The 144,179-nt window shown below is 46.8% G+C and overlaps 1 pseudogene; it reads right to left on the reverse strand.

Moving 5' to 3' along the window:
• Window positions 1-37,100: 37,100 nt before the first annotated feature.
• Window positions 37,101-104,977, reverse strand: LOC142570708 (uncharacterized; annotated as a pseudogene).
• Between the last annotated feature and the right edge of the window lie 39,202 nt (window positions 104,978-144,179).

Consider the following 144,179-nt stretch of genomic DNA (forward strand, 5'->3'; position numbering starts at 1 on the left):
ACCGTGTGACGCGCGCATAGGTAAACCTTAACACATCTCGCTCGATGACCGTAGAAACTCGCTATCAAAACGCTGGCGCGAGTAATCGCGGCATCAGCAGCGAGCGAATTTACCTTCGTAACACCTCTCGCTGCAATACAGACTAAACGTAGAAAACACAGCGCGTACGAAGCTACCGGCACCACGTGCACTTTGTCCACATTGCAGATTGCATTGAAGTTGAGGCTCACGCGGGCACGCACTTGGCCCATGTTGCAGATTGCTTGCAAGACACGGCGCCCGCGCGGCCGCACCTTAAGCAGCAGCCGCCGGATTAGAACGTCCGCCCCCGCCTCCTTCGGTTCCTCCCCGTGCCTCGCGTGCGACAGAAGACAGCCGTCTCCCTTTCTTGCGCGCGTGAGATGGAGCCGCGATCGTCAGCTAACCCTAGCAAGCTTTCACTACCACATACAGCGTACGGCGCGTGGGGACGCTGTAGTCGTGTTTGGACTTCATACGGAGCATCACGATGACGGCGATGGCGGAAATGCGCTCGAAGTGTCGATATAATTGCTATCGCAATCCAAGTACAGTGTACGTACGGAAATAAATGCTACAAAATGTGCTTGCGCAAAGGACACAAGGATAAAAAAGCTGCCAAACATGCCGTTGCAACCACATCTGTCGCTCATTTTCTTTTTTCTTTTTTGCCACAAGCCATCACAATAAACAACGTGTTTACTGTGACAGCACGGGTGTTGGCCAGCGTGTTGAATAAAAGTTGCAGAACTTGTGGGTAAGACGCTAGCAGCATCTTTCTCGGGGGAACTATGCCATTACAATGACAATGTAAATGCGAAGTGAAGCGAAATGGCGTCGTTTCCGGGAAAGGTTGCGTGGATCCACAAACTGCATTTGCATGTGTATGATAAAATTGGTTGGTGTAGGGCAAGGACATGACTGAAAGAAGTCTTCTATCAGTTGTGCAAACATACAGGCTAATGACGGTAATATCTTTATGTAATTGAAACCTCATCAACTCCCTTGAATGAAGCCCACATGATTTGCTACGATATTTGGTTGAATATTTCAACTGAACGGGCCTGACAACACTTCCCCAACTAATCATAGGATTACATCATTATTCAATTACATATCCTCCCGAGTGTAACGCCGCAAAAATTTTTCGAATCCTTGAAGCACGAGCGAAGTTAGGCGTAGTTATTGAACGCATGAGCGGCTTTATCTCGCTTCATTTCCACTACCGCGTAGCAAGCTACACAGGGGAGGCGGCAAGGGGGCGTAAACGAGCAGTGTCCCGAGTGCCCCGTGGGCCCCTCCCAAAGATTGAACATCTCGACGGCAAGACGGCTCGTGGCGGCATCTCGTGGCGGTCGCGGCATCTACGCCAGGCTTTTCATCTCGGAAGTCATGCGCAGCAGAAGCACAGCTGTCGTGTAAAGACTTGCACAGCAAATATTTCTTTTTAGATCAGAAACGTTGATGCATTTTTCATTTATTGAACTCAAATGACTAATAATTTTATTCCTAAGAACGCTCTCGCCAACTGTTGTGGGTACAGCTACTTGCGCTGACGCTGCATGACGACATCGTGTAACAAGAGCGAGAGGTCTTTTTAGTGCTTTTGGCACGATATTGTAAATTTGCTATGACATGCAGTGCAATAATATTTGGCTCAGATATTTACAGAAGCCTTTTTGACAGACCGGTAACGCTTACTATGTTTGGCTACAACGGCTCTCATGCACATGTAGGAATATTCTGTGGGTAATAAAACCTTTTCAGATTTCATATGCAAAAAAGACTTATTTTTATAACCATTTTTTCCATTGCACGAAAGCACTGAAGCGGCTATGAGCATTTGCTGTTCTTTAGCTGGTTTCCCTAAGTGATTGATTTGGCTGTCATTGTGCTTATCTGAAATAAATGTACAAAGACCTAAACGGTTGGAAATGTCTCCAGTTCAGATATTTTACAAGGTTCATAAATGCAAAGTGTCATGCTTTCAAAATTTGCCTGTAGGCTTGCAGTCTTCGAAATACGGCGTTTATTTGAAGCTTACCACCATATTTTTACACCGCATTGCCTCTTACCATGGCGATCAAGTAGATATCCGGAATCTGGCAAATAAAACAATATTTCACACTATCTCGCTGAGTAGTTGTAGGCAGATTATATCATGGTTTTGCCACGAGTAACTGGTACTTTCGACAGATTTATCCGCTCGTAGTTCGACCATATCACAGTGCAGCGATACCCTTCTGCATCCCATATAACTTTGGTTTTGATAAAGCGGCATTGGACGCATTTTGTTGAGGAACTACGGCATTAAGATTGCCTCGCTGCGTGGCGTAGCCGAAGAAGAAGTGCGTGCGGTGTAGAAAAGGCCCGACTGCCTGCGATCGCGTCTCAACGCTCCCTCGATCATGTAAATAAATCCATCTCATCCGTAACAATGTTGTCACGTACAAGTTTGTGGCGCTGTGGTCAAAAGTACGTTGTGAGGTGAAGAGGAGGGTGAAGTGTCTCGACGATCGGTAGATGGTGGTACCCTGACTACTGAGCTGGAACCTCGTATCTGTGTATATTGTAAATACATATATTTTCTCCCCCGTAAGATACTGGTGGAGATGCCGGGGTACTCTCGCCACAAGCCAGCCCTGGATCTTCACAGCGGGCGTCACATCGGTTCCGCTGTTATGGCTACTGACGCTGCCTCCGCCGCTCAGACACCAGCGGAAGTAGTGCTAACCCAACTACGTCAACCGGAAATCCTCATCGGCACTGGCAAGGTCGACGTCGTGTGAACACGTCGGTAAGCACAACAAGTGAGATACCACACTTTTGCTCACTAACGTGATCTTTTACTTGGGAGGAACCGCGAAGGTATGGTTCGAGACGCATGAAGCCGACATTAGAAACTAGGACTCCTGCAAGGAAAAGCTACGCGTTTTTTTTCGGAAAACCTGCGGGACGTCAAATGGAGGCCAAGGAAGAGCTAGCGTCCCGTGCCGAGACATCAACCGAATCGTACGTCGCGTTTATTCAAGACCTTCTGGCCCTTGCCGTAAAGCGGACGCGGACACGCTGGAGGCCGATAAGGTTGGACACATTTTGAATGGCATCGCGGATGAGGCGTTCAACCTCCTACCTTGCAAGAACTGCTCGACGGTTGTGCCTATCATTAAGGAATGCCGGAATTTTTAGCAAGCGAAGAGCAAACGCACCGTACAACGCTTCGACCGACTTCCGAATACGGCTACCGCTGCCACTTCCTCCTGCAATGACTCTCCAGCGTCACATTCGCCTACAAAGCCAAGCTTCACGCCGGTTATCCGTCGCGGACTTAACGCTATGGGTACGAGTTCTCACTGCCCTCATACGCCTGACAACATGACCATCTCGCTCACTCAAGCTGTTGTCCGCCAAGAAATCGCAAACATGGACATCCAGTCTGCCGTCCACTCACGTCCCACCCCTACCGCTCCTGTTATTGCCTCTGCTGCTCCTCGGCAGTCGTTTCCGAATCGATATAGGTACCCCTCTGAGTGGCGAACAACGGATGACCGGCCAATTCGCTTTACTTGTTCCCGGGTCGGTCACATCTCCCGCCACTGCGGTAGTAGCCGCTGGTACTCCTCGCTTCGACCATATGCTGATCGCCGCTTCGACCGAGATCCTCTGGCTCCGTTGCCCATTTCGGAACCATATCCTGCCGGCCTTCCACCTCGGGGACACAGTACTAGCCGCTCTCCCTCTCCGCAACGCCGTCAGTCATGTTCGCCTACACCTCGACGTCCCTCCTCCCCGTCCTACGCGAACCGCTTCTCGGGAAACTAAGCAATACAGCCCCCGGAGGGGCGGCTACATTGATGATTCGGACTGAAAGGCCTCTGCTGACCCCTACTGCTCGACGGAACCTTGTTGAAATTTCTGTTAATGATGTACCCATTCAAGCCCTCGTCGATACTGGCACTCACGTGTCGGTTACACGATCAGATCTTCGTAGCCGTCTCCGTAAAGTCCTGACACCTGCCGAGTCGCCTGCGGTCCGAGTACAACAGCCGTGATGAGAATGTGCGCCACCCGTGTTACCATTGCCTGCCGACCAGTGTCAGTCCTGCTCACTGTGCTGGCCGAGTGTCCTCACGAAGTATTTCTTGGAGTCGACTTTCTGACTGCCCATTCAGCACTTATTGACTGTGCAAACGGCTCCCTTCGCCTTGAACTGCCCCATTACATTGCCGACCGGACCGACGACCACAAGTCCCGAATTCGTTCTACTGAATTGGTGCGACCGCAACCTGATGCTGCGACTTACGTCATGTCGCCTTCTCCACCACTTTGAGAGGGCCCCTACGTGGTGTCCCGACTTTGCAACGTCCTCCTGGCTCGTCAAATAGCACTACCAAGCTCCATTGCAACTCTTGTCAACAATCACGCGTGGCTTCCTCTTCTGAATTTTGGTTCATGTCTGTAAGTGCTTCCCGAGGGTGTATCTCTCGCTGTACTGTCCCCTTTGGAAGACTGCAGAGTAGCTGCTCTTACGCCCAAATGCCAGGGGATCCAAACGGAGGTGGACAAAACGCTCTCCAAATATATTATTGAGCCTTCCTGCAGTCCGTGGGCGTCCCCTGTCGTTTTGGTTAAAAAGAAGGAGGATACCTGGAGATTTCGCATCGATTACCGTCCCCTCAATAAGATTACCAAAAAGGACGTGTATCCGCTTCCGCGTATTGATGACGCGCTCGACTGCTTACACGGTGCCAGTTATTCTTCTTCTATTGGTTTGCGCTTTCGTTACTGACAAATCGCAGTGGATGAACGAGACTTCGCGAAAAGACCGCCTTCATCACCCCAGATGGTCTCTACCAATTTAAAGTGATACCTTTCGGACTGTACAATGCGCCTGCTACTTTCCAGCGCATAATTGACTCTCTTCTGCGCGCACTCAAATAAACCACATGCCTCTGCTACCTTGATGACGTCATTTTTTTTTCGCCGACGTTTGAGAGCCACTTCCACCGACTCTCAGCTATCCTTCCTGTTTTTCGACGAACTGGCCTACAACTCAATTCTGCAAAATGCAATTTTGCCCACAACCAAATACGAGTGCTTGGTCACTTAGAGACCCTACATGCCGTCTTGGCCATTGGGCTTCTCGCCTGCAAGAGTATACCTTTTCCGAGTCCTACAAATCTGGGCGGCTACATAAGGACGCCGACTGCCTCTTCCGCTATCTTGTCGACCTTTCCGACGGCACCTAAACCAACACAGATACCTGTGTTTTGTCGACCTCCGACTTCTCATATAAAGAAAGGGATAGGAAAGGAAGAAAGAAAGGGAAAGATATATACATATAATGAAAGGGATCAGCCAGGGCGACACAATCTCTCCAAAGCTATTCACTGCGTGCTTGGAAGAAGTATTCAAGCTATTAAACTGGGAAGGCCTAGAAATAAAGATCCACGGCGAATATCTCAGCAACCTTCGGTTTGCAGACGACATTGTTCTATTGAGCAACTATGCAGACGAGTTAAAAGAAATTATTGAAGACCTTAACAGAGAGAGTGTAGGAGTGGGAGTGAAGATTAATATGCAGAAGACAAAGACAATGATAAACAGCCAGGCAAAGGAACAAGAGTTTAGGATCGCCAGTCGGCCTCTAGAGTCTGTGAAGGAGTACGTTTACTTAGGTCAATTAATCGCAGGGAGCCCTGATAATGAGAAGCAAATCCACGGAAGAATAAAAATGGGTTGGATCGCATACGGGGAACATAGCCAGCTCATGACTGAAAGATTAGCATTACCATTGAAAATGAAAGGCGTACAATCAGTGCATTATGCGAGTGCGGACATGTGGGGCAGAGACTTCGGGACTGACAAAGAAGCTCGAAAAAATTTAAGGACCGCACAAAGAGCGATGGAACGAAGAATGTTAGGAGTAACGTTAAGAGACAGGAAGAGAGTGGTGTGGATCAGAGAGAAATAGGGATAGTCGATATTCTAATTGATAATAAGAGAAACAAATGGAGCTCGGCAGGTAATGTAATGCATCGGTTAAATAACTGGTGGCCCATTAGGTTTACAGAATGGGTGCAAAGAGAATAGAAGCGTAGTGGAGGACAACAAAAGACTAGGTAGGGTGTTGAAATTAAGAAATTCGCAGGAGCTAGTTGCGATTGGTTGGCGCAGGACAGGGTTAATTGGAGATCGCACCGAGAGGCCTTCGCCCTGCAGCGGACATAAATGACATTATGGTGAATATGATTACCAGTGCAAGCACGCCATCAGCCCCAGGTGCTTAAGGCAGCGCGAGTGCCCTGATAATAACATTTACACCTCTTGCTAATAGTGTTAAAACATAAGTTCTCGCGCTATTTGTTGCGAGTGCGAAGGTTTCGTAGCGAAAGTCATACGTCGCGCTGGCCTCGATCACGTGAATGTGCGCGCATGTAAAGTTTCATTTTGAAATGTCGCGTAAAGCCTAATACCGATGGACTACGTGGTCACTGAAAGCGTGTATTTCTTGAGATCCGAGAGCCTGCAAGTCATTGTAAGGCTATGGCACCTAAGACGGTTTCTTCTTTCGCATGGTGTCCACTTGTTCTTAGCTATACAGTAGATAGAGTATAAAAAGTGGCGATGTGTGCGTTGATAGTGTTTCACTGTTCTTCTCGTGTCTCCACATACGACAAAGGGGAGAAGAATTACGACTCAGTGCCCATATTCAGAGACAAAAAAAGAGCTTTTACAGCGAGAAATATACATAAGCACGTTTCTCAGGTAAACATGATGCCAGAAATGAAAAATAGCGAAGATGGGCAACCAATGGCAAGGAACACCTACAAACGAAAGGTTTGGTGGATGCAGCCCTGACACTCGAGTAATTTATAGTCACCACAGTGTCAGCCTTGCTTTCAGCGATAAAAGTGGGTACATTCATTGTATAACGTGCCTTACAATACTTACTAGAAGACGTAAGCAGATAGTTATGCAACGACGCTGCATAAGTCTGCAACTAAAGTAAGCGCGTGGTGCAGTAAGTCCCTGGAACCAAAATAAATGCATCAGATTTTCCTGCAGATACCTGACACCAGCTCCGGAAACTTTTTCGATAATGATTTTTATGATGTCTTGCAGTACATTATCACACATAACTCCGAGAAAATGCCGTTAAATAAAGGCGCTTTTTACGATAGATAAAGTAACTCTACTCACTCGTAGTCGAAGCTGACGCCGTACTCTGTCTTGACGTGCATGGCCGCCACGCGGAACAGAAGTTCCAGCCGCGCGTCGTGCTTACTCTTCGAGCTCTCGAGCAGCGGTCTGACTCGTTCGCGAGCCTGGTAGAAGTTGAGGTCGCAGATTCCATCCTTGGGCAGCTCCCATATTTTCGTTAGTGCCATGGTCGCATCGAGTGTGCAAATGAGTATATTGACGGGCATTGGCTTCTCTACAAAACAGATGATAGAAAACGAAAATCTGTCGTTTGTTTGTTCCTTGGTTCGATTGTCCGAAATGCGGTGAATTGTCTGCGCGGGCACCTAGAAAGGCCAGTTCAAGTATTACTTGCAACGTTGGCTTCGGTATTTATCAATGGCGGACTTCCTTGTAAAGAATGACCATCTTCAAGGTCATGGAACTTTACGTGAAACACGCGTAATCTCATCGAGGACGGCGGATATGAGCTGTTTAGGAATTGGAATTTTACTCCAATGGGTTATTTTCATAAGTATATCCTTCTCTTTCGAAAAATAAACCAGGAACATTGATTTCTTGCATCTGAAGTTCGTGACTTTGTGACAAGGCTTCAAACAGAGTTCTCATACAGTGAGGTCGGCGTTAATTTGCTTACGATAAAGGAAGGAGGCGAAATATGAAACGCCGAAAAGCGAATGCGACAAATGCTAAGTTGGTAACCATGGTATAGAATTGCGGTCAAAGAAGAAAGGAAAATGCAATGGCAAAGAAAAAGAAAGATAATTCACATGTGTGAGGATTCGGGTTTCTAGCAGAACTCCTTGTTGAATAGTTAAATCGCGGTATTCGGTAATCAACGTGACGATCACGGTGCCCCAAACCCACCACGTATGGATTAATCTACCAGGTGCAATGGTCGAGGGCCACAATGTTGCCGCCTCAGCGAAAACTGAGCCTAATAATGACTTAATTGCAAGAAGGCCGCATCTTCTTCCCAAGGAAACGAGGACCGAGCTTATCGCCTGTCAAATGATGAGAAGCGCATATTCAACGGCGAGAGAATGGTCAATGTCGGGGAGCGCCCAGTTGTCGGTCACGTGGTCTCGTGTATAATTTGGGATCAAAACAAGGTGGCTGACGTGCGCGTCAGTGTTTCGTATTACCCCCATTTTATGGTTGGCTTATACACGATGTCCTAGCTATCACGCACCAAGTTAAGGAAGAATGCCAGACCATATGCAAATAACACCAAATTATTTTTCTTGAAGGTCCTGTGGAGAAACCGTCAGTATATTTTAGTTCCTGGTGTACAATTACTTATTCAAAAGAGATTATTTAACTTCTTAACGTTTGTTTTGATTCTCAACATGGTAAGTAAGTGGTCGCAGAGAATCGTAAGACACGTCCAAAGGAGGAATTTGAGCAATTCACTTACCGTGCTTTCTTTTTTTGCAAATGCTGATTGCCCAATATATGTAAAAAAATTATCACGTAATTCTGTGCACCGCTGTGCACACCATTGAACAACGTAAGTAGAAAATCAAGCTAACTGTACGTTGCAGGCTCGCCGTTTCACAGCAGCGCATGTCCTTGAACTTAATACGCAATAATTTTTTACATCTGTTCGCGCGTCATGGAAATCGCAAGCGCCGCGATTTCGCAGCGATGCCTTTTCCGACGCTAATGCCCGTCGCACTTTTCCCGTTAGGTAGTGGCCAAGAGTGGTCGAACGCGGCCACTGAAGAACGTGAAACGCGCTGAAAGGCATTGGTGTCGGGGAAAGGCATCGCTACGTGAAATTGTTGAGTCACATTCGACTTGTCTGGCTGAGCGCTGATACCCACGGCCACGAACTTTCACCATATATATTTTTAATTTTTGTAACCTTCCGGGTTGCTAGGCTAGGCAAGTGGAATGTAATTCAACGAAACAGAGAAAGCCATTTAGTTTCCATTCCTATGATCGTCAATAATAAATTACCTGTGTTTTAACATACTTCCTTAGAAAAGAAGGCTTGTTGAAATAAAAGTTATTTCAATTGGCTTTCATTCACCTATACAATGGCATCACAATTATCCGCACTGTTTGGATCCGTTGCAAGGCCACATTAAATAAAAAGAAAAGGATGTTTGGGGGCAGAACATAGGTGGATACGTACTAAAAATGATAAGAAACCTTTGAAGTATCAAATATTCTTTACCCACAAACGCGCACTCACGATAAAAAAACAGTGTACAAAGTAATAAATATACGTATTAAGATTAGGTAACATCCTAGGGAATCTCCATTATAGAGACAAAATATCGGCGCAAGCCATGTGTGGAACTGCAAGATTGTTTTAAATATAACGCTTTATTAACAGCTTTAATAAACTGTTTTATATTTTTACGCTAGTTAATCGCAACAGTCGCTCACAATCTAAGTTATTAGCAGGTACAAAGCTAATGCTGCTTTGCTTAGAATTCTTGGTGACATGCTATGACGAAGACAATGTGAGTAGATTAAACGAATGATTACATTTGTTTAGGTGGCAATAACTAAAAAGCCATATTAAGGGAACGTAAATAATCGGAAGGAAGGATCTGTAATGCTCGAAACAACCGCATGCTTGCGTCGCGGTGTTTATTTTTTGCTATTATAGAAAACGCGCTTTTTTCTAATCACTGGGGCGGATCAAGTACGTGCGGTAGGTACAGGCTCATGTTTCTATAAATTTTAATAAGAAGGTGCCCATAGTATAAAAGGTGCGAAGGAAATGATTGGTGAAATGTTCTCCCACTTGCAACAGCGCGTAACACGTACTCACAATAGAGTTTCTTACGAATCGCGTTTATTTGTATACTTCAATGTAATGGACAGCCTTAGACTACTTTGATAGGTAAATGAGCTATTGCGTTTCCCCCCTTCCCCCGTCCCCTCAACGGGTCACAGCAAACCAATTTTCTCTCCCAATGAAATATTATGTACGTAGTTCTGCTACTGTTACGATAAACCTATTAGCCAGAAAGGAAGCATAAACTTTTTTCGAATTCAGCGTTTGCTTTGGGATCGAATTCCAATACGTTGCCGGCTGTAGAGCCGACAAATTATCATTATGTCTAGTGGCAGGCACCAATATACAGCGAGAGCAATATATTTTGAAGACAACGGCAGGCCACGAAAGAGAGCGTATCGAGCAGAACGTGTTCCCGATTTAAGAACTTAATTTTTAGGCACGCCTAAATGGGGCTTTCTAAATAATGCATATGTTCGAATGTTCCTTGCAGTCACGAACGGCGCACATTGAAGCCTTTCGGAATCACGAATATTTAGTTTCTTGAAATACCGTAGCTGAGACGCCCATCTGAAATGACGAGCATATAGTGAAACATACATTGATGACGAACTTAATGCTCTTGATGCCTGTATCTGCATGTTGTTATTGCGCATAACTATTAGTGAACAACGAAAGATAGTGTGATTGCTTGCAAATTCAAAAATCAATATGAGACATGTATGTCGAATACTGCCTACGTGTCCAAATGTGCCGAAATACTGTCACGAAATGTTTGACTAACACTAAGGAGGCCTCGCTTACTTGTTGTCGTCGTCGACCCTGTGGAAAATCACGAAACCGAATAAAATGATGCATGCGAACGTTCACATCCGTTCAATGTAAATATCAACGATTTCAGAGCTGAGAAAATAATTAATCGTAGCTCACGGTATGATAAAAGTTCACATGCACCAAACTTTAACCCGCATACAGAAAAATAAGAGATGAACGGAGTGCACAAAACGTAATGCCCTTAACCGCCCACAGGCGCTGTAGCTGTCCCTTTAATCTAGTACTCATTAATTTTGATGAAGTTCTCATTAGAATAGTGCTTCCTAGCGAAAGCCATTTTTTCATGCTGATTATTTTTATATATATTAAAGCTTCAGTGGTTCTCAATGCATTTCTCATATGTAGAAGCTCCATAGATAGCATTAAACTGGCCTCTAATTCAGGAGATCCGTTAGGCTTTAATATAGGAATAATCATCTGGCTAAGATTACTGTACTTTGTAGTCACGTTCAAATTGAACACGATTCCGCTCTTGTAGAAACTAAGGCTGGGCCACGGAAGACATCAAAAAGAGGTTGTGGCGCGCAGGGAGTCATTAGTTTCACTGAACTCATGCTTAGCATAATGTTAGTTTTTAGAATAAAATCATTTATGAGGCACCACGGAACAAATCTTACCATTCTAAAGCGTTGTAGCACATCTGGTAATGTTTATTAGATTACCTTTGAGCATTGCTCCATAGCTCTCTAGCAATGATGAGCATTAAACTTCAAAGTTCTCAAGCTAAGCTTGCCGGAACTCCTAAATCGACTGTTCCCTTGCTTTAGTGAATGTATTTTACTTTTGGTCACTTTAGAATTTTCCATTGCCGTAGATATTTAGGAAACTCGTAGTGGCGAAAATATTCTGCATTTTTTAACAATATTATTGTGAGATTAGGTGTTTCTTTGAACACATAAGGTAAAACTGATGTTAGAATGAAACTATTGCATGTATATTATCCTAAATAGTCAGGACCATGTGGCGTTCCACCCTATTTTTGGATTTGAGCATGGTGAAACTAATTCTCGAGATAAGAGGGATACAATAGCATATGTCCTGCAAAGGTTGGTACATAACTGTTCAATAGTTATTTAGTCTGACCATTGGCGTGCAGGAGTGACACAGCTAGAGGAAAATGCAAACGATATGAATGACTTGGAAAGATCGTAACCGTAAGGAAATTGCACACTGTAGATATGGCGTCAATGCGTATAGTAATCTTTCTACATTTATACACTGCTTCGAATATTTTTTTCCCATAAGGTGTCACACAGAAATCAACACTTTGGGCTTACCTTTTGTTGTCGCCTTTGTTATGCTAGTTGTTGCTTTCCTTTCTAGAAAAAAAAGGTGGTATAAATTTTTTTCTGTAGACAGGTTAGGGTTACTGATTACATGCATTAATAAAAAACATTTGGAACCATAATAGTTTGAATTATGAGGCAACAGATACATGTATTCTGAAAAGGAACGATGCACGTTTCTTGCACAAGAATTTAGCTTGAAACGGTGTGGGGAGAGGAGCATAAGAAAAATAAAGTCATTTACCGTAATGCAAGCAGAACGTCGTACTTTCCTGCTGTCAATTACAATTGTACTGCTCCCTCCCTTCTATTACCTAGAAAAAAAAAATGTCTTCTAATTTGAAAGACAAGCATGCCAAGGCACGCATTATTTCATGAAACTATTCAGGGAGAGCTACATATCACTTTCGTCATGCTTAAACCACCATTATCTTGCGTAGTACGTTTGATTGCGTAAAAAAATTGATTTGTACACCAAGTATGTCGCTGTAAGTTGCTACTTAGTTGACAGCGAAAGGTACGTATTAAGAGCGTTAACTTTTCTCTAAGGCACAGGTACAATACTTGCTCCCAGTATGTCTACAGCGCATACATACATTTGCGAGGTTGCTTCAATGCATAGGAACGCGAAGTAACTTATACGTGAGTGAAAGGAAAAAGAGGCAAAACGCTGGGGCAAGAACCTGTCTTCAATCTTCTCTTCATGTATGTTCTTGTGGGCTGCTATTAGCATGAATACCTTCAATGGCTGTTCATCTTTGTAACACATGCATTGCTGCGAAGAGATTCAGATAAAGGGTACCCCGGCTACTCGATTTTTCTATGTTACAATGCAAAACTGTGAATAAATAAAAGCCAATAATAAAATGTAGGCTCATCTGATGCCACTCATATTTTTGTAACAGGTGTCGCTGCATTATTTTGTGAACGGCACAACATGAGGCGGATAACAATGCACGTAGCCTTGTCATCAGAAGCCTTCATTGTTTCGGGACCAATGCTAAGCTATTAATTAATTAATTAATTAATTAATTGTCATGCAGAACCCGTGCCTTCGTCCAGCAGCATCACCAACGCTCCGCTCGCCCTGCTGCTAGAAAGTGCTTTTCGAGACGGTGGCACACGCTGCCTTTCCGTTTCTACTCCTAGTCTCCTCGGAGAAACGCGCCCTCGGAAAACCTCTTACCAATCACACTCCCCCCCTCCCCCCTTCCCTGAAGAAAAAGAGTCATCCTGTCGACCTAAGAGGTTGTAAGCACTGGGTTATGACTGGGCTGGAGACGAGCCACGTGGACGAGGTGACGTCCACGCCGGCGCTTGTCGTGAGACGGCGAAAATGGCTCAATGAGAAAATTCACCAGGGCGTTTCTTTCCATGACTTGGTCAGGCCATCTCTACTTTGGGACGAGTATTGATTAAAGCCCCGTACTTTGGCAAGGAACAGCCAGTCTTACAAGAAACCCTGGGGCATAGGCGTGAATTGGAAGTGAGTCGGCGCGGTTTATCTTCTAGAGCTGTTGTTCTTGCGATGTAAAGGTGCGCGCGAACTGGTGGCACTCTTCTGCTTGTCGGGCAAGTTCGTCTTCAGGTGGGGCCTCGGAAGCGTCAGGGTGGTATGAGAAGTGTCGACGGCATGCGAAAGCTCGTGTTCATACAGGAGGAAGAAAGGTGAAATTGTAGTAGTAGCTTTATTGCGGTTTTGTATGCGAGCATTACAAAATGACGAAGTCGGTTCCAATTTCCATGATCAGATGCCACTTACATCGCGAGCATATCGCCGACAGTACGGTTCAACCATTCTGTGAGCCCGTTAGTCTGTGGGTGGTATGTCATGCTCGTACCATGAACAATGTTGCAATCCGAAAGCAGAGCTTCGACGACTCCAGTGAGGAAGACGCGACCTCTATCACTAAGGTGTAGCATTGGATAAGGCAGCTGTTTAGGCCTAGCGTGTCAAATGGTGCACAGCAATTGCGATTAAGTGATTGCCTTCCGGTGTCATCGGAAGCGGGACGTAGAGGTCAACGCTGACGAGATCGAAGGGTTAGGCCGGGCAAAAAAGTGGCTGCAAAGCGTCAGACGCGCGTAGAAGTGGTGATTTACGACGTTGACAGCCCGGAGAGCACCAAGCAAACTTTCGTACAAAAGTTTACAGTCCGCGCCAGTAGTAGCGACGACGAACACTTTCGTGTGTCTTGAATACTCCGGCGTGGCCACATTGTGGACTGTCGAGAAAAGTGGCGCAGACGTATGATCTTAAGCTGCCAGGATTGACCAGTAGCCATGTGCCACCTTCGGGAGTTTAGCGGCGTCAGCACAGCAGGCAAAGATGAATTGCGAAATGAACTGCTTGACGTCGCAGGGATCGGGACACAGGTATGGTCGACGGCCATGACAGATAGGCGAGAAAAGGAGCGATCCATGGGCGACGGCGTCGTTCGGTGCCAAATAAGTCACGATCGAGAGATGACCTGACGTTTGAAAGTAGTTCCACAGGCCGAGTCTGGAGGTAGAGGTGAACAGGGCAGGGCGTCTGCGTCAGAGTGCTTGCGACCGAAGCGGTGGGTGACGGGAATACTGTACTCCCGGATTCCGAATGCCCAACGTGCGAGGCGTCCAAAGGGATCTTTTAACGTGGCGCGCCAACAAAGCGCACGGTGATCCATTACTAGGTCGAATGGAAGGCCAGAAAAGTATGGACAGAACTTGCCAAGAACCCATACTAGAGCCAAGCGCTTTCTAAGTCAGGCGGTAATTGGCTTCTGCTTTTTTCAGTGTGCGACTGGCATAGGCGATGACGTATTTGCAGTAGCCGGGCTTTCGTTGCGCGAAGATGGCGCCAAGGCCGACCTCGCTGGAGTCTGTATGTACTTCAGTTGCAGCTGTCAGGTCGGAAGGGTGAAGACTAGGCAGAGAGGTAAGAAGACGACGCACGCAACGTGGCGAACGCGACGTCACACGCAGGGTAACAGGAGGGAAGGTTCTTGCCACCGCGTAGAAGCTGGGTCGAGGGCAACATGATCGATGCGAAACTGCGAACAAAGCGGCGGAAGTATCAGCGCAGGCATACAACACTGCGAAGTTCTTTGAAGTTAGTAGGTTTCCGGAACTCAGGTAATGCGCGAAGTTTTCCAGGGGCGGGTAGAACGACGTACTTGAGCACGGCATGGCCTAAGATGGTCCTCTCCTGCGCGGCGAAGTGGCACTTTTTCAAGTTCAGTTGCAGGCCATAGTTGGTGAGACACGTCTAAAGTAGGTGGGTCGGAAAATGACGAGAAACAACCACGACATCGTCGAGGTAACATAGGCTCACAGACCACTTCAGGCAACGCAGCGTATTTGCCATGAATCGTTCAAACGTGGCAGGTGCGTTGCAAAGTCCATAGAGCATCACACTGAATTCATATAGGCCGTCAGGTGTAATAAACGCAGTTTTCTGGTGATAGGCTTCCGCCATCGGTACATGCCAGTAGCCAGAATGCAAATCTCAGGGCCAAAATAATCGTCCTCCTTGAAGGCTATCAAGGGCGTCGTCGGTGCCCGGCAAAGGATAGACGTCTTTGCACGTTAGTTTATTTAGTCGACGGTAGTCAACGCGAAAACGAATAGACCCGTACATCTTGCCCACGAGAACGACAGGAGATTTCCATGGACTGTAGGATGGTTGAATAACGACATGGGGTAGCATATCTTCGGCGTGTCGTTAATGGTGCAATGCTTTTCGATAGAGACGCGGTACAGTCTTTGACGCAGCAGCTGGTGTAAGCCAGTGCCACTGTAGTGCTTCACTTCGAAGTTCGTCCCAGTTGCGGCTGAGAAACATCGAACGAACTTCTAGATTGGTGCAGAAGCTGAATAAGCCCGGAGTGCTGGGCAGAGTTTAGTGTATCGGCTATGGAACTTGAGACCATGTTACTCGACGACGGTTCAAGCGCTGAAAATGCATGTAGTTCGTTGAAGTCAATATGGCAAGATTCGTCGAACACGTTACAAAGGACAAAGAGTCAAGGTGTTGCGCGGCCGATACAGTCACCGACAAGTAGAAAGAAGTAGCAGGGGGATTGCTTAAGCCGGTGGCGATGTTAAGTGTTGCAAAAGTCAGTGTAACGGCGTTGCGACCCATGAAGATGTCACACGATCTACAGAAGACTGTAACATCAGTGACGGCATAGCAGAAGACTGGGACAAGGGCAAACGAGCGAGGCGGCTTGTCGGTGTCCTAGCGCACGACCAGTTTAGGCGGCCTATCAAGAGTTTCATGGGATAATGCGTCACAAAGCGCCGAAAATTCAACTTCAGCGCATGCGCAGTTCATGACGGCATTGTGATGGGATAGGAAATTGCACCCGAGGATTACGTCATGCGAGCAGGCTAAATGAACACTAAACTAAACAATGTCCATAATGCCTTATAGAAGCACACGGGCAGTAGAGGCTGCGAGAGGTGTAATGTGGTGCACAATGGCAGTGTGAAGCGACAGTCCTGAGAGCGGCGTGATCACCTTCTGCAGTAAGCGGCAAATTTTCGGTGCTATAACAGGAACGGCAGCACCGGTGTCCAGCAGCGAAAACGTCGAAAAACCATCGACAGATGTTGCCGCCATGTAGGCGGGAGAGGAGCGAGGACTTGGGCAGTTCGCAGACGGCGCAGTTCTTGCATCTTGAAGTGCGGCGCTTTGTTTTCTTGGTCGGAGAGTGCGCGTTCATGACGCATTGGGGAGTGATCGTCGACAAGGAGATGGACAGCAGCGTGACGGAACTTCAGGGAGGTCACTACAAACGTACCGCTGGGAGGGACCAGGAGTGAAGTGGCGCATGGGCTGAGTGCCTTAGCGGAAAGGCCGGGCAGCGTCGCTGGAAGTTTGAAGGTGGTGGCGGCAATAGCGAACAATGTGTCCTGGTGTGCAGCAGGTGTAAAAAATTAGTCGACTGGTGAGGCCTCAGCCAAGGATTGCTGAATCTCGGCCCGGCCTAAGATACAATAGGAACGGAGGGGGCCGCATATTGTTGCAAGGTCGAGAAAGGAAGCTGGACAGGCCTACCCACTAGCTGCACATACGTATGAGGCGTGGCTACTGGCTGCACTTCCTGGCACAGTTAAGAGGCGCGGTCACACTACAGTTGGATAACACAACTTCCACTAATTGAACAGTTGTTTATTTGCGGCGCATTTCTTCAAAAGCGCTACGAGTAGAAACGGCAAGGCAGCGAGAGGGGCCGTCTCGAAAGACAGCCGCGACCAGCAGCGTGAGTTGAGTGAGCAGAGCTTTGGCGATGCTGCTGGACGGAGGCGCGTTTCTGCTTCACAAAATAAATAAATAAATAACTAAATGTTGCGCATTTCTCGTTAGTCCAAATTATTTTTCTTCGTGCATTCAAGTTTCCTGAACTATTCAGCTTTTCCCTTCGGATTCGCTAAATGTAAACTGACCTAGAACGTGAGAACGTGAGCGTCCGCGATTTCCTGATAATGTTCAAGCCTGGAAGAAACTTCAAGGCTGGATGACTATCCAGGATTCTATTATTTTATTTTTTTCTTAAGCATTCCCATACGTATTGCCAGGCCATTATCAGTACTAGGAGCCGTTGCTTTAGGACGAGGCTGATTACGTAGAACAATAACAATCGCAGTAATATTACCCATTCTGCATGATTACATAATGTATTCGAGACTAAAGTAGCGAGTGCTGACACTTGAATTTCCTAAGGGAGAGTAAAAATGGCTATGCCTCTCACGGTCCCGCTTTGAGTTGTACATGTAGACGCCCGCACTCATTGCATAGCTACATGTTCAACCATAGGGATTACAATGCTGCGGGCGAAGGTGCTTTTTTAAACATCTCCGTATTGCGAAATAATAAACAAGGGCACTGTAATGTTCATTTCTATTTCATTGCCCGCACTAGCCCGTCACGATTGGTCAAGCATTTCTCGGGCCATCCCCCACTTCCCCTTTCTGTCACTGCGACGTCACGCAAACTGCGCATGCTCCCACGCTAAAAAGACGTGAACACGCTGATTTCGCATGATTAGGCAGAAAAAAAGGAAGATTATTCTTTCCGATTCAACACCTTTTGTGTCATTAGCCTTGCGCTATTGGTGAAAATTTTTGGGCTGTGTCTACTCCGCGTATCTATACGAGAGGTCAGAAAACAGCGAGAACTCATGACGTCAGAATGATGTGTATGCACTAAAGATGCATTAGTATGACGAACTGATATTTATTTAATAACCGGAGACTGCGACGCGATAGGAATAAAACATGGCTGCCCACCGATCGCTTTGGCCCTGTCTATTCGGAGCTGCCGGTGAGAATGGATTTCTCAGCGTACATTAAAGAATGTTGCATTGCGGTATAACTCTACAGCACTTTCGACACGTATACAATATCGCTCTAACAGTTCATTTCCCCTGAGTACCATTTTTAGCGGTATTTCTAAATATCCGTTGCACGCTGCCGCGATTTTCCCCCAGCCACCACAAGCTAAGCAAGAGTAAGCGGGCTAATCGCAGACGCCGGCACTACTCTCCTTATCCGGTTATGTGCTTTCACTGCACTACCTCGGCCGCAACGAAACCCTATCTACTTTTTCACGTTCCGAGCCAATTAGATAAATTGACTTGTCAAGGTAGACAATGCTTTTTACATTCAAAGCAAACAAAGTGACCGTGTACAAACAAGTAAAGCATTTGATCGGGCTGTTCAAACAAACTAGCCGGTCACCACAAGTGCTTGCGTTGGCGGTTACTTAAATTTGACGTGAGTAGATTGGAATAAAATCATATCAGAATAGCTTTGCGTTGCACGGCTATAGCACTAGTACTCCACAGAGTGAATACAAACTCCATTTCTGTGAAAATTCAGATTCTAATTGTTAATAATACTTTTCTTTCAGTTCAAGTCCACAACGACACATCCAGAAGAGAATGATGAGTCCTTGGCGCTCGCCGATGATTTGCCTGATGTCGAATGCTACTACAGCTACCTTTCTCTATAAGAGAAAAGGTAGCTGTGAGTGTTTTATGTTTCACCCACGTGAAACGTAAAACAATCACTAGAGACACGAAAGTTAAATGACGAGAAAATCAATAACATTGTAATGCGTAAGCATTCTTTGGCGAGCCACCCCCCCCCCTCCCACACACACACACCTTGTTACGCGACAAGTGTAGTGCCTTTTATCTGCACAAAAATGCGTAATTTTCAAAGACATTGAATCGTTATGACTCTGCAGATGATTGCTAGCTTTTAAGCGATGAGAACAAAATTAAAGCAAACAATAAAATAAAAACACACTATCCATGTACACAGGGCTCCTTAGAAAATGCAAGGTGAAGATTATAGTAGAGGTGGGACAATTGAAATTGGCGTGGGTCAGCTTCAAATTTGGGGTTGGGTCAGCTTGAAATTAGGGTTTGCGTCAACTTGAAATTTGGAGGCGGGCCAAATTAAATTTGGGGGCGGGCCAACTTCAAGTGTGAGTAGGGCCAATTTCAATGAGGGCGTGGGCCAACTTAAATTTTGGGGGTAGGTCAACTTGAAATTTGAACATAGGTCAGACTAAATTTGGTGGTGGGCCAAGTTCAAATGTGAATGTGGGCCAACTGAAACTTGGGGGTGGGCCAAGTTAAAATCTAAGAGTGGGCCAACTTAAAATTTAGGTTGATCCAACCTAAATTTGGGAATTGCCAAACTTAAATTTGGCGATGAACCAAGTACAAATCTGGCGTTGGGCCAACCGAAATATGGGGGTGGGCCAAATCAAAGTTTGCGGTGGGCCAACTTGAAATTTGCATGTCGACCAATTTAAATTTAGGGGTGAGTGAACATGAAGTTTGGGGCAGGCCCAGCTTAAATTTGGGGGTGTGTCAACTTCAGTTTCAGGGTGGGTCTACCACTTCAAATTTGAGGTTGGCACAACTTCTACGAGTGTCGGGTTGGGCCAGCTTGAAATTTGGGAGTGGAAGCACTTAAAACGCCCCTGAAATGGTTCAGAAAATATTCGTAGACCCCTAAGGTACAGCTAAAGTTATTCATTAGCACTACAATTTGTGTGAAGCGTCTCATATTCAGAGATCTATCGACAGTTGCAAGTTACCCTTCACCATAGTCATGCATTTTCTCTTCAACTCGTTCGCCGAGTGATCGGCGCTAAGCTCCGCCGTCATTGGCTCTACGTCTTGATGGCACGTCGTGTCGTAGACTTCCGCTTCTCTAGGAGCGAGCGCGCGAAGTATCACCAAACACTCCGCCAGCTGATTGCTAGTCGACCGCAAGCGAGGGCTATCGAAGCAGCGTGCGTTGCGAGCATTCTGTCGCAGCGCCGAACGTGTCTGGTATTCTGGTAACCGCATGCGAGTTTGGTGCTTCGACGAAAGCGTGGAGGCATAAACTCAAGCTGAGGAAGGAACTTTAGCGTAGACGTACGTGAGCGGCCTGATCGGTCTGCACGGTCCAGCCACCTGTTGGCGCAGAGTTTAACCAGCCAAACAAAGCGCTAATATTGTTCTCACCAAGTCTAATACATTTACAATAACAACGTGCTAACGATTACACTCCCGCAAAAAATTTACACCACCAGCAAAGAACAATACTTTTTGTTACTGCTACTGCGTGTGGTTGAGCTCTGTGCCACCAGGTGGCTTCACCATGCAGACCATTCACATTTGCGCTTCTGCTCATACCGTGAAACGGCACGCTCAAACGGCCAGGCCCTGTTCCTTTGCGCTTGCATTTACCTGAACACCGGACTCGTGAAACGCTATTGCGGTAGTAATCCTCCGATGTAAAGTGACTGCTGCAAACGCGCAAACCAATCGGATAGCGACAGTCCCATGCAATGCAGCCACTCCGCTTGTCTGCTGCTTTGCAGAGGGACATGACGTCGCAGCTTGACATATTTCCAGTCGCTACGTTTGCAGCCCACAACGCAACAAAGTGGAATCATGGTGCTCGCGAAAAGGCTGATCGACATTGACCACGGAGCTCTCGTCAAAATGGAGCACGTTGTAATACAAGCAGATGACGCTTGCTGTGTGCCGGAAGCGCTTTAGTGAGAAATTGTTCTTGTGCATTCGCTTTCTTTTTATAGAAACAAATTAACTAAGATTTCAACTATTACGAACAACACTTATTCACCATAAACTTGGCAAAATTATTGGTGATGCGTCCTGTGCCGCCAATTGTTCTACTAACGTCGTTTGGGCAAATAACGTCAAATGGTTAGGGGCGGCTTAAAATTCAGCCGAGCGATGTGCTGCGATCGGCAGCGATGTGCATTATTAAAACGTTGTAATAAATTACATGCCTCACGAGGGGCACTTATATGCGTCAATTAATGATCAGAAGGACCTATTCTAATGACTCGGTACGTTTGGACAAAATCGTAAAAAACGTTTGAGGGTCTCTTTATATTTTGCTGTAGGACAACTTGAAGTTTGTGTGCGGGCCAAGTTTAGATTATGGCCTGTGCCAATGTACAACTGAACCCTGGTGAGCGTCCTTCGAGTTATGAACACCCTCGCAGGCAAGCGAGCGCGTTGAGACGCTGGCGGCGTTTTCATTGGGCCTTACCGAGGCGCAATTAAAACGTATGCGGGATTTTGCGTGGACAAGGAACGCGCGTATAACACAGGCTTGTGAGAGTGACGGCGAGGGTGACAAGGCATCGCAGCGATTTGCTCTCCCTGACGCAGCGCCTCACGCACTGCTGCGGCAGCTAGTGTTCCCTTTCTCCCGCTCTGCTCCGTTGAAGCGCGCTGTGCTCAGAGTACCGGCTCAAAGGTTGCGATTGCATTGAAGGGGCGAAATGCGGCGAGGAAAGCTGACGATTGTCTACTAGAACCTAAGCGTTCTGTGCCACCGGAAAGGACATGGGTGGACGCGCATAAGCTAGGAAAAGCAAGTAAGCAAAACAAATGAGTAGACAATTATCAGAATTTCTGGAGGTTTTTTGTATCTTCGGGGAATCAAGCGATTTGAAGAGTGACACCTATTTACTTGCAAACGTAGCTACCTTATAGCTATATTACAAAAACTACACTTCTCCGAAAGATCAATATTTCTCTCTGTGTCTTTGACCGATGAACTTACTCGTCGTTGCCGTCTCTTGCGATGAACTTGGACTTTTCTCTGCAACAAATTGGAGCGATCATTATATTCTTCAATGAAGAAAAGTTCTGCATCCTTCGGCAAGAACACTAAAAATTGCGCGCACGCTGCATAGTACACACGTCGTAACAGCAGAGACGAAGCTGTAACGAGATAGGCGTTTCAGTTTTGCCTCTGCCTTTGATATGCACTACACTTTACATGTGTATGTATCTCCAGTGAATTTTGTCATTTTCTTTCTTTACATTGTTTTTCACACCTTATAAATGGCGAATTGTTAAAGCGTATGTAATTTTTTTGTTTTCTGCTCTTAATTTCGTCTTTCAGCGTCGAATGCTTGATCTATCTGCGACGCTTTTAACAAGCCCACAAGAAAAAGCCGAACCTGTCGTGACTATGCCAGAAACATGAACAGACTCAGGTTTGGTGTGTGAGCCTTGTTGAGAAGTAATTCTGTTTTTCTCAGGCGTCGGCTCGAATAGCTCGAGCTTTTGTAACATATGACTAGGAGAGTAGAAACGGCTGATCAGAAGTGTCATCTGAGTGAAATATATCACCTGTGGACACCTGTGGGAGGTCGCAGGTAGAATGGCCGGGGAATTATCCACGCTTCCCTGTTGACGCAGCGGAGTCAGGTGGTTGCGCTCGCGTCTTTCCCGCGTAAACAAGCGCTGCAGGCCGTGCCTTTTCGTGCGGCCGCGGCTTCCGTGCACTGCCGACCGAGCCTTTTGTTTTCTTGTTGTTTGCTATGACTTGCCGCTGACACCACGACAGTTGCTCTTGATCGCGGTGCACAGCCTCGCGATTGCGGCGATGGAGTTGATCGTGGATCCTGAGATCGTGACGATTAGTGTGCTGCACTGCACGATCGCCGCTACGAAAAAGCGCAATCTGAGAGGGCGAGCCTGACGGAAGTATGGATAGGAAAAAATCGCCTCCCCTCCCAGTCCGCGAAGGTGATCGAACAGCGAAGCTGTGTTTATTACACCGAGCGTTACACCGTGCAAGTCAAACTTAGCAAGCAGTCTATATTGTAAATCCTTTGTTTCACCATTATTTCACCTCATTTTCGCTCCCGCGTGGTTCGAGTGATGAGCATGCATTAGGAGCGCTGCCGTTTAAACTCGGCATCTCTGGCGCGCAGCTCGGGGTCAGCCCTACGATGACGAGCCTGTTCGCGAACCAACTCTCGCTGAGACTCGCGGCAGGTAGCTTCTTCCTCAGGAGTACGCAGTACTCGTGGTCTTCTCATAGTTTTAGCTGGGATGGGATGTGTGGAACCAGTAATCCAAAGCTCCATATATTGGGCGCTGGAATCGTTTTGACGATTGGTTGGATTGGTTTGACGACTGACGTGGCTACTGGCACTTCTTGCTGGCGCAAGAAGTGGCGGCAGCCATGCGCTCCTACTATCGCTTTTCAACCGCTAGGCCCTGTTCGTTGGCTGCAAACCGCCAGCATAACATTTGTTTCTTTCGCGGCAGGGTGGAATCAATCGTCGATAAACTCGATGTCGATCGGGCTCAATCGCAGAATATGCACCGTGTGACAACCGTATAACATTCGCGTATAAGACAGAATTCTCGCAGGGGGAAACGGGTGACATCAACCCCTTCCCCCCTGTTGAGCTCTTCCTCTCTCACTAGACCACGTGGCCCCTTCTTAGCGAAGTCCAACGACGACGGCACAGGGTCCGCATAAACAACTTCGCTGTAAAACATTTATTCGAAAGTCGCTGTTTCGCTTGGCAGACGAATTATCGATTGCCATTGCAAATTAGTGGTTAGCTAGCTATGCAACATACGGATAGTAGTTTTATCTGCCGTATAAACATGTAAAGATACGCATACTACCTAATTAACTGGCCCGGTGTCACGCAAGAACAGGCAAACATTTACACATCTCATTCGATGTCCACGGAAACTCGCTGTCAGAACGTTGGAGCGAGGAAGCGTGGCAGCAGTAGCGAGCGCATTGGTGCTGCGTCTTGCATCAACGCGAACTAAGCTGCAAAAACAGAGCGCGCGGCGCAGTCTGTCCCCGTATTCCATGTTACGTTTCGCCTACGACGCGCGGTATAGCCGGCGCGGATGCAACGGACGCCGGGGCTTCACTCAAAGCGGCGGACATTTTGGCCCGTGCAGCGCTGCCGTAACGCTTCCTGCCAAGCGCATCCAGGCATGTTTCAATGCCACGTGTCTTCGTGTGTGTGTGTGAGTGTGTGTGCATATTGGTGCCCACGCTTGTCAAAGCGCGGCAGCCGGGGAGAGGAGCTCCCCAACTGTGAAGCGAGGAGGTCTGATCGGCGCCGGCCCGGCGGATGCGTCACTACTCGTCTCAACGTGCCCGAGCGGCGCCGTCGCGTGCGCCCGATCCAGGGCCGTTCCTTCTTGCCCTCGACTCCGAGAGTATAAAAGCAGCTGCCCCCCGGACGCCAAGAGAGAGGCTCCGATTTCTTCTGTCGAGTAACGTGCTGTCCCGTCTCTCCACTTCGGTCGACCTGACCGGCCGCTCTTTTGCGATGCTAGAATAAACAAGTTGTTCTGTTAGCAGTCGACTCATGCTTTGCCAGGACCTTCGGATGCTTCCAGTTGTGCCCCAGGCCGCCAGGTCAACGCAACCCTTGGGGCTTGCGGCCCATTTGCAACATCCATGACTTTCAAGATACATCGGCTTGGGCGGGCGGTCGCCCAGAGTAAAGCGCCCCCCTACCCCTCACTCCCTACCCTCCTCCTGGATCTTTGCGCGCGACGGAAGATGGCGTGCTTCTTTCCCCGTTTTACTCGCTAGCGCGCGAGTTGGAGCCACGATCGCCGGCCGTCCGAGCACGTTTTCAATTGCGCATACAGCACATAGTGCGCGGCGACGATATTATAGCCCTTGGACTTCATACCAAGCCTGACAGTAACGCCGACGGCTGAAATGTGCCTGGAGTGTTCATATATTTGCTGTCGCAATAAAAGAATAACTCAAGTGTATTCCTTCTTGTACGCGGAGGCACCCTCAGTCCAAGTCACGGTACAAGATATATGCTCTTTATGTGGGTCACTTTTCGGCTTGCTCGCGAGGCGCGATCGACAAGATAGACTAATAACGCCGTGCACTTGCCGGTGCACTGATGGCAGAGGCTACCTGTCGGTGGTACGATGCAACTTCGAGATATAAAATGTTTTATATCGCCTTGGTATTAGCGGCGAGAATTTGGAGTCACGCCCTCTTGCGCGTGCCATCATGGCCGTGACACCACTCGCTCCGGCTCGCTCGGATGTCACACGCGCTCGTTCCCTTCGTGTACGCTTGGGTTATGGGCGGCCCGAGCCATACTTCTTGTAGGAAATCCGGCTTCTTTCTGCTGCCATGCCTGAACCACAGTTTGTTCTGAAAAGCGCGTGAGTCGAGAAAATTTGCGGCTTGGAGATCGGGAGCTATGTAGCGTTGAAGGGGTCGACTTGTTCTGCAATGCACATGTGTGCCGTGTCTCTATATAAATTTTGCGTAAAAATAATGTCTACAAATTCTACACGCGAAGTTTTGTATGCAGCTTCGCTAAATACTTAACTTCCCTTAGTACTTAGCTATGAGAGACACTGCATTTTACTTGGAAGAAAAATATTCGTAATTGGAGTCAACATGTTATCCGTGTTAGAAATGCACTGCCCACCGAAGCTGTCATCATAATTCTTATTTCTTTGGTGATTTCTTCTAGTCGAATGTGGTCACTTTATTAATGCATAAAAGAAAGTGTTAGGCGCGAATTTCGTATGAAAAAGTTTGCTGCTACTCTCCCCGCTCACCGAAAGAGGCCTGCATAAAACGAATAGCTCATGGCTGCTAACATGGCGGCGCGTCATGCAGAGTATTTACATAGTTAATTCACAAATACCACACTAGCAATCACCTGAAAGAAAAGGTTTGTGGTTAAGATCGAGAGCCAATCCATTGCAAGTGATCAACTGATTCATGGTTGCCCTCAGTAGCGTTGATGGACTATATGGCACACCCCTCACAGAACGGTGGCAACCGACTGTCGTCATGGCGAGGCACGCATTGTTGGTGGAACCTATCACTTGACTACAACTTCGAATTGGAACAATGAAGCAGTTTTTACAGCGCCAATCGCAATGCCTAAAGTGTACTCCAGGTACTATACAGCGCACCTTAGGCTGCCCAGAAAAGGAAAATTCAAGCACCTTCTGCCTCACCATGTCTCGATACAGAGTTGTTTAATTATACGAACGGAGAAGTATTCGCTTCGTGAGTACATAAAACAGAACCTCGCAAAGGTTCATAAGAAAGACACCACAAGCCTTACATATTTCACTTGATTTACTACCCCCCATCGAGGAATTCTGATATTTTTATTATGTTGCACACTACTAATAACTGACGCTGCGGCTTCTTTCAGACTGCACTCATACGCTCCAAAAGGCCTAGTTCACTAAAACATTTGGGCTGAGCAGCCTGTGTAAGTTCACCAAACAGATTTCTCATGTGTATTCATCAAGCGACAAGCGCTAGTAAATTGCTCAATTGAGTTGAACGTGTAGTACGGAAAAGGGAATATATATTCGTACATTCCTTTTTCATATTCTGCAAATAGCTGCAAGCCTAAGTAAGCTTTGCTACAAATTACCGCCACCTAAAATAAACACATGAAGAACCACCTAATGTTCAAAAGCTGTTAAGGAAGCAAGTGGCGCTGGTAGAATCTAAATTGCAGTGCTAATTAAGTCCTCGTGTTACTGGCGAGCTGCGAAGAAATGTAAAAATTTGATATTATACCATGAAGTACTCCCCGCCAGCGAATATGTTTTAGAGGATTAAAATCAAAGTAACTGTTGTTGAAATCGTATATAACCAGCGTTTGTAACATACTTGTTCCACCACTGCAGGTATGGTATCGTAACTGGATTCTTATATGCTATGTTTCTGCGATTGTCCATCCGCGCATGAAAAACAGGCAATGGGCTGGTATGCGCTCCTTCGGCTGGCACTGTAGCGTTCACTTCAGGAACCGTATTGTCGTCTAAGAAATGAGCTTTTTTAATTAATTTTCTTGAACAATCACGTCGGAAAATATTGTTGCGTGTGTAAAGACAGAGACAGAAGAGGCTATTCACAGGCTATTTCCACTGGAGCCAGGCAGCCAGGCCTACACTCGCTCACGCCAAGCGCACCGACCAACTTCATCGTCGTTCTCGCGGCGGCTAGTTTCTTGAGCATCGCTCGATGATATCATAATACTATCCCCCCTCCCCCGGCGGCAAAAGCACCGTCACGGTGCTGTTAAATATCCAAGGCGCGTGGAGAGTTGTAGGGCCTGAGTCGGGCGACGTGGACAATGTCACTGGTTGTCACAGCGGAGGACGTAGTGGGCGTGGCTAGAACGATTTCATAGGTGACATTGGTCACTTTGCGGAGCACACGATATGGACCTGTGTAACAAGAAAGGAGTTTTTCACATAGGCCAACTTTACGCGAAGGTGACCAAAGCAACACGAGGCTGCAGGGCACAAAATGGACATCTCGTTGACGGAGGTCGTAGCGTTGCTTCTGCTTGTCTTGAGACACATGTAGACGAGCGCGCGCTAGTTGGCGAGCGTGGTCAGCATGGCCGATTGCATCACGGGCATCATCGCTAGTTGAAGCTGTGGCGGACGGAAGCACAGTGTCCAGTGGTAGCGTTGGTTCACGGCCATATAAGAGGTAAAACGGGGGAAAGCCAGCAGTTTCGAGACGGGAAGAGATGTATGCAAAGGTAATGTAAGGTAGAGCCAGGTCCCAGTCACGGTGGTCGTCGGATACGTATTTGGATAGCATGTCTATAAGGGTGCGGTTCAAGCGCTCAGTGAAGCCGTTCGTTTGGGGATGGTAGGAGGTGGTAAATTTATGCCGTATTGAGCAGGCACACATGATGTCGTCGATGACACTGGCCAAGAACGTACGGCCACGGTCTGTTAGCAATTGACGCGGAGCACCATGTATCAAAATAATATCATGTAGGAGGAAGTCCGCAACATCAGTTGCGCAACTGGTCGGAAGAGCACGGGTTACGGCGTAGCGGGCTGCGTAGTCCACCACGACTGCAACACACTTGTTCCCCGATGCAGGTTCCGGAAATGGGCCGAGAAGGTCTAAGCCGACACGATGGAAGGGCTCGGCAGGGATGTCGAGCGGCTGCAGGTAACCCGCGGGGAGCTGGGAAGGCTTCTTGCCTCGTCGGCAAACTTCACAAGCGGCGACGTAACGTCGTACGGAACGGGCAAGAACCGGCCAGAAAAAATGGCGACGTACACATTCATAGGTTCGAGATACGCCAAAATGTCCTGCCGTTGGTGCGTCGTGGAGCTCTTCTATAATGGTGGAGCGGAGGTGTTTAGGTATTACAAGTAGGAACTCAGAGCCGTCCAGATGAAGGTTACGATGGTACCGATTACCGTCGCGGAGGACGAAGAGGCGTAGTGTGGCGTCAGCCGGAGAGAGCTCAAAACGGTCGATGAGTGCTCTGATATAGGCGTCGCGGCGTCGCTAGTCGGTGAAATGAAATAGCTGTGGTACGCAAAAAGCACTGGCAATATTAGAGGAGTCAGAGTCGTCAACAGGGTAACGCGACAAGCTGTCAGCGTCTTGGTGCAGGTGGCCAGACGTGTACACCACGGAATATGAAAATTCTTGTAGCCTCAAAGCCCATCGACCAAACCGGCCTGTAGGATCTTTTAGCGAAGACAGACAGCAGAGAGCATGACAGACAGTGACTACCGCAAAAGGGCGACCGTAAAGGTAAGGACGGAACTTCGCAACCACACAGACAACAGCAAGGCATTCTCGTTCCGTAATGGAATAGTTGCGCTCCGATGGTGCTAGGAAGGCGGCTTGCATAAGCAATAACGCGATCCTGGCCACGCTGACGCTGGGCTAATACGGCACCTACGCCATGACCACTGGCATCTGTACGCAATTCTGTAGGGGCGTCAGGGTCGAAGTGGGCGAGAAGGGGGAGGGTGAGGTTAGAAGAATGACGAGACGAGAGAAGGCAGCGGCCTCTCCAGTGCCGCACGAGAATTGTACGCCTTTCTTCAAAAGATTAGTTAGGGGTCTAGCAATTGTCGCAAAATCTGGAACAACACGACGAAAGTACGAGCATAACCCTACAAAACATCGAACGTCTGCGGCTGTCTTCGGAACCGGAAACTCTCGGACAGCGCGAGTTTTGTCGGGATAAGGTTGTACTCCGGAAGCGTCAACGAGATGGCCCAGAAGAGTAATTTGTCGGTGGCCAAAACGACATTTGGACGAGTTAAGTTCTAGCTTCGCCTTTCGAAATACATCAAGTATAGTTGTGAGACGCTCAAGATGATCGTCGAACGTTGGCGAGAAAACGATGACGTCTTCGAGGTAGCAGAGGCATGTGGACCATTTGAAACCTTGGAGCAAGGAGTCCTTCAAACGCCCAATGGTGGCCGGGACGTTGCCTAATCCAAACAGCATGACTACAAAATGGTATAGGCCATCAGGTGTGATGAACGCGGCTTTTTCTATGTCCATATCGTCAACAGCAATCTGCTAGTATCCCGAAAGAAGATCAATAGACGAGAAATAGCTAGAACCGAGCAGGCAGTCAAGGGCGTCGTCTATACGTGGGAGCGGGTAGACGTCCTTCTTAGTAATGTTCAGATGGCGGTAGTCTACACAGAAGCGCCACGTGCCGTCCTTCTTCTTAACGAACACCGCAGGTGACGCCCAGGGGCTCGAAGATGGCTCAATGATGTTTTTATCGAGCGTTTTGTTGACTTCGTTTTGAATTACTCGGCGTTCCGACGCAGACACTCGATACGGTCGTCGGTGAATAGGCGTAGCATCGCCAGTAAGAATCCGATGCTTGACCGCGAGCGTCTGGCCTAAAGGGCGATCGTCGCTGTCGAAAATATCTCGGTAGGACTATAATACTTGGGAAAGCTCTTCAGCCTGTGCCGAGGACAGGTCCGTCGCAACAATTTTCTTTATATTGGGATCGGCACCCGAGGCTGGCACGAGGGGCCTGCTAAGCTCGCGAGAACCATCGGTCGATAACGCTGCCATGTACTGGTCGCCGACTGTGATTTGCCAATCCAATGTTACAGACAGGCATGCGAGTGCGGTTCCCAGTAATATTAAGTATACTGTGAGGCACTGTGACGTCATACTTTATTGGAATGTCGGTTAGAGTAGTGACGAGGTACTCGCCATCAGGAAGTGGTGGGAAAGACAACAGTTCAGTGTAGGGTATGGACTTTGGCGGCAGGCGAAGAAAGCCGGTGGGGCGTAAGCGGCAGTGGGGTGCGTCAGAAGTTTCTGCGAGCATCGGCAACTCAAGGCAAAGGGTACTGGAAGAGCAGTCTATAGGAGCAGAATGGGCGGAGAGAAAATTGAGGCCGAGAATGAGGTCGTGGGGGCAACGAGCAATTACGGTGAAGAGGGCAGGAGTGTGGCGGCCGGCGATGCTGACGCGTGCCGTACACATGCCGATTATAGGCACAGTACCGCCATCCGCAACGCGGATGACGCGTGCCGACGCTGGGGTGAGGAGCTTGTTCAGTCGCCGTCGGAAGGCAGCACTCATAATTGAAAGATGTGCTCCTGTATCGATGAGTGCCGTGACAGGATAGCCGTCAACGCCGACGTCAAGAAGGTTTCGGTTCGTGGGTAACGTGAGGAGAGGATTTGAGGACAGGGTCGACTACGCAGCTTCACCTCCAGAAGCTGCAGTGCCTAGTTTTCCGGCTGGGTCCGGGAGGCGATAGTCGGCAAAGAGAAGCGGCGGGGTTGGGGCGGTCGAGACTGATGGCGTCGAGGAGAGGGCGAGCGGCTGTACCGAAGGTTTGGAGCAGGGGCATCAGCGGCAGTGGCTTCATGGCGGGTGGTATAGGGAACGGAAGGTCCAAAGGTCCGGGAATAAGCGGCGGCGTATGTCCGAGGAGGCGGTGGCCATCGGTTGCGGCAGTGACGAGCGACGTGGCCGATGCGACAGCAGTGGAAGCAGATCAGCTGGTCATCAAGGGTACGCCAATCAGAGAGGTTGCGGCGAGATGTGGCGGAAAAGGTCTGCCGAGGACGAGGAGGGCCGCTAGAGAACTGGGGAACGCTGGGTTGAGACGTAGAACACACGGAGCTCAGACCCATGTTCTCAAATTCCTGTCAGACGACGGCCTGGATAATCGCAATGGTGGTTGCTGGCGGATCGGGAGGTGTCGTGGAGAAAGCTGGCGAACAGGTGGCCTCGAGTTCGCGGCGAACAATACGGGTGATGTCATCACAGGTGGTGGTCTGACGTTGTCGTCCCTCACATGTCGACGTAGCAGCAGTGTTGGGTAGCCGCGTGATGTCGTGTGTGATACGGCGGATCTTGCCTTGTTCAAGGAGACGGCATTCTTTAATGATGGCGTCGATTGTCTAGCCGTTGCCGAAAACAAGCAAATTGAAAGCGTCGTCGGCGATTGCTTTTAGGACATGTGATACTTTTTATCTGATTCAGACATACCATCGTCAGCTTTGCGGCATAGAGCCAACACGTCGAAGATGTATGAAGCGTACGGCTCTGTAGATCTCTTAACACGAGACGCAAGAGCCTTTCGCGCGGCAACCTTGCGGCCAGTGGGGTCGCCGAACAGTTCCAGCAGTTTTTCTTTTGAAAGTATCCCAACTGCTTATCTCGTCGTCATGCGTGTGGTGTCACACGCGTGGGGTGCCGCCGAGATAAAAATGACATTGGCGAGAATAATAATTGGATCCCACCTGTTATTAGCACTGGCGTGTTCATAGAGTTTGATCGAGTCGTCAACATCCTGGCCTTCCTGGCCAGAAAACGCACCTGGGTCGCGATGAGGGGCGACCGTGACGATTGGAGCAGTGGGACAAGCCGAAGCCGTTGCAGAGGTAGGCGCGTCACCGGGAGGCGTGGTGACAAGCTCGGTATGCCGACCAATTCTGAGTTCCATGGTGAGGACGGGGATCTCTGACTTCCACCAGAATGTAGCGTGTGGAAAGACACAGACAGCAGAGGCTATATACAGGCTTTTACACTGGGACCAGGCAGCCAGGCCGACACTCGCTCGCGCCAAGCGCACCGACCAACTTCATCGTCGTACTCGCGGCGGCTAGTTTCTTGAGCATCGCTCGATGATATCGTAATAATATATTTCAGACGACCGCTATAAGTATACAAGCAGAGGGGACGAGGGCGAACAAACGAACACTCAGCAGAAACCGCACGGGCTTTAGGTTTCTCATAACATGCGGCCTAGGCTATTTGTAAATAAACGTTGCGCGTGGAAGCTGAAGTAACACTGGACGAAATTTTTCAGCTTGGGCATGGGGATAAAGGGACGTGGTAAGTATTCTGTAGTGCGCGATACGCTTCCGTTTACAAAAGCTGGGATAATTGTGGGGCATGGATGTCTTCTCGCACCATGAGCCATATCGTCGCTGCAGTCAAGCGCCCTTTAATTCTTTACATCACTCTTTCTTCCAACCTAAACAGTAGGAAAGCGCAGGCGCCACACATGATGTAAAATATCGCGCGACTTTCCTAATCCATAAGAAAGGGGACGCCAAAGACTTGAAAAATTAGGGACCGATCAGCTTACCGTCCGTTGCCCAGAAACAATTTGCTAAAGTAATGACAAATACAATCTGGAACACCTTAGACTTCTCTCAAGCAAAGGGCCAGGCAGGATTCTGTAATGGCTACTCAACAATAGACCATATTCACACTATCAATCAGGTGATAGAGAAATGTGCGGAATATAACCAACCCTTATATAGAGCTTTCATTGATTACGAGAAAGCGTTTGATTCTGTCGAAACCTCAGCAGTCATGGAGGCATTACGGAATCAGGGTGTAGACGAGCCGTATGTAAAAATACTGAAAGATATCTATAGCGGCCCCACAGTCACTGTAGTCCTCAAAAAAGAAAGCAACAATATCCCAATAAAGAAAGGCGTCAGGCAGGGACATTCGATCTGAGCAATGCTATTCACCGCGTGTTTACAGGAGGTATTCAGAGACCTGGATTGGGAAGAATTGGGGATAACAGTTAATGGAGAATACCTTAATAACTTGCGATTAGCTGATGATATTGTCTTGCTTAGTAACTCAGGGGACCAATTGCAATGCATGCTCCCTGATCTGGAGAGGCAAGCTGAAAAGTGGGTCTAAAAATTAATCTGCAGAAAACTAATGTTTAACAGACTCGGAAGAGAACAGCAATTTACGATAGGTAGAGAGGCACTGGAAGTGATAAGGGAATACATCTACTTAGGGCGGGTAGTGACCGCGGATCCGGATCATGAGACGGAAATAATCAGAAGAATAAGAATGGACTGGGGTGCATTTGGCAACATTTTGCCATTATCCCTTAAGAGAGAAGTGTATACTAGCTGTGTCTTACCAGTACTCACCTACGGGGCAGAAACGTCGAGGCTTACGAAAAGGGTTCTACTTAAATTGAGGACGACGAAACGAGCTATGGAAAGAAGAATGATGGGTGTAACGTTAAGGGATAAGAAAAGGGCAGATTGGGTGAGAGAACAAACGCGAGTTAATGGCATCTTAGTTGAAATCAAGAAAAAGAAATGGGGGGGGGGCGGGCATGGGCAGGATGTGCAATGAGGATGGAAGACAAGCGATGGACTAAGGGTTATCGACTCGATTCCAAGGGAAGGGAAGCGTAGCAGGGAGCGGCAGAAAGTTAGGTGGGCGGATGAGATTAGGAAGTTTGCATGGACGACATGGCCACAATTAGTCATAACCGGGGTAGTTAGAGAAGTATGGGAGAGGCCTTTGCCCTGCAGTGGGCATAACGAAGCTGATGATGATGATCGCGCGACGTCCAGGAACAAGAAAAGTCACTCAGGAACTCCGCAGGTAGTTGTCCAAGTATGCGTAAGCATTATGCCACTTGCTCATCTCCACGCAGCCCGGTGTCATTACCAATGATATGTAACTTGATTATGCCAGTACTAACGACAGCGCTGTGGCGACACGAACTGCTGCCGACGGCGGCGCAAGGAATATTGATGACGCAAGCAAAGTACTGCAGGTGAAGGCGCCGGTGCGCTGGTAACGTTCCGATCATTATAAGTCGTTATTGCTCGTTAGCGCCTTATCCATCCCCGTCAGACCATTGAGAACCATGAACGTACTCGGCTTCATATGGCATCGTCGCGCAGGCCGCACCTGGAAAGCGATCTGCGATGCCGAGAAAGAGTGCCGACTACCGACAGGTTCCCGCACTGTGTTCTCATTGTTAAAGAGACGTACACGCACGTAACTTGAAAGCGATGTACGAAAGTTTGAGAGTGAGTCGTGTGCTGAGAGCACCGCCAGCGCTGTGTTCTCGCGACTTAGTTGGTGTTGAAGCGAGAAGCATTGCAAAGGCATCGCTGCTGCTGGCGCTATACCGAAAGCGGTCGTCTTATTACAGAATGGACGGAGGGACGGTTTTATCGTTGGGTAAACATAGAAATGCCAACGCATTTAAAATTAAGTACCTACACCACCTAAACTCTGCGAATGCGGGCTGGGCCAAGGAGACTGCTGGCCCAGGCACAGCAGAGACGTAAAACCAAATATCTAGAAGGATCTAGGGCGTGCGCCATGGCGCTTCGGCGAAAAACTACCTAGAAACATGGTAAGTGCAGGCGGCGCATGGCGGCGTGGCGGTCAAGCACTGGAGATGGGCGTAAATAGAAACACGCCGCCCGGACACCGTCCGAACACAGAACACCTATACAAACTTAGAGAAGGGAAACTGTACCTTCCACAGTGCAACGGAAATAAGCGTAGCGGTGGCGTCGTGAACTAAAGTATGCGACCACAAACGGCTCTGTACAACAGGAAACGGAAACGGGGTTTTGCACAGTATGGCCGCTTTACCAGGTGTTCTGTGGCCTTACTGAGTTTCTGGCTGCTGCGCCTCGATCGTGCTCCCACCAGTTTGGTTGCTGTGTGGCAAACGTAGCGCCTATGCAGGTGCCACGTTTGCCACACAGCAACCAAACTGGCGTGAGCACGATCGGAGCGCCGCCGAAGATATGTAGCGCTGAGTCATATCGAGTTAAGGCACACTCTGAACTGACTTTTAAGGGCATCCCGAGCGGTTTTTCGTTTATTACGCCGCGTCGTTACCCCAAGTTGTGCCGCCGCGCTCCAGCTGTTGCATTTCGTGTAGGGCTACTGACAATGCGGTTTCCAGATGGCACGATGGCCTCGACTGGAATAAACGCACACGACGCCAAAGATTGAGTAAGCTTGAAAATATTTTATTTGCCTTTTACAAGTAAAACAAGAAGCACACGTCTACGCATCCACAGAAACGCGGTTACATAGTAAAGAACATAGTCAAGAAATTTCTCATTATTAAGGGTAGCACAAACGCACAAGAAAGAAGACCTAAGCTACAAAACGTACGGTCGGCTGCTAAGTATAATAATTTCCCTGTCACCGCGTGTCCCTTTTATACAACATCTTTACAACACTACCAGGCCGGGTAGTTTGGCGGAAAGAACGCAACAGCAAAGGGCCGTCAGCTGCCTCTTCTTTATGGGTGTCATAATTATCCTTATCTCCGCATCAACGTCGTGCAAGTCCGCATACAGGTATCTGTATCTTAACGATATGTGCCAGCTTAATACATGTGTAGTCAAATTATGATAATCACTGCGTCTTATCAAACATGTATTCGTTTTGCAAATGCGCATTACAGCTGACGGAACGACATACTGTAAGTGAAGCACGAGAGAACAAGGACAAAAGGAGGATACAACATTTGAAGAAGAAATGAAGAATTAGTAGGCGTACAGCAAACAAGCGATGACGGAGAACACACTGACGCATCGGGTGTTCTGTGACATCGGTTTGCGTACTTACGGTGTTGTGGAGATCAACGGCATAAAAACGTACCTTCAAGCGTACTCCCTCAACCTCCGCCGCATTCATTATGATAATCAACGCCTAAACAAAATGAGGCACTATTTTTTGCCAAGAGTGGACCTCTTTATAGCAAGTCTATGTAATGACTCGCAGACGAAACCAGCATGCTTTTCGAAAATGTTTTACCGCCGTAGTATTCGAACGCCAACGGCCAGGAAGCACAGCGATACGAATAGGCTGTCGGCTGTCTGTGGTTAATCAAGTACAAAAACCTTGACGCTATGACTAAAAAGCAGCTTCAACAATCAAATTAAAAAAAAAATCAACTGCCTATTTTCCTCAGGTAAAAAAACGTCCTTAGATACCTCGATTGTTTATGTCAATGGTTTGTGTAAAGTAAAAAAATTCAGCGTGTTCAGCGCCCCTAGCAGAGAAAGCACAAATTAAAGTATGCGACCAAAAAACAGTAGCTCACTTGCGCGCTTACGCTGAAACACGCCTCCATTGATTTTTCGCCCTCTGTGGCCATTTGTTGAACTTGAGAGTGTGCGGGGCCTGGACCGAGCTGCAGCCCATGACAGGCGCGAGTCCGTGCCCTGACGTCACGTGAGCCGCGCTCTCAGCGCCCCTGTAGTTCGTTCTCGGGGATAATAGCAAATGGCGCTTCGCGGGAAATCGGAAATGATTTAGCGACCAGGGAAAAGTAAGTCACTGGCGGAGAAAGAAAGGTGCCTGTCACGGGTCCTCTACAATAGCGGCTATGCATCCCGACGCGCAGAAAGGGCAGCCCTGTGTCACTGAATGCGCATTTCCCGCGAAGCGCTGGTTACTATATCAAGGGTCGATTAAACCTAGTATGCCTTAAGTTTCGTCGTCCCATGGATATATATCCGCTGCTGTTGTCGTAGCGACAGGCGCATGCCGTGTTTACTTTATCTGGTACATCGCACCTCGTGAGCGTCCTCACCGAAAGAGTATATATCTTTCATCGTGGTCCATTGTTCTGCGGCTCTTGCTCGCTCCCAGCCTCGTCGCACCAGCTGTTGCTGGTCACGAGGTCCGAGCTAGTCAGCTCAGACCCCTGCTCGGGTGTGGCGTAGGGCATTTTAGGCACAGCCTGTAAAGGTACGCGCATGGCACATTTGTATGAGCATAGTGTTGGGTGTGTTACATGTAGTCGGCCTAAATGGAGGTATGTGTTGGTTTGTAAATCTCGTCATGGTGCTGCGTCTTCGAGTGAAAGGGTCTTCTGCGGAGGTGGGTATTGTCTCTTGTTCAACCTCTAGTGTTGTAGTACGACGTTGTATTGTAACGGTAGGAGCTCCACAGATGCAGCCGCATTCCTCTCTTGTGGCGCCCGGGTTGTATGAGCTCGGGTTACAGAGTGCGCACGCTGATTTGCATGGAGGGACTCATGTCCAGGAGTCAATACTATTTCAAAGTTCGGGAGTTGGGAGGCTTGTTTGAGAATTCGGTGGGCGAGGGAAGATATTCTCTCTGGAGCAACTAGGACAAGCAGCTTGGGAGTCAGTAAGAATTTGACACGGTCGTATGTTTGACTGGAGGTGATGGCCAAGACAATGGCTTTCTTCTCCGCTTCAAGGGCATTGACAGTACGGACGGTGATTGAGACCACCTTTCAAAGGCTATGGCTGTCGAAGATGGCCATCATGGCTGCCTTTTGTAGGTACTGCGCGACATATGTGTAGCGCATGATGGGGACGTTGCCGTATTTTGTCTGGAGGGTAATTGCGCGACGTTGAAGACGACAGGGATGATGTTCCAGATTCATGCTAAGCACTTGCGGAGAGAAGGAGAGGGATGAGTGGAGGAATGTTGCCGCCTTTAGTTTATTCAGGGTGCTTACTTGTCACCTCTTCAATCGATATCGGTGCGTTTCCCGAATGCGACTGCAACCAGTAAACACATGATCAGCTTATTTTGAAGGGTTAAAAAGCCTTGCATCGCCAAGGTTACTCGTGGAAGTTCTACTAGGGGCGATAAATGTGATAACAATGCGCCGTTAGTCAGAGCAGCAGCCTATTGACTTTTAGGGGGCTTGTGGCCACTAAGTTAATCAAAGTTGAAGTTAATAGGAAGTACTTCGTTCCTCCGACGGTGCCAGTTCGCTACTACGAGGGTTCATCCAGAAGTAACATTCCCAAAGAGCTCCAGCCACACGGGAAGGTACGAGGCGAAATCCGCAAACATTGCTGCGCGCTGCTGTGCCCCCACTCTCGATTCCACCCGGCCGCGCTTCGGTGTGCCAGCCATTCTTGGCTCAGCAGCCGTCCGATATAGAGGTTCCCATTGTTGATCCCGGCAAGTGCGAGATTCGTTGCGTAATTCACTTTTTTGCACGCCACAGGGGCTACACCCGTGGACATTCATCGTCAGTTGACAGAGGTGTATGGCTACAAGTGTACGTCCGTTTAACATGTCCGAAAGTGGTGCAGAGAGTTTAATGCCGCTCAGAAGGAAGTCCACGATGAACAACGGAGTGGAAGACCGTCAGTTTCGGAGGTGGTTATCGAGATTATCCATCACGAAGGGCTTTAAAACAGGAGGATCACCGTCCACGAACTTGTTCCTCAGATTCCGGAGGGTTCTTACGGTACAGTGGAAAGAGCTTTGACTGAAAAATTGGGGTATCACAACTGTTGTGCTCGATGGGAACCGCGGCTATTGACAACCGACCACAAGGAGAAATGCCTTGACTGTGCTTGCCAGTTTTTTTCAAAAGTGTCAAGAAGATTAGGTAGAATTCTTGGACTCCATTGTTACGGGAGACGGAACGCGGGTATTTGATTTCACTCCCGAAAAGAAACGAAAATCCAAACAGTGGTGTCAGCCAGAGTCACCAGTCGCAAAGAAGTTCAAATTCCTTCTGCTGGCAAAGTCATGGCCAATGTTTTTTGGGATCGTAAGGCGATACTGCTGATCGATTTCATGGAACGTGGGACAACAATCAACTCAGTTATTAAGCAACACTAAGAAATCTTAGGCAAGCTATCCAGAACGCTGGACCTCACGTCTCCCATCAAACCCGAAAACGTTTCACAAACTTTAGGTGGACCGTGATGCCCCACCCACCATACATTCCAGACCTCGCGCCTACTGATAATCACTTGTGCCCAAAGTTAAAGGAGCATTTGAGTGGCCAACGCTTCCGGAGCGGCGACGAAGTCAAAGGAAAGGTGAAACGCATCCTCAATGGGTTGGCGGCGGAATTCTATACAGAACTTGGAGCACTTGGATACAGAACTTGGAGCACGGTCTTCAAGAATGCGTGGGAAAAGATGGCGATTATGTAGAAAAATAGAGCAAGGTGTTGTGTTTCTAATGATGTAATTTTCTATGAGAATAAAGAATGTTCTCTGTTTCTAAAATTGATGGGAACTTTATTTATGGATGAACCCTCGTACATTTGTGATCATAACTTGAATAAATTAGCAGTTGTTTCAGGCAGAGTTCAAGCACAAAACGAAACCGTGCTGAAGTTACTGAAGGGCTGTGGGGTGTCTTTACTATATTTATGGCCGCGTTGCCACCAGTCGTCGAATGAAGTGGTATAGCGTGTGGTAAACAAACCTGAAACACTAAATGTAGCTGGAGAGGTTAGGCTTGATGGTAGCAGCACTCGCATTAGGCAGTGCATGCCACATGGAATGCGCCACAACACAGGCGGAAACATAACGTCAAAAACAGTTCCTTAGTAGCGACAAGATACAAAAAAAAAGAAACAGAAGTAAGCAAAGCTATACGTCAAGTTCACAGCGAAGCTATTTACCTCACGAGCTATTTACCTGCATGAATGAGTCATATGCGTGGTCAGTAAATTGAACAAAAAAGATGACGCTAGCTCCGAATAGGAGAGAACGAACGATAGTACGGTGGAGATGAAAAAAAGGACACGTGGTTTCACCGCGCGCCGCACCTGTGGGGTTGGGGAGTGCACCCGCGCTGGCCGCCGTTGCGGCCGCCTGCGTGTGCTGTCGTGTGCACTCAACTCAACGGCGCAGCAGTTTTGGTTGGAAAACACGGGTATGTGCGCCACGGCAGCCGCCGCGGTGTGGAACATTTGTTCGTTGCAGAGGTTGATCATCGCAACTCCAACAAAAATGGAAAAAGTGGGAAGACCGCGCAGTGTGCGCATGGCCGAAGAACAAGCCGACTACGAGGAGAGGCGCCGACAGCAGAGACGCGACTATAACCACAGACAACGTGCTCGTGCGACAGTGGAGCTTTCGGCCAGTGACTGTGCCTCCCAAGAACGTCAGCAAGGGCAATTTCGAGAGTCTAATTGTTGGCATCGAGCGCAAGCTATCGGTTAAGATCGCGCACTGGAGGCCGCTAGTAAGCATCAAGCTAGGTCCTTCGAGCAAGCGTCCGAGCAGCAGAAGCGTGAGTTTAAAAGCTGCTTCAAGTTTCACCGAGGCGAATTCTAAATTCAAGACACTGTTAATGTACGCGTAGTTTAAGCGTAGTTCCTCGGTCTGTGATGGATAACTTCGCTAGCTAATCCGCCATCACATGAACGGTTAGGCCCAACATTTTCTTTTTCAGTGATGTACTAATTTTCCACAATTGTGAGAAAAGGGCTTACACCTTCAAATTTCATAATACTATTACTAAATAAAACTTCAGTCAAACCATGCCGGTGTAAAGATCGAATTGTTTAACAGTTGCACCCTGGCACTTACACTAGTACATTTCTATGCTTTTAGAGCAACCCCCGAACTTCGGCAGGCGACAAGCGGGCCCTGCAAGTGCGTGCGCACAGCGCCATGCGCGTTGCAGCGGAAGAATGCGCATGTAACCGGTGATTAGGGAACAAGCAGAAACTCCTCTCGCCTCGCATCAAGCTCTGCAGGTGACGCAGTGCGACGCCGCTCTTGGGCGCAATCTTATATCGGCTTGAAAAGAGAACGGTTGGCTTGGCATCACGTGATTGCTCCGAATTATGCTTGATTCACAAAGACAGCGGGTGGCGCAAATATCGACATATCACGCATCTATTAATCACTTTCGAAGCGAACACGCCGTCGTAAAAGAGCTGAAGCGGCGAAGAGGTAGTTCGCTTTGGGTTCGCATGACGTGGCTTGGTTGGTGTCTTGCGACCATGGCCGGCCGCACTGCCCCGGAGACCCGCGGGTGCGGCGCGCGAGCGCGCTGCTTACTTCGGAGGCTGTGACTTGCCCTTCTCGTCTGCTTCGCATTGTTTTTCGATGTCGACGACGATTGAAGGTGCGACATACGTTGGAAGAGGTGGCGCAAAGAATTATTTGCAATGTCGGCTTTATATGCAGACATTTTGCTGGCTGCGCAGCGAACTGGAGGAGATTTGGGTGCAGGCGCGCTGTGGCTATTCTACGCAAAGGAAGGAACTGCGCGCTGCGGTTCCTCGCCGCCGGCCTGCAGCTTCCGTAGGTCTGTCGCAAGCCAAGCATTCATCGGAATGGCCCAGGTATCTGTCGGTGATACTGCTCACGAAGTTGCCCTCGCAAATACTGCTGCAGGCCGGTAGAAGGGCTGGGTAAACTTTCCTGTGACCCCAGCTGCCACTGCCGATGCCAAGGAGATATTTGCACCTTGAGATCACATCCCGGGCACTATCGCCAGTGTCAATAGCGCCCACGCAGATCGACATCCAGCTGCCACAATGGCGGCAGCTGAATGTCGATGTGCAAACCGTTCGCTTTTTCAACGGTCATAGATTCCGCCCCGGAACGTCAGTAACAAGTTTCTGTGCTATCTATGTCTTGAAGCGCAAAGCAGCTGGCTCGCCGAGGTCCTAATTGGGTGGCCTTTTCACGCAAGCCAGCACCACAGTTCATCTTACTGCGTGATCGTCACTAATAATTCTGCTTCGTAAGTTCTCATCATATACGCTGCGACAAAGCACATGTCCCTTACATTAAATATTTGCAATTTAAGTTCTTTTATTGTCTTTATCGGAGTATTTCAGTAGACCAGTATACAAGTGAAATGCTTCCATATACAGCGTCATTGTAGAAAGTTACATAGAACGGGCGTCAGAGCAGATGCGCGCACTGAAGTACAGCCATCTGCGCCAGAAAACCATTGCGCATCAACGGGAGGCGGTTGGCAGGGACGCGTGGGCACTGTCACTAGCCCGTCGCTGTTGGGCCGAGTGAAGTGCTTAATTCCTTATAGCACATGTAAGCGGCGCGCATAGAATAGAAAATGGAGGGAAGAAACTCCTTATACAGTTTCTTTCCTGGTCTCCGACAATGTTGTAGCAAACAAAAATGAGTCCAGTTAAGCTGCAACCTCCTACAAAAGGCTGCCGACTTCCAAGATCGTTAGAACTTCCTCTAAAACATGCTTCCTTTAACAAGCTTCCTTTAAAAACATGATCAGTAGTTGGATAGTAGATTGGTATACTGTGAATGACGGTGCTAGTGAACTAATATAGACTTGACTCTGACTTATACCCTCTGTTGCCTAGTCTCGAAGCGCCTGTCCACAAATTCTGGTCGACGATATCTAACGTTGAAACTGTAGACTCACTTTCAGTGGTCGTTGCCGTAATGGCTTCTGTTGTATCCTCTTCAGTGGTTGCTGTGACGCAAAAAAATGAAGCATATGCCACGTGAGATTCCGAAGGGGCGTAAACATGAAGCGTCCGTATAATTGCAATTGCAGTGAAAGCTTCGAAGTACCGCGTGTCTAGTCGCTCACACGCCGCCGCAGTGTTGTCCTCAAACTATAAGACCATGATGGAGGGTCTGTTTTAGCAAAGAGCGCTCACGTGCCGGAATTGTCGACGAGCACTCAGTGCCCGCTCTCGGAATACCGCGAAGACAAGGAAATCGCGCAACATTTTACTAGTAGCGTTATCTGCCGAATATATACTATGACCATTTCTCGCACTGTTTACCCTGCCCAGTGTTCTGCCATATTCCTCGCTCGCGTCGACGTGCGTTTTCATATATTACTTTCAAATTAACCTTCACCACTGACAATTCTGCCTGGTCTGGCACTAGTCGCACAGAACCGGACAATTTTGATGCCTATAATGCCATACGGGGGTGCCCATTTTTCAGTTTTACGGAATTTGAACAAATCGCTGTTGGTAGGCAGCTTAATTATTTTCCTTCAGCTGGTTTATTCGCAAAAGCGGGGGCTACTAGCACGACGACATATTAAACAAACAATACATATTTGCCTGATTAGCGAAACCTAATCAATTACCTTTTTTACTTTGTTTCTTTACGGCACAATTGCACTTTATTAATTGTACTCAGTGAGTTTTCAACATGTACCCACTTGAGATGAGTTTTCTCGCTGACACCCGCTTTGAGATATTACTTCCCAAAGTGTACCACAAACTACATAGGCGTTCCATTTGCTTTTATCCTTCAATGCATAAAAGAACATTTCGTAAAAATAACAAGTGGAACAACAGTGAATGCTTAAGGCACTACATGTTGCATATCTACAAAGTGGTGTAATTCCTGAAATGCATTCTATTTCAATACTCGTTGAAGACTCACCCACTCTACTTCATAAATTGGAAATGTAAAAAAATCATGGGGTTTTACGTGCCTAAACCCCTTTGATTACGAGGCGCGCCTTCGTGGAGAACTCCGGAAATTTCGACCACCTGGGGTTCTTTAACATGCACCTAAATCTAAGTATACGGGTGCTTTTGCATTTCGCACTCATCGAAATGCAGCCGCCGCGGCCGGGATTAGATCCCGCGACCTTGTGCTCAGCAGCCAAACGAATTGGAAATGAAGGCCTAAAGTAATGAATAAAGAAGTTAATTAGTTAGCTGTTGGTAATTACTTGAATATGTGTTTGCCTTTCTAGTGAAAGTAATGTCCGTCTCCGACTAATCCAGATCAAGGACTAAAAATATGCTATCTGCGACAGGCGAGTTTTCAAAATACTGTAAAACCTGATCACTCTGTATGAGGTGCCATGGCAATGGACATATCATTTTCGTATGATTGTGAGTTGCCAAGCTTCGCAAAGTTCTGCGGAGTATGACTCAGTTGCTGAACCCCGCTCCGAATAACCCGCAGCGAATTATTCTCGCGGCAGAGGCAGATCAAAGAGGTGTGGAGCCGATCCGCACGGAGGGAGCATTTTCGGTGGAGTCCCTTGCCGCCAAACAAGACCATGCACCACTCTAGACGTCGAGTTGTTTATTGCTAACGGATCTTCTAGTAGCACAAATGCAATACTTCAGGGAAGCTCTGATTTGGCGTCAACCTAATTGGCGTGGGTGCCCTTGTACTTCTGCGTACCAGGGCCCTAATTTTAGCACTTGACTTTAAGCATTCCAGCCATTCCATCATCTGGTTAGAATCGGTCCTCCTTCGTGCGCGGCACGTTTAAGAGCGCCGCTGCTTCGCGGGCTTTCTGTTAGGCACAAAAGAAAATAACCTTTATGAACAACATATTAACGAGCAGTTCACTAGATTGAATATTTACTGTGATTATCCGCAGTTTTTTTTTCTCTTGAGAACTTTTTGCTGCATGTACGATTCGTAGGAATGAGTTGATAACGTGACCCAATTATCTTCAGTAAAACACACAAAAAGTCACGTGAATTGCGGGCCAAGCCAAGGCTGCCCTTTTCCACAGCCATCCGCAAGCACTATTGCCGTATATCTCTTGAGAACTCACTAGTGCGTTTGATTGCTCCTTTGACATCTAGGCCCTCGCACAGATTGAATTTAATGGAATTCGGTGTTTTCACGAGCCAAAACCAGGATTAGATTATGAGGCACGCCGTAGAGCAGGTCTCCCGACCAACTTTGATCTTTTATGCGTTACTTTAGACACGGAAACATTCTTTGTATTGTTTAAAACGTGGGAGGAAGAAGATGATATGACTGTGCGCCGTCTTTCTCTTCTCCACGTTTTGGGCCGTATAAGTGATTTTTCTTTCTTGGAAGTAATGTTTCACCAACCATTCCAAGCCGTCACCCTCTTATGTGTCGTAATAGAGCAAAAAATTTTCCCCACCCGTACTTTATCTTTTTATCAGATATTAACACGTGGCAGGTCACCTTGCTGAGCTAAATGTGCTGATCATAGCTGCTCTCTCTCTCGAAATGGCCTGCATCATTCATGAATGGCACATGCGAGCGCACTTTAACTCTACAAAGATCCTACAGGCATATCAGCAAATTGCGCGCGGCGTTTTCGTTTTTTAATACAAAGACGTCTCGCGCAGTTCACTTTGGCAGGAATATTTTACCAGGTTCCCCGAACCTGCGCTTACCCGTAGTATATTCTGTCAATGTTGCAATAGTAAAGCTCGCGAATACTAGCGAGTAACATTTGTATATCAAGTCCATGCTCAGTAAGTTTTAGCAGGAAATAAGAAATAAATGTTTTTTTGCACTTAATAAACATTGCCGTTGGATTCAAATAAAACGAATAAAGCAAAAAACAATGTGTTATTCTACGAAACAAGACAGACCTTGACAGGGACATGAAACCTTCAAACGATCAACAGTGGTTATGATTTAACAAATATCGAAGCCACATCCGACAGCGACATTGCATGTCCAAGCAATGTTTATAAATGTTTTAGAGCTTCGTGCCACTGCCTTTTAATACCATGCTGGAGTGCAATTAACCATAAAGTTCGGTATCCCGCGAGAAGAAAACGGCCAATGCATGTCCTTACGAGGATGTCCAATACGAATAAATTCAGTTTGACCGACGTAGTCTCAACCACAGGCTGCAAGGGCATTCCTCGATGAACAATTCTTGCTCAGTGTATTAGAGTCTAATATAGGTGTTTCTCAAGCATGCTGGAGTACAATTTATTATCATGTTCACAATTCTATGGCATACAGTTACTTCCAGCGTATCTCTACGAAATGTTTCAATATGGACGAATCACTTAATGTCAATATATATCGAATCTCATATCGGTTGTATCCTAGAAATATTATTGAAGTTGCATTCCTCCACACCTTACTTTGGAACTATAGCTCTGTTGGACTGGATTGACTTTTCGAACACAGAAGGAAGCGTATTGTTTTGCAAATATTAGCTTCAAATTTAAGGGGCTAGACTTTCCGTAAGAGGACAACAATTTACAATTTGCTTTTCTTGACTACACTGCACCATAAATAAGGCACCTGCTTGCTATTCAACATATGCTTATGTGCTTAGATATGCTTACGTGCCTTTTCATTCTATACGGTAAATATTTAATTGAAATAAATTGCTGCCATTAACGCACGTGAAAGCATTCGCATTCGTACGCTAATGGCTGAGTTATTTTATTGTAGATTTCTGTCCACTCTATTCTGCTTATTGTAGAATTGACTAAATACATTGCAGCTCACTCACGCAGTTAAGTTATGGGGTTTTACGTGGAAAAAGCTCGAACTGATAATGAGGCACGCCGTAGTTGGGGACTCTGGAAATTTGGACCACCAGTGGCTTTTCAACGTGCACCAAAATCTAAGTACACGGGGGTTTTCGCATTACGCCCCCGTCGAAATGCCACCGCCGTAGCTGGGATTCAATCCCGTGACCTCGTTCTTAGCAGCCTAACACCATAGCCACTAGGCAACTATGGCGGGTCCCTCACTCACGCATACCATCGCCTTAAGCCCCAACTAACAAGGGTCCCTTACCTATACTATGTACTGCACCCTTGAAAATAATTAGGAGAAAATATAATACATATGATTTATGAAACCTTAACCCCGGAATATTTTGGAGTTCACCTGTGCTATGTTTGCTACCTGGTGGTAAAAGGAATCATTCGTTATATATGATGGTACGTAAGTATCTATAGGTTAGGGACAGTAGCAACTTGTTACATATAAGTTTTAGAATCGGAACCTTTGACGGCAAAGAAATTGGATCTTGCAAGTTCGTAACCCCGCACTTCATAATTGAGAAAGAAAAGTGCAAAAAAAAGTACTTCGTCAGCGGTTCAAAGAAAAAGACACGAGAAGCTCTGCAGCTAAAGTTAAAGGGACACTAAAGTGAAAAATTATTTCTTCTGCGTCAGTATATCACCGTTATACAACACCAAAAACACCAGTCTTACAACGATAAGACGTTTTGTAAGCCAGAAAAAGCGCAAGAACGAAATACGGATGGCGACGCCTGCTTAAGTTCTCGCACCTGGGGGCTCTGACGTCTTGGATTTTGATGGCATCTTCTAGGGCCTACTAATTATATATAGCGGTACAGATGGACTACATTGTGTTCTAAAGGAACCAAATATTAAACATGATCAGTTTCGGGAACCTTTGCTCAGCCTACGCGGCCCAAATACGAAAACGTATTTTGGAATCCCTGACGTCCCGCTGACGTACAGGTGCTGGGGTTTCGGGGCGAAATTCAAATACTGATACTTGGAACTTCATTTTCTCATCTAATAATCAAACTACTTTCTTTTAAATGACTGCCTGCAGGGTTCTCAAACAATGCTTCATTAGTCTAAACTGATTTATTGTTTCGCTTTAGTGTCCCTTTAATGCGCATTGATGTGACAAAGCATGAATATCGAGAAAAGGCCGTATGATGTCGTTGTGCATACGACGCAAGCGACGATAAGCATTAAAATAGAACAAAAGCCAGAAATGAACAACTCAACATTTATAGCAAATTCACTCATGCTGGACGTACGCGAAGGAATGTCGGTCGCATTCCTGTATAAAGAAAATCGTATTAGCATTCAGTCAGGGGCGAGGGAGGGGAGAGGGGGTATTGTGCCATGTTGCGTTCCTATTTCTGTATTCACTTTGATTTGCGGAGTTTGCCTTGTGTACACATTGACAGAGTACTGTGTTGTATATATATATATATACTGTCTAGCTTTAATAAACTTGTGTTACCTATCTAAAAGTCAACCTTCGTGAAATGCGAAGGTTGTGGGTTCGGTTCCCACCTGAGGCAAGTTGTTTTTTCATCCACTTCAATTTCCATTAATTTATTGTTTCTTTATTTCATTTATTAAGCACAAGTAATTTCCCCTATGTTGTCCTAGGTGTCAGTGTTAGTTGGCTTCTTATGATATGACTAATCAAAATCGGGCCCCTCCGTCAACCCTCTCGTCTTCTTCTCGCCTATGTAAAAGTTGTAATTTACGCCATTGTCCACGATCTGTGTTCGCATTGTTTCTTTACCATTCCAGCTATCATTTGTGTCGTTCTATTTACCTCAAGCGATTCATTAAGCACTGAGGGAGCAAAGAGGCCCGTCCGTAAACGTTACTTACATTCGTGAGTAGTTGAAAGCAATACTGGAAACTGGCTTGACCCGGAAGTATTCGTTAATTCCGATGGAGTGGTCGTTATAGTTTGTCGAGAATCTCTGACGTCGCCTTGATGAAGGGCCCCTTGGCTCAGTTGTTCAGCTGGATGAAACAAGACAAAAACAATAATATACCGAATACGTGCTTCAGACCAGGCGGCAAAAGTCTTCAAAAGTGGTTTTAGGACTATATATACCAGTACTTGAGATAACTCTTCATCGGCAGGCATTAGCACCGTGCTATCCTCGGATGCTAAAGACGGTGACCGAGGCATCGAGTAATCAAGCACCATAGTCACCCCTACACAACGTTTAGTGCGTTCACATGACAGAGATCGGGAAGAGCAATGGGGTTTCTTTCACGCATCCGAGAATTTCAGTCGCGCAGTCTTTTTTTTTTAGACAACGGTGTTTATTGCCACGAACCTTAGTACATATATGCCCTAGCGCACGTATCACTGAAGTCGTAATAGCGCGATTACCAAACACTCTAACTCCAGAGAACTGTTTCTGTCTTGTCTTCACTTGACTAGTTCTCGACGTTTCCAGGACAATTATCTTTCGAACTCTCTCTTTTCTCTGAACCTGTAACCAATGGACAATGGTTCCTTACATACGACCTATCTCATACGGAATCTATTGCTTCTGCACGTGAAAACCAGTGAAACAGGCGACAAAATGTTAAAGTCGTTGAAAACCATGGTAGCATGGATGTAATACGAAAAAGAACCTTTCGAAGTGGTGATATATTGAAAGTGACGGTATGACGGAACGTGAAAACATGCCGCGGTAAAACTCTGCACACTTGCCTTTCTGAGCGCCCACGGGTTGTAGAGTTCGTTAGAATATTTATGGCAGAGATAAATGGCTGCAATATCCAAGCCTTAATGGGTACAGGGCGCCCTTTCAAAGTGCCGACGCAGAAAAACACCTTCGGCGCACTCAATAAGAATAGCTTTTTACACCCCGAACGAAAGAACGAACGAGCACCAAGCACCAGCCAACGTTTTACAACCAACCAACCGACCGACCGACCGACCGACCGACCGACCGACCGACCGACCGACGGACGGACGGACGGACGGACGGACGGACGGACGGACGGACGGACGGACGAACGAACGAACGAACGAAAGAACGAACGAACGAACACACACACACACACACACACACACACACACACACACACACACACACACACACACACACACACACACACACACACACACACACACACACACACACACACACACACACACACACACACACACACACACACACACACACACACACAAGCGGAGGAAACAGCGAAAGAGAGAAGGAGTTTGAGAGAGAGCAAGCCGGAGCGGATGAACGAAGATTTTCTTTTCTCGAGTCCGACCGCCACACCATTGACCACCGGCCACTAACGAACCGCGAGAACTGCTTCAAATACCAAAGAAAGCTGTTCGTTTTATTGCATGTTTGGTGGTGCGTTTAAAACAAGGGTCCTCGAGCGCAAGAACCGGATTATCGACCATAATGGCATCAAAAAAGTTTTCTTTATTCACTAAAATTGAAGGTTGGTCAGTGCAAGATGCGCGAGGCAGCCGCACTGCATACCTGCTTTGGGGAACAGGAGGAAGGCAGCTAGGAGCAAACAGAAGACGATGATGAGGCCGCAGCCGCAGATGGCGAACGTCAGCGAGCTGAAGGCAAACCTGCAGAGAGCATGTTTGCATGTCTTAGCCTAAAACACCAATGCAAACACTTGTCTTGCTTAGACGAACTTTCACACCACAATCGCCTGTACACTTCGACATGACCCTGTCAGCCTGGGCCCTGGCACAAAAAAAAAATTGTCCTAACAACAACGTACTTCTTGGAGTTCCTCCCTTTTATCAATAATACAAAACGATATACAGGACTTGTGACGCGGGAATTTATGTGCTGACACAAGATTAAGCGTTTCTCTTTATGTATTCTAATATAGCTTAAAAAACCGAGCGTGCAAAAGGGGAATGAAGGCGTGAATTCACATTGGTTATGATCCCACGTCAATAGCTCATGCAAGATGTTCGATCCTATAATATTGTGCTTTTATGCCTCAGAGCGCGTCCACCAGTGTGAGTAGAAGAAATTCAAAGCTTGGATATATAAATGCTGCAGGTAGTACCACTGTGAAAGAAATCGGGGAATGTTATAGGCCAACTGTAGCGAAAGCGTGAACTGGGTCGGTTAATGATGGACATCGTAGAATATTACTTGTGCAATACAATTGAAAGCTTTGTACTCGAGTAGTAAGTACTGTGAAAGAGACACAATCCCCGTTCACAGTCCTTAGAGAAGTGGATGTCTCCATCCCGCATAGGCAGAATTTGAAACTAAGAGATACATACTCTGTTTCATTCGACGACGTATTGTGGTACAAAATAAAACGCAGAAGGAGACAGGAAGAGCGGCACTGAAGGTCGAATTAGCTATGCACATTGCGGTAGTCAGCAAAACTCCGTTTCATAGATATCGCGTAACGCTGCGCAAACTACAAAAGAATTGTGGCCATCCCAGTGTAGTACTCCGCGCGTTAAGTGGTCAGGTGTATTAAAATTCTAGCTCTAAATCAAAAGGTCGTGTGCTTGTAACCTCGCCTGTGTATCTTTAACGCGCTATTTTCTAGGCAAGCTCTCCTGGACTTTGCTGATCGTGGTTGCTGCCTCTGCTGCTGTCTAGACCAATAGCGCTCACATAGGACTGCAGTCATGTAAAACGTGGGTTCATAAATAGCCCCGTCTGCACTTCATCTACGTGCCGGTGGAGAACTATGTTCTCTACGGAATTTGCGCAGTGAAGCAACAAACGGTAGCTAGATATCCTCCGGTCAACACCTACACTCTTTCAACTGCATAAATATGCAAGCTCACCAAGCTTTCTGTCAGATTATTTGGCGCGTCTGGTTTGTCGGCTTCTTGGCGAGTGAGGTGGACTGGTACCACATATAGTGAAATAGTAAACTGTGCTCGTGGCGGGATCAAAAAGCGCCAGACGCCAGAGAGCGCGTACTCGGCGGTCACATGGTCGCGTGAGTCACGTGTTCGGGGTCTCTGCGTCTGGCTAATTTATCAGGGAGGCACGCATTTGCTATGCTCAAAAACGCGCAGCGAAAAGAGAATGCAATTGTATAAAATTCTTAACCCTCTCGCGACAGCGTCCCTACGAAGTATCACAAATTGTGTGTCTTCTAGTGTCCTTTCTTTCGCAGTACGTCGCTAATTTCATTGCCAACTTATTGCAATCAAAATTTGTATTCCCATCGCGGGCATCAACATTTGCAAGGAGCGTAAGCCTTGAATCTAGTAACAAGATCCTCGATAATCTGGTATATGTAATGAGTGATTTTTTCAGGAAACTGAGATTCCACAATACCACACTAGAACACGTTCGTGTGGATACAAGCTCACAAGATGTAAATCCTGTTCATAGTATAGCCTCTTTAATTGTCTACTACTAGGTTGTTGTTGCTCAAAGAAAAGTGAAAAGAAAAAATCACTGCTCATACTTACACGTCGCTGTCCTCTGAAATGTAAATTACGTGATTCTTGTGACTTAAACAGAGAATGCACTCTAATATTTAGACATATGCCGCCCGCTGTTCACACGTATGCTATTGAATTTTTTTCTGAGTTTCTACGCAACAGTAGTTACACTGGTAGTATAACAGAGGCAGAATAATAACGCATCAGCATTAGGAGCGCTAAAGCGGAAAACAAAATGTGCGTGAAAGCATGGCAAGCTGGTCACGCGGTAGAGGTATTCATGGTAAAAGCAGCGTCAAGGGAGAGCCGCACAAGAAAGAGGAATAGACAGGGCAGGCACTGAACTAACAACTGACATGTTCATTGCACACAAGAAAGAATACATAGAAAACAGGCCGTTTGCGCGCGAACCCTTCCCCCCCTCCGTACTTCTGGTATTTCCCACACTTCCGAGGAGACCGATTACGCAATCTTGCAGGTAGCTAGATGGGACGGAAATGCAATGTTCATGGTTTTTCGTTTCCTACGTGAAATTTTCGTCCGCTTTCACTTCCCCTTTTCACATTATTCTCTACGTTTAAATATCAACCGCAGCTCATTTCCCCCAATGCTTTCCTTTTCCTCATTGTCTCAAGTTGGCTTTATATTGACACGTGTACTTACATTTAACAGGCGACCACGTTTCGCCGCCTAACAAATGTTATCGCACAGCGCGGGACGCGTCTGCATGTATCCGAAGTTTCTGGAAAGTTATCGATGCTTCTATCCGCTATGTGTTGTCGCCGAACCTTGTGTTATCTGATTTCATCGCGTGACTCGAATGCTGTAGAACTTTGTGGAAGGCATGCGGGTCCCAACGATTAGTCTGGAACATTCGATGACTGCTGTATAAAAGCCGACGCACTTGACCCGCTGATCAGATTTTCGACGATCGCCGACCGTGTTCGCCGCTATCGTTGTGCTATAAGTGTAGCCTGTTTTTGTGGGCACAGGTTCGCCCAATAAAAGTTAGTTTTATCTTTCACAGTATTTGCTACTGTGTTCTTCAACGTCACCACCACGTGACATCTGGTGGAGGTGCTTTTCGTTCATGTACCGGACGCCCCCGACAAGCCGTGATCCAAGCCCAGACCGCAAAGACAACACCAACGTAGTCCCGGAGCATCGAGCAAGCCGCCGTCTTCAACAGCTGCCCCCGGAGCACGAACTTCTACCTGAGAAGAACAAGAAGATTGTGGACAAGGCAACCCCAATGGCAGCCCCAGCGTCCCCCATCGTGCTGCAGCAGCCCAGGGAACCTCCGAAGTTCCGCGGATCAACATTCGAGGACCTGGAAACCTGGCTCGAGACGTACGAGAGGGTCGCTACGTTTAACAGTTGGGACAGCGACGACAAGCTGCGGCATGTCTATTTCGCACTGGAAGACGCCGCCAGGACCTGGTTCGATTATCTAGAAGCCACCTTAGCGACGTGGGACCTGTTCCGAAGCGGCTTCTTGCAAACGTTTACAAGCGTCATGCGAAAAGAGCAAGCCCAAGCACTACTAGAAACCAGAGTGCAGCTGCGAAACGAGTCCATCGCGATCTTCACGGAGATGGCCCGTCTTTTCCGGCACGCCGACCCGGAAATGTCAGAGGAGAAAAAAGTCCGCTTCCTGATGCGGGGCGTCAAGCAAGAACATTTCGCAGGACTTATTTGTAACCCGCCGAAGACCGTAGTTGAGTTTTCTGCAGAGGCATCGACGATCGAGAAAACTCTGGAGATGCGCACCCGGCAATATAACCGCCAGGGGCTCGCGCCGCAGTACGCCATCCAAGGACGGGATTCCGGCGACCTTCAGGAGGCCATCAGGGCCATTGTGCGCGAAGAACTGCGCAAGGTCCTCCCTTCGTCGCAGCCCCAAATGGCTTCGATCGCCGACATCGTGAAAGAAGAGGTGCACCGATCGCCTAAGACTTCCTGAGGTGCAACCTCAGTTACCGCAGCCCCAGCCAGGAGCGATGACCTACAACGCCGTCGCACGCCGTCAAGGCCCCCCTCCGCGTCCGCGCCAGGGCCCTGTAACGCCGCAAATCCGTCGTCCGCCGCCGCCGCCGTCAGCACGCCCACCCGTCGCCCAGCGCACATACGCGAGGAAAACGGACATTTGGCGAGCCCCCGACCACCGCCCGCTCTGCTATCACTGCGGAGAAGCCGGCCATTTGTATCGCCAATGCCCATACAGGGAGATGGGACTGTGAGGTTTCGCCGCCAACGCTTCGCACTCGCAGCAAGGTGAACGCCCTCGCGATATCGCCGACTACCTCGCCGCCACTCAGTGGAGCTTTCGACGAGCGTCGCGTTCGCCATCACCAGGCCGCTACCTCTCGCCGCAGAGCCGACCATACACTGGCCCAGCCAGGGGCCGGTCAGCCAGCCCATATCCGGAAAACTAAAAGCAGCAGCCGATGGAGGTGCGGTTGCTGTTCGTCGAACTGACGAAGATCCTCCGCCGCCGACGACGACGACAAAGAAACCATGTCGACGACCTAATGACGACACGCCGCCGTCCCGACGAAGTCAGGAAGCCAAGACTACACCGACGAAAGACGGCTTGACGACGCGACGTTCCAGCTTCAGTTGAACCCGACGCAGCCGTGATCCGACGCCAAGACCCAACTGCAACGCCAGACAAAAAACCACTGACCTCCACGTACTTCTCGACGGCCACGCAGTCACTGCCTTAGTCGACACAGGGGCCGATTACTCCGTAATGAGTGGACACATCGCCGCCCAGTTGAAGAAGGTTAAGACTGCATGGGAGGGCCCCCAAATTCGGACCGCTGGAGGACACCTCATTACGCCGACTCGTATCTGCACGGCAAGAATAACCGTTCATGACCGGACTTACCCTGCCACCTTCGTTACCCTCCAACAGTGTTCACGAAACGTCATTCTGGGCATGGACTTCCTGAACCGTCACGGCGCAATCATAGACCTGAAGTCAAAATCGATAACGCTGTTGGAAGATCAAGCGATAGCGCCGGAGAGCTTTCGTAGTCACCACGCCTTGAGTGTTCTCGAAGATCAAGTGAGCATCCCGCCTCGCTCGAGCATTGTTGTTTCGGTCGGCACCGAAACAACCGCTGACGTAGAAGGCGTCATCGAAGGCGACCAAGGTGTACTGCTAGACCGTGAAATATGCGTCGCAAGAGGCATCGCTCGACTGCATGGAGGGAAAACTGAACTGTTGCTGACAAACTTCAGCCAAGAGTTCAAGCACATCAACAAGGGCACGACAATCGCGTACATCGAGGAAATTCTGGAAACCAGTAATGCGTTTGTGCTATCGGATTCCGCCGCATCTACCCGGACGACGATGGTTCCCGAACCAGACTACGACATTAATCCAAGTCTCCCCGTGATTAAGCAACAGCAGCTCAGAAGTCTGCTCCAACGATGCAAAGGCTGCTTTTCGACGTCATCGAGGATTCGACAAACACCAGTCGCCAAGCATCGCATAATCACCGAGGAGCGCGCTCGACCACTCCGCCAGAGCCCTTACCGAGTTTCGCGGCGAGACCGTGCAGCTATAAGAAAACAAGTCGACGATATGCTGCGCAACGACATCATCCAGCCGTCCAAAAGCCCGTGGGTATCCCCTGTTGTCCTCGTAAAGAAAAAGGACGAAACCCTACGTTTCTGCGTCGATTATCGTCGTCTGAACAAGATCACGAAGAAGGACATATACCCCCTCCGACGAATAGACGACGCATTGGATCGGCTCTGCAACGGTAAATACTTCTCGTCGATGGACCTCAAGTCAGGCTATTGGCAAATGGAAGTCGACGAAAGAGATCGCGAAAAGACGGCCTTCATCACCCCATACGGCCTCTACGAGTTCAAGGTTATGCCATTCGCACTGTGCTCGGCGCCTGAAACGTTCCAGCGCGTCATGGACACGGTGTTAGCAGGATTGAAGTGGCAGACCTGTCTCGTTTATTTGGATGACGTCGTCGTCTTCGCCGGAAATTTAGACGATCACCTCATGCTGCTTGCGACAGTACTAGAGGCGATCAAGTCGTCAGGGCTTACCCTGAAGCCGGAAAAATGCCGCTTCGCTTATGATGAGCTTCTGTTCCTAGGCCACGTAATCAGCAAATCTGGTGTCCGTCCAGACCCGCAAAAGACAGCTGCCATCGCACAGTTCCCGCAACCCATCAACAAGAAGGCAGTGCGTAGATTCCTTGGCATGTGTGCCTACTACAGGCGCTTTGTCAAGATCTTTTCACGCATCGCCGAGCCTTTGACACGTCTTACTAAATGCGATGTTGACTTCAAGTGGGAAACGCCGCAGGCCGACGCATTTCAAGAACTGAAACGACGCATGCAGTCGCCGCCGGTACTTGCGCACTTCGACGAGTACGCCGCTACAGAAATCCATACTGACGCCAGTAGCCTAGGCCTCGGTGCCGTTCTAGTCCAGAGAAGAAACGGAGTCGAACAGGTGATAGCTTGCGCTAGCAGGTCGCTGTCAAAAGCGGAAGGCAACTATTCTACGACCGAAAATGAATGCCTCGCCATCGTTTGGGCTACAGCTAAATTTCGCCCTTATCTTTATGGCAGGCCATTCAAAGTCGTCAGTGACCATCATGCGTTGTGTTGGCTAGCGAATATAAAGGATCCTTCAGGACGACTGGTGCGGTGGAGCCTCAGACTACAAGAATACGACATCACTGTGATCTACAAGTCCGGACGAAAACACTCCGATGCCGATTGCCTATCACGCGCACCCATTGAACCTCCGCCGCAAGATGACGAGAATGACGGCGCTTTCCTTGGAATTATAAGCGCGGAAGACTTCGCTGAGCAGCAACGGGCCGACCCGGAGCTAAAAGGCCTCGTCGAATATTTGGAAGGGCACACCGACGTTGTCCCCAGAGCATTTAAGCGCGGAGTATTTTACTTCACGCTTCAAAACAATCTACTCGTGAAGAAGAACTTCTCACCAGTCCGCGCGAATTACCTTCTTGTTGTCCCGTCAGGACTTCGTCCAGAAGTATTGCATGCCCTACATGACGATCCGACCGCTGGACACCTCGGATTTTCCCGGACGCTATCGAGGATAGAAGAAAAGTATTATTGGCCGTGCCTGACCGCCGACCTCGCCCGTTATGTCAGAACAAGCCGAGACTGTCAGCGACGCAAGACACCGCCGACAAGGCCAGCCGGATTACAACAGCCAATAGAGCCTCCTTGCCGACCATTCCAGCAGATCGGGATGGACTTGCTGGGACCCTTTCCGACGTCAATAACCGGAAATAAGTGGATCGTCGTGGCGACGGTTACATCACCCCCTTCGCTGAAACAAAAGCACTGCCGAAAGGTAGCGCAGCCGAAGTGGCGAAATTCTTTGTCGAAAACATCCTGCTGCGACATGGCGCCCCAGAAGTCCTCATCACCGACAGAGGAACGGCCTTTACAGCGGAGCTCACCCAAGCCATCCCGAAATACAGTCAGACAAGGCACAGGAGGACAACGGCCTACCACCCGCAGACGAATGGTCTTACGGAGCGGCTGAATAAGACCCTCTCCGACATGCTAGCAATGCACGTCGACGTCGAACACAAGACCTGGGATGCCGTCCTGCCGTACGTAACATTCGTTTACATACAACAAGGCGGTTCAAGAAACAACACAGATCACGTTGCTCAAGCTGGTCTACGGCAGGAACCCGACGACGACGCTCGACGCCATGCTGCCGCACGCCACTGACGAGGAGAACCTTGACGTCGCTACCTACCTCCAGCGTGCCGAAGAAGCCCGACAGCTCGCCCGCCTGCAGATCAAGAACCAGCAGAGGACCGACAGCCGACACTACAACCTCCGACGACGCTTTGTCGAGTACCAGCCCGGCAACCGTGTTTGGGTGTGGACCCCGATACGCCGACGAGGACTCAGTGAAAAACTACTGCGACGATATTTCGGACCCTACAAGGTCATCCGACGTATTGGCGCACTGGACTATGAGGTCGTGCCAGACGGCATTTCGCATTCACAGCGACGCCGCGCACGATCTGAAGTGGTCCACGTGGTGCGTCTTGAACCCTTTTACGGACGCTGACGAACTTCCTTATTTTGTTATTTTCTTTGCTAGGAGTGCTTTTCTTTTCTTACTTTCGTTTGTTTGCAGCATCAGGTCGATGCTCTTTAAGAGGGGTGTATTGACACGTGTACTTATATTTAACGGGCGACCACGTTTCGCCGCGTAACAAATGTTATCGCACAGCGCGGGACGCGTCTGCATGTATCCGAAGTTTCTGGAAAGTTATCGATGCTTCTATCCGCTGTCTGTTGTCGCGGAACCTTGTGTTATCTAATTTCATCGCGTGACTCGAATGTTGTAGAACTTTGTGGAAGGCATGTGGGTCCCAACGATTAGTCTGCAACATTCGATGACTGCTGTATAAAAGACGACGCACTTGACCCGCTGATCAGATTTACGACGATCGCCGACCGTGTTCGCCGCTATCGTTGTGCTATAAGTGTAGCCTGTTTTTGTGGGCACAGGTTCGCCCAATAAAAGTTAGTTTTGTCTCTCACAGTATTTGCTACTGTGTTCTTCAACGTCACCACCACGTGAAAATATGATCGTAATCACCAATGCCAAGCCTCTCGGTTACCTTTCTCGTTCATTCATAGCGAGGGTCTCGAATTTAGCAGTCTTGATGTCACGAGGCAGCATACGAGGGTTTATTAGCCACGTGCCCTTGATGCTAAGTTCACGTGTTAGGTGACGCCATCAGGCAAAAAAGGATGTTGCACATCTGTCCACCATGACAATCGGTGGTGCTAACGCTGCGAGGGCTAGATATAGTAAACATAAATACCTAACTTAGTGGACGGACTGATAGCTGTCGTCGCAGCACAATTGTTAGCAGTGAAATGCAAGCGTGATGCGGAGGTTGTTGGTGCGGTACCCAACGGCGACAAGTTATCGTTTCGCCCACTTTCATTTATCTTTGCTGTATTATTTTCTACATTTCAATTCAAAGCACAGCTAATTACCCTGATGCTTTATTCGCTTCATCGCCTGTTGGATTTATATGATCTTGAGCATATATATATATATATATATATATAGTTCAGGTGACGGTGGTCTGCTCTGTACAGTCGTCAGTTGCACTTCGCTGTTCGAAGAGGCAAGAGGCAGGACGAGCGTTGAGTGAGCTCCGGAACAACACTTTGCGGTGCGCTGAACGCAGTCTCAATTGTTGATCTGGGATCTCAAGGAGTTCCTATTTTGTGCTAACGCACGTTTCTCCCCTTTCCCGCTTTATCGCCACATATTCCTTTAGTATTGCAGCATGCCGCTGGACTTACTGTCACTATCAACATTCAGCGCAGTCGACACATCCTGTTCATCTTCATCTCCTGGAACACACATGTGTTATAGGCAGCATAAGACGAGACTATACGCGTTCAAAGTACGTTTATTAAAGGAACGCTAAAGAGAAGTAATAAGAAGGCCAGTTTGATCCTTTAAAATGCACTATCAGAACTGCAAAAGACCTTTTACGGAGCATAGAAAATCATGTAAAACAATATACATGAAGAAAAAGACATATGATTTCGTCTCTGGTTTCCCAGAACAACAAGACTGGTCGCGCCTTGCAATGTAACGAAAGAAGCACAGCGTCGAAAATTGCGGGAAAAAAATTGGCGAAAAAGTTAAGCTGCGGAACAATGGTGGTTATACTGCGAAAGCAGCCACACATGAGGGCATACATGTATATTGATATTAGCGACGTCATCACGCTGTCATAGACGACTCGGTAAGCATGGAAAACTTGAAGTTAGATGTTTGGACATTTTCTTCTATAACAGCAAATTTATTCCAACTCAAGCAATGAACACTGAATCCTCCTCTCTAGAATGACACTGTTCAATTTAGTGTTTCGAGCAAGGAATGTCATTATTCCTAGTCAGGCATTTGAAGTACATATACAAGATTACCATTACGTATTTTGCGCTATAGAATTTCCTGCAAAATTAGTCACATTTTAGAACACGGAGCTTCTTACAATTACCTAGAGGAAAAAACTCCCATTTCCATAAAGTTTTGCGAGTGGGAACACCCTCGCCTTGCAGCTTCCGATTTGCAACTTTCTCGGTACTCGCTAGGCTAGCCGAGTTTCGTCAGTCACAATGGTTCAATTTTTACTAAATGAGCGCTACGATGCCGATTATAATGCGTCAGCGCTAGAGCGCTTATGCAAGCGAAAACCCGTTGGTCGGTTGGTGTCCAACAAATGAGGAGAGAAGAATGGGTAGGAGAGAATGACAACGCAGATGGAAAGGAAGCAGACGCATGATGTCACAAGAGAGGAAGCGTGCCGCGGGAAGGGGAGAACAGGTGCCGCACGGCTTATGGGAGAGGAGGAAGAACCGTCCGTGTGTCATTTGCTCCCTATAATGATGCAGATCTTTAAATCTCCTTTGGAATGGGTCAGGAAAAAATAGCCACCGACTCTCCTTGATGTAATCAGATTTTACTACATTTATCGCTGTCAAGGCTTTTTGCCTATTTGATCTTGAACTTTAGTATTAAAACCACCCTCACTAAGCTGTGTTATTGGCATATGCTTACAATAAGTCCGGTTCTGTCAATCTCTTCCCTGTTTTTTTTTTTTTTTGCACGAATACTCGAATTGTCTCTTATCTCTACTGCAGACCAGTTATTCCTTCTACCGTCTTGGAAGTGGACACTGCCTACGGGTCTCGCTGGATGAACATCTTGGCATTCTATACTAAGGGTGTAGTAGTTTCTGGGCATTTTTCTTTTGCCGCAGACACATGCTTCATCCTGTGGCGCAGATTTGCTACGGTATATTTTTTGTCTACCGGGCCTTGGCTCGGGCCTCAAATAACAAAGCACAGCTCCGTGCGTTATCATACAGATTTACCCTTGCGATTTATCTTGCCATTTTTATAAATCTCCATGGTAATTTTTTTGCACCGTTTCCATCCAATTTACCGCCTCTGTTTCTCTTACATTCTTTTTGATAACACCGGTTAGCAATTGATACTTTCAGTCAAACTGTACTTGGTTTCCAACTTTGTTAGCCTCTTACTCCACTCCTTGACCACGCTTTTAATGTACAGATCATAGTTAACTTTAGACGACCACTCCTTTTCGTTCGTGCTGCTCAGCCTTTCGTCAAAAACTAACCTCGCTCTGTGATTCTCTGACTTCAAAAGAAGGCCACGCCATGGCACCTGACACGGCATTATTTGTGGTTTTCCAGTGAGCTCCATAACCGGTCGGCCCACCGTCCTCTAGTTAATCTCCAAACCCGACAAGATTTCTTATTTGCAGCTGACAGTTGCATTTGCTCACATTAGCGCTGACGCCACGACTGCTTTCCGTATTCCTCTCATCAACTCATTTACTGTAACCCAAAAGTGTTTATTTTATAGCGATTAGCCTTCTCTGCTTACATCAGGTGTTTTGAGGCTATCTATCTATCTATCTATCTATCTATCTATCTATCTATCTATCTATCTATCTATCTATCTATATCTATCTATCTATATCTATCTATCTATATCTATCTATCTATATCTATCTATATCTATCTATATCTATCTATCTCTATCTATCTCTATCTATCTATATCTATCTATATCTATCTATATCTATCTATATCTATCTATCTATCTATCTATCTATCTATCTATCTATCTATCTATCTATCTATCTATGCCCTTATGCCAACCTAGTGACCGAAGGATGAGCCACTAGGTATGTGCTCACGTCGTCGGACCATTGGGAACCTTCATCATCATTCTACCTTCGTCCCAGGACTCTACGCGTGCCGTCGTCATTCCACCTTCTACGCTGGCCTAGCGGCTGTTGTGACTTCGGGGTGGAGGACGAAAGACGGACTGGTTCCGTAGACGAAGAAGAAACGAAAAGCTTTATATAATATTTACAGATAGTGGATGATAGCGTACAGGTAGCCGTAAGAGCGCATCAGACTGACTGGGCGGCTGGAAGCGCCTCCCTCTGCTCACAATAGGCCGGTTCTCCCTTAAATCCATTCGGCGACACCTCGTCGGCAGGAACCGGTTTGGGCGAGTTCCCATCGGCCGGAACGAGGCGGGGCAGGGTGACGACCTCGTCCGCGTCGAATACCTGATTCGTCGCGGAGGTGCCTGGGCGCTGCTTGAAGACGCCTCATGGTAGCCACGTGGTGCATGTAGTGTGGCAGCTCCCGTCGTATCGTTGTCGCCACGTGGTGCTCTTAGTATGTCACAACACGGCCTAAGTTGTCTAATTGCTTGGGCCACTAGCTAGGTAATCGTGTCATCGTTGCGGTCATTGCATCATCGTCACTTCAACTTTGTCATCCTACTCTCGGCATGCCGTCGCCGTCACGCAATTATCAACCCACGACCCTCAAGCATTCGTTGTCATACCGTCGTCGTCATGTCGTCACAGCAGTTCAATCACTGTCACTGCAGCTCCTTCGTCCGCCTGTCTTCAAGCCTCGTTGTTACACAAGTGTCGTCGTCGCATTGTCCTTGTACTGTTGTCATCCCATCAACGTCATTGCGTCGTCGTCATTGCATCTTCAAAATACACTCGTTGTCACAGTATCACCGTGATGTAGTCGTAGTTCTTCCTATCGTCGTCATTCAAACTTTGTAATCCTACTCTCGTCATGTCAAAACCGTCACACTCCCTTCGTGAATCCATCCACATTATTATTGCCAAAGCATTAAATGTCGCAGAGGCGGAAAGTCTGGCATTGATGGCCTGGCCACACGATGGCACAAAAAGAATACGAACCTTCCACCTTTGGCGGGAGTCAAGCCCACGACCTTTAGTTATAATTACCGCGGAGTTAATTTATGCACAAATAATTAGGATAGAATTAATTAAGACACTCAAACCCCCTGACGTTTGGTGGAAGGTAAACCCGCGACCTTTGCTGTTAAGACAAACCTATCGAAGGCACAGCTAATTAGGAGACTTAAGGCACTCGAACCCTCAACCTTTGAGGGAAATCTTGCAAAGCAGACAAAATTACCCGCAAGTGTGAGTCGAAAACAGATTGATTGGAGCTTGCAAAATTTTATAAAATGTGCGAAAGCGCATAAAATATGGCAGCAGTATCGCCTAGCGTATGCTAATTTTTCTCCTTTATGGATTGGGTAGCCCAATAACGCGTCATGGAACCGCTGGCGTGAGTGATGGTTTCCATTCTCTGACGCACAGACCCCAAGAGATCCTCGATGAAGGCGGCTTTCATTCTTCCGTTGCTTGCCACAGTTGGTGGGAGGTCGCCAAGCCCAGAGACAATTTCAGAAGGTTCAATTATAAGGTCCCAAACGTGCTGTATATGGTTCATATCGGCACCCTTCGCACACCACTGAAGTTGAGTTAGCCCTCGTGCCACGTCCTTCACGTTGTGAACGGGACACAAGTCCAGCTGGATAGAATAATATTGATCTGGATCCGATTCATTCAACAAGTAGCCAATCATCTCGTGCTTGAGAAATGTGCACTGAGCAGCACAGGCAAACGTGCAATCAATTCTTTCCACTGGACCTAGGCGTTTGTGTGAAATCGCCTCCCACACGTTCGCAGACCTACGTACCCTGGCGCCCGCTTCCTGGATAAACTGCGGACTAAAGCGTGGGCGTTCTGTCTGCCACGCTCTCTTTTATTGGTCCCAGACTTACCTGAAAAAGCCACATACTTGGATTCCTCCTCTCTCCAGCTGCGGTGTTCAGCAGTAAACCTCTTGTGAGCTGCTTTGTTGTCTGCTGTGAGAAGAGGTTTCTGGGCGGTGATGCGGCTTCGCAGTCCTGCGTCCCTGAGCCTTCTCCGTACTGTACTATCGCTCCCATTGTTGTCTAAGCCAAGAGCACTTTACACGTCCTTTACACTTTGACTAGGCTTGCCGTTCACTGTAGCAATGATGCAAAGATCCTTGTTATTCAAAGTTGGTCGATGTCGTCTCTGGCGTGGCGCATAGTTTTAGCGTCGTTCATCTCGGTAAGCCTGAGCATTCCTCTGATGGTCTTCAAAGGACGGTTCGTCACTAGCGCAATGTGACGCTGCGTGTAGCCTCTTTGAGACATTTCTACGATATATTCATGCTGTTTACGAGGCACTCGAGACATCGTCAGGCTGCAGAATCACAGTTGATTGTTGTGCGTTGGTCACTGTAGTGTTCTGCCTAAGTGTTCCTAAAGCCAACATTGCGTAGCACGGACCGACTAGACAAATTCACAGAAGCGACAGTTTACCTATCATTCTTTCCTTTTTAATTCTATTTGCCCGTCGTGATTGGTACGAACGCCAAAACACTGCTGTTAAAGATTCCGCTCACAACCCGCCGCCCCGAGTGATATGAAAGAACCGGTTCCGGCACAGTTCCGTCAAGTTCCGTCACACAGTATCACGAAAAACAATAAAATAAACTAGATACAGGAAATAAAATGACGCTCTGTAACTCATTGCGACGCATAATTCCGTCTTATCGGCTGTCAGCCGCCAGGGAAATGTGATATCAGCTGCCGTTTTCGAAAAAGCGCAGGCGTGCATGGTGGGAGTGCCAACAGTTGCCGGAAGAGCACCCCCCTTTCGCCTCTGTTTCTGACAGCGCCATCCACGTATCGCTCTAAATCAGTTTCGACGTTTCGAGGCTGTTTGCCATGCGTTCGCGTGTTCCCGTTCGTATTGCTCATGATTGTATACATCGCTAGCATATCGGCGAGTGTCTTGTTCAGGCGTTCTGCTACGCCATTAGTCTGCGGATGGTTGGCAGTTGTACTCCGGTCACTCGTCTGACTATACTGCTGAGCTTCAGAATGGCTTAAATAAGCTCAGCTTTAGGAACAATGCCTCTGTCGGTAATAAGGACGTCGGGCGCACTGTTTCGCAGTAGAGTCATAGGGAAGGAAATTCAACAAGAGCGGACACTCAGCAAAAACTCGCAACATGAAACACATCACGCCTAGTGTCAACTCCATCCGTTAGTTGACGCGAGCATTGGAAAAAAAAAGTATGTGAAATGAACTTAGAGAAAACGTCTTTTTTATTCTTTCCCGCTAAAACTAAAAGGTTTTACGTATAAACGAACTTCGCGACTTATTTTTCTTGCGTCACCTAGCACCAAGCTAGCGGCACGCCAGACGCGCCATATGCATGCGTCATTCGCCAGACATGCTACCGAAGCGAGCGAGGCCAGCTGCGCATGTGAAGCTGGCCTGCTTGGCGACCCGTCTCTTTTGGATGTAGCCCGTTTGTCGGTCTCCCGGCGTTTTCTTGCGTTCCGTCTGCATTTCGACACGGCACTCCTGCACTACTGGACTACAGCAAGTTAGGAATTTTGGTTGACAGTCTCCTACGCACTTCAAGCACATTTGGGCCTACTGCACAAAACTGAACCAATATAGTGACGCACTTACGGAAAAATAGCTCCGCCGTCCAGGCCTAGTTAATTTGACTTAATTACTAGTACTGGGAGATGTTTCCAACGCTTTCTATGAGCCCAAGCATTATTATAACTTATTTCGGTAGTTTTTGGGCACGCTCGCCACACCCGGCTTTGTGACGAAAAACGCCTCGGCCATGTGACGCAGTTTCGCGTGTACTGAATCTTACCGGGACAAGTTTTGGCGCTTTCTCTCACCCCGGACATTACACTCTAAGAACAGTTTACACCCTTTGCAATGCTCCTTCTGCCACACAACGATAATCGTCATCTGCCTTGATGCGTTTCCTTTCTTTAAAGCTGCGAGCCCGGTACTTTCCAGTAACGAACGGCACGCGCGTTATCAGCATGATAGCATTGCCGACAAGAAAGGCTATCATGCTGATAACGCGCATGCCGTTCTTTACTGGAAAGTACCGGGCTCGCAGAGTTAAACAAAGGAAACGCATCAAGGCAGATGACGATTATCGTTGTGTGGCAGACGGGGCACTCCAAAGGGTGTAAACTGTTCTTAGAGTGTACTGCAACTAATTTAGCTACTTTTTGGGGCACTTTTAAAGCACAGTGGCCGCGCTCGGTGTAGTGGCGCAGTTAGCGAAAAGCAGCTCGGCTGTGTGCCGCAGTTAGTTTCGCATGTACTGAATCTTACTGGTAGAAGATTGTGACGTATTCTCTGCACTCTAAGAACAGTTTACACCCTTTGACGTGCCCCTTTTGCCACACAACAATAATCGTCATCTGCCTTGATCTGTTTCCTTTCTTGAAAACGCCGCGCCCGCTACTTTCCTGTCGGGTATGCTATCATGCTGATAACGCACATGCCGTTCGTTACTGGAAAGTACCGGGCTCGCAGCGTTAAAGAAAGGAAACGCATCAAGGCAGATTACGATTATCGTTGTGTGGCAGAAGGGGCACTCCAAAGAGTGTAAACACTTCTTAGAATGTGACCCACAAAAATAATGTAATTAACTTCGTAACGTTTGCGGATACTTTTGAGGCATGCTCGCCGCGCCTGGGGTTGTGAAGCTGTTAGCAAAGAAGCAAGCCGGCCGTGGTGAGTTAGCTTTTCGTGTACTGAACCTTAGTGGGACTAGTTTGTGACGCTTTTTATGGCCCCGCAACAACATGTACATTATTTCAGTACTCACGCTTGTAGAAAACGCGACGAGCGATTGCCGAGAGTGATAACACGGGAGTGTGTTGCTTGCGCCGGCAGGACGCGTAAAATATAACGCCGAAGAGCTGCAGAACTTGACATTTCTGTCTTATGAGCGACTGAAAACAGGCTTTGCGCCCACGAATCTGTGTCAAGTGCGACTAGAAGGCATTCTGTGAGCATGTAACATGGTCTGGCTGAGAGCCGGTGTTGTAGCCACCTCTGCATACTTGGCGCACCATCGTGCCGACTGAGGCCAAGTTGTTTAGGAAACGTGCAGTCACGCGTGTATTTGTGCTCTTAAAGTGCAGGAAATAATGCCAGGGAAGGCAGGGATGCTTGAAAATCGAATGTTTTCTTCAGATTTTATGGCATTGTTTCGGAGGAGCCCATTCGCTACGAAATCTATGTAAAAGTGAATTTATCTGTAATGCCGCTCATTCACCACTTACGCCCGTTTCGCCTCTACACGATACTCGTGTTAGGTCAATAGAACAAAACGATACATGCTTGTAATTTACTTTTTTTCAGCTGATGCCATCCGGTGGAGCTTCGTAAGGCAACGATTGCCGCTTACCTGGTGCCACAACTTTTGATGAATGTACAAGATGCCGGGAACGAGCATTTCTATAGAGCGAAAAAAAGATTTCATCATTTCAGAAGACGTCCTGCGTTTTCTTCGTGAAGTTGCACGTGACGCAGATTCGGTGGAGGCTTATAAAGATCATTCGCAATCATTTTACTGAATAATAAAACGAGTCTTCGCCAAGGCTCTGCGTGGTTCCAGCAGTAGAAGCGAAAAAAATAAATGCCGCGCCATTCAGCGGAGCCGGCGTAGCGTGTACCAACTGGCGTTGAAAATGCATGCGCCCAAAACCGAAACCGGAAGGTGTTAATACCATCCGCTTGGAGCGCTACAGTGAATTCGGCCGCTGGGCTCTATGGGAGCGTCGGCTTTTGTTGAAATTTCTTTCTCTATGGTAGAGTGTTCTCGAGGAAGAATTTGGCTATCTCCACCGCACTACCTTTATGCAGGCCTTTCGTTTCAGCGCAGAGCGTGAGGTAGTCGTTGAACACATCCACCCCCTTGTTTCTGGATGTTGACGTCGGAAAAGACACCAATAAATCAATCCCGATGTGCAGAAATGGTCGGCGAGGAGGTTCGATCGGCCATAGCAACCTCGCTTGCCTTGTCACTGGTGTCTTACGTCACCGGCAGTTTCGACGCGTCTTGACGTAATGGGTGACATGGACGTTCGGGCGTGGCCAGTAATACTTCTAAAGGCTCGCGAGTGTATGGGAAAAGCCGACATGCCCCGCCATTGGATCATCGTGAAGTGCGTGTGGAGACTCTGGCCACACTGCTGAAGGCACAACCGGAAGCTAGCTGGCACGTACTGGCGAGAATTATTTCTTAACGAGGACTCCGCTTCAACGGGTACCATCCGCGCCTAAATATCTTTGGGACAAGTCATTCTCCTCTTCCAGGAAGTTGACAAGGCTTCTTAGCTTCGTGTCAGCATAGTGCTATTCGGTGAAGTCGTAGGGACTTAGTGTCCCTAGTAAAATGTCGTCGGTCTGGTCGCTTGCGGCGGCCGGTCAATAGCAGCACGGGGGTTGTAGTCGGCACCAGAGTGTAGTGTTTTCGTCCGTACTTGTATATCAGTGATGTTGAATTTTGCAATTGGAGGCTCCACTGGGATAGTCGTCCTGAAGGATCCTTGAAGCTGGCTAGTCAACACAAAGCATGATGGTCGCTTACGTCTTTAAACGGCCTGCCATACAGCTAAGGGCGAAATTTTGTGGTAGCCCAAATGATGGCTACGGATTCATTTTCCGTCGTTGAATATTTCGCTTCCGCTTTCATAGCGATAGGCTACCGTGCAATATGATCCTTTCAAGTTCATCGTTGCTCTGGCCGACGTCAGCGAAGAGGCCTATGCTACTTCAGTCGGTGTGGATCTTGGTATTGGCGTCTTCGTCGAAGTGGGCGCTTACTAGTGGTGGCTGCACGCGTCGTTTTAATTCTTCGGAAGCCTCGACTTTCGGCGTTTCCTTCTTGCAATTGACTTCAAATGTCGTTAGATAAGTCCGAGGGGCGGCGATGTGAGAGAAGTTCTTGACAAAGCGCCTATGGTAGGCACACAGGCCAAGGAATCTGCGCACTCCCTTCTTGTCGGTGTGCTATGGAATGTCAGCAACGGCAGCTGTTTTACACAGCTCATCAGGTCCGTGCAGATGACATCATGACCTCTGGTACTGTAGATGAGCACTTAGTATGATCGTCGAAGCTTCAGGCAGATGACGACGTCATCAAGGTACACTAAACAGGTCTTCCTTTGAAGCCAGTCAATACTGTGCACATTCAACGCTGCAAAGTTGCACTTGCTGAGAGAAGACCAAGGGCGCGATCAGAGATGGTTTACGTCTTTAAATTCATGACGGAAGCTTGTCACCATTCTCGCGATTTTCTTCCGCGAAATTGTACCAGTGGGCCTGATGCGGCGCCAATGTTACGGACCAGCAGCCGTTATTGGTCACATTCAACGATGCCTTCTATGTCTTCCGTATCTGCTGTTCCCGCGAAAATCATCATGCTGGCGCTACGTGGAATATTGACTTGATCGTCAAGGGTGTTCAAGGCACGGCAACATAGAATCCTATTAGATTGTATTGCTTGGCTCGTGCACAACGTCATCGACATGGATCTTAAGTCGATGGCTGCGCCTTGTTGGCAAGGAAACCCACGCGGTGGATTACGTCCCGTGAGCAACTTGGCAAGATAACAATCGTAGCAAGGTATGTCTTGTTATGCAATATAACTGTTGCCATGCAGATTCTTGTCAGCGTTATCAGGTGCCTTCCAGCTGTCCGTATGTATTTGGAGGCCTTCCCATGCAGTCTTAGCTTCATTTAACTCGGCGGCAAAGGATCCACTCATGACGGAGTAATCGGCTGCTGTGTCGTCAAGATGGGGGACTGCGTTGCCATCAAGAAGCAAGTCGAGGTCAGTGCTCTGTCGTCCTATGTTATAATTACCTCGCGCCATCAGATCACGGATGCTTCGCATGGCCCCGTTGTTAAGTCGTCGAGTAGGATGTTGAAGGGTCGTCGTCGGTGGCGGAGAATCGTGGACACTTCGACGAACAGCCTTTGGAGCTCCATCAGTTGCTGCATATAGATTTCAGGAAATGAACTAACTTACCTGACCCGAATTGGGCAAGTGTAGGGTGGGTGTGGCAGCGAAAGGTAGCGGCCAGACTGTGAGTGGCAAGATCCTTGCCGACTCCACTCAGTTGCAGTCAGGTAGTCAGCGATGTCTCGAGGTCGTTCGCCTAGACGTGAACATGAACACGGCGCAGTAACGGAGAACCCCCTTAGTTCCATGCTGTGGTATGGATACCGGCGGTACACATGGCTTGCTTCTTCGCAAGGATAACAGACCGAGGGTGGTCGGGTGCGCGCCAAGCGTCAGTCCTCCTTTAAATGCTGCGCAGTACCGCGTGTGGGCGTGCTGCTGGTGGCGGTGGCGGTGGACGACCGAACTGCGGCGTTACCCGGATCTGGCGACAGTGACGAGTGGGAACGTGGAGGCGGTCTACACCTTAGGTCATCGTTTCCGGCTGAGGCTGCGACAATTCAGGAACTCCAAGGGACGGCTGGATCCTCTCTAGGAGATCATCCATTATAATGTTGTTATCAACAGAGGCTAATTGAGGCGGTGTCAAAGGGAACAGTCTGTGCAGTTTTTCGCCTGCGATGACTGATCGCCTCTCGGAACTTGTCGGAGCTTAATGTTTGGATTGCGCTCTTCCGCTAAAGCACTAGACAGTGATATTGCAGAGTGAGCGTTTTCAGCGTCTTCTCAATGCCCTTGGCTTTCTTGAAAGCCAAGGCCATTGTTTAGAAAACATCAACTGCTTACACTGTTAAACGTAAGCAAACAAAAAGGTAGCGTTAGCTACTTACCTACCAATGCATTCCGATCCTACGGCTTTTTTTCTCAGTATCTAACGAAAACACACACCTACAACACCCGGCACATATGTTACAATACGGAAAAAAATACGTACGAACTACGGCACCCAGAAACTTAGCTACAGAATTTCCAGTTTTTTAAACGATCACCATCCTGCTGGAAACATTATCCAGGAAAGGAAATCATTCAAAGCTTTCAAAAATAACATCACTATGTATCTATTGTCCGTGCAGGCATGACCATTCCTTTTCTTTTCTGTTGTTTCTTATAGCATTTTCCCAATTGTACCTAATGTTCAATATGAAATAACTTCCGTTTCATTGTAAACCAACCACTCTGTATTTCCATCTCGTTTAGTGTTTATTTTATGCGCTGAATGTCTTGTGCTCTCGAATGGGAGCAAGAAGGGCGCAGACTCCTTGTCAGGCATCCACTTGCCTTTTGGTCTGCGCCCTAGTCAACTGTACTCTACGTTGTCTGAATAAACGCTTTGACTCTTCTTTAAATATTCAGCTATGGCGTTGAATCAATGTTGCCGGCATCAATGTTGCCGGCATCAATGTTGCCGGAACATTGATGCCTTCAGGTAGCATAAGTGGGTTTATTGACCAGTTGCCTTCACCCGAAAAAGATTACGTTCTCGTGATGCCTGTGGCAAAAAGGACGTTCCCGTCCGCCCCCAAGGTCTGTGAGTGGTGGAGCTGGCTAAAACTCCCAGGGTTCTACTAGGACACATAAATACCCAAGAAAGTGGATGGAAAAACGACGCCGCGGTAGCTCAATTGGTAGAGAATCGCACGCGAAATGCGAAGGTTGTGGGTTCGGTTCCCACCTGCGGCAAGTTGTTTTTTCATCCACTTCAATTTTCATATTTGCATGAATTTGGCGTTTATTTATTTCATTTATTAGAGCACAAGTAATTTCGCCTATGTTTTCTTTGATGTCAGTGTTTGTTGGCTTCTTCTGATATGACTAATAAAAATCGGGCCCCTCGGTTGACCCCCTTTCTTCTCGTTTATATATATATATATATATATATATATATATATATATATACATATATTGGGACGAGGAAGATCGGCACGCTGAAAAGCCCCGTTCCGTCAACGCGACCCACCAATGTTCAGTGGTACCGAAGACCATGACGTAGAAGACTGGCTCGATGACTACGAGCGGGTGAGCATTCACAACCACTGGGACGACACCAAAAAACTGCATTGCGTGTCGTTTTATTTGAGCGGTGTCGCCAGTGTTTGGCACCGCAACCACGAACGTGATCTGACGACGTGGACGGCCTTCAAGGCTAACGTGACAGTTATTTGGGCGCCCCATGATTCGCAAGCTTCGCGCCGAGCAGCGTTTCCGTGACCCTGCGCAACTGTGCGGGAAGACATTTACCGGCTATATAGAAGATGTTGTCGACCTCTGCAACCGCGTTGACGTCACAATAGCTGATGCCGAGAAGATCCGCCATATCTTAAAAGGCATCGAAGACGACACCTTCCAGTTGCTGTTGGCGAAAAATCCGTCCACAGTCTCTGAACTCGTCAGTCTCTGCCAAAGCTGCGACGAACTGCGCAAACAATGCGCAGCCACCCGCCAATCTACACCTCAGGCCACTTCAATGTCTAGCTTGGCTGCTGCCCCGGATAACACTTCGCTGCTGCTACAGATCAAGGAGTTCGCTCGTGAAAAGGTGGCTCGTCAGCTTTCTCTGATTCCGCTTACACACGGCCAGTCGAGCTCTCCGTTGGCGCCCGCTCTCAAATCTGTCATCAAGGAGCAGGTAGCCGACCGCATTTCGCCTTCTCTCCAGCAGGCTCCGACGGCCGCTCCCCTGACGTTCGCCGAAGTCGCGACGAAGCCTGCGCCACAGACCTACGGCCCCCTTCGCCCACCTTTGCGCCCACCCGTATCCCCTCCAGCCCGTCCACTGGTGCACTATGCACGACCTCAAGACCATTGGCGCACGGAAGACAACCGTCCGATTTGTTTTCATTGTGGCCGTGCTGGACACGTGGCAGGTCACAGTCGCCTGCTTACACCGACCGTCCCCAACAATGGGCGTCCATATGCGCCACGTTTCCAACAACGCCGCAACTATTCGGACACCTTTGAATCTCCTTCTGCCGCCGACGCCGCATTCTCCGTCGCTCGCAATTCACCTTTTCCCCGCCGCCGCTCGCTTTCTCCCATGCACCGGCCGCACCTGCGCCAGGGAAACCGAACATCGCAGTTCAAGAGGCGAGAACTGCGGTGTCAGCGAAATGTATAACGCCTCACACTTCCCCGAAGAACGCCATTGAAGTCCCAATAGAAAGAACATCGACGCTAGCACTTGTCGACAGCGGCGCTGCACTTTCAGCGATAGATGCCCGTATTTGCCGCAAGGTAGGGAAAGTGACGACGCCACTTTCTGGACTATCTTCGCACTGCCGACGCTCAGCACATCGAGCCATCCGGCGCCTGCACTGCTCGTGTCGTAATTGAGGAGGTCCTCTATATCATAGAATTCATCATGTTGCCATCATGTTCAGACGACGTCATATTAGGTTGGGACTTTTCATCCACACAACATGCGATCATTGACTGCGCCCACGGAGAAATCGAGCTGTTTCAGTTTTTGACCGATATTTTCACTGACCATAAGGACCCTTGTCGCAAAATCGCTGTTTCAGAAGACACCGTGACGCCTGCCTGGTCTTACACTCTTGTCAGTATCTCTTGTGACTCTGTAGACGACGGCACAGTAGTCTTGGCTCCGTCTGAAATCTTAGTTCGCCGCCTTTCACTACCACTGCCGTTCGCCGTACACGAGTTCAAAGCTGGCGCCTCTCTCATGTGCATCTCAAACCCATCGGCTGAAGCAATTACTTTACGCCGCCGTGAAAGCCTTGGCAGAACAGAGCCACTGACCTCATCTTCAATATTTGACACGATGAACGACTCCACTTATCTTGCCGCTCTCGAGGCATCGCCTCCTCAGTCACTGCGGCGTTCCACGCCAGCTATTGCCAGTGACCTCACGACGACGCAGCGCGACGAACTTCTTCGCTTGCTCCAAGGCTTCTCTTGCTCTTTATACTGCCAAGAAACATCACTCGGCCGCACTACGACTGTTTCGCACACTATCGACACTGGGAGCCATGCACCAATTCGACAGCGTCCCTACCGAGTATCGGCGACTAAAAGACGCGTTATCAATGACCAGGGGAACGATATGTTCAATCGCGGTGTCATCCAGCCATCTAGTAGTCCCTGGGCATCACCAGTAGTCCTAGTTAAAAAAGAGACGGCACCATACGATTTTGCGTCGATTATCGAAGGCTTAACATGGTTACCCTAAAGGATGTATACCCGTTGCCATGTAGTGACGACGCACTTGACTGTTTGCAAGGAGCAGAGTTTTCTTCTTTCTTAGATCTCCTCTGTGGCTATTGGCAGGTGCCCATGGCTGACGCTGACTGTTCTAAAACCACGTTTGTAACACCAGACGCCTTGTATGAATTCACTATAATGCCGCTGGGTCTGTGCGTTGCGCCCGCCACCTTTGAACGCATTATGGACGGCATCCTACGCGGCCTGAAGTGGCATACTTGTGTCTGCTACCTCGACGACGTTGTCGTCGTTTCCCCTGATTTTCCGACCCATCTTCGACGTTTACATGAAGTTTTGACCTGTCTCCGCAATGGTAGTCTCCAGCTTAATTTTAAAAAGTGCCGATTTGCAGCTCGAAAACTGACTATATTAGGCCACGTTGTCTCCAAAGAAGGCATTCTTCCTGATCCTGCTAAACTTCGCGCAGTATCCGAATTTCCGAAGCGCACTAACTTGAAAGCACTACGCAGCTTCTTTGGCCTATGCTCCTATTTTCGACGTTTCGTTCGCAATTTCACTACTGTGATCGCACCACTAAATCAATTTCTCCAAGGCGATAATGAACGTTCTGCTTGGTCGGAAGCCTCTGATGATGCCTTTACGACTCTTCGTCACCTACTCACCTCTCCGCCAATCTTACGTCATTTTGATCCAAGCGCACCTACAGACCTTCACACTGACGCCAATGGTGTCGGCCTTTGTGCCGTGCTCGCACACCGCAAGAACACTAATGCCGAATACGTAGTCACTTATGCCAGTCGTGCCCTCACGACACCTGAGGCCAGTAACTCAGTAACAGAATAAGAGTGTCTGGCTATCGTATGGGCTCTTCAAAAATTTCGCCCATATCTCTACGGTCGACGCTTTGACGTAGTGACGGATCATCACGCTCTTTGCTGGTTCTCTAACCTAAAAGACCTGTCGGTCCGCCTCGCTCGGTGGGCCCTCCGAATCCAGGAATATGACATCCGTGTCGCCTATCGCTACGGACGGAAAAACTGACGCCGATACGCTCTCGCGCTCCCCAGTTACTTCAGACAGCAATACTTCTACCTATAGACATGCCATCTCACTACTTGAAATCCTGGACTTGGCATCGGAGCAACGAAAAGGCCCATGGATTTTAGACTTTTTGTCAAATCCTCCTGCAACTTCCGCACCTTGAACGTTACGCCGACAGGCGCCGCATTTTACAATCCGCAACGGACCTTTATACCGCCGCAACTACCACAATGAGGGCCGCAAATTGCTCTTAGTGGTGCCTCGCCACCTACGACAAGATTTATGCTCCGCTTTTCACTCTGACCCGCAGTGTGGTCACGGCGGAGTGTCAAAAACATACACACGGTTTCGCCTATGATATTATTGGCGAGAGATGTACACCTTCGTCCACAAATACGTACGCTCCTGCATTACCTGCCAGCTACGCAAATGTGTCCCGCATCTCTCCACCTCACCTCTCCAACCACTTCCCTGCCCAGCTCAGCCATTTGACCGTGTCGGCATTGATATATACGGGCCTCTTCCATCTACTGGCGCTGGTAACCGATGGATTGTTGTCGCGGTAGATCATTTGACACGGTATGCTGAAACCACCGCCTTGCCTGCCGCATCAGCAAAAGACGTCGCCTCGTTCACTCTAAACAACTTCGTTCTCCGCCATGGCGCACCTCGTGAACTATTGAGCGATCGGGGCCGCGTATTCCTCTCGGACGTCCTGCAGTCACTCCTATTTGAATGCCAAATTATTCACCGCACTACTACTGCTTATCATCCAGAGATTAATGGCTTAACAGAACGATTCAACAGAACTCTTGGTGCCATGCTATCATATGTTGCATGTGACCACTCCAACTGGGATCATGTACTTCCGTTCGTAACTTACACATGTAACACTGCCTCTCAAGCTACTATCGGATTCTCACCATTCTTTCTGCTTTACGGCCGCCATCCCTCCAGCACCATTCATGCGGTTCTCCCGTACCAGCCGGACCCTGCTGAATGCTCACCTGTTTCCGCGGTTGCTCAGCACGCCGGGAAATGCCGACAACTGGTCCGTTCTTTGACGTCTGTTCAACAGTGCCGCCAAAAAGAGCGTCATGACCTCAATCCTCCCCCTCACCCCTTCCCCGTCGACTCACTCGTGTGGCTTTGGGTCCCGCATGTTGCTGCTTCTGGCCTTTCGTCCAAGCTCCTCCCGAACTACCACGGGCCCTACCGCGCAATTGCGGAAACATCTCCAGTTAACTACGTGGTCGAACCCGTATCGCCATCTCCCGATCTGCGTCGTCGGGGGCGAGACACTGTGCACATTGACCGGCTGAAGCAGTATTAGGATCCGCCCACCTCTTCCTAGGTCGCCAGGATGGCTACTCTTCAATTTCGGGGATGATTGCGACAAAGAAGATCGGCAGGGTGAAAAGCCCCGTTGTCATCGCGTAGCTCGTACCCAGTTCGTTCGCTGGCTGAGTTCGCTGGTGCTGAGTTTGTCGCTGCTGCTCTACCCGAATATACCCCCTCCCAATATATATATATATATATATATATATATATATATATATATATATATATATATGGTGCGCTCACTCGAGCGAACAAAGAAGAGACTGGCTGCCTAATCCTTGTCTCACAAGTGGTGGAGAGTGCTATCCGGTTTCTTCGTCCTCTCGCTCTCAGTGTCTCTCCAGCTTAACTTGCAACTACGCTCGAGTAGCCGCCTCTAGCAACTGCCCTCAACCATGTCGCAAGACCAGCAGACCAGTACCACGACAACCACCGTGCCTGTGGAACCTCTTCATGGACAGTCACCACCTCTCAGAAGGATCCGCTAGTGTTTGATGGGCTTCCAGGCGAAGACGTTGAAGACTGGTTGGAGCTATACGATCGCGTGAGTGACTTTAAGTACTCGAACGAATCAGCAAAACTTGCTCATGTCGCCTTCTACCTAACCGGCGTTCCGAATACTTGGTTTGACAATTATGAGCTCGATTTTCTCAACTGGAGCACCTTTAAACACCACTTACGCCTGATTTTTGCGAACTCGTCTGTCCGCTCTGATATCGCCAAGAAACTTGCTTAGCGTGTTAAGCACTCGGGCAAGTCTTACACTTTGTACATAGAGGACGTCATCGCCCTCTGCCGCCGCGTGAACACTTCGATGGCAGAGAGTGACCATGTACGCCACCTGCTCAAGGAAATTGTGACTGTGGCAATCAATGCTCCTATAGTGCTGAATCCCACTACCATCGCAGACGCCATAGTAGGTGTCAGCGTCTCTATGAGCTTCAAATACTCCGCTTACACCCTGATACTTCTGATTTCAAGGCGTCCAACGACAGCGAGCTACGTGCCTTGATTCGCTCCATCATCCGTGAGGAACTGCTAGCCCAAGCTTCGTCAAACCCTCCTGAGGTCCATCTGACGCCTCCTGGTGTCGGTCTACATCATATCGTGAGGGAACAGATAGCTTCCGTGACCTGCCCGCAAGTCCCGAGCCCGCACCCTATCCCTACGCCAACTTAGGCTCAGGTTGCCTCTTTAGTGCCACCCTTCCAGCAGCCACCACAACACGCATCTGCACCGCACGTGTCTCTGAGCTAGAGCTGTGCACGGGCCGCAATTTTGAGCACACGCCCGGCCCAGGCCTTACACTACCACAGGCCGCCCGGTCCGGCCCGACGCTAAAGAAGCCTGAGTTTGCCCGGCCCGGCCCGGCCCGGCCCGACCTGCAATAAGGCGACGCCGACACAAAAAGAAACAAACTTTTCTCCCGTCCCTGTAGATTCCATGTTTGATGAATAAATACATTGCACTTCCTGCTGTGCCTACATGCGAGAAGACAAGCATACTTTGGCATAAGGTACGCAGTTGAGTTCGGAGAGCCCGACCGGTCCGTCCGAGACATAGAAAGCCTGGTCCGGGCCCGGCCCAAGGCCGCGTAAGAGAAACTCCAAATGGCTCGGGCCCGGCCCGCGGGCCGGGACGGGTCCGGGCTTTCGGGCAGGCCCGAGCCAGTGCACAGCTTTACTCTGAACCACATCACTGCACGACCACCACCTCTTCGGTATTACAACGCATGGAGCCCACCTCGACCGGTTTGCTAGAAATGCAGCATTCGTGGCGACATTTCACAGTTTTGCCGACGCCGTCAGCAAGACGATTGACGTGGCTATGACGGGTTACAAAGGGATGAGTTTTCTGGCCCTGTACCACAACGTCGGCGTTCTTACTACGATTATTATCCACGACGTTCCTCATACCCTCAGGACTTCAACGTTGCCGGTTCATTGCGTTTCCTGCATCGTTGCTCACCATCACCGATGCGGCGATCCTCTTCCCCTCTTCGACCGGCTACTTCGTCCTCCGATCACCACCTAGAAAACTAAGTAGTGCCGCTTCAGGAGGGAAAGCTGCATCCTTTGGACAACGTGAAACTCCTCTGGAGCGTCTGTCAGATGTACTTTTGGTGTGTGTTGAAGGTGTCCGAAGCGAAGCCTTGGCTGACACAGGTGCATCGGTTTCCGTTACTAGTACTGGCTTGTGTTCTCGATTGCGAAATCTGAAGACATCGTATAATGGCCCTCCCCTTCGTTGTGCTAAAGCAGCTGTTGTTCAGCCGTCGGGTGTTTGCACTGTGCGTGTTTTCATTGGTGGCATCCTTCACCGCATTCAGTTCGTCGCGCTCGCTTCGTGTACCTACGCGATGATTTTGGAATGGGACTTCCTGTCCTCCGCCTCAGCTTTCATCTTTTGCTGTCAGCGAACTATTCGTATGACGTACATGAATCTTCGCCCGCTGTCGATGCTCATAGCCTACGTTTCGTCACGTCTACCAACTGTTTCATTCCCGCGGGCAACGAGCATATTCTCACGCTGACTTCCGGCACTGTTATTATGGTGATGAGTTCCTTGCGCCGAGCGGTAACTGAAATTTTGGTGGGCTTAGCCTTACTACTAGCCTTGGGCGGTTTCAGGAAGGTCAGAGAATTCGTCTCTGTTCGTAGCCCTACTTATTCGCCAGTTGTGCTTTCCCAGGGCACTATTGTGACTTGCTTTACTGACACCGAACCTCTTTCGCTGGTACCGCTTCGCACTAAATCACCACCGTTGTCTGCCACAACTTATCATCATACTGCTGCCGCTGCTTTAACGGCCGCGATAAATACCGAATTGACTGCTGCGCAGAAAGAATACTTTTGGCCCCCCTGCAAAAGCAGCGCCTTATTTGATGTTCACTTCAAGCTTCTGGGGTGCACTTCCGTCGCAGTACATCGCATTGAAACTGAAGGCACTTCGATTGTACGCCGCCGCCTGTATCACTGTCTTCCGCAGAACGGAAAATCATTGCGGATAACGTTGATGACATGCTGAAAAGAGACATCATTCGGTCATCGTCCAGTTCTCGGTCCTCACCTGTTGTGTTGGCTCTCAAGAAAGACGGCTCTGTACAATTTCGCATCGATTATCGAGCCCTTAAAAAGATCAAGCGCAAAGACGTATATACGATGCCAAGAATCGACGATGTCATTGCCTCCCTCCAGGGTGCAGAATATTTCTCTAGTCTAGGACTCCGATCCGGGCACTGGTAAATCCCCATGCACGAAGCGGACAAGGACAACACAGCCTTTGCAACACCACACGGACTTTACGAGCTCAACGTCATGCCCTTCGGTTTATGCAACGCTCCTGCAACATTTGAACATATGATCGGTGCTGTTTTACGTAGCCTTAAGTAGAAGACCTGTCTGTGCTATTTAGATGACATCATTATTTTTACTGGTACTTTTCGTCAGCACCTTGAGCGTTTGGACGAAGTTTTCACATGCATTTCCAACGCTGGACTCCAACTCAACACAAAGAAGTGCCATTTTGCCAGAAAGAAGAAAGTGTTCGGCTACCTTATCAGCAAAGATGGCGTTCGATCAGATCCCGACAAGGTTCCTGCCGTGCTTCGCTTCCCTCGCCCTGAAAATCAAAAACAATTAAGAAGTTTCTTCAGCCTGGCATTCTGCTTCCGCCGCTTCATCAGACATTTTGCTGCCACGGAGTCGCTGCTGCACAAGTTACTCACCTCGGGCACTGCTTTCCCTTGGACAGACGACTGCAAACTTTCTTTTCAAGCCCTCAAAAGTCTTAACCACCGACGCTGTCCTCTGTCACTTCGATGAGAACGCACCAGCTTGTTTGCACACCGACGCCAGTGGTCATGGGATCGGTGCTGTCCTTCTAAAGCGGGACACCACCTCACGAGAGAGAGTTGTTGCCTATAGCAGCCGCTCATTAACGGCTGCCAAAAAGAACTACTCGATCACAGAGCAGGAATGCCTAGCAGTAGTTTGGGCGATACAAAAATTTCGACCATATCTTTATGGACGCCACTTCACGGTCATAACCGACCACCACGCCTTATGCTGGTTTCGTCAATCAAAACTTTATCAGGACGCCTTGGTCGCAGGGGTGGTCCTCTTGCAAGAATACGATCTTCACGTTGACTACAACACTGGGAAAAAACATCAAGATACCGACGCTCTCTCTCGCTGCCCGCTGCCCGCTGCTACTATTATCTTCCAGTACATCTCTCCATTGCTCGCAACTTCATGATGAGACTAAGTATCCAGTCTCGTTATTACCTCTAGTGGCTACTGACGCGTTATCTTCCAATCGCGTCACTCAGCTCGCCTCATGTCAACGTTCTGACCCCTACTACAACAGCATAATCCAACGCCTGTGCGGAACTACTTCTGCACCAAATGCCAGATTACGTAGACAACTGCGACTCTTTAAGCTCGACAAGGATGTGCTGCGCCACTGCATATACAACTCTGACAGACACCGCTGGGTACCTGTTCTTCCACGTTCGATGCGCACACGAGTCCTTGAATCCTTTCACGACGACCCATCTGCTTGCCTTTTGGGTTTCCACAAAACATACCACCGCGTTAGGAGCCGTTTGTTTTGACCAGGCATTTCTACCTTTGTGGCCAAGTACGTCGCTTCAACTGGTACATAGGAAGCCGATCAATGAGTTAGCGGTAAGAGGGAAAATAGAGGAATTCCAGATCAAGCTACAGAACAGGTATTCGGCTTTAACTCAGGACGAGGACCTTAGTGTTGAAGCAACTAACGACAATCTCGTGGGCATCATTAAGGAATGTGCAATAGAAGTCAGTGGTAACTCCGTTAGACAGGATACCAATAAACTATCACAGGAGACGAAAGATCTGATCAAGAAACGCCAATGTATGAAAGCCTCTAACCCTACAGCTCGAATAGAACTGGCAGAACTTTCGAAGTTAATCAACAAGCGTAAGACAGCTGACATAAGGAAGTATATTATGGATAGAATTGAACATGCTCTCAGGAACGGAGGAAGCTTAAAAGCAGTGAAGAAAAAACTAGGAATTGGCAAGAATCAGATGTATGCGTTAAGAGACAAAGCCGGCAATATCATTACTAATATGGATGAAATAGTTCAAGTGGCTGAGGAGTTCTATAGAGATTTATACAGTACCAGTGGCACCCACGACGATAATGGAAGAGAGAATAGCCAGAGGAATCCGAAATCCCACAGGTAACGCCGGAAGAAGTAAAGAAAGCCTTGGGAGCTATGCAAAGGGGGAAGGCAGCTGGGGAGGATCAGGTAACAGCAGATTTGTTGAAGGATGGTGGGCAGATTGTTCTAGAGAAACTGGCCACCCTGTATACGCAATTCCTCATGACTTCGAGCGTACCGGCATCTTGGAAAAACGCTAACTTAATTCTAATCCATAAGAAAGGCGACACCAAAGACTTGAAAAATTACAGACCGATTAGCTTACTGTCCGTTGCCTACAAAGTATTTACTAAGGTAATTGCAAATAGAATCAGGAACACCTTAGACTTCCGTCAACCAAAGGACGAGGCAGGATTCCGTAAAGGCTACTCAACAATAGACCATATTCACACTATCAATCTGGTGATAGAAAAATGTGCGGAGTATAACCAACTTCTATGTATAGCTTTCATTGATTACGAGAAAGCGTTTGATTCAGTCGAAACCTCAGCAGTCATGGAGGCATTGCGGAATCACGGTGTATACGAGCCTTATGTAAAAATACTGAAAGATATCTATAGCGGCTCCACAGCCACCGTAGTCCTCCATAAAGAAAGCAACAAAATCCCAATAAAGAAAGGCGTCAGGCAGGGAGATACGATCTCTCCAATGCTATTCACAGCGTGTTTACAGAACGTATTCAGAGACCTTGATTGGGAAGAATTGCGGGTAAGAGTTAATGGAGAATACCTTAGTAACTTGCGATTCGCTGATGATATTGCCTTGCTTAGTAACTCTGGGGACCAGCTGCAATGCATGCTCACTGACCTGGAGAGGCAAAGCCGAAGGGTGGGTCTAAAAATTAATTTGCAGAATACTAAAGTAATGTTTAACAGTCTCGGAAGAGAACAGCAGTTTACGATAGGTAGTGAGGCACTAGAAGTGGCAAGGGAATACATCTACTTAGGACAGGTAGTGACTGCGGATCCGGATCATGAGACTGAAATAATCAGAAGAATTAGAATGGGCTGGGGTGCCTTTGGCAGGCATTCTCACATCATGAACAGCAGGTTGTCATTATCCCTTAAGAGAAAAGTTTATAACAGCTGTGCCTTGCCAGCACTCACGTACGGGGCAGAAACCTGGAGGCTTACGAAAAGGGTTCTACTTAAATTGAGGACGACGCAACGAGCTATGGAAAGAAGCATGTAGGTGTAACGTTAAGGGATAAGAAAAGAGCTGATTGGGTGAGGGAACAAATGCGAGTTAATGATATCTTAGTCCAAATCAAGAAAAAGAAATGGGCATGGGCAGGACACGTAGTGAGGAGGGAAGATAACCGATGGTCATTAAGAGTTACGGAATGGATTCCAAGGGAAGGGAAGCGTAGCAGAGGGCGGCAGAAAGTTAGGTGGGCGGATGAGATTAAGAAGTTTCCAGGGACAACATGGCCACAATTAGTACATGACCGGGGTAGTTGGATAAGTATAGGAGAGGCCTTTGCCCTGCAGTGGGCGTAACCAGGCTGATGATGATGATGACGTCGCTTCTTGCGTCCAGTTTCAACATCCGAAACGACCGACTTCGCCTCCTGCTGGGCTTTTACAGCCCATCCCATTTCCCCAGACACTGTTTGCCATCGTTGGGATAGACCTAGTTGGCCCTCTGGCCATAACGCCGGCAGGTCATCGATGGATCGTGACAGCTGTTGACCAGCTCACACGTTACGCAGAGACCACTGCTCTACGCTCTAGTTCGGCCTCCGACGTTGCCACTTTCTTTCTGGATGTCATTGTGCTGCGTCATGGTGCACCTCGTGTACTGTTAAGCGACCACGGCAAGACTTTCATGTCAACAATGATCGCAGCAGCACGCGGAACTTGTGGCATAGTTCATAAGACGACATCCGCATATCACCCTCAAGCAAGTGGCTTAACAGAGCGATTTCATCGCACTCTAACAGATATGATATCAACGTATATTGGGTCAAACCACGACAACTGGGACAAACTTTTACCTTTTGTCACCTTTGCTCACAACACCGCTATCCAACGAACGGCGGGGTACTCAGCTTTCTACCTGGTTTACGGCCGTTCACCTACATTCACCATCGACGCCGCTTTATTCAACGCCACAGCTAGCACCTAGGCCAGCATACCCGAACAGTTCGTCTCGAGACTTGAGGAATGCGGTCAACGTGCTCGCTTCAACACAGAAGTCAGTCAGCTAGATTGCAAGCAACGTTACGATATCTCTCGTCGCGACGCCTCCTTTCGTCCTAAGGACGAAGTGCTCCTTTGGATGCCCATTCGTACACCCGGTTTGTGTGGGAAGTTTGAATCTAGCTTCGCAGGACCCTACATTATTAATGAACAAATATCCCCCGTGAACTATCGCGTTACTCCCGTAGACGTTTCTTCGGACCATCGTTATAATGGTTCAGAGATCGTTCACGGTTCGCGCCTGAAACGATTCGTTCGGCGTTTCCCTCGTGGCTTTTTTTTTCTTTGTTACCTTGATTTCAACAACACTCAAACGCGTACAAAGTAGGTCACTTGGTGCAGAAAAGTAATATTACATCCCTTCGAGAGAGTGTACATATTTAAAAGGCACTCAAAGAGGATATCACAGACACCAAAGTTTCAAGCTCCTGAAACCACTCTGGCGGTTCAATAATGTGATTGAGGGCATCACGCGTGTACCTAAGACTTTCACTTAGGTGTTCCCTCGCAGACCTTTCATCTACGCGGGCATTCCTGGCATCCATGCGCGTTTTCCACACGCTGCTCATACACAAAAGCATTATCAAATCAGCCGGCATTCCCCCTGTGTCTACACACGGTAAGAACCGAATATCGAAAGGACTTAACGGCAGTTCTTTCTTCAGAGTTCGTTTGAGAACTGGCTAAGTCACTGCCAGGCTGGCAGCTTGCGCTCGCGTGGAAATTAGTGCGAGCATTATTCATACGCTTAATATTCTCACCTGTACATGCTCATCATCACCGTTTTGGGGCCTGGTGAAGGGGCTCTCACTCGAGAGAATAAATAGTGGTGGCTGCCTAAACCTTGTCTCGCAATATATATATATATATATATTTGTATAGATAGATAGATAGATAGATAGATAGATAGATAGATAGATAGATAGATAGATAGATAGATAGATAGATAGATAGATAGATAGATAGATAGATAGATAGATAGATAGATAGATAGAATAGATAAAGCCCCGCAAAGTACCTGGAAAGTTCTTGTCGCGTTAAAACGCATTAAAATAGAGCATTATTCTAGAAGTCTGGGGTTCATGAATGTGCTTATAGATGTAAGAACACAAGAGTTTTGAACTTCACCTCATTAGTTAGTAGCGCAGTAGTATAGCAACTAAGTTCACATGGCAAGTAGGCGAGTGCTCACTTCTATGGACAGACTTCCACACAGTTAGAAAACGATTTCTGATACTTCGTCCCAGCAAGAAGGGCCGAGAATTATGTGTGAGAACATACCCTCGACAGAAATGAAAACGCAAACAAGAACGAGAAATTGGCCGGAATAAATATTACCCTTACTTACATGGCATTCACTTGCGTAGATAAGCCCTCCGCACTGTGTTTCAATGCGAGGTGTGGTCAAGACATATGCTTTTTAAGTTTAAACTAAGCAATCTTTACCAAATACAGGTGAAACCGGATACACTTTAGTAGACTAGACGATATGAATTTGCTCGCGTTCACGTAAGTGCTAACCGTTCATTTACACTCACCCATAGCTGCAGCTCTGTGGTTTTGCACAGAAAGTATGGGCGTGTCTTCAATGCTTGGAACGGCACGAGGTGTTGATGGTGATGCCAATGACGACCTCAGAAGTGGGTAAACCCACTATTGGGGGTATAAAAAGAATGTGGTGGTAGTATGAAAACCGCAAACATAAACTGAAACAAAAAAAAATATGAACGGTCATAAGTAAATACAAAAATTACGCATAGAAACGCCATATTACCGATAGAACCTCAAACAATACTGGAGAGGAAAGTAGATTTATTTGCTCCTTCTCTACATTAATCTTTTTTGATTTGACGTCCAGATGCTACCCTTATATATATATAGGAATTTTGTGGCGTAGTTTAGTACAACGCAAATGCTGCCCCTAGTTTTCCTCAATAGTTATCACCGATTCACTTTTGTCCTGTTCATGTCTACAAGCACGTAAAGGTTTGAAAATCTTGCAAGCAATTTCCCTATCAGCCCCTTCTCACGTGCGTTTTTTTCGTTGTCTTTGGTAAAATGGTTTTGTTTTAACAAATATTTCCCTGCGTGTCTCTGTAGTTTTTGTCCTTATTTCTGAGATTAGTGATGCTGAGCGAGTGTTTAAAATTTGGCTTGACAACTTCCGGCTACTATTACCCTGGAGCTTCAAACGCGTCCGAGTATGAAACTTAGTAGTTGCGCTAACGAGAATACGCTATTTGTTACTTTCACATCTCTGGCTTGGCATTACTTCTGTGTGAACAGTGCAGTGAACAGGAAACAATTCACCACTTCTTGCTTGTGTTGCCGTGATTTTTCTCATTAAAAAGGTTGTGCTAAAGGTTTCTAATAAACTAGTTTTCCGGAGCTTGACTTTCACCGTTATTCTTCTTTTGGTCCTTCCTCGTCGAAGTAATGCCAGACCAGCACTGTGTATAGCGAAATTAAAATAGGACGCGTGCTCCCAAGGAGCGCCGCCTCATACTGCATTTGCAACATGTATTTCTGCGCGACGCTAAAATGATTGAAAACCTTTCAGCCGGCCTTCTGTCTTCTTTTCCTTTCCTCCGCCCGGATGGATGCACTCTCTGTAGGCTTAAATTCGCCTATTTAGCTTAAATAAACATTTAAGCAGCAACAGCCGCACAGCATTTCACGTAAGGTCAGATGAAAGGCATAAGTGATGAAGAGAACGCTTCAAATAGGCACTTGTAATTAAAAGGGCTGGAAATAACGCGCATTAGTAGTATAATAAACAAAATATCACTAAATATCAAAAATACATTGTAAAACAGGAACAAAGGTTCGTGTTACGGATAGCCTTAGGAACGAGCTGAGGATGATGGGCAAAGTATATGCAAATCTATTGTTGTCGTACGTGTATCACAGAAGGTGTTAATAGATTTGTGGTGCCCTTTTTTGTTATTTATTACACATGCCTGGAGCCTGATCCACCGATAAAAATAAATCAGGGTTGAGCAAAATAACTGAAAATATGTAAACGCGATCGTCCGAAAAGAAAACATGCATTTTTAAATCTATTCTTAACGACATGGACTGGAGCGGGAACCTGTTCGGAAATGTCTCAGTTTGCTAAACATTGTTTGAAATGATGTTTCCTATGAAGAAGCACCACTGCAAAATCTTGGCTGCAGATGCGGCCTCCTTGCAGTGAGTGAGTGAATAAACTTTATTGGAGCGACCAAGCTCCTGATGCCCCGACTTGAGTGGCCACCAAATTCCAGGTAACCGCGGCCCTGTGGTGATCGCCGAAGTCTGTTCCCCAGCCGTGGCTGGTTCGTAGGACTTGGGATTACCAGCGTGGCCTACGACTGATCTTTATGTAAAAGCGATTGATGCAGCAATGTGAAAAGTGAAAGTGGATGTTGGTATACTTTATTTGCGTCATTCTTTCTTTGCTCATATACATTATTTAGCTCATATAAAGTATTTTACATCCACATTTCAAGGGGGACTATAAACTATTGCATTAGTTGTTCGACAACTTTCGTTAAATTATTTCAGAGATGTAACAATGAAAAATTCCCTGTCAGTATGCACATGATTCATTTATTCTTCAAGTACTAGTATACTGAATACATTTCAATCGATAATCCCTCCAAAGTGGCGAATGATACGACTACTATGGGTGGCAGGTAATCGTGGTATAATTTTAAACTAAATGGCCGGCACACGTCATAATACCCCTTGATTAGCCACCACCAGTTCTGCTGACTTTGGCTTTTGTCATTGCGGCTCGGTTTAGAAAATGTTATCTGTTCGAAGGCTCTACAAAACTGAAAATTCCAACACCGCAATTTACCGATTTGATTTTTCCATTGGACATTCAATGGTGTCCCGCCTGTAAATGGTAAACCTTCCTTTGAAGAATATGCTGTCATACAACATCATTGAATTTCTACTAAGACAGGGCCAGTCTGGCGGTGTAAGGAAGCTATCGTGTTAATTCTTCTGAATCAATAATTGAATTAGTCACGGAATTGCAAATAGTGCCTTCGAAACTATGTGATTTGAATACCCTTACGTAGGCTGTCTGTATTTATTATTTACATCTTCATTATTTCAATCTTTCTCAAGTCTGTCTGTTTTGTAATTTTGTACTTTCTTTTCAAGTTTTCTCTCCCCAGCTTATTCTTTCTCTTTAACTTTCGCTTCTTGATGAATCCGTCGTAGTGGGTAAATGCCATGGTGTGACGAGCACGCAAGCAAGCAAGCAAGCAGTGGATGTGAAAGTGCGCGCAGAACGTGAATCGAGGAAGACGACAACAAAAGACGGAGGAAGGTGACATTTTCAGCATTCCGATTGTTCTTTTAATTATAACAAAGACCTAATTTTGCACACACGCTTAGGTGTCTTCAAGCGGTCCTGATGCACGGTAATTATTGAAGACACCCCCAGAAGCGACTCATGCTTACCGAAATCAAGACCGTCGAGGAGCAAGGGCCAAGCGGGTAAGAACGTATTTGCTGTATTCGATCCGGTCTGCATCTGGTAATCGCGTTCCTCGGTTCTGGCTTCTCGTGCATTGTGGACTTAGGTCAAGTATCGGGTGGTATTTTCTTTGCGCAGCTAGTAATTTTACGTTACTCCTTTTTTGTCTCTATCTTTTTTCTTATGTGTTTTTGTGTTAGACTTGCTTGATCTTTGTATCATCACTTGGCTACGGGCCTTCCACGTCAGCCTCGGTAGCTGCTCAGGAGCTGCCGCTTCAGTTTTTTCTTCGCATTGTAGCCGGCAATGTTCCTGTAGCCATGGTGCCTACCGACGGCGGTATGATTAATATGAAAAACCAAAGGCGATCCAGATTGAATTGCAGAAGGCTTCACCTCACTTAGGACAGATCACAGAGGCCCGCCAGTTTGGCAGAGGGGGTATAATATGCTTCCCGCCAGACCAGACCAGTGTGCAGGAACTGCCTCAATTCTTCGATATTCGCTTCCCATCCGGTGAGCTGTTTCGTGCCGCCACATATCGCATGCTCTAGAGGCATTGTACGAGGGTCGGACGTCCCTTTAACCCTTCAAGAGATTTTAGACATATTCTCGGTGGCTGGAGACATCTCCGTTTACCGGTGTATTCGAATGATAGACAATAAGAAGATCCCAACAGAGTCAGTCATAGTTACGTGTGCTGGGACACTGCGGCCAACAAAAATAAGGTCTGGCCCCTGATTTACAAGCTAAAAGCTCTGGCTCCATGAATTCTACAATATAACAAATGTTGGCGATTCGTCCACAGCGTCAGGGGCTGCAAATCTGCACCCCGCTGCTGTGCTTGAGGAGACAGCCACAACTTTAGTGATTGTTCGTCCACAGAAGAGAAATGTTGTCTCTCTGGTGGTGGTCACCCCGCCAACTACTTTAATTGTCTTGCAACGCCACAGGAAATTTAAATTATAGATGTAATTGAAATGAGACGTTGCTCACGCCGTGATACTGTTGTTGAAGTCCAGGGGAAATCTAAGGGATACGCAGGAGTGACAGCTCATTAGCAAATAGTTGCAGACTCAGCCCTTTTCGATTCTATTGCGACAGCGATCGAAAAGGCATTGTCAAAAGATCATCATCATCACTACAGCCTGGTTACGCCCACTGCAGGGCAGAGGCCTCTCCCATACTTCTCCAGCAACCCCGGTCATGTACTAATTGTGCCCATGTCGTCCCTGCAAACTTCTTAATCTCATCCGCCCACCTAACTTTCTGCCGCCCCCTGCTACGCTTCCCTTCCCTTAGAATCCAGTCCGTAACCCTTAATGACCATCGGTTATCTTCCCTCGTCATTACATGTCCTGCCCATGCCCATTTATTTTTCATTTCAACTAAGATGTCATTAACTCGCCTTTGTTCCCTCACCCAATCTGCTGTTTTCTTATCCCTTAACGTTACACCCATCATTCTTCTTTCCATAGCTCGTTGCGTCGTCGTCAATTTAAGTAGAACCCTTTTCGTAAGCCTCCAGGTTTCCGCCCATTAGGTGATTACTGGTAAGACACAGCTATTATGCACTTTTCTCTTGAGGGATAATGACAACCGGCTGTTCATGATGTGAGAATGCCTGCCAAAGGCACCCCAGCCCATTCTTATTCTTCTGATTATTTCCATCTCATGATCCGGATCCTCCGTCACTACCTGCCCTAAGTAGATGTATTCCCTTACCATTTCCAGTGCCTAGCTGCCCATTGTAGATTGTTGTTCTCTTCCGAGACTGTTAAACACTACTTTAGTTTTCTGCAGATTAATTTTTAGACCCGTTCTTCTGCTTTGCCTCTCCCGCTCTTCTGCTTTGTCAAAAGCTATGGAACGATTAACATCAAGCCTGTCGGAGACTCTAGCCCAAGTATTGACAGGACAAACGATTCAGCTGTGCAGGCCTTTAGCGAGTTCTAATGCTAGGTCGCAGATTATTACACATACAATAACATTGAATGCTGAACAGCTAATGGATCCTGTAGCAAGTATTGCAGAAGACCCAGACAATGCGAGGCCATCAACTATAACTCAGCAGACCGACAACGGATGCTTCTCTGGGTCAGTGTCGGAAAACAGCCAGGATTTAGAAATGGACCTCCCGACGCTTAAACGCACAAGATCACCTAACGATAATTCATCAATCTCTGTCCCGCACTCAAAAACGAACAGGTACGGTAAAGACAGTCCTCCGAAAAAGATTTTGTAAAATGCAGTATTTTAGAGCAAGCTGTTTCTAAAGTAGGCATTAATTAATCATAGATTATTTAAAGGTACTACAGTAGAGCTGCCGTCCCATTTCTTGTGCAGCTACCGATTTAATATACTTTGTTCACAAAATTCTCCCGTCGTTATTCTTTTGCAGGAGACTTGGCTCTCCAATGGCCAAGATTTTCATATAAGATGTTATCGTTTATTTCGATTGGACAGTCCATCGAGAGGCGGAGGACTTGTTTTCTTGAATACAACTCAAATATACCGCAAAGTAAACATTTCCTACCAGTATATGTCTATGGAGTGTGAGGTACTAGCAATAGGTGTAACTTTTCCTGGTTGTTCCCCATTTTCCTTAGTGAATACATACTTTCCCAGAGGCGGTCATGACATGTGTTTCCTTGATATCGTTGTCAAATGTTCTAGGAAAGAAACTCTGATAGCCGGAGACTTTAATTCGCATCATGTGTCCTGGGGTTTCATACCGGACTCATGTGGAAAGCGATTGTCGGACTGGGCAATTATTCAAAACTTTTGTTGCTTAAACACGAATTCAGCTACGATTATTCAAGGTCATTTTAAATCGGCATTGGAACTAGCATTTGCTAGTTCAGGAATTTGCGTAACATCCTGGTCTACTGTCAACTCGGCCTGAAATAGTGACCATCTACCTATTAGGTTTGATATTGTCTGCCCTGTTATTCCCCTAGAGTCTCCGACGCGGACTGTTGTCAATAATCAGAAATTTCAGGGAGCCTTGAAAATAGTCCTCGACCCCCTGCAAACGGTACCCGATGACATCAAAGCCACGAGGCTTTGCTCAGCATTAAACAATTGCTTTAAAAAGTCTCAATTTATAGTTAACATAAGTAAAAGTACTACCTCTCCTCGGTGGAATTCGGATTGCACGCGGGATTATGGACGACGAAAAGCCGCGTGGAAGAAATTATTTTACAGTCAGTGCTCGAGTAACTGGAGTGATTATAAATTCGCAGCTGCTGCGTTCAAGAGAACGGTATCGAATGCGATATACGAGTATGACGAAGAACATCATGACTTCCTCTCTAAGCCCAGCAACAAAAAAGCTCTTCAGATTATTTCGATATAGAAAATTCATACCGACACGTTCTAATACTGATTCAATAATCCTTTCACCACACAAGATATCTGCTTCTTTAGAATCCATAGGAAAGAGCTTAGTGCAACGCTTAACATCACGTTTGACTAATGGGCCACTAAGGCCTCCAATCGCAGATGTCTGAAGTCACAGTGTCAGAGCTCTCTAATGTCCTTAGATCTCTGCGTGCCTCAGCTCCAGGTGCTGACGGCATTTCCAATGCCATGCTAAAAATGTTGTTTGAAATGTCTTCTGACGACATACTGAACACAGTGAAATATTCTCTAAAGAATGCTTGGATTCCACCAGAATGTGGGACAGCCAATATTGGCACGCACTAGTGACGCTAGAAGTCGAGGACGAAGAAGTGTGCGTGGTAGCTGCTGCAAAAACGAACTGTAAACGGCCGTTCGCTTAGAACTGACTGAGTGGCTTTTCCTCTCGTGACAAACTGGTGGAGGTGCTGTGTACGCATCTATCGTATGCCTACGGGTCCTGAACCAGAAGCTACCGACGCCAGTACCTCGGGGACGGCAGAAATCTATCGACGCAGCCGTCGCCTCCATGGTCTTCCACCGCAGTACAGTCGCCTGGCAAGCTCCGTGAGGAAGATGTCAACAACTACCGCAAGCCGAACCGAGGGCATCCCAAATGCTGCCGTACCATGCATTCTCAACGCGCCTCGCACGCCTAACCCGTTCCATGGTGACGCCTTTAAGGACGTTGAAGACTGGTTGGACCATTTCGACCGGGTCGCCGCCTTTAACGACTGGGACGATCACCATAAGTTGAAGAATGTCAACTTTTCCCTTTTAGACGTGGCGAGAGTATGGCACGAGAACCACGAAGCCTCGTTTATCAGCTGGAAGGAGTTTTACCGACTGCTTTGCGAAGCCTTCAGCATTCCCGAAAGAAAAGAAAGAGCCGAACAGGCACTGCCTTCGAGGCTCCAAATGCCAAACGAAACCGTCGCCATGTTCGTCGAATACATCACGTGATTGTTCCGTCGGGCCGATCCACTAATGCCAGAAGACAAGCAGGTGCGTCTGTTAATGCGAGGCGTAAAGGAACAGCTTTTCGCGGGCCTCGTGTGCAATCCTCCTACAACAGTCTCTCAGTTCGTTCGTGAGGCAACAGTCATGGAACGTATGCTTTGGCAGCCGCTCTCGAAGTATGAACGCCAGACCACCATGACTGCGACTGCTACATGCTCTCTCGTACCTGCAAATGATGACAGGGAGTCCATTACCGAGCTAATACGACAAATTGTTCGAGAAGAACTGCAGAAGTCCTATGCATCGGCTCCGGCACTTCCCAGTGCCGCGGTTCTTACGGATGTCATTCGGGAAGAAATCGGCAAAGGGGTTCATCCCTCGCCACCAACACGACCCGAACCTCCCACGTTCTCGTACGCGGATGCTCTTCGGGCCTGCGCGCCGTCGACGGGCCGTTTTTCGCAGCCGCCTGCTGGGATTTCTTGACGCTCCCCAAGTCCGATCCACCGCACGAATCCGCAAGCACCCTTTCATCCTGGTCCGCGCAAATCTACAGTATGGCGCACCCCCGACAACAGTCCGTTGTGCTATCACTGCGGGGAGGCTGGTCACATGTATCGCGACTGCCAGTACCGATGGATTGGTCTGCTGGGATACCGTCCAGACGCCCGTTGCCGGCGCTATGGCGAACGCCCGCACGAAATCGAGCAATACTTAGAAAGTAACCGGCTTCCTCCTGCCCCACAGCGAAGACAGTCACGGTCGCCTTCACCTCGTCGGTACGCGTCACCAAACCGTGCTCGACCCGCCTTTGATTCCGCTGGAGTTAACGGTGGAAGCGCGCGCCGGAGAAACTGAAAACTGCGACCTCCGCGGGTGAGGCCGCTGTCATGTGAACCGTCAAATATCCTCCGCCGACGCTATCCCCTCGCGACGTACTGCTGGCGCCTTCATTCGAAACTGCAAAAAACTTCTGCAGCTTTTACTGCTTCCATCGACGGTTATCCGGTAACTGCACTTGTCGATACGGGAGCTAACTACTCGGTTATGAGTGCCTCACTGGCCACTCGGCTACGCGAGGTAGTGGCAGTGGTGGGATTCCGCTGCTTAAAAAAACAATAAGCTGGCTACAATCTTGACAATATTAGGCCTATCCCTCTTACGTCAAATATGGTAAAACTAATTTAAAGGGTTTTATAGGATCGTATGATGGATCATAAATCTGAAAATTCGTTACTGAGCCCAAGTCAAATAGGTTTCAAGCCCGGTTCTTCATTTAGTGTGCGCATGTAGATTTGGAAAGCCGGATCCAACTTGCTCAGCATCGAAAAGAAGTTAGTTCTTTAGTGACTCTGGACATAGCAAAAGCTTATGACAGCGCTGAGTACTTTCTACTGCTGGACAGATTACACTCCTACAATTTTCCTAGATATATAACCACATGGATTTTTGAATTTCAATGACACCGAAAATTTCATTGTTTTCAAAACGGCTTTTCTTCAAGAAAGTTCGATCAGACAAGATCAGACAGAACAGCCCGAGGAGGCTGTTGTGTCTCCTGTACTATTTAATCTATTCATGAGTTCAGTACCACTGCACCAGGATGTAAATCTGTATGTCTATGCAGATGACATTGCATTTTCCGCGACAGCTAGAGACATCAATTCCCTTCACCTGTCTTTGCAAACGCACCACTGTACCCTAGAGACGTGGCTTCACAATCTGCATCTGTCACTAAACGTAAACAAAAGGGCAGTCCTTGTTTTTCCGCTTTCCGGGCCGTTACAGTTATCATTAGTATATGAACAGAGAACCATTCCTTAGGTAGAGTCGCTTAAGTACTTGGGTATCATATATGACGGAAAACTTAACTGGCGTTCTCATATAAAATATATCGGAACGAAGGGGGCCCGAGCCGTAGGTTTACTACATAGAATCAGTACCCGGCGTTCTGGTATGCGAAGTGACACACTAATTATGATTTATCGCATTTATGTATGACCGATTCTAGAATTTGGCTGTGTTTTGTGCTCTGGAAGTGCAAAATATAAATTAAGAGCAGTAGTTCCTTTAGAAAGAGAAGCTCTTCGACTATGTTTAGGTTTTCCTAAATGTGTTGCTAATAACGTGTTATACCAGGAAGCTCGCCTACCTACTCTTCACACGCGATTCCGCATGCTTACGGTTCAAACCTACTGAAGAGTGTACGAATATTCTCTACGACGTGAACAATTTGCATTTATTAGTGAACCAATTTCATTTTTTGGAACACGTAGTCACGATTGCATATCCCACAGGTTGTATTTGTGCAAGCACAATCACCTTGAAATGTTCGCATTAGAGAAATAATCCCGCTTGATAGGCCTCCAGGGTCACTCAAAATTGAATTTGCAGACATTTTTCCAAATAATGCGAAATTTCTGCCCGAAACATATTTGAATGACCGTTTACAAGAATATTTGGCCCATTTCATAATACATGTAATAGCGACTGATGCTTCTTCGTGTGAAGAGAAGGCAGGCGTGGGTATCCACTCACTATCCCTCGATTGGTACTTTTCACTTCACCTGCCACATTACACATAAATTTTAGATGCCGAACTTCTGGCAATAGTTCTTGCCTTGCGGAAATTGCTCCTTCATACTACAAAAGGTATTATCATCACAGATTCTCTGTGTGCAGCGCACTTACTTCGTCTACAAAGTCGACAGCATTGAACACGTTTTATACATTAGCTCCGCCTCACGTATGTTTAGTTCATATGGTATGGGTCCCAGGCCACGGAGATATTCATATTAAATAGCGGATTCCTTAGCACGAGCTTCTTTAACAGGTCCTGTGATATCTTTGCTGCTGGCAACTGCGCACATCACTGCAGCCAGATATAGGCAATTTTCTCTGAGCGAAGACAAAAAAGCCCTGTCAGTTGCAAAATCTACAGACTTTTTACCTAAATTATTCTTGGAACCAACAATGATGTCCTAACCAGAAATTCAAAATTTGATTTACTAGGCTGTGTTGCCGCATTCCAACACTTAATTTTTACTTGCGCCGACGTGGTCTGGTGGTATCCCCTCTATGCTACCTCTGCAATGAGCCGCAATCCATAGATAACATTTTTTTTATTGTGTCGGTGGTTTTCTACCCATCGAAAACTATGTCTAGAAATTCCGCTTCAAAATTTACCATTGCCTTTAAGCAGTACTGTTATACTCTCCCTTGGAGCAACAGTATTGGGATACAGCCACAGGAACGTTTGCCCAGCCATTTATAATTTTCTATGTGGCACAAAAAGAATGCCTTGTTAATACTTTGTAGTTTCCACAATTGATTTACTACTACTTCAATTTTGAAAAATCAAAAAGTAAAAGCACAAATTCACAGCTTAAATCTTAGTATAGTAATTCAAAATTTAACTTGCTCATATCTTTTATATGCTCTGATTCATTTATTTCAGCTACAATTTTCTAAATCTGTTTTAATATTCCTATCAACACAAGGCTGACTATAGTATTGATCAGTACTTTATCTCATGTATTCACAGTTTATTTTGCATCTTAGGTTATAATTTTCTTTTCCTTATTTCATTTTTTCAATCATATTACCACCCGATTTGTGGCTGTTCCCCCATAGGGAGTTTCTGCCATTAATTGAGACTTTATCATCATCATCATCATTTGCTGATGCAGCTACCAGTATCGATACATACTACGTGTCCCGAACAGAAAACGGGGTGGTCCAGCCAATTGAAACAATAAAAATAGGAAAACGAGTTTAATATGCCCTCTGGTTATGATAAAATTAACTATGCTGGGCATTATACGTGCAGGTTTCATTATGAGGTGACGGGACTGGTGTTTATAACACCCACAGAACCCATGCCCAGGAATTACGGACATTTCCGTTCGGTTTCCTTCTTTTCGCCGCCACGCGGTATAGCGCCCCTAAAGATTTTGAAAATCGCGCCATGACGCACAACTAAAGAAAAGAGAATAAATACAAGCCCACCCGGAGACTGTCGCTTCCCCTTGGCACATGGAAACAAGTGCGCTTATGTACCCGCGTTATCTCGAAGACGGTCAGCTACTTGCTCTACTGGCAATGAATCGACGAATTCGCTAGACTCTTGACCAGGCAGCTGGTTTTCATTCCGCATATATGTCTGGCCGAGATAACGGCTCCCGCGAAGCTTCCGCTGAATACGTTTTTGTTCAGCTTCTTTCTTTATTTCTGCAGCACGGTGGCCACGCGCTTGCAGATGTGTCATACTTCTGTTTCGTGGGTTTCTTATACAACCGGCGTGACCTCTTGTTTAACAAGAAGCTTTAGCTCTGGCCTATCTCCGATGCGTGCTACTCAAATACATGCAAAAAGCAGGAATGCTTTTATGAGGAAACTGCCGAACTGATTTCAATGAAATTTGTTGCATTTAGGAGAGAAAGTGAAATCGAAGTGACTACGACAAGCAGAATTTTGATTTAGAAAATGGGAAGTTTCACATTAATTGCAGAAAATAGATGAACGTGAAAAACAGAAGCATGAAGTTTACAAATCCGCAACTCAGCCGTGCAAAACAAATTCGTATTTCTAGAAACTGCTGCTGCGGGAGCATGTAAAGCGAACAAATTTTTTTAGATGAGATTACAACTTATGTGAAATGGTTAAAATGTTCGGGAGGGTTTTGCGAATGCAAGGTTCACAAATTAGTGCTGTATTTCAGGGTGGCGTATATCATTACTGTCCAATTTAGATGTATTATTAGGTACAGTATACAGAATTGCGACATAGTTTTTAGTTGCTGAGGTTGAGTTCTGCGCGTAAAGTTTAGTTTGTAGAAATTTTGCGATATTTATATATTGAAGAAAGTAAAGGCAGCATCAATGAAATATCGCTTTCCCCAATCACAATATTTTCACCTTTTCTTCTAAATTCCACATAACTCATATTTGGCGCAGTTGTTGCTCTGAAAAGCGTCTGCCGATTTCGCGTGTATTCAGTAGGAGCCCCAGAGCTAAAGCTTTAGCTCGGGCCCACTCCGACACTGCCTATTCAAATACATGCAAGATGCAGAAATGATTTTCCGGAAATAACCATTGGGCCGATTTTAATGAAATATGCTGCATTTCAGAGAGAAAGTTAAATTTCGGTGACTGTTGCAAGCAGAATTTAAATTTAGGGTAAACATTTTTTTAAATGATACCTTCAAAAATTGCTAAGAATAAAAAAAAAATGGAATCACGAAGTGTACAAATTTGTCGCTCGGCACTGAGAATAGATATGGCAGTACTGTAAACTGCATCCATTAAAGCAGCCAAAGCGAACAAATTTGGTGTCTCAGTTTATATCTTACGTGAATATGTTACATTGTTTACAATGGCTTTGCAAAAGTCCAACTGATATATTAGGGGTCAATTTGACAGCCGTGTTTAGTGCATCAATTTTGTCCGCTTTAGATGTACTATTATATGCAATTTACAGAATTGCAAAATACCGTTGTTTCTTGCTGAGTTAAATAGTTGTAGATTTGTTGGAAGAATATTAGCGATTTTCAACAAGCTTTATGAAAAATTGACGGCCTAAATAAAAAAAGTTGTTAGCAATAATCCCTAGATTTTAACCCTTTGTTTTAAATGCAAGTAACCTAATCACATTTGGTGCAGTGATTGTCGACGCAAATAATTTTTCCTTTGGCATATGTTTAGATAGGAGGCCTCGAACTAAAGCATCTCTTAAGTTCTAGGTACAATATTATATTTGTTGGTAGAATATGTTTGTAAAGCTGCTTGGGAAGGAAGAGGAGAAAGGAAAGGTAGAAGGCAGGAATGTTATTAAGAAGAGGGTTTGGTTGGCTAAAAATTATTTAACGCCTACTTCTGGAAATATATAACTCCTAGCTCAAACAACATAGAAGACGCTACTTCAGTGTGCACCGGAATATTGCAGAACGGTACGCTGCAAGTCGCATTGCAGACGTTCTCTTATTCTCTAGTTATTCTTAATATATGGCTCAAGTATTATCAAAAAAAACCCTGACAATCTAAGAAATGCACAGCCTGTGTGCCACCTTACAAAATCCAGCAATATTTGCAGCGAGCCTGTTTCTGTCGAGCAGTTGCAGAAGGAATTTGAATTGCTAGTAATGTTAACCCCCTGCTTGAAACTCTACCTGCTTGTGATTTTGCAAGGTATGCACGCTTGAGCCCATTTTATCCGCATTGAAAGCCAGCGACAGGTCTCGTTTTCCCAAGACGCTTAAGAACTTGAGCACAACGCTCGCAGAACGCTGTAATTGCCCGACAGCAATGAAACTTTATACACGTCTGACGTAACATGCGTAATTTCTAAAAATATGAAGCTTGTGCCTAGTTCAGCTGATAAAGAACAATGGAGATGCTTACTAGGTCTTTAGAATGACGTAAACAAAAAGGGAAAAACAATACTCAATTTCTGCAAAGCTCTTAATTACTGCTGAGAATGCTGATTTGCTGCCGCGGTGAATAAATTGCTAATTTATTTCGCTATGGTGGCGTCATCAGCCTCCGCTGATAAAACGGCTTACGATTCAGTGGGTAATTTACACTGGAAATTACCCAGTGTTTAAATTATGTTTCAATAATTTCTTGTTTGAATAACAACAAAACATGGCTATAAACGAAACAAGGTTAAACGTGATAAGCGCTGACAGCAAATTTCAATTTTGAACTCTTGAATTATTACCAATCCGTTTATTTTAATTCGTGTGCACGCGACTCAAGCAACCTAGGCTTGACTTTACTAAGCACGACACCACAGTGTGATTAAGTAAAATTATTCAGGGTTCATCTGTTTACCGATTGAGTTATCGACAGATAAATAAAAACAATTATGAAGATATCAATGGAGTTCTTCCTGACCTTGACACCTTGGCTATTGGGATAAGCAATGGCTCACGAAAATAGAAGCCAACATTTGCAAATTTAAGGGCGTTTCATGGATTACTCCAACATTATTCTGAATTCATACATGATCTTGAGGGCCATCAAGGCATTATTACGCGGGCTGTAAAAGACATCAAGATTGCTGCGGAATACCACATCCTCAAGTAATAGACTCCAAGCGACAATTGTTATTGAAAGAAAGGAATATTTAATAATGTTGCTGTAGAATAAATCTCGTGATGATTACCGATAGCAATGCTTAGCATTCGAGCATGTAGCAATGCACCATATTTTTGTAGTCACGTTTGTTCAACATCTGTACTTGTCATTGTGAGACTTCCGCCGGTTTGGTGATGTGGTGGCCTAAGCCGGTATTCTCCCATCTTACATTGAAATTCACTTGCCATAGCAAGGCTTGAGCATGGCGGCATGACGATGAGTGTGTGACGCCGACGCAGTAACGACTATGGAATGAAAAAAGGAATGCCGTCGATAGATTGACAAAGGCGGTATGGCGAGAACGAGGTGATGACAGTCATATGATCATTCTAAAACGGTGACGTTGGTATAAAGACGACAGCATGATGGCTCCAATATGAGGACAATTGGATGACGATGAATGTATGACGACGATGGATGGTGACAGCCGGGTGACGAAGCTGGAATGACGAGGATGGCATCACGAAGGGGGCACGGCGACGACGATATAGCAACGGATCCATAATAGCGATTGTTTGAAGATGGCGCCATGACAACATTGGTATGACAGCGGCAGCATAATCACGGATAATTGATGACAGCATAATTAAGATAGCATCACGCAGACGGACAGACGTCAATAGAACGACGAAGGTAATGTGGCCACGATGGCATGATGACGACTGTGTGACAACGCTACATGACGATGTTAGAATGAAGACGATAGAATGATCGCGACGGAATCACGACAACTGTATGACGACTACACGGGAGGCATGAAAAGGTATGAGGACAATCGGTTGACAAGGAGTGTATGATGACAATGGCGTAACGGCGACTGCATCGTGAAACCAGTATGATCACGATGAGGTCGCGACGACGCCATGATGATAGGATTGTTGGCGAAGCTGGAATGATGTTACAACGACCCCTAGGGCATCTCCACCACAAGTACATACCTAGTAGCGCAAGCTACTCGACAACTTTGCCCACAGGGTCGGCGTAAAAGTTGTGACCACAACGGCATGACCAAAGTTCGATAACAAAACTTCAGTGACGAGAATTGAACGACCATGTCGGCATTGTCAGACACGCATCGTCGGGCGGTGATAAAGGGAATTCCCCGTTTATTCCGATGATGTGCAATATATACAGAAGCGCTAGTCACATGACTTTTGTGATAAGTGCGGGATGACAGCCAAAGAAGCGTGCTCGTGTTTTATCTGCAGGCTCACGTCACATCTTTCCCTTTTTGCAAGCTAAGTACATTCACAATAACTCAACAACACAGTTCATAGTTAATGATTAACTCCAAGTCGTTTCGGCGTCTTGATTACGCGACCGCAGCGGGTGGTTCTATGATGTCCGGTGGTTTTGCTGGCGTGACCATCCCACGGCTGCTGCACACCGGCATACTTCACTGGCGTTGTAGCCGGTAATTTGGCGGGCAGTTCGGGAACTTGTGGCTTCGGTGTTACGTCGAACTCTTCTTGATGGTGATCCCGTTGAACCGCCGATAGAACACTGTCATCGTCTCCCGTCTCTGGCAGTAGGAGGAGATGGCGTCTGTTCCGGCGAACGGCGCCTTTGGTGGTCCCAACCCAGTAGGACCGTGGCGTTTGGGACGGCCGCAGGATAGTTCCGGGAGCACCCTTGTCTTTCAGCCACACTCGATTTCCTGCAGAAAGTCTGGGCAAAGACCTGGCAGCATGACGCTTGTCAAAGTATCTTTTCTGCCTGTTTCTGTATTCCTCATCCATTTTCTGCCACGAAGAGCTAACGACACAGGGTTTTAGCAGAGATTGAACGCAAGGTATTCTTGAGCGAAGTCGACGGCTCATCAAAAGTTGTGCTGGACTGTAACCTGTGGGACCCGGCGAGTTCCGGTAGTTCAGCAAAGAAATGTAGGGGTCCTCTGCTTTCTTCAAAAGTAGCTTTATCGTTCTTACCATGCGCTCAGCTTCGCCGTTGGCTTGCAGGAAGAGCGGGCTAGTTGTGACGTGCTTGAACCCGTACACGCTTGAAAGCAAACGAGACAAATTGTGGTCTGTTATCGGATACCACGGTGTTTGGGATGCCGTGCCTGGCGAAGATGCTCTTCAGATGGTTCATAACCGCTTCTGATGACGTATCGCCTTTCAGCAAGGCCAGCTCTGGATATCTGGAATGATAATCCACAACAAGATACACGGCGCCTTTTATTTCAAACAAGTCCACGCCGACTTTTTGCCATGGTAGTTCTGTCGTTTCCGAGAGAATCATTGGTTCCGCGAACTGAACACGTTCACTCGCACACACATGGCAATCAGCTACAGCTTTTGCTATCTCTTTGCTGAGCCCCGGCCACCAAACAGATTCCTTTGCTTTTGCTCTGCAGCGAGCGATACCTTGGTGCCCTTCGTGTAGTCGTTCGATCATTTCCTCTCGCAGATTTCGCGGAACAATAATGCGAGCATCTTTCAGCAACAGGTTCTTGCAAACTGAAATGTTAGCACGGACGGGCCAAAATTGCCTCAAAACGTCTGGGAGCCTTTCTTTTCTTGGCCACCCGTGGTGGCAGGCTTTCAGCAATGACAAGCATTCCTGGTCTTTTTGTTGCTCAGCTCGTATGAGATTAAGCATGCTTTCTGTAGCCAGTAGGCCCTGAACGATTCCATCAACGAAAGCAGATACATCTGAGTCTGTCAAGGCGCCTAGAGTATGGTTAGTAGCGTTCGCTCGTACTGTTGATAAGGTGTCGGCTGTCGCAATGCTTTTGCCGGGAACGTGCGTTAGTGTGAAGCAGTACCTCATCAAACGCATTCTGAATCTTTGGATGCGAGGCCGCATAGCGTCCAGAGGATTACGACCGAGCAACGGAAGTAGAGGCTTGTGATCTGTTTCGAACAAAAATTTCATACCTCTTAAAAATTCGTCGAAACGTTCAGCTGCCCACGTCAGAGCTAACGCCTCTTTCTCTATTTGAGAATATTTTTGTTCCGTCTTTGTCAGCGATCTCGAGGCATAAGCAACCGGTCGTCGTTCCCCGGATGGTTGGATCTGAAATAATACAGTACCGAGACCATACGATGAAGCATCAGCCGAGACTATTGTCTCGTAGAGAGGGTGGTACATGGCGAGGCACCTGTCCGAGCTGATGGTTTCCTTGATTTTGCAAAACGCTTGTTCCTGTAGCGGTCCCCACGACCACTCATTGTCCTTGCACAGAAGGCTGCATAGAGGCGCGCTCATAGACGCTGCATCTGGAAGAAACCTAGCAAGATGGTTCATCATTCCCAGAAGAGAGCGAACTTCCGTTACGTTCTGCGGCCTCGGAAATTCTGTGATGGCCCGCACTTTTTCTGGAAGCGGCCTCACGCCACCAGCGCCAAAGATCATGCCAAGGGAGGATACTTCTTGCACTGAAAAACAGCATTTTTCTTTGTTCAGCGTCACTCCTTCCCGCTGTAGTCTTCCGAGCACCTTGCGTAAGCGAGAGTCGTGCTCTGACTTATTTGCGCCGAACACAAGAATATCGTCCATGTAGTTGGAAACACCGTCTAATCCTTCCAAGACTTGCGTGAACTTCATCTGAAAAACTTCTGGTGCCGAGGTTATACCAAACGGCAGTCTGCGATAGCAGTACCTGCCGTATGGTGTTATGAAAGTGGTGAGTGTTTGGCACGACTCCGCAAGTTGGATGTGGTAAAATCCTGAGCTTGCGTCTAGTTTCGAGAACACAGAGGCTTTCTGAAAGCTTCCCATGATCTGCTCTACGGTTGGCAATTGGAGGCGCTCTCTTCTTACGAAGTTATTTAGTTGAGTGAGGTCAACGCAAATCCTGACTCAGCCGGATGGCTTCAAAACCGGCACAATTGGCGCACACCATTCCGTCGGATCCTCGACCTTCCTAATCATGCCTTCCCGCTCAAGCCTGTCAAGTTCCTCCTTAACCGCTTGCTTCATCGGGATAGGAATCCTGCGCGGGGTTGACACTGCGTAGGGGATTGCATTTTCTGCCAACCGTATCGTGTGCTCTCCTGCTATAGATCCGATTCTTTGAAATAGCCCTGGGTACTGTCTCGCGACCTCGTCGGACGTTTCTAGTTCGTCTAAAAATCGAACTACCCCAAGGGCATTTATTGCAGGTAGCCCTAGTAAAGGCATGTGCAAGTTTTTTACGACATACACTGTCTGCTCGCAGCGATTGTCCTTCCATGAGATTTCGGCTTGAAACTTTGCGCACGTGTCAATGCTTGCGTCACTTGGTCCCCTTAGATTTCCTGCTTTCTCAGGATGGCTTGGCATTCCTGGGAAGTTTTCCCCCACGACCGAGACTTCTGCTCCAGTATCGACTTTCATTTTTACTTCATGGCCGTTTATCTGTACCGTCACGAAGTGCGCAGACAACTTGCTTTGTCGCGGTGTAACTGTGCCGAGGAATTGGCGCTCGTTATCTGGGCAGCCCGGTGCCGTTACCCCGTCAAGTTTTCTTTCTCTGTTTTTAATTTTACAAGCCTTTTCGAAATACCCTAGCTTCTGGCAGTAAAAGCATTTTTGCTGCTTCGCTGGGCAACTAGTTCGCGGGTGCATGGAACCTGCGCAATAAGTGCAGCTTTTTACGGAAGCGGTCTTCTTGCGACGCGCAAGTGTAGCATTCCATTCTCTCTTCTGTTCTGTTTTCTTGTTCTTTACCACTGCAACATATGTTTCGGCGCTCGTACCTTCCCGCTGTTTCAAGTCTGCTTGCTGCTGCTTTATCGTTTCGCTTGTTCGGGCCCTTGCTAATGCGGTGGCCAATGTTAGCTTAGGGTACATTTGAAGCTCTTCCGACAGTGCTTCGTCTAGAAGGCCAACTACAAAGCGATCCCTTATTAAACGGTCCTTCATGTTATCGAAGTGGCATCGCTCTGCTAACTTGTGGAGGTCGGTTGCAAATTCGTCTGCAGTTTCCCCTGGCTGTTGACGACGTCTGTTAAAACGGGTGCTCTCATACACTGTTCTTCGTGTGAACGAAATAGGCTTCAAACTTTGCCTTTAAGGCCTTGAAAGTCTTCAGGTCTCCGTCTTTTACCGCTAACGAGCGAAGAATCTCTCTTGCCTTCCGGCCCATTGTGTAAAAAAGGGTTCTTACTTGAATTTCTTCCGTTTTCTCGCTGAGACCGGATGCGAAGCTGTAGTCTTCGAATTCCTCAATCCAAGAGGGCCAGTCTGCTGCGTTGTGGAAATCAAATGGCTGCGGAGGCTTTATCCCAGCCATTGTTGCTCGTTGCTGGACGCTCGTTGCTGCCGTGCCTTCCGTGAAGACTTGCACCACTTGCAAGCTACTACTGTCGGACTGCATACGCCCCTGACAGTCTATGTCGGGAGCGGCCCATCCCACCGCTACCACCATGTCAGACACGCATCGTCGGGCTGTGATAAAGGGAATTCCCCGTTTATTACGATGATGTGCAATATATACAGAAGCGCTAGTCACATGACTTTTGTGATAAGTGCGGGATGACAGCCAAAGAAGTGTGCTCGTGTTTTATCTGCAGGCTGACGTCACAGGCATCACGACCATGATCATATGCCTAGTAGCCCAAGCTGGTGGACAACTTCGGCCATTGTGTCGGCGAAACAGTCGAGACAGGCAGATACGATACATAGATAGGCTTAAAACCCCTGAAGTAGGCAAAGAATGTGAATCGCATTAAAAGATCAGTACTGAAAAGGAACGTCCAAAGTTTAAGTTATTCTTTACGTGAAGAAACAACTGCTGGGCTTCGGAATTTAGAGCACTGTACGTACCCGGCATCGTTCCGGGTAAGCAACTGCTAACTGCGGCCCGGGTCGGCCTCGGGTATAGGTGCTTCGAGGTCGGGTTGGGCCTGGGCCTCAATCGGGCCCCGGCCTCTCCCGGGCCGTATTAGGCCCGGACATGCTATTTGCAACTCCATATAACTGAAGACTATAAAAACTGCAGCTCCATGCAAATATTAGGTCAGTGGTGTCTGTCGGTTTATGGGAAAGTCGAGGCACTCAGGCCACGATACAGCAGCTGCATGCTGTGCAGATTAGCGGTGCTCATCGGCCACGGGGAAAACGGCGCTAGTGATCAACCGCGCCCTCTGGACAGCCCCGCTTTCTAATGCAATCGGCATTGTTTGCCTACTTCAGGCACTTTCTATCTATCTATCTATCTATCTATCTATCTATCTATCTATCTATCTATCTATCTATCTATCTATCTATCTATCTATCTATCTATCTATCTATCTATCTATCTATCTATCTATCTATCTATCTATCTATGTCTGTCTTTCTGTCTGTCTGTCTTACGCCATGTTACAAAATTGTTGTCTACTAACGTGAGCCGCTACGTATGGGGTCATGCGCAGTGTCGTCGCCGTCATACAGTCATGATCATTCCGTTCTAGTCACTTCGCTGTTGTAACGCTGTACTACCATCGTCATCAATTCAGAAACATCACCAAATTATTATCACGCCTCGTCGTCTTACCAACTTCGCAGTTTGATCGACGCCATTCCATTGTAATCAAGCTGTCTTGATTCTATCGTGATTATGTCACGGTTGTCATGCCATCGTCATCGTTGCATCGTCGACTTACGGTCCTCTTCACACATTTGTTGTCATACCGGGGTCGTGATACCGTCGCAATCATTGCATCGTCATCATTACAGCTCCGTCATCTGATTTTCGTCGTACTGTCGGCGTCACGCCATCCTAGTACAATTGTCGTGATTCCATTGTCGCTAGGCCACCATTTTTACGCTGCTGTGGCAGCGTCGCCATCATTTCACAAACCTCATCCAATTGATGTCATGCACCAGTCTTCATACCGGCTTCGTCGTTACAATAACATAAATTTTCCTTCATTCCGTCATAATTAAGCAATGGTCAATCAGTCGTGATTAGGCCACCGTCGTCATCGTTCTGTATTTATTTGCGTCGTGTTTATTTATCGCCATCATGTCAGAACATCCATCGTCGTCATCGCCATCCATCGCCCCATCCGATCGCCCCACCCTATCGCCATCGCCATGCCATCGTCCTGATAATACCGTTGTCGTTCCATCGACATCATTGCTTCTTCGCAATTCCATCGTCGTCACTGCATGCGATCCTCGTCTTACCGTTGTTAGTTAACCTGGGCGAGCGATGGTCAGAAGAAAGCAGGAAAATCACGGTGTATGTAGCACAGAGTCGAATCCCTTCTCGGGAGGACCACTACAGATTCTAAATAATGTTGTTGTATCTCATTTAGAGTTTTGAGTGCATTCGGAACACATATACGAAAGTTCTTGTTCTTGATTTATGGGCTACGCTGAACAAAGGTATGCTCACTGACATTACGCTATTAGTTGTGGAGCTTGGATCACACGATTATCTGGCGACAACCAGAAAGCCCTTGCCAAGAGCCGTCGAGATAGCGAGATAAACCTTTACAGTCGGTTTTTATAGAGCACTTTATAGCTTATAGTTTCGACAACAACGCCGTACCTTTCTTGAGAATGAAAACTCGTCCAAGTCCTTAAATACCAATTTGGCTTTTCATGTTCAGCAGTTTCATCGTTGGGAATCCTTTAGAGTTCCCAAGATTGATAAATGAATTTGTCGTACTTTACTAGGCACGACGATAGGCAAACACTCACAAATTTGTTTTCTGTGGCTCTTAACCCGAATAATATTGTCCCCTCAGGGGACAATAAAGACTGAGAGGGGAGAGAGAAAAAATATTAGGCGGTATTAGCAAAATCACGTCCTTCAAGTCAGGAATGCTACTCTTACCACTGCAGATAGCATTATGAGCCACAAAATACCCAGAAACGAAACGCTGGTGGTTATTCTGCGTTTCATTGACCGCGCAAGATCGCCGCGATGTCGAACCTTCGGCGGCATGCGCTAGAGTTGAATTAATTTTCGCTTTTAAGGATTCCCTACTTTGCATTCTAAAGGATCGATAGATTGAACTTGGAGAGTTTCAATAACCTTTACGGCACCGAACTAAGCAAAATGCCACATGCACCGCACACGGACGACCTGGAGATTTGATTAAGCACAGAATTCCATAAACGGAAATTTGGGCTACATTTTCAGTACTAGTAATAGACATTTCGCAACGGAAAATTGTATACTACAGACTTTCCAATCTTCAGTTTACGTACGCAAAGTGATTTAGAGCTCCGCATTAGTGTAGTTATAACGTTTGGGACACAGCTAGGTCTCATATCCAACGGTGCTACCTCAGCATATCATCATTTCAATAGAACGTTCAAGCAATGATATGGAAGTACATATATTCACGGATTTTCCAAGTGTCTTTTTCCACTGCATCGTATTACATGCACATTTTCGCTCAGCTTTTCAGTGCAGAACACGTGATACCATTTTTACGTAGTGTGACCAATTGTTTTGGTTGTTCCTGAAGTGGACGACAAACCACAGTAACCATATAGCAAATAAACTACATTCCAGTGATGACTCTTTGGGTTTACTTTTGGGACACACAGCTGTGAGAGTGAAGCCGATTAGTCGTGAAGACATTCCTGGTAACCGAAAAATTTACAAATGGGGCCACTTTTGAGATATTCGGCGTAAAAACAGGTTGCTGAATGCAAATATCATTCAGTTTAGTAGACTATGCTCTACAGATCGCTTTCTTTGTGTCTACTGCAACATGTGACCTAATTTAAAATAATAAATAATTGTTGGGTAAAATTATTGAAAGGACCTCTAAAACGGTTGGAACAAATTATATAGATGTGTAGGGTACAGCTATACATAAACATTCACACTTTAATTTGTGTGAAGCATCTGATAATAAGACTGCTACGGACAATTACAAGTTACCCTCCTCCACAGCCATGCATTTTCTCCTCAAGTTGTTCGCCGAGTGACCGGGCCTAGCCTCCGCCTTCACTGGCTCTGCGTCATGACGGCTTGTCGTGGCGTCTACTTCCGGTTGTATAGGAGCAAGCGCGCGAAGCCTTTCAAACCTTTCCGCCAGCAGCTTGGCAGTGGACCACAAGCGAGAGCTATCGAAGCAGCGAGCATTCTGTCGCAGCGCCAAGCGTGTCCGGTATTCCGGTAACCACAGGCCAGCTGGGCGTTTCGACGGATTGGTGGAGGCATAAGCTCAAGCTGATGAAGGAGGCTTAGTGTAGATGTACGTGAGCGGATTGATCGGTCAGCATGTTCCAGCCACCTCGTGGCGCCGAGCTTAAACAGTCAAACAGCGCGCTAGTATTGCTCTTACCAGGTGTAAAACATTTTAAAACATTACAGAAAGGTGTTCACGATTAGGCTCCTGAGGATAATTTACAGTAGCAGGAAAGTATAATAGACTTCGTTACAGCTACTGTGTTTGATAAGTAAGTAAGTAAGTAAGTAAGCGGACCTGATCCGTTTTGACTCAGGGCAGGCGTTTGTCAACGCCACAGGAGATGTTGAAAGCACAAAAGGAAAGAAAGTAAGGCGTAGATAGTAAGAAATCAACTCCTGACTTGAGTTCTTGCCACCAGGTAGCTGCAGCATGCAGACAATTCACGTTTGTGGCTCTGCTCATCCCGTAAAAAGGCACAGCCAAACGGCCAGGCTTAGCCCGCTTGCGCTTGCGTTTACCCGCGTACAGGACACGCGAAACACTATTGTGTTAGTAATCCACCGGCGTCAAGTGACGGCCACAAACGCGCAAGGCCTGGCGCCGATCGGAGAGCGACAGTCCGAGGCGCTGCAGCCACTCCGCTCGTCTGCGGCCTTCCAGAACGACGCGATGTCGCAGCTTGACATATTGCCAGTCGTTACGTTTGCGACCCACAACGTAACTAGGATGAACCATGCGGCTTGCGAAAATAAACATCGTGAGCAACATGACCCGGAGCTCTCGTCAACATGGAGCACGTTGTAATACAAGCAGCCGACACTTCCTGTGTGCCGGAAGTGCTTAAGTGTAGTGAGAAATTGTTCTTTTGCATTCTATGTGTATTTCTATGAAAAGAAACAAATTACCTGCCATTCTAACTCCCACGAACAACATTTCTTTATAAAGTTGGAAAAATTATTGATGACGCGTCCAGGTATCATTAGGGCAATTTACGTCAAATGGTTAGGGGCGGCTGAAAATTGAGCCGAGCGGTTTGCCGCGACCGGCACCGACGTACATTTTTAAAACTTTATAATAAATTACTCGCTTTACGCGGATCACTTAGATACGTCAAATAATGATCAAAAGGACCTACTCTAACGTCTCAGTGTGTTTGTACAAAATCGTAAAATCGTTTCAGGGTCCCTTTAATACCTTGATATTGTTATTTCCCTTCATCTTTGGAGAAATTCACCAAAAGGACGGAGCAGTGCTAGGTGCAATAAATATTTTTTTTTCAGAAAATATGTTCTAACAAGAGTAAATAATATATGCACTTGCCGCTGACGAGGCACTCTACACGGAAGAATGAAACTCGGAGGAGGAATAAAGAAAAGAAGTCGCACTTCCAAACGAGAGAAATTCTCTTCAGTTTTCCGTCACCATGGCCTGTGTGTCATCGTTACAGTAACGGATGCACAAAAATATATGAAGCAGCCGTTCTAATAACCATTGGCATGGACTCCATTGATGCGGTCAATCCATCTGATGGTCCCCACATTCAGCGCACTAATATCAGAAGCCGGAGGCACATTTGGCGTGTTTACTATTTCATCTAAATCAACTTTGAATCAAGCTCCTCAACTTTGCTCCTCGAATTTAAAACGAAAAAAAAAATCCTTCGAGCGCACAGTGGCATGTCTTCTGGGTGCAACGCTTTCATAACGTGACGCGCAGTTTTGCGAGGCTACAACAGTTTTCTGCAGGGGTAGGCTGGCCAAATTTCCTCACCTTAAAGTACTTTCCTGTTCACGATCCGCCAGGCCAAGCGCTTGCCTCTGTGTTTACACGCCAATTCGTTGAGATTTCTGCCGGCAACCGTTTTTCACTCGATTGTCACTCTTATCAAGCCGTCAATGTCGTCGCAACTATTGTCTAAGCAGTAGGCGCACGCGCCGCGAATACTGTTGTCCGTTCGCTACTGTGGGCTAGCGCCACCGACTTCTCGGTTACACATGCACAAATGCCTCATTCACCTGATCCATGACTTTGTATTGTTGACCAACAGCCACTCTCGCCATTGTCGTTGTCATTTGAGAGTTATTTACTCTCTGGATACAAGTTTCCTTAGCAAGGAGTTGTATTCTTTATTAAAACTTTTCTTGCTTTCCTCGCGATTTTTCACAGCCACTACAATGCCGCAGCGTTCAACGCTTGTTATCACTATTGCAGAGACATTGGCGAAAATACAGGTGCGTCCAGAAAAGCTCGAGGAAACATCGGTGGCTTAGGCCAAGAACCGGCGGTGCCACCCTTTCTTGCGTTCAGCGCGGCATGCCTGGCCTCGGGTCTCCTCTTTCTGGTCGCCTTCGCGCTTCAAGGAAAGGCCACACTCAAGGTACGGCCGCGTTCCTGCTGTCAGTTATGAGAAGCTAAACAGTGCCGAGCCATCGCCATAAAGATTCACATGATTAATGCTAATGAGAAATCTCGCTCTAAGAGCTGCGTTATAATTAATTATGCGGCAGACCTTGTGCATGATAACCCCCTTTAAGCAAAAATTTATGGCGAGTTCGCTGAATGACAATAATTACAACATATATTTGTTTCAATAACTGTATTAAGGAGGAGTTGGCGTACGCTATATCCTGGTCACATGCAGTCATGATGACCAGGAATTCGAAAGCTTTTATGAAGACATGGAATCGGCGATGGGTAAAGTCGAAACAAAATACACTATACTGATGGGCGACTTCAATGCCAGGGTAGGCAAGAAGCAGGCTGGAGACAAGTCAGTGGGGGAATATGGCATAGGCTCTAGGAAGAGCAGGCGAGAATTGTTAGTAGACTTTGCAGAACAGAATAATTTGTGGATAATGAATACCTTCTTCCGCAAGCTGGATAACCGAAAGTGGACGTGGAGGAGCCCGAATTGCGACACTAGAAATGAAATTGACTTCATACTCTGCGCTAACCCTGGCATCGTACAAGATGTGGACGTGCGCGGCAAGGTGCGCTGCAGTGACGATAGGATGGTAAGAACTCGAATTAGCCTAGACCGGAGGAGGGAACGGAACAAACTGGGACATAAGAAACCGATAAATAAGTTAGCGGTAAGAGGGAAAATAGAGGAGTTCCAGATCAAGCTACAGAACAGGTATTCGGCTTTAACTCAGAAAGAGGACCTCAGTGTCGAAGCGATGAAAGACAATCTTGTGGGCATCATTAAGAAGTGTGCAATGGAAGGCGGTGGTAACTCCGTTAGGCAGGATGCCAGTAAACTATCGCAGGAGACGAAAGATCTGATCAAGAAACGCCACTGTATGAAAACCTCTAACCCTACAGCTAGAATAGAACTGGCAGAACTTTCGAAGTTAATCAACAAGCGTAAGACAGCTGAAATAAGGAAGTATAATATGGATATAATTGAACATGCTCTCAGGAACGGAGGAAGCATAAAAGCAGTCAAGAAGAAACTAGGAATTGGCAAGAATCAGATGTATGCGTTAACAGACAAAGCCGGCAAATCATTACTAATATGAATGAGATAGTTCAAGTGGCTGAGGAGTTCTATAGAGATTTATACAGTACCAGTGGCACCCACGACGATAATTGAAGAGAGAATAGTCTAGAGGAATACGAAATCCCACAGGTAACGCCGGAAGAAGTAAAGAAAGCCTTTGGAGCTATGCAAAGGGGGAAGGCAGCTGGGGAGCATCAGGTAACAGCAGATTTGTTGAAGGATGGTGGGAACACTGTCCTAGAAAGATTGGCCGCCCTATATGCACAATGCCTCATGACCTCAAACGTACCCGAATCTTGGAAGAACGCTAACATAATCCTAATCCATAAGAAAGGGGACGCCAAAGACTTGAAAAATTATAGACCGATCAGCTTACTGTCCGTTGCCTACAAAGTATTTACTAAGGTAATCGCAAATAGAATCAGGAACACTTAAGACTTCTGCCAACCAAAGGACCAGGCAGGATTCCGTAAAGGCTATTCAACAATAGACCATATTCACACTATCAGTCAAGTGATAGAGAAATGTGCAGAATATAACCAACCCTTATATATAGCTTTCATTGATTACGAGAAAGCGTTTGATTCAGTCGAAATCTCAGCAGTCATGGAGGCATTACGGAATCAGGGTGTAGATGAGCCATATGTAAAAATACTGGAAGATATCTATAGCGGCTCCACAGCCACTGTAGTCCTCCACAAAGAAAGCAACAAAACCCCAATAAAGAAAGGCGTCAGACAGGGATATACGATCTCTCCAATGCTATTCACAGCATGTTTACAGGAGGTATTCAGAGACCTGGAGTGGGAAGAATTGGGGATAAAAGTTCAGGGAGAATACCTCAGCAACTTGCGATTCGCGGATGATATTGCCTTGCTTAGTAACTCAGGAGACCAATTGCAATGCATGCTCACTGACCTGGAGAGGCAAAGCAGAAGGGTGGGTCTGAAAATTAATCTGCAGAAAACTAAAGTAATGCTTAACAGTCTCGGAAGAGAACAGCAATTTACAATAGGCAGCGAGGCACTGGAAGTGGTAAGGGAATACATCTACTTAGGGCAGGTAGTGACCACGGATGCGGATCATGAGACAGAAATAACCAGAAGAATAAGAATGGGCTGGGGTGCGTTTGGCAGGCATTCTCAAATCATAAACAGCAGATTGCCACTATCCCTCAAAAGGAAAGTGTATAACAGCTGTGTGTTACCAGTACTCACATATGGGGCAGAAACCTACAGGCTTACGAAAATGGTTCTGCTGAAATTGAGGACGACGCAACGAGCTATGGAAAGAAGAATGATGGGTGTAACGTTAAGGGATAAGAAAAGAGCAGATTGGGTGAGGGAACAAACGCGGTTAAATGACATCTTAGTTGAAATCAAGAAAAAGAAATGGGCATGGGCCGGACATGTAATGAGGAGGGAAGATAACCGATGGTGATTAAGGGTTACGGACTGGATTCCAAGGGAAGGGAAGCGTAGCAGGGGGCGGCAGAAAGTTAGGTGGGCGGATGACATTAAGGCGTTTGCATCGACAACACGGCCACAATTAGTACATGACGGGGGTAGTTGGAGAAGTATGGGAGAGGCCTTTGCCCTGCAGTGGGCGTAACTAGGCTGATGATGATGATGATGATGATGATGATGATGATGATGATGATGATGATGATGATGATGATGATGATGATATGGCTACGGTAAGTCCTCTTTATTCCTCGATGTGCGCACAATGTTTCACACAAAGAATGTAAGAAGAATTACACCAGTGCGCTACCTACTTGTGCGATTAAGACGTTTACATTAGAATTAGTACAGAACATTACAAATCAGTACAGTTTTTTAGAACACGGGATACCAAACTAAGTTCCTTTCGTCCCATGCCGCTTTCAGTGGAATTTCAAAAGAAGTTTACACAAGAACCGCAGCACGCCACATGGCACACTTCGGTAGTTTTTGAAAAAAAAAAAACACCGTCATGGCAGCGGCGTTCAAGACTGATCGTTTGCTATTCACGGGCCCACACCTGCCCGCGCAGCGCGCCCTGCATTCGTGCTCGCGGGGTGGTCTGAACAAGAATACATTTGTACGGCCGGCAAGCTGAAAGTCACTTTCACGTTAGCGGCTGGCCGTCGGCGTCGGTCACATAGGGTTTGCTCACGAGTGATTGCCGTTAAAGGTACACCAATGCACCCACGTAGCCGTTTTATGTGTAGAGGCTGGTTTAATTCCGCACTAAGTCTCATTACACTTTGTCCGCAATAGAAAGTGGCACTCAAATCGCCCGACGCCCCCTGCGGCGCTACGCGGTTGGTAGATGCCGACCTTTAATGCTAGTATACAATCGGTCTGTTTACAAAACACCATTGAACAACGCGAACAACAAAGGTGATGCGGTGGGAGAAGGGACTCCACAGCACACTGGCGAGACAGGTGGGGATTCTCAAGGCAAGGAATGTTGGGAAACCTTTGTTTAACATATAGACAAATGAAATTTACTTGAAGTGAGAATGTTATCACTATATTCTATCTATAGACTTAACGACTGGAATATGTAAAATGTCGTCGTCCATTTATTCGCTGAAGACTGGAAAAAAATATGTTCCCTTGTGAACGCCAAATTTTAACTGCTTTAAGATACCATGTCAAGCCGATAGGCTACGCAGCCAAATGACAAAGAACAGCGAATGAAATCGGTATTTATCGTGTGAATGAATTCAAGCGAAACGGCAAGACTATAACATGTACAGTCGAGATGGAAAGCTTAAAGTCCACACGAGCCCATGTGATGATGATGATTATTTAGCGGAATTGACTTTGAAACAGGATGGTGACAAATAGTGCTTTACTTAATAAGCTATGCTATACATGTTTTTCATTCTTGCAGTTTGCATGCATCTCCTTAATCTTCGTTCTCTTCCTTGAAACTTGTCTATCTACCGTGTACGCTATACTTATGCCCGCAACGGATCTGGTCTAGCCAATCTCTTTGCTGGATATTTTTTCACCAATACTATAAGCATCTTCTGCTTATTACGACTGCTGATGGGTTGGTGCTTCCGTGCACTTTAAATCCAAGTGCTTCTGAGAGGTTTGCGTTACCTACGGGTGTAGCTGAGTGAATGCTTTTGAATTCTATTAGGATGTGTTGAGTGGTCTACGGATTTTCGATGCAGCAGACACATATATCGCCTAGTTGCGAATATTTGTTCCGATATGTCTCTATCCTTAGACAACCATCTCGAACCTCAAATAGCAAGGCCCTGCCCTTAGTGTTATCTTACCGATTTTCCCTTCTCATTCCTTTCTTGCCATTCTTGTAAATATCGATGGCGTTTTTTTGCATCCATTTTCTGCATCCAATTTACTGTCTCTGTTTCTCTCACTTTCTTTTTGATGACTCCTGATAATCTATTTTCGCTTTCAATTACCCTGCATTAATTACCCTGATTGTGTCAGACTGCGCCTGCTCGCCAGCTAGCAGTGCGACACCTGTCTTCAAGAGCAGCGCTATTCATGAAATGAGTCTTCTGGCTTTTGGCAGGCGCGTGAAATTTTGGTGCCGCATGAAGGTTTGGTGCCGCATCAGGCCCTACGTTCAGAAAGAGTGAGGAAGCCAACTCTTGGTAGCAGTCTCACAAGTCTACTTGGCACACCGCGGGCAGCACCGTTTATTGTGCCCGAGTAGCCGCCCCTCGGATTGTGTGAGTACTACAAGGTTTAAGCCAAAAACACGATGTGGTGCGGCCCCAACCATTAGTTTAGTGGGCAAATCACTACAATGAGGGCTTCCGCCGTGTCTGAACTCACTGTATACTGCCACCATAGGTATTGCGGTCGACCACAAGACCAACATGTGCTTTACGATCCTCTCAAGGCCTGGCATAACATCTGCACTTCGAGCAATCCTGTCGTTTCGGTGGCTAACGCCGTAGCTGGCTATCGATGACATCTGAAGCCGCCAGGCTTAGGATACGTGCGAGGATCGCCTGGCTGCAAGCCCCGCACGTAAATACTACCTACGTGTTCAGTTTGGGCCACATGTTTGATGCGCTCGTTCTCCTGCGTGGTGCTGAAATCACTCTTGTTTGATGAATAACTTGTGCCACAGCTCATATATTTCATGTCGTAGTTTAAGCAAAGGACAAACACGGTCTTATACACTTGTGAACAAATTCACATGTTGCATGCCATCGAGAGTCACGAATGCTACGCGAACCCTGTAGACACTCCAACGAGGCTCGTGACTATCTGGTCTAGCCCGAACGAGGCCCTAGATTCGGATGTGTGGACCCGCTTGCTCGACAGTGTCAGCTGTGTAGTCCCACCTGTTCAAATGAGCCTTCGGCTCTCAGTTTCTTGTAGGAAGTAAGCGACCCTTATCGCGGTTTCATCCTAAACGTCAGAAAGACTACGTCAGTGTGTAAAAGGGACCACTCGCAGTAGTTTGGTCCACTTTTGAACGAATTACGTGCACTATAAAAATCGGGCTGCTCGGGCATCTTAACTGCACATCGCGAGTAAAGCCAAGATTTGATATCAATCAAAAAAGTTCGCAACGCTATACGACTTTATGACCATTGAGGACTGACAAAAGCGTAGCCTCTTTTTGTTAGCAAATTCGTTTATTTGGCCTTTTGAATCACCACACTTTTATTTTGTTCTCTTTCTAACTCAGTGCAGCCTTTCTTATTGCACTGTAATTAAACAAAGTGCACCTTCTCCAACATAATTGCAGTGTATGCATTTACGGCCACACATTCCACATTATTCGTCTTTTATTCATACCAAGAAGACGGAATTTGGTCAGACTCTCAACTTTAACATTTACTTTTTATATTGTTCTGCCAGCACAATTTCGCATCAGCTTCATTGTTTTCCTCTTGCACACACGAAATGCAGGCAGCAGGCTACATTGATAACGTTTGCTCTTCAACGAGACACCACGGGGTTAATATAAACAACTCTAGAGAAGAAGCTCCCCATAGCACCAGGAAAGACGTGGGCACGTCGCTACTCTTTGCAGGTGCGCAGGCGCTGACGACGAGATGCGATTTTAGTCAAACGCGCAATGAACGCAATCCCAAGCCTCCCTGACTATGGTGGCTACATATGGTTCAAGCGCCTATAAACGTATCCTTTGAGGCACCGTAAATTGTACGAAATGTTATAAATAGCCATGGGATCTTTGTAAATATATATAGGGAATGAACATTACACACTGTTAATAATACGTTCTACATGTAAATGCTTGTTTTTGCATTATATTTTGTTTATTTTTAGCGTTACAAGAATGCGAGGTCCCACCATGCCTCCGTCTTTGCGGTTGCCACTTTTCTTACGCAGGTTTTCCTCTAGTGTCAGTGTAGTAACACTGTGAGAGAGACGCCTTATGTACCTCTGCCAGCCGTACACAACAAACACTTGAAGCAGCAAGAGGTAGCAGAAAAGCCTGTCCCTATTATATCCTTTATATATATACAAAGTTCTCCTATTTGGCGTTGAGCTAGTTAGTTTCCTTCGACATAGCGAAGAATGCAGACGGCAGCACAAAGGGCGTCTTGGCTGTCGTCAACATTGTTCTCCGTGTAACAAAATGTACCTTCAGAACCTCTCGGAAATCCTTAATAAAACATTAGACTCCCTCATTACGCATATGCCTACGACTGGAATGTAAAAGACCAATTTATTTTTACTCACTAGAGAAATTTTCTTGTGGGCGAGTTTTCAGCTTTCCCACAATATGTACAAATCGCTCAATTTTCTTCTTTTCTCTGCAGACGACAACATTACATATCACCGACTGGCCAACGCAACTTCAAGTAAGTTGTTGTGATGATGTGGTCACGTGCTCTCCACGTCTGCGCACGGTATAAATTTGCACCAGTCATGACTTGCTCTTACAAATAAGAGTCAGCTTTCCTCATAGGGTATAACTCCATCTAATACAAATATTGTTTGCACCGATAGTCTATACATTGGCTAATGAATTGTCAATTATTAAATCATTTTTAAGTCAGACCGAATAGACATTCCAAATATTTATAAGGTACATTTCATGTCTTGCCTTTGCAAAGCGCTCAGCACTCGCTGACCAATATTATATTGAATGTCAATAGTTTCAGAATACGGGAGAGCCCTTGAACATATGAATACAATGAAAAAAAGACCTGCACGCATAGTATACGCAGAGAAAACATTTCAAAACACTTGAGCTGTTTAATAATAATTTCCAAGTCATCTGAAGATTTTCGTAATCTTCATTTTTAATGGTTCGCAGTTTTACACTTTTGCCAAAGCAAACTGAATCAGTAAATTGAATATCAATTAAAACTGGTGAACAGGTAAATGGTTCCATTAGAAACGTGTCTTATGTTTTGCACTGGAAGGGAGAACAAAGTCAAGTGGGTGGGAATAACCTTGCTAACCTCGCCGGGTTGTGTTACCGCTGGGACTGTGGCGTGGATGTTCTCTAGTCAAATAGGCTATGTAATCACAGTGGAGGACTCGCGCAACGTTCGAATATTTTGTCGATAAATCTGGAACGAGCACTCACATGTCACAGTGCGACAATGCCTTTCCACAGCGGAGGGGGAAAACGCTGGAGAAACGCTTATAATAATGAAAAACCTACATTTGTGGCTTAGTGTATCGTGAAAAATTCCGCCTCTAGCCTATAGAATGCAAAAAAAGCCTCTCTTACAGTGTGATAGTAGATATGGCATAGACAATTGAAATCTGCGCAAGCTGTTAATGAGTCATTGTAAAATGATAACAGTGCACTGAAAGCAAACAGGCCGGCGTAGACGCGACCCAGATGTTTGCGTTCCACTGGAAATTTATTGAGAAAACGAGTTATTATAACACTACTCACAGCGGACACTACAATAAAAAATTAAAGAACATGCCGAGGGAAATACCTGGTTGCCCATTGTTTCGCGATACCTACATAAAAACACGTTCATTCTTTTTAAATTACAGAATGTACTGCAGTCTACCGATGTCTGTACTACCGAATTCCAAGCCTTTCATTTCTTTTCATAATGGTCATGGGTTTGAGAGTTCTATTTTTAAGAAGCCTCTGGCCAGGTTTGGCCCCTTTAAACAGATGAGCAAGGTGTATACAATGCACGCTGACCATCGTGTCTGCGATGTATTACACCACTGCACGCCCAAGGAAGCAGCTGAAATTTTAAAATAGACGGCAGGCGTCCTTCTTTTGCAGGGAGGCGTGTTGCCAGCCGTAGAGTGAATGTCAGAGGCACTAATCTGCCTGCGCAATTGGCATTATGCCACTCACAGTGGCACGTAAATTAGAGAATGGTTCAAGCCTACAGTAGTTATTTGTTTACGCCGTTCCTTGACAATTTAACATTTAAGCAAATAGTAAAACCTGCGAGTAGAGACCGAATGTCGTCTAGTATTTATTGCACTCTGTGCCGTAGCAAGCGGTATGTAGTACGACTTCGTCGGCCTCTTCCCACGTCGTGCTGTCGGCCGGTCAGAAGAGCAAACCATGCGCCACCTTGTACCGCATTCAAGCGCGTAATCTTTGATGGCCTGGCTCAGAGCTCGCTTTGTGGGGACTTGTCCCGCGTGGTCGTGCAAGCCGCAAAACGAGGCAAACGCAACAGCTCGCGCATGACACCGTCACTAGAAGTGCGGCCAAAATGCCGGAGAAAAAAAGTTAAAAAACAAATGCGGGACGTGTGACGTATACGTGACGCGATCCTCCGGCTCCGGTATGGGAGAACTTCTAGTCGGAGCAAGTCGAGATAGTGTATCAGCTGACAGCGAAGCTCGCCTCCTGAAATCATATGTTTGCAACACCATATTTCTATTTCTTCTATTAATGAATAAATCTGGAAATTCTTTCGGTAAAATTCTCCCTAGAGGGCATGTAACAACTTCCAGCGTATAACCAAAATTTGCTCTTAGGCCCGGTGAGTGCCCCTAAGCGTAAATGTAGAAGATTTATAGTGCTTTATGTTTCAGGATCACTTGTTATAAAATTTTAAAGAGCGTGTTATGCCAATGATAGCAGAATGTGCGAAACCATAGTGGTATTTCATTGGAAGACTTCCTCGGATTCCTAGGGCTCTAACTCACGTCGACTTTTATTGGTTGGGCTGGGGGTGCTTTCGTAGAAAGGAATGGATTGGGTCGAAAGGGGGGCAGTTCTTAGCAACATTCTTCTGCAGATAGTTGAAGAAGTGGTGGGGAAAAAAAAACATCTCAAAAGCTCGTAAAGCAGTATGCGGAGGACATCATCATCGTTTAAATACAAGGAATTATTTGCAATAATTATAGTAGTGTTCATAGGACATTCTGTTTACGGGGACTAAGCCTAAACTCCAGATGCGAAATTACTTCGCAAATTATGTTACTATGTAGGGCTAACCTGCTGTCAACGCGTGTAAACCCCTGGCACAGGCGCAATCGAAAGGCCTTTGGACTAGGGACGCCTACCGGAACGGTATTTACGCCAGGTTACTCAAGACAAGGAGATGAGGGTATGAGCCATGGTATGTGCTGACGTGTCTCAGATGTGCTCCTCGATTTTTCGGCAAAAGGCCCGGTAATTCACCCCAGCTCATGCAAGGTCTCACACAAAGGCATCCGTCAAGTTACAAGGACCTAGTGGATACTAAAATTTGAGGTGCGAAACCATTTTTCTCCGATTTAGGAGGATTTTTTTTTCTACGAGCACAGTGTCGCGGCGAGCTAAGCCTCAAGAAAGCAGGGCCTAGCGGCCGTGCTTAGGCATGCTCCGGCGGGGCCATCGACCTTGCCGGGGAGCTAGAGGCGAAGTGCTTCAAGAAAATGGCGTCGGCTATGCGTGTGGAAGTGGAGGGTGAAGAAATAATGCCGGAGGAAGTTACCGAGAAGTTTGGCTGGCGCGTCGCCGGGGAGAAGAAGACCCAAGAGCAAGAGAGCAACCTAAGCCTAACGCCGGTCAACGGGGGGCCGGCGGCTGCCGGGCATCGTCGCCCGCAGCGGAAAAAATTCAAGAGCAAGCTATTCAAGGCAGCGAGGATTCCTGTGTTGCCGAGGCAAGATATCAAGAACGTCATGCGTCCCAGGGGAGGTCTCAACATTGGGGAAATATCTAGATTCGACATCAGCCGAGACATCGTCGCAGCTGCGAATGTGAGTGGTGAGGAGGTGACGCAAGATGTTCTTTGCCCGAACAAACAGCAAAACATAGTCGTTATCAGTACGCCTAAACGAGAGAACGCTGACTTCGTGTGCCGTGCAGTCAGCGCCTACGAGACCGCCCCCCACGGCACCGTTAAGGGCGTCATCGGGGGTGTCCCGATGACGGACACTATTCAAGAAATCAACGACTACATCGTTCAAGAGCATAATCCAACTGCTATGCAAGCCAACCGCATCGGCAAGACGACGACTGTGGTCATCGCATTCGACGGCGACAAGGTCCCGAACTATATCAGATACGGCAACCTGTTGGTCGAGTGTTCGCTGTATCGCAAGCAGATCGATATGTGCTACCGGTGTGGTCGCCTCGGTCACCAGATGGACGTTTGTCCTAATCCCGAAAACAAGATATGCCGTGGTTGCGGCATGAAGAATCCTGAAGAAAGCCACGCCTGCAGTAACCCCAAGTGCAGCCTTTGCGGGGGCAACCACCTCACCGCGGACAAGGAGTGTACAGCGAGATTCAAGACGCCATACGTCGTTCGTAAACGGTGTTGGGAACGTCAGCAACGAGAACAGGCGCAGCAGCAGCTGCAGCAGCCGAGGGGGCCAGCGTAGCAGCAGACAGCGTGGCAGGCACCGAGCGGGCGTCGCAGCCGCTCCCAGACAAGGCGAGGGAGAAGCACGAGCGATACCAGCTCACCATCGGCAGCTGGGGCTCGCAGGCGAGAATCTCGTTCGAGGTCCAAGTCGAAGACCCGGCGGAGCAACGGCGCCGAGAAACAGGTGGGCTGGGCAGCGAGGTCTCCCGTCGTTCTTGAAAATAGCAATTTCTCTCCCGTCCCCTCCTCCCGCCCTTCCAAAGACAAGGAGTGTAGACACTGTTTGGAACTCAAGGAGATGATAGAGAGGCAGAACAATCAAATCAAGAGCCAAAACAATCAGATAAAAGCAATGATGGAGCGTATCGAGAAGCTCAGTAGAACAAAGAACAGTGATAATGACGTCAGTGCAGTTAAAAGCAAAGTACCCAAGAGAGACACCACCAGCGCTGCTCCAGCGGCGACGAAGCTGATCATGTGACTGGCGCAGATCACATCACCGGCGTTGATGCAGTCAGTGACGCAAACTCCACAGACAGAAACGGCAGTGGTTGCCATGGAGGAAGAGAAGGCCGAGGCCGCCGTTCCTCCAATAATGACGTCTGTCATGAGCATGCTTACGCAAATCTCCAGCCAAGTTTCCCAAATGTCTGCGCAAGTGAACAGTCTAACAGTAAGAATGGATAATGTGGAGTCCAAATGCAGCCAACTCTCCGTTAGAGTCATGGCGATGGATGCGAAAAATAAGCATCTCACCGTTGCCAAGATGAAGTCATCACGGCTTAATCTACGGGTCAGGCAGCGAAAAGTTGGCTTCGTGCGCAAATGTACCGCTCAAAAAGTAGAAAATGACGGACTAAAGGAAAGCAAAAAGGGACTGCGACGTTATTTCAATGGAACTGTAGGGGTATTAGAAACAAGACAGGGGAGTTACAACTATTCGTTGATAAATTGGACCAAAAGCCGGATATCATAGCGTTACAAGAGACCAACGGCCGGGCCAAGCTCGCGGGATACATTACGTATACGGACCCTACCGAAAAGGGTACTACGATCTTGGTCCGCAGCAACGTGGCGGCCACACAGCACGTGACCGCTCAGCGAGGCTGCGAACATACGCTCATCGAAATTCACAGCATAAGAGTAGGGGGGGGGGACAAGAACTTTTTCGTCCTGAATGCTTATTGCCGACCGTTCAGCAGGGTCATTGACTTTGAAGGCACCATATTGGACTGCATTAAAGAAGCAAGAACAAGACCGATTTTAGTGCTAGGAGATTTCAACGCCGCCCACACAATGTGGGGTTATAAATGTCCAAAAGAGGAAACCAATTGGTTAAAGCTATAGAGGATCACGACATGGAGGTGTCAATCTCAAGGGGGCCTTCGATAACGTCACACACGAGAGTATTCTCCGTAACCTGCGCCAAACGGGATGTGGAAAGCGAATATTCAAATATGTGCAGGATTTCTTAAGCAATAGAACGGCAACGATCAAAATTGGAAAGGAGAAGTCGAAACCGATAGCTCTGGGAGACAGAGGCACCCTGCAAGGATCGGTTCTATCGCCGCTTCTCTTCAACCTGGCACTCCTCCCTCTCCCGACTTTGCTTCAAGACATAGAGGGCATAGATCACGCTCTCTATGCAGACGATACCACTGTGTGGACGTCGAGGGCAGGGTCGGAGAGTTGGATGGAGGGGACCCTTCAGAGAGTGGCAAAGACCGTGCACGAGTTCGCTAAATCGTGCGGCCTCAGTTGCTCGCCACAGAAGTCAGGGTTACTCGTCATCAAGCCAAGAAGAAAGAAAGGAAACCAAGAGAACGTACGCATCACCATCGACGGGACGACCATAACTCCAACCACGCAAGCACGTATCCTGGGTGTCATCTTCCAGAACAATGGCAAGGCGGGGGCGTCGATCGACAAAATCAAAGTTTCAACGGAACAAATTTGGAACATGATCAGAACAGTCACAAACAGACAACGGGGATTGAAGGAGGACGATGTACTGACGCTCGTCCAGGCCTTCTTGACGTCGCGCATCGTTTACGCGGCGCCTTACCTCAAGTTACTGAAAAAAGACAGGGACCAGTTGAACGTCATTATACGAAAGGCAACCAAGATGGCGCTGGGCATTCCGAAGCATTCTTCGACCGACAAGCTTCTCGGCATGGCCAAGCACAACGTCGTCGAAGAGTTAATAGAAGCTCATCTGTCTAATCGAAGAGTTCGACTCAGTCAGACGTCGGCGGGACGTCGCGTTCTTGCCAAGTTGGGCTGGAAAGAGGCAGAGCGGAAGGAAACGGGGCCGTTACCCAGGTTGTGGGCGCATAAAATCCACAGTAAGCCAATGCCTAGAAACATGAGGTCGGGTCGTAACGAAGGCCGCAGAGCGGCTCGTATAGCGGCCTTGACGGAGACTTTGGGTCTAATAGTAGAAGAGCAAGAGGGGGTCACTCTCTTTACAGACGCTTCGTTGCCCAAGTTTTCACCGAAAGCAACGCTGGCAGTTACGACGCGGGATGTGCTCGTAACCTGCGCCTCCAACTTTTCCAGAGGTGGCAGAAGAGGCCGCGATAGCGCTAGCACTCGCGCAACCCAAGGTGGGAAGAATTGTCACCGACTCGCAAAAGGCGTATAACAACTACAGAAAGGGGTGGGTGTCTCTTGCGGCACTAGATATTTTCAAAAGTAAACGCGACGTACCTGAAAGGAAAGTTGAGTTAATATGGACACCGGCTCACTCTGGGCTGGAGGGCAACGAACTTGCCCACCAGTTCGCCCGAGAGATGGAACACCGGGTTGAGGAAGGTGAGCCACAGTCCATATTTAGTTGCAGAGACATTACGAACCATTATAAGACGGAGAGGCACCGTTACCCCGATCCTCACAAATCGCTTAGCAGAGAACAGCAAGCGATCTACAGGCAAATACAGGCAGGATCCTTCCCGCACCCTTACCTTCAAAACAAGATGTACCCGGAAAGGTGCGAGGAGGATTGTAACGTCTGCAAAACTAAGTTAGGCACGCTCCAACACGTCATTGGAGTATGCGATTTCATCAAGGCGATCCCCCCACCTCTTACCTGCCCCGCTACCCTACCGCATCCCTCATCCACCCTTACCGAGCGATGGGAGACCTTGCTAACCAGCACCGCCCTGGAACACCAGCTCGTCCTGATCTCCAGGGGCCAGGCGTTTAGGGAAGCATGTGTCCCGTGAAGAGGGAACCATTTCCATCGACGGCGTCTAAGAAGATGTCGAGCTCGGCTCAATAAAGTTGTTTCTCTCTCTTTCTCTCTCTCTACACACGACAAATGGATATCTTCTTTTCGGCGAAGGTAATTTGCCGATGGGAACATATCTCAACTGCTCTTACAGACCTTAATGGTTAACCTCGTGCGCAGCTCTTAAGTAGCAGGAAACCTGCGGAAAGATAACGGCGTTTTAACTATTTTTGTGCTTGAAAAAACAATATTTTACTTAGCTGGGACAGTATTTAACCACACCTTTTTTAGACTTGGTCAATTCCAGTCTCAACAAGCAGCACCATAACATTTCGTGGGTCAGTTATTGAACACGTGAAGTAGATTGCCCTGTACCCTGTGTCAGCGGAGAAACTCGTTTCAACAAGCGGTCCGCGGCGTAAAAGAAATGCATTTGCTTCAAATTTCTTTAGTTCGTACATCCGCCAAGGCTACGTACGTGCTGGTGAAACTACCCTCGTTATTCAAAACCGCTATTGCGCTTACAAAAAATGCAAAACGTAGCAAAAAAGGTGGCCGTTTCTTATTAGAAAATTATCGCCCAATATTCTTAACATCTTCTTGTTATGAAATACTGGAACAGGTTGTAGCAAAAAGGCATCGTTGAATTTCTTGAGTAAAACTCTATAATATCAAGCTTTCATCATGGATTTAGATATTTTCCCACTGCGACATAATTTGCCACGGTAAATGATTCAGTTGCAGCCTGCATACATAATAATGGACAAATTGACGCAGTACTCTTAGATTTTAGCAAAGTGTTTGACAGAGATATTAATAAAATATTGTGCAACAAACTAATAATAGTAACCTTCCTGACATTTTGGTCTCTAGTTTCTCATTACCTACATAACCGAGCGCAGTTTGTTTCAGTTGATGGTTGCAATACCTGCAGTCTTCCTCTAACATTATCCCCGAGGAAGTGTTCTGGACCCCGTGCTGTTTCTTTTATATGAGACATTGTCGCTGTAAATACTCGTGGAACTGAAATTAGGTTATTTGCGGATGATGCTTTATTACGTGAAATCAGAGGTGTCCATGATCAGGTTGAGTTGAATTATAATGTTGCTAATGTGTCTAAGTGGTGCACAGATTTTGGCATGAATGCTATTACCAATAAAACTGTTTATTTTTGTGTAAGGCTTAGGAAAACGCTTCTTAAGTATACTTATAACCTGACATCTTTTCTGTTGAAAAATGTTGCCAGCTACAAATACCTATGAGTTCCAGTCACTAGTGACCTCTCTTGGAATCTGCACATTGATGACATTTGCTCGTCAGCTTTCCGCAAGCTTTCCTACCTAAAATATAAACTTCGAAATTCTCCCCGCAAGGTCAAATTTCTTGCCTATTTGAAATTCATACTAACTAAGCCTAAATATTGTTGTATTGTTTGGGATCTTTACACTAAGCTTAAGATTAAAAAGTTAGAATGGATTCAGCGAACAACTGTCAGGTTTACTTATTCAAAATTTAAGTACACTGATTCTCCTTCTGAACTCACGAAAGCTGACAAAATTGAACTACTTAGATTGAGAAGAAAAGAAAAACGTCGCCTGAATTTTTTTAAGCTTGCTTGTTAATGGAAAAATGGCTAGTGATCAAACGCGGTTTCTTTCGCCATTGGTTACAAGACCTACGTGACATAACCAAACACACTTTCTAACCCCTTAAATTGCAAGAACAAACATTTATGTTCTCCTTTTTTCTGAATTTTGTGTCCGACTAAAATAGCCTAACAGAGCCTTATTAGACGTAGTAGTTCTGCGGAAACCCGCAAGGTGGAGAGAAGTAATTAATAAAGGGAAATCAGACATCCACCCGTTCGTAGCAATTGCTACAAAGGGTGGATGTCTGATTTCCCTTTATTAATTACTTCTCTCCACCTTGCGGGTTTCCGCAGAACTACTACGTCAAACACTTCCTTTGCTTCGTGTGTTGTCGACAAATTCGACTTCGCCCTGCCATCTGCTAGCCGCCTGGTTAGCTCAGATGGTAGAGCGGCTGCCCCGGAAAGCCGGTGGTCCCGGGTTCGAGTTCCGGACCAGGACGAATTTTTCTTCAACTCTGAGGCCTTTCTTTCGAGGAACCCGTATGGGTTTCCTTTGTAGCAATTGCTACGAACGGGTGGATGTCTGATTTCCCTTTATTAGAGCCTTATTACGCACTGTATGACTAGATGATCATGTCTTTATGTGTTCTTTCCTCAGCTGCTGTTATGTTTCTTGTTTTCGTTTCTGTGTTTTTTGTAATACAGATATGTTGTAAATTGTATTGCCCGTCCTGCTTGGGCCAGGTTAATCTGCAGTATGTAATAAATGAACTCATAAATAAAACTCCGCCCACTCTAAGCTCATAATGAGTCAAATTGCAGTTTCAAACCTCAAGTCCTCTCTGATATTGTCGTGCGAGGACAAACTTGCTGACAATGCAAAAGCTCACATAGAAGTAACGAAGCCGAGTGCCTAAATGGTGCGCTGTCTTCAATCAAACACCAAGTGGCCAAGCTATCGACATTTTTGCTTCCCTGATGAGGTATTTGTTCAATCGCAACAAAAACAACTTCACGCTTGCATTTCCATGCCTGCGCCAATGCACGATTTTTGTATGTTTTGCCAAATTAGCGCATCGTTGCTCAGGGTAACACAAGTTACCAGCTTTTACGTGCAGTTGACGACACTGGAAAAATTGAACTCGTTGTGTCGCTACTATATAATTGTGCATCGTGCTAGTTTTCTTAGTTATCATTGGAGTGAGTAATATAGATTGGTTTAGGCAGGCAACTGGCCAAAGAAGTCACGTTTTTCTTTGGTCGACGATTAAAGCATAAATCAATCCTAGCCTTACGGATAACTCAAACGCTGGAGTGAAGTGTCTTTGGTGAGTTATATTTGCCGCTGCTTTTTTTTTTCACTTTTATATTTGCCACTGTAATTACGGAATCTGGGGTGAATATTATTTGGTAAAGCTATGGTACTCCGCTATTTGTGTTTGCGCTTCCAGTCTTCCCACGCCAACGACGAAAACACTGGGGAGCCAGCGCCCTTGGAAACGAAAATACCGTTCGAAGATATCGAATGTGACAACGACGACTGCACCGCTCTGTCTTCGTGGCTGAACCAATGGATTCGAAGAGACGCCGACCCGTGCGACGATTTCTACGAATACGTGTGCGGCAACATGCTGGGACCCCCGTTGCTCAGTAATGTACGCCTACCACATACGCATACCACGTATACCTCGAGAAATAAGAGTACCGAAATGTATAGCAGTTTAAAGCTTAAAATATGAAAAAGAAGGTAGTTTATTAGTTATCACATGTTTCCTCACTTATTGTAACTATTATTATTCCGTAAAAAGTAGTTGTCCCCACTTTCTCCGCTATGCTGTAGTGCCTTAAAGCTTCATGTTAGACGTTGCAAGAAAATTCTGCGGATGTACAAGCAGCAACGCTACGGAACAATTATTTGTCCTGGTGCTCTGCAAAGTTTAGGCACACGTGACACATTACTACCTGAACGTACTTAAATATTTGCAGAAATGAGCTCATGCAATAAGAAGATGAAGGGGAAAAATTGTGATCCACCCGAATGTAGCACGAAGCTACAAAGGAAACCCAGACGTGCTTATCGGAAAGAACGCTTCGCAGTTGAGGGGAAAATTCGTGCTGGTCCGGGATTCGAAACCGCAGCCAGCGTCTTTAGGGGCGGTCGCTCTACCATCTGAGCTAACCAGGAGACTAGCAGACCACAATGCGAGAGTGAATTAATTGACAACAACAAGCGTTGTTTCCCAGAAACCCCTAAGGGTTTCCTTTGTAGCTACGTGCTACATTCAGGTGGGTGACAGTTTTTTACTCCGTCATGATACTTGTTCCACCTTGCGAGATTCCGCAGAATTGATTTGTGTGGTTAGAAGAGTAGTTCTCTGGAACAATGGAATTTTTGGCCGCTGTTGCTACAATGACACAAATGTTTGCACAAGCACTGTAAAGCATCGCCCCTTTTCGCTAAGCGTTCTTAGGCAAATTAACGCAGTGACTCATAGATTTTATGTGTTGTTGGGGAAAATGCATATTAGAGCGACGCCTCCCTTGTACCGACACAGAGTTGTACATTACAATCATGAAACTTCGTTCACGTTCCTGCGCTCTGCATGATGCTCCAGTCGCATTGTTGGATTAATGAATGACGGCCGCTCTGGCATCATTTCCTGACCACGTGTGCTGCAAACGCAGATGCTCTTGACAAACAGTGACTTAACCATGTTTAGCGGAATTTATTTTATAGGTCTACAACCTGTAGTCAGTTTGCACTGCGTTATAAATGACATAATAAGCTGATTACATAGGTGGCGGAGAAATTGTACTCGTAGACGAAAACCTTATTCTCCATTACATTCACACATATGCAGTCGAGAAGCCATTCGTGGGTTGTATCGGAGGCAATGATCGGTGCGTCTGGTCAACCCGTTCGCTGTATGCAAGGGTGTTCCTTCGCCAGGAAAGATCGGCTTCACTGGAATACTTCTCGCAATATGGTCCTTTCGCTCTACGCTTATTTCACTCCATGTTTCACTCCACGTAATCAAAGCAATCAATTTCATAAATGATCCAAGGATTTCATGGAACGCGCTTTTGGTGGCAAAATTTGCCGCCCCATTTACGACATCTATACCTAAATCCTGGCCAGAAAGCAGCCTCTCGTGTCTGTCAGCTTGCCTGCCGAGTATCAGTACTGTCTTTGTGTCGTACATACTGGATTTCTATCGTTAATTTAGAAAAGAAAGGCTTCAGAGAACAAAAGAGAGCAGGACGGTGAAGACACAGGTTTTCAGGGTCCTGTCTTTCTTGTTTTCTTTTATGGGTATCTTTAAAATATGCCTCAAAAAGCAGTGGAAACGCATTATTTATCAGAATTTTGAACTAGCCCAGCTATGTTCCATAAGCTAGAATAGTGTAGTTCGCCCGCCCTGCGTTCTGTTCGGTTTTTTCTATTCTGCACTGAAAACCCCACAATTGAGGAGTGTTTACGAGTTTGTAGTAATCGGACAAACTTGAGTAAATGTACGAAATCGGTTTCCTCAAGAAAAAGCAATGTTTGAAAGGGTTGCAAAGGAGTGCCAGCCGTCGCGAAGCTCCAGAAAGGTTTGAACTACAGCGGGGCGACATAATTTGGTAGGAAGAGGAAATTGAGTCAACACAACCCTGCAGGCACTATTTGGGAAATGAAAACTTTTCAAGCACTTCCAATGAGAAAGTGGTAGCGGTTGACTAGTGCAACGGCAAAAACATACATTTTTTATCGGGCTTCACATACGGTTAAGCTAAACAGATGCTCAATTTTTATCTTCAACCCGGTGAAATATTTAATGAAACAAGTAAGTTTACATGATATAAGGGGCTTGTTCTTTTTTTTTAATTTAGTAGTCAGTACATATTGCTTTCTTGAGTGAATCGTGACAGCTTTACCGTAAATATGCAGTTATCCTATTTCGTCGCTGCTGAGGTTTAATGTTTTGATTACGATATTATTCCTAACATAAACAATGAAAAAGTTAGCGATCTTATGAATGTTTCGATTTTTCATGCAGGTAGTGTCTACTTATTTAGGTGACGCACTAGAACAAGCTCAACGGCGCTTTCACATGCAATTTGCTAAAGATCTGCTCAAACAGAGGAAGGTCGGTGACACGTTTAAGAACGAAAAAGGGCAGTCGTGCTTTTGTGTTTATAGTGAATGTAGGCGACGCTGTAGATTTTATAGAGAGCAACAGGAGAACAACCACTGGCAGACAGCAGCAGCATATCTTGTTATCGTAGTCAGAAATCGATAATCTTGTCGTACAATATAATTCGCATGAATGGCTTTGAATAAATATGGAACAATACAATTTCGAAATGCTGTCGCGCTTGTTACTCAGGTAAGAAGTGAGAAACATTGTCACTTTAGTTTTGACGCGATCACATTTAGCGACGGTGACGGTTTTGTAAAACCGCTTGCAACATGATGTTCGGCAGCTACAGATGTTTGCCAACAATTTGGATAATTTTCGGAAGCATGGTTGATCTTAGGACATATTGCACAGTGTGCATAAAATCTCGCGAATGTACGCAGATGGCTATAATGATTGCCCAGCGCTCTTATTTAGAAGTGACACACTTCTAAAATGAAAGAGCTCAAAATATTAGCCTGTGAATGGTATTAGCACATGTGTCCGTAGCGGTTTCAGGTAGGACAAAATGCTACTGCAGCACCCCAGATCCCTTGATACCGCTTTGCTTTTCAAACAGCGGTAAATTCCTCACTTAGATAGGTTGCGCTGTTTCATCTGCGTTTTTTAAAATCATTCAGCAAACGGGATCTCTCGCTGACATTTCTCTGAATGTCTGTTAGAACGTGTCAACTGTTAGTGAAACAAAATGTCCTTTTAACACCTGTTGCTTGCCGTCGCAAGCGGACCGCGTCCTCGATATTAAAAAGAATACCCAAGCCGGAAGGCAGTTGATGCGGCCATCACAGCCCCTCCCGAAATACCTGGTTGCACCTCTGCTCTCACACTATGACATTCCAAAGATGGCAATAAGTGCCTGTGGCACCATGCGCCACCAAGTTGCTTCCTGTTTCACACTCTATAACAGATACTAATAACCTGCGGAGCCCTCTTCGCTGTCTGTGCACACGACAATGAATATATATATATATATATATATATATATATATAATGCAAGGGACAGTTCTGTAGCTCCGGTGCATAGGTAGTTGAAGACACGGAGCACACTTACGAAAATTGGATTTTTAATGGTTTAACGTTTCGGCCGTGGCACGGCCTTCGTCAGAATAAACCTGTCGGAGGGACTCGGTTGGGCGCCAACGCACGAGGGGGCCTCTAATCGACACGTCTTCCGGTCCCGTCAACCAGCCGACCAACCTGAGTCTTCAATAGCCCGCCTCCGCTCTCTTATAGTTCGCCGAACGACGCGGCACCAGCCAAACTATGAGTGTGTGGAGGTACTCACTCTGAACACTGTGTAGGGACGCTTCATCTTGCTTGTCCCCAATGCCCTGTGCCCTTGTACTTGTATTTTGTATGTTTCCATACATAATTGTGTGCGGTGATTATTGCCGTTCCTTCCTTGCTGCTCGCGGAGGCGCCACTGACTCACAGAATTAAACCTGCTCCCCGAACCAAATCTTATTAGACACACTCTTCTTCAACGACAGTTGTGGGCTCCCAGTCAGGTTTTCGTTATGTCTGTCGTGTGCAATAGAAACCAATTTCATTCTTCCGTAAATTTACTTCCCATGATCAGTGTGCCATGCGAGTAATTGACCTGAGTAAACGTACTCCGGCGCAAACTTTATAGGCTCTCTGGCGATCATGATTTCTTGTTTTCTTGCCAGGCTATTGAAGGTTACCCTTGTCATCTTATTATCATTATTCAGCCGGCGAACACTACAGGATGCCGCAAAGCCGCCTGACAAGCATTTCAGTAGTCTATCCACTTCATAGCCATAACCAGAGCTCTTTTTTCGACATGAAGCCCAACATATAGGCACACAAATACTCCTTATGAAGTGTGCATGCTCAGCATAATTAAGACAGCGCCGGGCTGTAGAGCATCCTTATATGGTTGTCTTCTAGAAAATCCTTCTGGTCGTTTCCAAGAGCTCCGGCGGCGCAAATTACATTAAGCCGGCCGAAATTTATGCATTGGGAAATCATTCGGCTAAATCTTTGAGAGCGCCGTGGTCCAGCTGACATCACTCGCAGGTGCTCTTCCCCTGGTCCTGAGAGCGTGACCAAGATTTGGCCTAGTTTCAGATACACGGCTTCTGCAACTTCTCTAGTGAACGCGGCGTCCGCCTCTGCGTATGCGTGCCTTGTCTGTCTGCCATGTTCTTTAACAACAAGTGAGTGAGTGAGAACTTTATTTAGATGCTGAGGAGAAAGAACTAAATCAATCCGGTGGTTCCACCCCGGTCGAGGCTGGTAGACAGAGTCCTTCGGCGACGGCTCGGGCCCTCTGGGCAGGCTTGAGCTGATCGATGACCTCTGTGCTTCCGAGCGCTGAGTCCCAGGAGGACTGGTTAAGATGTCATGTGTTTGTGCTTCCGCGCTCCAATTGTTAGCGGAGCGGCTTTATTTTCGGTTCGGGAACACTATCTCTTGCTCTGATCAAGAGCAGGCTGTGCATCGCTGTGATACGAATCGCAGCGCTGTAAAAAACAGTCAAATGTATTATTACTTTTGGCTTGTGGTGTTATGTCAGGCGTAAAATGTTTGCAATATTCCATATATTTATCCACCACCGTCATTATCAATAAAATAAAGAAGCTCGTTTATATGAGTTATGTTGATGTTTATGTCCGCCATAACATATACTACGAATAGAAATTTATTTTGTTCTCAAACCACGTTTACGAAAGTTCCCACGTTTTCTTGTTGTACCTTTCATTTATAATTTCCATGATAAAGCTTGTCGTTAGTTTGTTTACGTTGACTTGTTTACGTTGTTTACGTTGTTTACGTTGACCATTCTACGCGCCGGAAATGTAATTACAAGCCTGAATCAGTGCTGTTTACAACTCCATTCGCAGGTGGCAAACGCGATGCTTTGGGAACTGGAAGTTCAGATGAAATTCCACAGTCGCAACCGGACACATGGGTCAGTGATTGAGGCAGCCGGCCTTGTGAGAGAGATGTGCCTAGGATTCAATAATGGCGCCAACCCCGATGACGCTACTGCAGTCAAGGACCTCATCAGCTTCTTGGGCATCGATTTCAGTGTGCGCTATGCGGACATTTACGGCTCCCTTCCCTCTCTCATGATGTTCCTCTCCACGCAATACGACATTCACTCCTTCGTCGCCTTCAAGAAGCGTAGAGAGTACCGCGTTCCTGCAGACAAGCGTAATGACTTTGTGGTGGAGGTAAAGAATGAATTTCTCAGCGATCGAGCAGGTACCATTCACGACTTAACGGTGTTGAGCACAGGGAGCCACGAGCACAAAGGAAGACAGATTCGAAACAAGAAAGCAAAGGAAGACGCATTGGATGCACAGGTCCCTGTGCGTACAATGTACCTTCTTTTGTTCTCGTGTTTCCCCTATGTTCAACTACGTTTGACAAGATTTTGTCAAGCAGCCTACATCACCTCCGTTGTCGGCCAATTACGAGTTGCGTGAAAGGCTGGAACAGTGCAGAGTTCATCGCACAGGTTGCTGGGGTGAACTCTGTTGCCGCTGCCAGGGAAGCTGCAGTTAGATAACGATTAGAATAACGTGTAATTGATGAAGAGTAATCGAAGTCGTCCTATCTTCGTGCTGCTGGCTTCGAACGGCTTCGTGACTAGGTAAATGTATCGTTTGCACGAAATCATTTAGGCATAACTCCAAGAATTTGAATGATTATGGAATTATCAGGCATGTGCGCAGAAACTGAGCCCATGCGTGCGTTTCGAAAAATATGACGGCTTACAAATTACAAAATAAACCGTTACAAATAACGCCAACAGAACATCTGAATCGACATGCAAGAGGACTGTATATATCCTTATTCTATGCTCATCACTCCCATGGTACTTCACTCAAGGTTGTTTCTTGTTTCTTTCAATAATGCTTGTATGAACCTGTACGAGGTATCCTACAAGGTATTACGGCGAGATGTAAAATCAAAACTATAAATGACTAAAAAGCTGCATTTGTCATAGCTGGGCATTGACAGTAAAAAAAATTAGTCTCAAAGCCTATTGCTAATGTCACAAAGTACAATTGGGAGCAGACAGTAAAGGACCTGTATAACTACTAGTATATTGCAAAAAAGTAGTTTGTTCGCTTCAGTGTTGCAGGTGAAGTCCTACCGTAAACTGCAAGAAGAAGTCGGTATATTACTTGCATCCAGAAACGCGAAAGTAAACTAACTAATGTTGCTGTGCTAAAGCAGCCACTTCTGACTACTTATCAAAACAGAACGCTTCCCCGCCAGCTGCTTAACCGGTACACCAAAGAAAGCACTCCAACTTATACACATAACACGTCCCTTTAAAACTGTATCTTCCTTGATATCGTGCCAATTGGTTGCATTAAAAAATGTAGTTTAATATTTCTTGTGAGCGTACTGGAGAGTATTCACCTCTTTCTTTGTTTTAAAGACTGGATATTGTTTACCTTGCTTTGTTGTGGCACACTAAACGTTCTCAAACTTTTGCAGCTCAATTTTCCCGTTCTTAAGGCATGAAGAAACTGTTTAGACAAAAGGTTTTGCATGGCTTCGGCGATAAAATTTTCGGACGCGTGTTCCTTGCTAGAAGAACCGTTTTAATATTAATGATACGTAGAAAAATAAGAAAGAACTAATTATGTAATTTTGAGTCCAATGTCTCTCCTAATAAAGCGTCAAGTTTCCCACTCACACCCGAATTTGAAGCTTAGAGAGCAATTGCTGTATTCCATAATGCTATGGAATTTATGTACGGCAACCTGTGAACTCTGCAATGAAATAAAATTGACAAAAACATGTGATACGTATTTGAAAAACGATCAAATAAATAAAAAACACAGAGAAACTATCTTTTAGCAAGTGGAATTCAATAATCCTAGTTCATTGCACGCATAAATATGTAAATAAGACAGTCTGCAAAAATTCAAGGAAGATCTTCATTGAATAAATTTCATCCATGTTAGCGTAGCACCAAATTAGAAAAGAACAAGAGAAATGATTATAAGTGTCGCGAAAAGAAAGTGTTAGCGGACTAATGCGCTCCAGTCTTCTAGCAAAGCTGTCCGTGACCTTTCTCCTTGTCGCGTTTTACCCGCTTATCAGCTGTCATTTTTTTTCTGGCTTACGTTGCTCCATCAGAGAAATGGCAAGATGCCTTCATTCGGAGAGAGCAGGCCTTACCATGTCAAGCTTGAACACTGAGTAGAGCAGGCTTCATTTCGATTGGCCTTAGGACATATAAAGTTGCATGGCTTCCGCTGTTGTAGTGGCAGACGACGTCAAAGAGGCCAAACTTGAGAACTGGCAGACTCTCGTAATGTTTTGGAGCGTGTGCCAATGATGATGATGATGTATGTTTTATTTGCATTCTATGTAAAATGGGCAGCGACAAGTGCTACCTAGCCTGCCTGTTCTGATCAGGTTCTACCGCATGTGTCGCAGTCTAGTATTTTGGCTATGTTTCCTTGAGTTATTTTTTCCTCAATAAATTTTGATCTGTAAATTATATAGCTACCTGTCCATGTAAGGAATCCGGGTTCTATGAATCTTCTTTGCAGCGAAGCTGCTATTCTCTAATTTGTCTGGATTTTTCGTGGCATGCTCACCCAAGAACCGGTGGCTGGAAAAGCGGGTGTGTGTTTAAGTTTCCGTGTAATAGGATTACGTTTCCTCGTATGTTCGAATCAGAATCCGATGCTGTCATCTCTGTAGGTTGTGAGTACGTCGTACTTTTCGAATTCTATGTCGCACTCTGCTTTTAAGCATCATGTTAGTTCAATGTGGCACTTGCGCTTGGTGGACTGCCTAGAAAAGTGAGGATGTACGTATGCTGCACTTTCACAGCACGTGCATGCGCGCGTGACGTACGTAGACTTCGTTTCACGTCATTTTCTGCGGTGTTAGCCGCCTAACGTCCACACCAGCTTCGCTGTACATCCACTTTCACAGGGTGGAATGGGGGCGGGCTTTTTTTTTTTTTTTTACCAATACCTTAAGTCTCTCTTGCTTATCTCCACTGCTGACCAATAAAGGTTCCCGCTTTGAATTCCAGCGCTTCTGAAACAGGGTTGGCCGGTCTTGCAATGAATGGATGGATGGATTGATGCTGCGAGCGTCCCCTTTGAAACGGGCTCTGGGTTCCGCCACCAGTTACGTTGCGCCCCGTTATGTGAACCTGAACCAAAATACTCGCAAAATATTCTAAATATATTGCGTTTGTAGAACATATTGACACGTGTACTTATATTTAACGGGCGCCCACGTTTCGCCGCCTAACAAATGCGCAGCGCGGAACGCGTCTGCATGTATCCGAAGTTTCTGGAAAGTTATCGATGCTTCTATCCGCTGTCTGTTGTCGCCGAAGCTTGTGTTATCTGATTTCATCGCGTGACTCGAATGTTGTAGAACTTTGTGGAAGGCATACGGGTCCCAACGATTAGCCTGGAACATTCGATGACTGCTGTATAAAAGCCGCCGCACTTGACCCGCTGATCAGATTTTCGACGATCGCCGACCGTGTTCGCCGCTATCGTTGTGCTATAAGCGCAGCCTGTTTTTGTGGGCACAGGTTCGCCCAATAAAAGCTAGTTTTGTCTTTCACAGTATTTGCTACTGTGTTCTTCAACGTCACCATCACGTGACAATATAATTCATTTGAGGAGCAAGTATGGTTAACTTACGCAACACTATTTTCAAGAGAAAAAAGTGGAAAAGAAATTGGTCAGTTTCGGTTTCGTAAAGTACGGCGCATGCTACAAGAGAGCCTGTAACTTTTCAATGCCACAAGGCACAGGCACGATTCGTTCTGCGATGAGAGGAGTGTGTGGGGTTGCATAAACACATAAAAGTGAGAAATGCCATTTTATAAGAATACTGGTACTTTAAAAGTGTCGCAGTGCGTTGTTACGTTTCGCCTACGACGCGCGGTATAGCCGGCGCGGATGCAACGGACGCCGGGGCTTCATTCAAAGCGGCGGACATTTTGGCCAGTTCAGCGCTGTTCCAACGCCTCCTCCAAGCGCGTCCAGGCATGTTTCAATGCCACGCGTCTTCGTGTGTGTGCGTGTGTGTGTGTGTGCATGTTGGTGCCCACGCTTGTCAAAGCGCGGCAGCCGGGGAGAGGAGCTCCCCAACTGTGAAGCAAGGAGGTCTGACCAGCGCCAGCCCGGCGGATGCGTCACTTCTTGTCACAACGTGTCCGGGCGCCGCCGTCACGTGCGCCTCTATCGAGGCGTTCCTTCTTGCCCTCGACTCCGAGAGTATAAAAGCAGCTGCCCCCGGACGCCAAGAGAGAGGCTCCGATTTCTTCTGTTGAGTAACGTGCTCTCCCGTCTCTCTACTTCGGTCGACCTGACCGGCCGCTCTTTTGCGATGCTAGAATAAACAAGTTGTTCTGTTAGCAGTCGGCTCATCCTTTGCCAGGACCTTCGGATGCTTCCAGTTGTGCCCCAGGCCGCCAGGCCAACGCTACCCTTGGGGCTTGCGACCCCAGATGCAACAGCGTTAAAATGCAAGCGGTACATCGCTCTTTCGTAAAGCCGAACTATATGCTCCCGAACAGGTGCCGTCGAAATTCGTGAAGGGCCTCAGGCTACTTGGGAAACTTCAAGGGGGTTTCGTTACCCATATGTCGTTCTTCATTCTTTCATTACTTATGAAGCCAGGACTCACGTTAACAGTATCTTTTGGATGTATCTGGTTTCGAAATTGGTACTGATTTATTGGCATCTCCTTTGAAACAGGGCGGTGACAAAGAGTCAACTAGCGTGCTTTATTTATCAGGTATTATATGCACGCGTTTTATTATAGCATTCTTCTCTATGTCTCTTTATTATTTCCTTGTCTTCCTCAAAACTTCTCTATTTATCCTTGCACCGCTACCTATGCCTCTAACGGATCTGGACCTATGAATCAACTTCCTGCTTTTTTCCCCTCCAATACTGTAAACGTCTTTTACTTATCTCGGCTGCTGACCGGTTGATGCTTCCATCCGCTTTAAGTTTAAGCACTTCTGGAATGTGGAAGCTACCTGCGCGCTTCACTTGGTGAATCCCTTAGCATTATATCAGGATGTGCTGAGTTGCGTCTGGAGTTTTGCTCCAACGTACGCGTGCCTAATCTGGTTGCGAGTATTTGCTCCGGTATGTTTTGTCCTTAGGCAACCAACTCCAGCCTCAAACAACAAAGAGCTCTCTCGTGTCATCGTGCACATTTTTCCTTCTAAATTCTTTTTCCCATTCTTGCAAGTCTCCATGCTCGTTTTGTTTCCATTCCTCCCATCCCACTCGCTGTCTCTTTTTCTCTCTCTTTCTTTCTGATGACCCCTGGTTGTCTACACTTTCAAGTAGCCTGCACATGATTGCCGATTTTCTTGACTTTTTTCCTGTACTCTTTGTCCAGGCCTTTCATGTGCATTTGCTTGTGTTTTTTAGGTGCCCATTTATTTGGTTCCATGTTCCTGAGTCTTTCCTCAAAAATAACTTAACTCTGCGCTTCTCAGACGCCTGCAGTGCCTTTGTTGTGGTTTTACCTTTGGCATCCAAAGCCAACGGGTCTACCGATCTTCGTTTAACTGCCAACACTGCCAAGCTATCCGTTTTTAAGAACAGAATGGCATTCGCGAACGCTAGCGCTGGCACCATCACTTCTTTCCAGATTCGACGCACCACCTCAATTCTATTGTCGCCCCAAAGTGCGCTGTTCAACCATCGCTCCATTCCGCTTCCCTTTATATTTAATTATCTTGTTGGGTGCTTGAGTAAGTCTTCCCTTCATTTATGTATACGCCGAAGTATTTACGTTGCTTCGCAATATATGGCTTGCTACTCAACTTGCACCACGTAATTACTCGTCTTTGCAGTAAAGATCATAATTCCCGATTTTTCTCTGCTAAGCCTAAAGCTCAGTTTGTCGCTGCATTGGCATACATATTCGCAAGTGTCTGTAAATTTCATGGATTGTACGCTAGTAGCACCATGTTGTCCGCATACGCCAGTCTGGGGACCTTCTGCTGCAGTTCATGTACCTGCAGTGGAGCCCTCTGCTGTTAAAATGTGCATGCGGCCGAAGCGGTTGCGGCAGCAGGTAAAACGCTATAGGCGTCCGCTTGGAACACCACTTGTGATAGAATGAAAACGTTCTGAAACCACTGATGGAATATGTTTCACTTTAGCGTACGCTTGATAATGACGTCCACCAGGAGATCCAGGTAGCGAGCGTTCCTAGGGGTGCGAGTTAAACCAGTGATTCGCACTGTTTCCAATAAAAGCAAGATTACTTATCAGCGAAGGAATAGTGCAAGTATCTATTTGCAAAGAGTGACACAATTCATTTGGCCTTCCATGGAACCAGAGGAAGCGCGGCAGCGTCTGTCACTTACGTCGTGTTGTAATTTCAGTATTGCGCTAAACCCCCAGCTCCGTTTGCCAAATGGCGCTCTTCGCCAGCACGGTGACGTACGTGCCGTTCAAGATAATTATTTTTATCACGAAAGCAATTATGTGGGCGCTGGAGGTGCCATGCTTGCTGTCGCTGTTTCCGCTTTGCTGTCATGACATACAGTACCGATGCGTGGCTCCTTCGTGAGGACTAGAAGGCCTCCATAGAAGGTCTCGTTTGCCTGCAGAAAGGATGTGTTCAAGCGCACACACTGTCGTTATCTGCTGACTCGACTTTGCAGCGGAGCTTCAGTGGCGTCCCGTTTGTGGTTGTACAGTTGGGTACACAGTTGCCCGAGGGAAACACTCGGTAAACTTCAAGAAACTCCGATGCTTTTCCTTCGCCCTCATCTCATTAGTCACAGAGGTGCGACGCCTGCGCAGACACTAGTGGCACTCGTCATGAACGCAGCGCTACGAGACTCCTCATATAGGCTACATGAAATTGGCCGAAATGCGCATTGAGAGTGGTCTTGCATTCCTTGTTCGAGCGTATTGTTAGAACACCGCCCGAGTTTCAGCGTAGCAACAAAACCTTACTATCGCAATCACGTGCTTCACTCTCCGGGCGAAACTGTCCCTTATTTTAACAGTCGCAAGATTTGCCTAGTTGATTGCGCATCCAGTGGTAGGTTTGTGTAAAGTATATGATTTTTGCCCCAAATGCAGCTCGATGTCAAGCACGCACATCACTGCTGGCGTGTGAATTATATACTTTAAAAGTGCGTATGACTCCAAAGAAGCGCTTATGTCACAAATACAAAAAAAATTGTGATTTCCTGTTGAATTATTGATTAAACGCCATGGCTAAATTGTGAAGCATATTTAGAAATATCCAAACGGTTTCGTTTCCTAAAAATAGCACCTCATGTTTACATTTTCCTGTGCTGAGTAGAAAGCACTCTAGATCTGGAAACGTTCCAGGCGGCTAGGGACGCTGTAATATCGTGACGTTGAATTTCGAACCGATAACTATCATTTCTTAAGTTCAAGTTTTGTTCCGGTTCCGGCACACTCTAAGAATATAGGTGCGGTACCTTCTCATCTATTCGGCCAGAATTCCTAATCACTAATGGTGTTTGTGGGAGCTTTGGCTTTCTTTGGATGTCCCGAGAGTAGCCCCATCATGACAGTTTTCTACAAAAACGACGTCCTGTATCATATCTGTTATGAAAGTCAGATATGTGGTGAAGAAAACCTTTCTCAACAGCATAGGCTTAACACGCGAAAAACGATGTGTTTCACATAGCGAACAAGATCGCAGTCTGACTTATTTTTGCTAAAACTTAAATCACAACTATAGAAACCTTAGGTGGAATGAGGAAAAGAATTGAAAGGCGTTTTGTTATAGAAGCTTTTACAATGTCTCGCATCGTTTCATAAACTATGGGAATAAGGATAGTTTCGTTCAAGCTGATAAGTTCTACTTCAGAATGCCCAGACACCTGCTTTGAGCACGTCCTCTTTTAACGTGCAGTTTTTTTTTTCTGCCAATAAACAACCTAAAATAGTCATTCAACTGAACCCTCAGGCCGCTTCCACATTTCCGTTTTATATTCTTTTAAGCTGCACTGAGAACACGCAAATTTTCATTGCTTATTAAGAGGTAATCATTTTGACATAGAACCAGCATTGCTTCCTATTGCGCATATATGGACAATCTGGTATGTCATTTAAAGAACATGTGGTTGTGTTATTGCTGCTTAGTCAGTAAAACTGTAGACGCACAGGGCCACCACGTAAATGATTCTTCCCTTTCAGATAGCACTTGATAAAAAGACCGCTGTATACTTGTTGGACTGGGACCCTTACGAGGATCCTGAGTATGGCGCCACTTATTTTTCTGACATACTCAAGGAGTACACGTACCTTGAAGAACATCAGGTAGCCACTGTGGCCAGCGAGCTACGGATAGCGATGGACGAAGGTCAGTGCTTCTTTTTCAGCATACATTACGACGTTGAAGTGGATATTGCAAGTGTAAAGGCACTATGACTTATCGCAGGGAACATTTCAAATCTATTCGCGTGGGAATAGCGAGAGGTGCCGTTGAAATTTTAAAATTGACCATGTCCCCATATGCCATATGCCAAACTGACCATATGCATGCAAAATAAGAGACCATATTATTGAGTATCGAAGCTGTCGCTCTAAATATCGTGTTATCTTTCACTAGGTATGCCAATGATAGGAATACCGATTCTAGTGTAAACGAAAAATAACGCAGAAATTAGCGTCTTATTCGCGGAACCTGCGTTGGGTCCAGGACTCCAGATAACACACAATATAACTGATCTAAACTCGAGTAGCGTTATTGCATAAATGCGGCACCAACCTCTGGAAATTCGTTTTGGGAGGGGAAACGCGATTAATGTACGGTTTTGCAGTGCACCCAAAGACGTTAGGATGTACGCGATGCTCGCCAACACACTGACTCAAAAGCACTGCGCATGCCTAAAAATGAAGATGGCCTTCGCCCAAACAATGCACTCCAGCCATAGAAAGTCACTCGGAGAACCACTCTACAGAAAAAGGTCGTGTACATGAGGCTGCAATTTTTGTTTACTGAAACACTGCGCCTACATATTTCAGCTTGTTTTCTAAACGCCAAAGTAATATGACCCAGTATTGTGCTAAAAAATAAATTCTTAGGAACATAGAATTGTCTGCCTACGGTAGCGAAAATTGTCTTCATGTCATTCCGGTGCTTCACTACTGGCTTAGTAGAGTGATATGTTGGGCAAGTTGGTGCATACATATTCGAGAAGTCGGGTGTGTGACGGAAGCCTGTCTGAACAGCATGACGCATAATAATAACGAAAATGTGCCAGCACACGGACAGAACACGGTGTAAAATAGTTTGTAACTTACCGCCACCTTCACAAGAACCGAAACTGTAAAACCACTTTGAAGTTATTTAGGTCGGTGCGAGTTACAGGACGAGTTACAACAAATGATTGAGGACCTTAACAGAGAGAATGTAAGATTGGGATTGAAAACTAATATGCAGAAGGCAAATATAATGATGAATAGCTGGGCAAAGAAACACGAGTTCAGGATCGCCAGTCAGCGTCTAGAGTCTGTGAACGAGTACGTTTGCCTTTTATTAAATCAATCAACGGGGCTAGTAGGTGGACGTTCATGATTCTATTGCGTGTGATTATGTCCGTAAGCACACCGCCCATCGCCCTTATGGAAGTTGAGGTCGATATTCCCAGTGGGAACGGGTGCAAGTGAACGATGTATTTCCGGCCCAAAGTATCATCAAATATCGTCACCTTGTCATATCCTTCTATATCTCCCCTTCCCCTCCTCCCCCCCCCGCGCCACACTTAGTTCTATATAAGCGCGTTCTTTAACAGTATTAAACAGTTGCTACTTTGAGCAACGTACGTCGGCGTGCTGTCCCTATCGTTCGTCTGTGTGACACTAAGCGCAATATAATCATGTACGTTTAGCTGGGTGAAATAATCACAGGGAACCCTGATCACGAGAAGGAAATTCATAGCAGAATAAAAATGGGTTGTATCGCATACGGCAGACGTTGTCAGCTGCTGAGTGGAAGCTTACCATTATCATTGAAACTGACGGTGTACAATCAGTGCATTTTACCAGTGCTTCTAATGGGGCAGGGACTTGGAGACATACAAAGAAGCTTGAGAACAGGTTGTGGACAGCGCAAAGAGTGATGGAAGGAAGATTGCTAGGCATAACGTTAAAAAACAAACAGAAAGAGAGTGGTTTGAATAAGAGCAAACGGGTATAGACGATATTCCAATTGACATCAAGAGAAAAAATGGAG

This window comes from Dermacentor variabilis, chromosome 2 (assembly GCF_050947875.1).
Source record: "Dermacentor variabilis isolate Ectoservices chromosome 2, ASM5094787v1, whole genome shotgun sequence".
Taxonomy (NCBI): domain Eukaryota; kingdom Metazoa; phylum Arthropoda; class Arachnida; order Ixodida; family Ixodidae; genus Dermacentor; species Dermacentor variabilis.